Source organism: Ptychodera flava, chromosome 7, assembly GCF_041260155.1.
Source record: "Ptychodera flava strain L36383 chromosome 7, AS_Pfla_20210202, whole genome shotgun sequence".
NCBI classification, from domain to species: Eukaryota; Metazoa; Hemichordata; class Enteropneusta; family Ptychoderidae; genus Ptychodera; species Ptychodera flava.
Window position 1 is genome coordinate 10,704,985 of NC_091934.1, and position 106,693 is coordinate 10,811,677.

Consider the following 106,693-nt stretch of genomic DNA (forward strand, 5'->3'; position numbering starts at 1 on the left):
GCCATACAAAAAAGGAATTTTATTTTATTTTTTTGCGATGCGTGTGTGACAGTATGGCGTACATTCAAGTTTGCTTGCGCATACTTTGCTTTAATGAAATAAAATTTTAAAACATCGTAACCTACTGCCCATCGACGACGTCAGTTTAATATAAAGGAAAATGAGGGCAACTCCACACATTGGCTCTACCAAGTTTGTTTAACATTACGATATGGTGAATAAAAGGATCATTGCATTTATTTTGTGTGGAATACATGGCGAGACACCGGTGAATAGATAGTGCTTTGACCCTATAGTCATGTGATCTGGGTCCCCGGTAAACCGGTTTGTTGATTGAGTGATTCGTCTTAACGGTGTTTCGGAACTAAAAATGGGGTTCCTTCCTCAGTCGCTCTCTCGTTTTGTATCCCCTCTGCTTGGTTGTGTGATGAAGGTCATCTTCATCCTCGAAGAGGAGAAGCCAGGTTCGTTATTGAGAGAGTTTTTAGCTACTATTGACTGACTCTATAGTGTCTTGATAGAGTCCTCCTTTATGTGCTCAGTTTAAGCGAGCAGACCGTACATACGGAAACATCGCTATCTGTGCTCGTCTCAGACTGGTTTGACAAGACTTTGAGCTTGTTCTATTTGTAGCAAAGTAGACTATTATTTGATAGGTTAATTGGTTTCAGGCACTAAACTTTGATGAAGTTTATTTTGTCCCAATGGTTTCCGTGTAAGAGCCATGGTTAAAATATGTATATATTTTGTACACAAAGATAATGGTTGAAATGATCCATGTTTTTGCTGGTTTTTACATATGAGGTAGTCGATGGATACCCCGGAGGGTATTCTCGTGTTTGCTAGCCCTCGACTTAGATCACACACGGTCTTTTCATAAAATGGAGTGTCCGTGCTTGTAACGTGACCTAAGAAAGCAATCAATACGCAAGCAAACTTGAATGTACGCCATACTGTCACACACGCATCGCAAAAAAAAAAAAAAAAAAAAAAAATAGAAACAAATTTTCATTTTGTATGGCCTTCCGTTCCGTTCCGTTCCGTTCCGTTTCTTCGATTAGTGTAAGCCTTGATTTTAACCACATAATGAAACTAACAAACAGACTGCTGAAAATATTTTTGGTTCCAAATTTTTTTATATTTTACAATTCCACAGTTTGGTAGTCAATACGATAAAAAAGTAAATGAATAGCATTGTTAGGCCAAAAGAAATTTGTTTCTGGTCCCTGACATTCAGCAAAAGTGATGTGACGATGCAATTATTTTTTATTCCTAACGATGCTGGTTTGGCACTATTGATACAACAATTCACTGGCTGCACGAGGCAAAAAAAAATTGTTTCTGGTCCTTGACATTTAGCAAAAATGTCATAATTATACCGGGGGGGGGGGGGTTTCGGCATTTGTATTTTTTCGTTATCCAAACTGACTCTGTGACTTGAATCTTTGCAAATTGTGTTAATATTCTAACAAAGTTATTTTTCCCATCGTGCTTAACCCAGTTAAAATTATAAACTTGAACTTTACAATTACTCATGTGGCCAATTGCGGCAAGTCGAAGTGGTTGTTTTTCACAGTTTTAAGAAGTTGTCTTAAAGTAAAATGGGGATATATATATTTTGTGATGCTAGAATGTAAGGAATGTTTAGTAAAACTTGTACTTCTACTACAATCACAGGCGGCCCAATCACTATTAATAAGCTTATTATTGAGTTTTTCTCAGTTTTCTCTATCAGTTCTTCTCCTTTTCTTCATGCTCTGACTGATCGTAGTAAATAGAAATAAATGACTTCATAGCCTAACCTAGCCTCTTGACTCTTTATTTATTTTACACCCCATTACAAGGACGTTTATCTCTCATATACACACATCTTGTAATTAATAGTCAACATGACTAATTATGCTAATCCGTGGACTTATCAGGGATTTTATGGGTTGGTCAACATCGCGAAAGATAGGAAAAGTTACTAAAACGGGCTCCTTTTTCATTTACATTTCTATCTTTGCAATGTTGACCAACCCTTGATAAGTCCACGGATTAGCATAATTAGTTGTGTTGACTAATTAATTACAAGATGTGTATAGAGAGATAAACGTCCTTGTAATGGGGTGTAAAATAAATAAAAGAGTCAAGAGGCTATAGGTTAGGCTATATAGTCATTTATTTTATTTACTACGATCAGTCAGAGCATGAAGAAAAGGACAGGGACTGACAGTGACAGAGAAAACTGAGAAAAACTCAATAATAAGCTTATTAATAGTGATTGGGCTGCCTGTGCTACAATTGTTGTTCTTGTTGTCTGGGAGAAGAGATATAGTGAAAAATTTTCAGTAGCCTGCATTTGCCGGGCAAGTAAAATTTCTGGAAGTGAAAATGTGACATTTTTAGAAGGCATTTTCCAAATCATGGAAAATAAAAAAACTTTAATCTGACTACCCCCCCCCCCCAATGATCATATTGTCCACTAATTACTACTGTGGCACTAATTATATCTAGTGACGTTGGATGCTTCAGAGAGAATACATGCGAAAATTGCTGTTTTATATAATATAAGATGCTTTTGACAATATTAGACAGGCATCTATTAAACGCTCAAAATCCTGAATAATTGTTTTCACTTCTGCAAAAAGTATTTAAAAGCACTGAAGTGAACTTATGGGTCACAAAAGAATATTCTTGGCTTAAATTGAACATATATATGTACAACCTGGATATGCTAACTTCTGCGGGTTTTTTCGTAAATGGTTTTGGCTACACATAAAATGTTTCACACCAAAAAAGACATAAAGCATTGTATTACAAGATGTAATTTATTGTAACAATTAACGCATGGAAATATATGAATACATGATATGTCAATGTAAATGTGAAATAAAACTGACTGCATCTTCTATGAAACTTGCAGAAAAGAATGTAAAAACACATTGTAAAACTATATACAATATACTATAAGATCATTCTCTATTTAAAAGCCGTGGTATAAATGCCATTTTTTGTTACATTTTCAACCAAAAGAGATTCATAATCAGCTGATATATTCATTGGCGGCTTTCTCAGATCAATCATCGATCTCTTATTGGCAGCATTCATTTTGAACATTACGGGAATTAAAGCCCCATTAACTTAGGAATACCCTACTTCATAGGCAGCATTCATTTTGAACATTACAGGAAAGCTCCATTAACTTAGGAATACCCTTGCATTTCTGAGATATCTGCGTGAACAGACGGACGCACGGACGGACGCACGGACGGACGCATGGACATGACCAAACCTTAATAAGTCCCCCCGGACGGTGTCCATGGAGACTAACAAATATGGACACTTTGACCAATCAAAACATAACAGCCTGTACACTTTGACCAATCAAAACATAACAGCCTGTACAACTTTGACCAATCAATACATAACAGCCTGTACACTTTGACCAATCAAACATAACAGCCCTGTACTGTACACTGTGATAATACAAAGGCAGGAATGTACTCTTTAAACAATATATACATGGATTTTAAAGGTGAAAACAAACGATTGAATTTTGCTGTTTCAACAATTCACCTCCACTGATTATATCTGCAACGAGTAATAAACCTTCTCTGAAATGAAATAACACATATTAACAATCGCGGTGTTCTATGAACACAGGATTAAAATACATGTTACTAATATCAACAAAAAATTACACCTATGATTCACATGATAAACTTGCTGGTTCAAGAACTATGCAGTAGTCATAGAATGAAAGTTAATATATATATATATATATATATATATATATATATATATATATATATATATATATATATATATATATATATATATATATATATATATATATTACTTTGTACTTGAAGTAATCTGTTTATTTATATATATAATTATATATATACATATGGACACTTTGACCAATCAAATCATAACAGCTTGTAAACTTGGACAATAGAAAGGCAGGAAATGTACTCTTCAAAAACAATATATACATGGATTTTTAAGGTGACAACAAACAATTGAATTTTACTGTTTCATTATCAACTGATTATATATGCAATGAGTAATAAACCTCTGAAATGAAATATTATCAGCCGCAGTGTTCTATTGACAGGGTTAAAATATACATGTTACTATAATATCAACAAAATTTCACTGAACAAAAAGGTGATGAAATGTTTGATATTCTTATAACAAAAAGGAAATGAAAGGTTTGCTTATAATTCTGTGTCGCCTTCATACACCCACGGCAAATTGTCCTGAAGAAGGATACCAGTATGAATAATTTTTTTCCTATGACTTAATGTTGAGTAAAACACTAAACTGAATAATTCTTGAATAAATAAACTGCTTCTGTGTGCTATAGTCCAGAGAGGATATGCCACAATTACCAATGCAATCTTTACTATTGCCTCATATGCCTAGAACAATTGACAGATATACTTTTTTAATTGGCAAATCCAATCTTGTTAACTACCCGACTATTATACTAGAGTATTTCTTCAAGTTGCCTTAAAGCTTTCTGTCAGTTTTCCATTGGTGATATTTTAGTAGTTCGAACCCTCCAGAATAACAGCAGCATTTATAAGTTTTGAAATAGACCCTCAAGAAAAACAAGGGTCTATGGTTTTGATAATCATTTCTTGACATTCTACATGACATTTGGCGTCACAGGGTTTGGATAAAGTTTCAATATAATGCAAGGATTGCACAATACAATATCATCTATCTGATTGGACACTGGGTCAATTTTTCAGAAAGACAGACAAAGCTTATTGGCTGTATAATAGTTTGATTGTCTCGCTGAGCTGTAGACTTGGTCATGAAACCTCCCAAAGAATGAAAGGACCGACATCTGAAAGATGAAAGATTCCACTACAGTGGTTTGACTATTCATAATCATATTCCTGAATCTTTGTCCTTTAATCTCTGCCTGGCAACTTCCTCAGCTTGTTGTCATGTACTGGCTGCCTCTAGTCGTTCTGCTACGAATGTATATGTCTCATTATTCAGAATATTATTAGCCGTGATAGTTTTTGGATGACTCTCACCAAACACCTGTGCAATTGTAATATAGAAAAAAGTGAGGAAAAACAGATCCTTTTCATAAGTCTATCGCCCTCCTGTGGCAACTGTGAATTTGAAGTCAAAGCAAGGCCACTGGGAAAAACCTGGGCAGCCGCTGGAGGGTTTTCCCCAGTGGCCTCACTTTGACTTCAAATTCACAGTGGCCACAGGAGAGCGCTAGACTTATGAAAAGAGTCAATATTTAATGATATTTTGATATAGCTTTATTCACACTTTCTCCAATGTATTTGAGCCTAAATGTTGAGATAATCAGATCTGTGTCTTAAATTTCCTCAAGTAAGGACTTTGCGTATCGTATGTATATCCAATTTGCAAATCTTGTGGTTTATCAGAGATGAATGTTACAGAATTCCATTTGGCACAAAACTTATTTCATAGACTGAGGAATGATGTAAAGCTGTCATGACCATTTTTCCCCAGCATTTTATGACTTAGTATACATGTATGCACTATCAAGGTCAGTGGATAGACACCGTGAATTACAATTATAGTTCATCTCTTTCTCAGAAAAGAGGTTGACCTTTCATTGCCTCGTTTTTTGGTTTAAAGAAATGCTCTTCCAGCTATTACAAGTAAAATGATACGCTTTAAGACAGAGAAAGTAGATTAAAACGTTATACTGAAATATAAAATATGCTGAGTAATTATACCCCTGTCTCCTTACATTGAATCAGATATGCTTGACTGTACATATTGGAGCACTTGAAATTGGGTTCAGTTCCCGGTTCTCTTCTGTTCTGGGTCAGTCTCACAATAATTATATCTATTGTAATATTCTAGCCAGTGTTTTTCAGCCTTGTTAAGATATTTACAGTGTGATCTCTTACCTCCACACACGTTTCATACCATTTCTTGACGTAATCATAAGCTGTGTAATAGTCTTTCCTTTCTTCATGGTAAATGCTAATATTGCAGGCAAGACGAGTCATCAGTTTGCAGTTTTCACCATAAGCCTGTCGACACTGCTCCTCGGCCAGCTCATAAAACTACACTCAGAAATGAAATTGTATATAAACATGTACACCAGCTTGCATTCAAGGGACTCATCTCCAACCCGTGGAATATTATTCTAATTTCGGTATCAGCAATACGGCCAAAAGTTTGTATGATTCATTAAAGGTATAACTGCAACACCCACTTGACAACAAAAATGTACCTTTACGTCTTATGGTAAATTCTTTGAAAATAAATGTCACGTAATCTCCTCTGTCCGTACTTGACACAAAAACAGTACATTGCACATGATTGCAGGTTGCATGGCTACTAAACAGAGTACACTAAATATTGCCTGCCATTGGCCATTTATTGTGACAGAAATTTAAACTTATTTTGTCTGTTTGGCGACCATGATTTTCATTATTTCCAATTGCAAGAGCTCTAGACATGTAATTTCATGATTTTTCATCATGAATTTGTCGTGAGAAACTTCCAGTTATTTTTATTGCCATCTTAGAATCCTGTCAAGAATTCGGAAAAATATTTACTTTTGCATACTACCAACAGATTAAGTGAGAATTCATTTGAAATTAGCCGTACAAATCTTAGTAAAGTAAAGTACTAAAAGCAACAATGTACCCACTCCTGGCCCATAATAGCAGACTAGACGACAGCAAACTTTGCATAACATAATATACCAGGTACGGTGTATATTATTGCTATTTTTTTTATAGTTTTGGCGATGCCCTTGAATTTGTAGATGCAGAAAACATCTTGGCCACAATGCTGGACAATCGAATGATCAGTAATAATCTAAGGGTATGTTGACACCACAAAATTCACTGGTATCGACAAAGATAAAAATAATATGCTGTGATGATATATTCTCACCTTAATTTGTTCTTCACTTCCCCTAGGATACAGAATTGCCTTGGTCATGTTTGCTTCTGCTTCTTTCCCCAGATCACCAAACTGTAACAAGGTGTGATTTCAAAATCAGCAAATCAAATTAGATAAAACAATGTTGCAGTACTTGTACTACTGTCTTCTATCAGGCAAGAAGGAAAATGTAGATTGTACAGAAATAAAAAATGTTGTTTCAAAAAACAGAAAACCATCAGCTCTGTAATGTTAGACAAACATTTTAAAATGCATAAGATTTAAAAAAAACGGTATGCCACTTCCTTGATACTATAGTACATTATATATCTTTAAAAATATTCACACTTTAATAGAGATACTTGTTAACTCATTTGAAGGAGACTAAAGTTACTCAATGCTCTATAATTGTTACCCATTTAGCTGTATTTCTCTGATATTACCAGTATAACAAATTTTTTTTCAAAATACCCTATCCATAAAGTAATAAGAGTACCTGTGCAGATTATTGATTTCATAGAATTATCAAAATATTTATATTTCCTTTTCAATATGATAGTCCTGCATAGTTTATTGACCAGAAACTATTTAACATTGGAACATTTTTTCATTCTCAGCAAAATAATACAAAAAAATGTTGTGTTTACATGTAGTTTGATTCAAGTTTGGGCAGTGCATTCATTCATTGGGGAGAATTGTGCCCTCATAAGACAAATATTCCATTCAAATCTGTGAGAAAACTGCATTGTACATTTAAGTGCACATTGTTTGGTATTTTGAACTTAAATCTTTCAAATTACCTTTTGGAAGATGTTAATGGCTCGTTCAACTTTCTCCATGCCTTCAGCAATGGCATCTGAGGGCGACAGAGTGGAATCGCCACCACAGCCAGCCCACTCATTCAGGTTAAATGCTAAATTCATCAACGTAATGGCTAATTTGTACTGAAAATGAGGAAAAAACCAGAAACACACAGTGTGAAATTCATGGGCAGATTATACATGGCCACATGAGGAATGGACTGACTTAGTGACTGAAACATATGCCTACTGTTTAACTCACATATTAGTGCAACAAAATTAGTTGTCCAGAGAAATAAGGATGACACACAAGATAGATAGTCAAAGATAGGTAGAGCAAGCTAATTCATCACAATATCTGTCAGAGGCAATTAATGTACAGAGGACACTCCAAAGGCAAATGACAGCATAAAATCTTAACAAGTGTTTCATTTTCATTTTCTTGCATTGGTATACAACGTACACAGTCCAATTTTAAAAAACTTCTAAGAGCTCAAGCAAACATGTATGCATGGCATTTATTTTATCATGAAAACTTTAAATTCTTTGTGCAGATGATCTCAAAGTGGACACAGGAAAGGTGCAAGGGTTAGCTATATGATACATGCATCTTTAGTAAACTGACAGAGGCATTATTGGTCTAGTCAAGTTATCAGCATCAAGCACTAAGTGTTCCACGATAAAAGGACTATATATTCCTAGGGATTGTATTTAATATAAACTCAATGGTCACTTGCTGACAAGCTTTCTGGCTCAGCATAGAATTCACAGCTCTCACTGCATCACCAGACACAAATTACTGTACTTTTGAGTATATCCAAGTTGATATAAATTCATAATTACAGCACATGTTGGGTAAAATATTTGAAAAACAGGTACCCCCTGTGAAACAGACATTGAGCTGATGAGGGCATCTAAAGAATAAACAACACTTATACTAATCCAAGCTACCTAAGTTTACCAATGAATTCCAAAGTCATGTACGGTACAAGTGCACATGTTGACATCCTAGTCTTAGGACCTGATTACTATCAATACTACACTTACTTTATGAGCATCGACTCCATCAAGAGTCTCTCTGATAGCTGCCGACTTTCTGCCAAATTCTATGGCTTTACGCAGATCTTCAAGGTTTTCTGAAGAAAGCTCTTCATGCATCTTGGTAATCTGTCAACACAATCAAACCAAGCAGATGTGACTATTAACTGAATACATGCAGTGACTGGTTGAATTAAATTGAACAACTATATTGATGACCTATTGATGACCTGCATTTAGGGTTGCCTATACAGCCTGTTGAACACACATTGAGATCTAAAGAGAAAAGTGCATGTAGGTTCAAGACTTATAATTTTAGTTTCATTTTTTTCTCAGCTGATATATACAATTTCACATGTAGGTTATACAGGGAATACGTAAAAAAATGCTCATTTCAATGAATCAACCAAAAACTTGTGCAAATGCTCAAAGCATTGATATGCTGACACCAACTATATTATACAGTAGTCTTTTGCATAGAATTAACTTTTCAAAAGCTGGGTTAATCAAAAGCCAGTTACCGTCTTCCAATAATTGTTTTATTTGTCAATATTTACAATGTGCCTGAAAGTTACGAGTCTGCTACAGAAAACTACAAGTTGCCAGCACATGAAGGTTATTGGTTCAATTGCATCACATGACTATGACAGTGATCAAGGGCACAGTCCTCTTACATCATCCCAGAGTTCTCCACACAATGCATAGACTTCAACCATCCTTTCTGGTTTGGCTCCCAGCTCGACTTCTTCTAATCTGATCAATGTCTCCAGTAACACTTTTGATTTCTCATACAGACCTGCCTGGATTCTGCAAGGGAGGAAACAAGAGAATTATTTCAAACTGATCTGTAAACTTGGTACAGTGGCATTCACAATCTAAGGTGAATCTACGATACAGAAATTACAATGTAACAAGACATCATGTGTTCCATTCATCATCTACATCCACAATATGTGCAAAATAACTATGGTGTTTCAGCGTTTCCTCTGAATTGCTTGGAAGAGATCAAAATTTATGTATGTATGTTATACGTCCGTTTGTGAAGATGTCCGTCCACTCAAATATTTTGAGAACCACAATACTAACAGACTTAATCTTTATGTATAGATGCAACATATGATTATGACCTACTATCTTTTTTCATTTTTTGATATTGAAAATACGCAAATTAGCTCAAAAAAGCTGTTTTATATAAAAAATCTTCATAACTGCTGGTCAGACAGCTTTGATATTTGGTATACAGATAAGGGATAAGCATACTTACCGTAGATTTGTTCAAACTGTGTGAAATATGCAAATTTGTATTTTTAATGCAACTAGTGTCATTTTTGGTCAAAAAATCTTCTTCAAAACTGCTTGTCGGACAGCTTTGATATTTGGGATATTAGGTTCCTAAGGATGACCTATTCCAGATTTCAAATTGTGTAGAAATAGGCAAATTAATTAGTATTTTTGAGGCAAGTTTTGTCATTTTTGGTCAAATTTTTTTTTCATCAAAACTGCTAATCTTATAGCTTTGATATTGGTATACAGATAATAGGGATGATCGAAAAATGATCTATTAAATTATGATAAAATGTACAATTTTGTATTTTTGGGACAATTTTTGGTCAAAAAATGTGTTTCTCAAAAAGTACTTGTCTGATAGCTTTGATATTTCATATACAGGTTTCTAGGGGTTATCTATGTGTGACTGCATTGAAACTATGATGAAATCTTCAATTTTGTATTTTGCAGCTATTTTTGCCAATTTTGGTCAAAAAATTTGTATCACAAAAACTACTTGTCTGATAGCTTTGATATTTGGTATACAGTGTCTGAGGGGGGTTACCTTAATGTGGTATATTGAAATTATGATGAAATCTTCAATTTGGATTTTTGCAGCTATATTTGCCAATTTTGGTCAAGCCATCCTGAAATGAGCTATCAAAGATTCCCGCCTTCTTCATCAACATATGTGTCACAAATAATTATTCTCTACATAACTCAGCAAAGCTCTATCAGCCATTAGGCAGAAAAAACATTGTTTCTGGTCCTTGACATATTCAGCAAAGGTGATGCGACAATGCAATTTTCTTTTTTTCTCTTTCTTTCTTTTTTGATTTCTAACAATGCTGGTTTTGTATTATCGATGCAACAGTTGACTTGTATTAATGGCTGCATTATACCTCAGTTTCCTTTTTAGCATTTTTGGCCATGCAAAACAGGGATATCAAGGATAGCTATAAATAAAGACATCAACACAGGTTCTGAAATACAGGCTAGACATGCTACAAGTCATCGTAGTTGATCATCTACTATAAACTCTGTTTCACATTAAACCTGCTAAATAATTTGATTACACAGCTTGTGATGCATGTCCGAATCATTTCAGAAGGTAACAATTTTTTTGCATGAAAGAGTATCAACTTTCCAAAAAAGTAGCTGGCTATATCGTGAAATTTACCAGACTGGTCAATTTTGCAGGCTGCCATCTCTTAATGAAACCCCTGCATCGATATAATGGACAGTATGATAAGAATGTATGGAAGCATCACCTTGTATATACAATAATATTGGTCCTAGGACTATCACATACTCTATGGAATTGCTATTCCAGGACTGTACATAAACACAATGGCAAGATTGGTTACAAAAATTCATACTTACATGACTCTAGTAATGTGTTCATATCTGAGAGCTAACTCTTCTTTGCTTGTTCCCATTTCTTCCAGCTCCTTCAAAGACACTTCATAACATTCTTCCATAATGGAGTAACCACCAGCCTGTGAAATTAAATAAATTATGAAACTACCATTGATGGAGTTTAATCTCATGCATCTCTGGTGTTTACATGGTATGGTGCCAGCATTGAACATTCGTTCCACTGGGCTCACACGAGTCAATTCATGTACCAAGCTTATTTGAATCTTGAATATTTTAGCATGAGTATGTGTCAGTGTAATTTGATACCTGTCAAATGCATTTGACAGTTTTGTTTGAATATAAGCATCCACTTTAGGCCAAAAAAAAAAAATAGTTTGTTTCTCATCCTAGGCATCTTGCAAAAAATGATGCGGTGACGCGGTTTTTTTTTTTGGCTGCTACTTTTTTTTTATTCAACCATCAACAACAACGCACTTACAACATGAGAACATAGGAATGCATGCAGAGATAAATGCACAGCAAATGACATAGTGTACAGTTCTGAATGGAATGTTACAGCACTGTGTGATGTTCAATGTTCTGTCTAGTTCAGTTTTGTATATCATAAAATATTTGCGTTGCTTTGGTATGATCTGAACGGTTTAATTTGTTCTTTTAGTGAAAACTTTTCTTTTTCATTTAAGATGTCGTGGATTTTTTTCATTTTGTTTTCGTTCCCTCTTGAGATGCAAAAAAAAAGGTTGGCACGGTGGGTCTACATTGACGCGCGCGGGGATGAGAAACAAACTATTTATTTTTTTTGGCCTTACAGACATATTTTTTTTTAAACCTGATGACACTTAGGTTGCATTGTCAAGCTGTTGACAAAAGTTATTTATTATTTATATCATTGTCAATACACAGCCTTGCTAACAAAAATTGCAAAGGCAGTATACATGAACTTGGCTTGTGAGTTTAAGTACCATAAAAACCCTATTAATTCGACCACTTTATTAATTTGACCACCCTATTTTTTTCTCAAAAACGTAATTTTATTTTACCCTTATCAGTTCGACTACTGATGGAAATTGTGACTTTCTCAATCTCTAATCATTTGACCAATCAATCAACACAAACTGTTTTGAACATTTTATTTTCGATGAACTACCGTACACAGAACAATAAAATGTACAGTACAGAATGTCAAAGTAGGGACTTTAGGAAAGTCACCTTTATACCGGTATGTTTCAATCATCCAAGATGGTAGGCACGCACTTATGGACCGTCAAAAAAAGTCGAATAATAGTTCGACCACTAAAATTACTGTGGCTTCATTAAATTTCCAATAATTCAATATTTAAAATTGTAATTATTTTTTTCTGGTTGAATTGATAGGGTTTTTGGTAAATGGCTAAAAGCGATTGATTTCCCTCTTTAACCCCTTCATCCATATTACCCTGTGTAGAGGTCCAACTTCACCATAGAAAACAATAGGATTGGGCCAAACCATGGTGATTGGAGGGCTAATGCAGGTAGGTCTTACCTTCCTCCAATAAAACAACAACTCTGTACAATAATCTTCTCTGTAGAGTTTGTCAAATATGGACCACTCTGTCAAAAATTTGCACAATCGTTTCTTGTCATCAATTTTTACCAGCTGGTAGGGGTATTCCTGTAAGTGAACGTTACAAATTAAAGGGCTTTTTCAGAGAACAGTAAATAATGTTTCAAGAGCAAAGTTGAAAAATCATCCTGAATACAAATTTCTTATCAGTTCTTGTGGAAAATTTGCAAAAATTGGTCCGCAATGAAAATATTAACCTAAGCTTTGTTTTCAAGATCAAATTTCTCTACAAATTGATACCAAATATGGCAAAATTATGTTCACAGCCTTAACCACTGTCTCACAACGTATCCTTGGCTGGTATAGTTCATTCAAGGTCACAGACTCAGAAAATTACCTAAACTATACAACTTTAGGGGTTTCCCAACACTTTGAGCAGAAGATTTATCTCACTAATGACATCCTTCAGGACTTTTATACCAAATTACAAAGCTATCAGACAAGTACTTTTTTGAGAACAAGTTTTCTTGACCAAAAATGACAAATTGTCTTAAAATACAAATTGACATATTTCAGGACAGTTTTCACATATTTAACAATTGTCATCCCTGGGCATCTGTATACCAAATATAAAAGCTGTCTGTCCAGCCGTTCTAAACAAAAAAGTTTTTTATCATTTTTCGACCAAAAACTACAAAAATTGCCCGAAAACGGTAATTTTGCCAATTTTGTCATACCCTAGCAAATATCCAACCCAAATTTGAGAGCAATTGAGCCAGCGGTTTCAGAGAAGAGGAATTTTTACGTAAAATGAGAAAAATAAGCAAAACATTCAGCAAAAATACAAAATTCAAGATATTTTCACAATATACATAAAACTTTATAAGGTCCACCTATTACTTGCACACTAATTTGCAAAGCAATCAAAACAGCGGTTCATGAGTTATTAATTTTTGATCATTTTCACATTTTTAAGCTCATTTGCATAATTTGGGCAATGCAAACTTCATTTGAACAAAATCCCATCTATAGGCCAGGATACATCCACATACCAAATACCAAGCTGAAAAGTGCAGCGGTTTGCGAGTTTTTGATGTTGACAGACATACTATTACCGTACTATACGTACATATACATACATACATACCTACATACACACATACATACAGACGCCAGTGACAGATACGATAACCTCACATTGGTATACCAAATGTGAGCTAAAAACTGACCTGCAACCATGTTACTTATTAATAAATTTAATAAATGTTTCACATAAAAAAGAAGACAAAATACATCAAAAGCTGACCAGTTCATCCCAAATCTCTGTAATAAAACAAGTCCATGTTCATCATTGATAACAAACAATGGCTGTGAAAGGGCTAACCTGCTTTTAGTACAAAAATTGTCAAAAATATTCTTGTAGAGTTACCTTGACAATATTCAGGAACTGAATCACATTATTTCTGTCAGAATCACTTTTTCACTTGTTATTACATAAGGCCATGTCTGACATAGCAGCGTAAAATGCTCTATATTCAAAATGAAACTACACATTATGTGATCCATGAAGACTGGAAAAGTGACACTGACCTCTACTTTTCTGTCAATATTCTGTTCATATTCAAAGTAATCTGCCAATTTACTATGCCACCAGTGATAGATATTCCTAGACTCAGCTTCATCACTCTGGTCATTTTGCAAGAAATATCTGAAAGAAAATTATTTCATTTTATCCCTTTCTTAATTTGAACACTGATTATATTTTCAAAATTGATTTTTATCATAGAAATCATTTGAACAATGTCCCGTCTTAATGTCATCTTGGCCATGTACAATGTCCTGGGCATTTATGCAGAGTCCATATAACCTCAGAGTTTAAGTTAAAAGTCAAGGACTTTGAAGAATGTTTTCAGCACTTTTCAAAGACTTTTTGAAGATATCACTTTTAGAATTTTAGAATTCTTTACAAGTCATTTCCATGATATCAACACTTACTGTCTTGTTACTTTTCACAGTTGTGGATGGATTATCAATTTTCAAAGACTTGCCAAGATTCAATTTCATTTTCAAAGATTTTTCTAGGACTTTCTGGGAAAGTACAGACCCTGTTTATATCAAAAATCCGAATTTCTTTCTGTTTTCATTATCTTCTCTGTGACTTGGCCATTCTCAAATTTTTCCAGCTGGTAGTCTCCTGTGCAGCAATTGATTCACAAATTCACAATCTTTCTGAATGGTGACAGAAAAGGAATTGCAACAGCACTCTACAGCTAAGTTTTAATGACTGTCTGCAAAAATACATATTAAGTTGACTCCATTGTAATTCAAGCTAAGTAAACAGCAATACCAAAGATACTAATTATGTAGAAAGGACAGCAGAAAAATGTTCACTTACTTCCTTCTTACAGCTTTACTGAGTGACCTGTGATAGAAATCCAACCTGCCTTCCCCACTGTCACCAAACGGTCTCAAAAATGGACGGAGAGCTCTGTACACAGCTGCCCACTTGGCTGCACACAGCGGCATTGGTCGCTGTGTGCTCCTGTCCCTGTGTAGCCATGCTAAGATGAAGAGAAAAACTGCAAGTCAATTTCTCTATCAGATGTCAAGCTAAAAGCTGAACAAAAGGCAAACTGTACAGTGTCCAACACTCTGAGAGTCAATTTAAATTCACAGGCTTTCAAGAACTTTTCAGCAATTTTCAAAGACATGATGTGGAGGTCTAAAACTCCCATTTAATTGCCAGGTATTTTATTGTATGTCATTTCCATATCATTTTACATCATATTTACACTATAGTCATTTTTTGATTTTTGAATATTGTGGGTAGCTTATCAATTTTCCAGGACTTTCAAGGACTCAATTTCATTTTCAAGGACCATTCCAGGACAATCCAGAAGGCTTTAAATTGAAGGACTGCCAGGGACTTTTCAGTTGTGTATGGACCCTGCATATAATCGGTTTTATCGGTTGTTTTTCATTCCAATAGGGTTTGTTGTATTTCACATGTACATGACAAAGATGTGTGATAAAATCTTATTCCTTTGAGGGACTTTAATATAATAAGTTTCTGTTCTATCCACAGAGTATACATGTTCCTGTCATCAATTTCTCACCTTCAGCATTACTAGCATTCTTGGCATCATAGCCATCAGGTAGATTAAGATTGTCTTCATCTCCTAATATGGTCAATAACTCTGTTTCTAGGAGACCACTGGATGAAGATTCCAGAAGAGAGAGTGTAGCAATCAAGAGGTCTCCACCATTTTCATCTTCAAATCGGCTCAACACTTGTGCCAGAAGTCTGAAAAGTGACAGGTGAAAGATCAATTAATGAGTCTTTAAAGCTTTTTTGTTTGTTTTTGTTTTGGTTTTGGGTTGTTTTTTTGGGGGGAGGAGAGAACCAGAGGGGTGGCCTATTTACATAACAATATCCCATTTGTATCATGAAAGTGTTTTCTTTTGTATGCTTATAAACATAGGAATAGACTGTTCAAAAAAAATAGGGGTGGCCCACGTACCCCTCATCCCTCATGGAGAGCCATGGAGTCTGAAAGGTAGATGCAGCGGTACAATAAGTCGATGCAGTTACTGAACTAAATTCATACACATTAATTTGAGCCCTGTATGCACATCTGTCATAGCAAAAATTGTGCAGTGGTGATTTTTTATTTCTTTTGTTGACTACTTCACGGAAGGTTAAATTGATTAGTCTTTCTTTTAGTATCACTATCAAAATACACAAGAACCTTACATCTTTAGAATCTTGACGAGGCTTAGACACTGTACCACGCAGAATTTTGAGCACAATGTTTCAGTTTGAAATTAAATCGTTAATCATGATTTATGCAGTAACCTACCATGACATGACTAATGTAATGGGGCTATCAAATTTTAAAATGTACTAATAAACAATCAATACAAGCAACCTAGCAGCTGATATAGCTCCACTGTGTTATGTAGAGAATCAACTTTTTGGACCAAAAATAGTAAAAATTGTCCCAAAAAAAAACAAAATTGCAGATTTCATCAGAATTTCGATACATCATACTAAATAGCCACCTTGGAGCACGCATACCAAATATCAAAGCGATCAGTTGAGCAGTTTTTGGGAAAGAAATTTTTTGACCAAAAATGGCAAAAATTACCCCCAAATTACAAAATGGCAGATTTCATTATTATTTCTTAATATCACATTTTGTTAATCTGTAGGAACATGTATAGCAAATATCACAGCTGTAAGATGAGCAGTTTTTGAGAAATACATTTTTTGATCAAAAGTGGCGAAAATTGCCCCAAAAATACAAACTTGCAGATTTCATCATCATTTCAATACATCATAAATGAGATAACCCCTACAAAGCTGTGTACCAAATATGAAAGCTATCAAGAGAGTAGTTTTAGAGAAACACATTGTTTGACCAAAAATGGCAAAAATTGCCCCAAAATTACAAAATTGTAGATTTCCCCATAATTTGAACATATAATATTTGCTTATCTCTATGAACCAAAATATCAAAGCTGTCAGACAAGCTGTTTGGCATAATAAATTTTTGACCAAAAATGACAAAAATTGCCGTAAAAATACAAATTTGCATATTTTTGCACACTTTGAACACATCTGAAATAGGTCATCCCTGGGGACATATATACCATATATCATAGCAATCTGACATGTAGTTTTGAAGAAGAAGATTTTTAAAGATTTTTGACCAAAAATGACAAAAATTGCCTCAAAAATACAAATATGTAAATTTCACCACGATTTGAACAAATCTTACAGGTTACTTAAAGTAAACTGCATATCAACTTTCAAAGCAATTAGATATGAGGTTTCAGAGAAGACAATTTCTTTACCAAAACAGCAAAAAATACCCCAGAAATACAAATATGCAAATTGCACCATGATTTGAACAAACTTATACTAAGTCACCCCAAGTGAACTGCATATCAAATTTCAAAGCAATCAGACTTAGGGTTTCAGAGAAGAAGGCAACTGACGACAGACGACAACGATGGATGACAACAAACTTAACGAACAGCCCATTTGATAAGCTCAGCGTCACTGACAGCATCGAGCTAAAAAGTGGTACATGGTTGGGTCATGAAACATGTTTACTGGGATTTCCTGGCTTTAATTACAGAACACTCTGTACAGACGTAACATTGGAAATAAAAGCTAAGCTTACTCACTCCAATAATCCATCAGCTAAGGATTTTATCTTGTCTGTTACTTTGAAGAAATCACCATGAACTCTCAACTCTTCACAGGCTATTGACAGCCACAAAGGATTCTGGGACGATTCTTTGGCCAATAACACTTGACACTGTGTTGCATCCAACTTCTTGTTATATAGACCCAACATCTTTGTTACAATTTTCTATCAATATACATTAGAATTCTTGAGTGAAACTTGTTCAACCTTTTTTGTCATGAAATGATAATTGTTGTATTTGAAATACAGAAGTTTAATAGTCTGTCGGTATAAAAGGGGCTGTAGTTGTAACTTTTGTGATTTTTTAACCATTTGTTTTCATTGTACTCTTCGAAATAAGTTGACGTACACAGAGTTCCACTTTTCAACTCAAGCAGCCCATACATACCGGTATGTAAACTGCATTGTAATTGTAAAACAAGTGAATTTTGGTCTGGACTAGAATTCAAATGTAAATAGCTCTGCATTCTACATGCTGTGTTCACAAACTAAATATGTTTCAACATTCTTTGGGGATACAACAATAACTTTCAGTTGACATTAAACAAAATAAATGTCAAAAAATCATCGAAACTTAAAGGTACGGTCTCCTTATGTAATATGACATACTTTATTGTACAATATGTAACTCCTGGTGTCGTAGTTGCTCAACACAACTTCAAAAGTAAGACAGGCAAGTTGTAAAAGTAGAAAGACTTTTAAGTCTGTTCTTGACAGATTCATTCTTCAAGGTGACCTTGCTTGTCAAATTAGGTCAATTACTGATGATTATCTAGACCAACATTCTTGGATAAACTTTCAAAGTCAAATAATTGTTAGTGATCAAACACGAAAATAACCTATGTGTTATTTGGTGCAACACTGGACTACAATTAAATCAAATAAAATATTGACAAATTGCATGTAGTTGTTTACCTCTTTTGATTCCATGTCTAGAGGAGTGACTTCCACTTCTATAGGCATCTTGGGTCTTTCTTTTAAGATTTTATGAGGAGGGGTTTCATTGATCATGGAAAATAACACTCTGATTTGTGGCGCTAGTTTCCTTGGAAGCCAACTCAGAACATTGGCTTGTTTCTCATCATCAAACTGTGACAAAAACAAAGACAAAACAGGCAATATATTGAACTTCAAGTTGTTAGTCTGAGAGGACAACGGTGGAAAAAATTACAATAATGGCAGTATCTTGAACTTCAACAAGAAATTAGTCTGAGGAGAAAACCAGCTACCAAGTCTATTACTGATCAGCAATTAAATAATGATAGATCTAAGTAACATTGACAATTGAAAAAAGTCCTGATGACAGAGTCCCCACTTGATAATTGGTACTTTGATTACAAGTCCTTGGAGATGATAGAGTCCTGTTCATTATTTGGGTCTGTGATTAAAAATACTGTGATACAGCTGTATGGGGCTTATAATGACAAAGATAACACCTTCAAGATGCTATATAATCACATACAATTGTTCCGTAACGAAAGGTATCGGCACTGCAAAGAGCTCTCCAAGTTCATCTGGTTCTTTAAACAAAAGAACCAAGTCTTTGATATCTCCTGGTCAATTATTGACAAAGCACCAAGTTACTCTAACATAAGCAAGCATTGTAATCTTTGTATATCAGAAAAGCTGCACATTATCAATGCTGCATGATAAATCTACACTGTTGAACAAACGCTTTGAACTGGTTTCAAAATGTCGCAACTAAAACAAATATTATTTATCAAATTTTAACACCACCTACAAATAGAATGGTACGTCCCGATCATACATATATAAGACTGTCGAGCTAAGAATACTTTCACTGCTTCTTCTGTCTGATGATTGCAGGATGCATGAAACTTATTATAAGTAACAGATATTATTACTTTGTACTTGAAGTAATTTGTGTTAATTATAACGCTCTGCTTTAGTATTGGGCAAAGGTATGTGCAATGGCATCAGATTCAGATTCAGATTCAAATCCTTACCTGATTAGCAGCATCAATGATGATTATTACAGGTTTTGTGTTAGGATTAGATAACACACCACTTGTCAACTGAGCTGCCGTCTCATAGTCCTTTGGCATGTTGGAATCCTGCGGTAAAAGTACGACATAATGGTGGTATGATGTTCATTGAGTCATTGATGCCTATAGACTGTTTTGGAACATACATACCAGTCTCCCCATTTCTAACTTCATTGTGAAACCTATACATTATACCAAAACTTTCTTGAAATAGATAACAGTTTGTCTTACCGGTACTTCCTCACAAACTACGTGGTACATTTCCTGATAATGTGTCAATCCCATCAACAAACACACATGATAAATAGCAACTTTCACAGTAAGATCCTAGCATATATATGACAAATTTAAAATGATCTATGAATGACATGTTATTTTGCTGTATTTAGAATACTTATTTCACCAGAATATTTTTTGATACCATTTCAAAAATAAGAATACATTGAATAGGAGCAGCTCTGATGGAAGCTCACTTCTTATTAGTCTTACTATTTTAAAAAAAAATGGAAGTCATAGTAGAGTTCAAGTTTAACTTCCAATAATTACTGCAAATCCACAATATTACAAAGGAGAAATGTACAATGAGAAGAAATAATAAATGCAGGGTGGCGACTTTTTAGCGGTGTAAAAGACAAATAATGGTTTAAAATCTATGTTGGACTTTACAGAGAAATGAATGAATTAGGAGAGAAGGCCCTATATATGTTCAAATCCATAGCATATACATTAACAGCATTCAGAAAAAAATTATCCATGAGCTAGAGAAGTAACCATAGAAAGATTGACAAATGCAACTGCTACGTGCCAGGGAAAAAACATCCCTGGCAGATACATCATCTTATACACTCACTGTACAGATTTTCATTTCTTTCAGAAATCTCTTCAACATCTTTTCCAAGTCTGTAGAGCCAGGTATGGCACCAACAAAATGATAGAATATGTACCAACCATGATCACCACCCCTACAATAAAAATATAATAGAAATGATTGTAAACCTTAAAGTGTATGTCCCGCATAAATTCAAAGTTAATTTTGCTTAAAATGAGCCATGCTATATGATTTTGCCACCCCTACTTTATCAAATAAATGCATCACCCCAATGAAACGACGCGGTTAAATATTATTAAAATGCAATATGTTGTGCGACTTTGAAGTTAGCTGCCATTCGGGTCGTTTCAGAATTCGCGGGCATTGCCACCGGAAATGACGTAACTAATAGAATGTACGAGTGAGTGTGTTCACCTCGGCCATAGCGAATGCTTACCGCTGTGGCTTCAACATGATGAGAAGTTACGCTGGTGGCTGAAGTAACTGCAGCCATTGTCAGTTTATTGCATTTTAGGATGATGTATTAGCCGCATTTGACAAAATTACAAGAAAGGGTCGGAAAAGAGGCATTCAGACAAGCGTTTTCTGCGGTGCACATTTTCGAGTGCCGTGACTTAGAATAAACACGGTTCGGAAGCCAGATGTACGGTAAGATAGACTTTAATTCCTGGAGTTACTACATCGATTATGTAATCGCAATGCCGTACCAGTACGACCATTGTCACCAGAAAGCTTCGCGTGTATCATCATCAACTGTGGACAAGTGCGAGAACAGCAGCAAGACTGCGACAGGTTGCCCAAAACATGTCAAGGATGCGGGGGCCGCGGAGAAGTATGGCCGTGTTTACATCCCCAAGACTGATCGGGGTCCAGACACTTCGCACCAAAACCAGTTCGCCCCACACAACTTCGCCCCAAAACCATTTCGCACCAAAACCACCTCGTCCCAAGTACTACCTCGTCCAAAGCCACTTCGCCCCAAGTACCACCTCGTACTAAAACCACTTTGCCCAAAGTATTATACCATTAACTCGTCCTAAAACAACGATGCCACGATGTATCATAACTTTGATTTTACAAGTAACTTATTTTGGCTACCACGGAAACATTTATTGATGCATGAAACCATAAACAGTAGACTAAGAAAGAAGAAACACGCAAACTACTCAATGCTACAACTCGGGTGCTGTGCGCGGATCGCACTATGTCATTTTCTCGAAATGTGTACAATTTCAAGATTTCACTGTGTCCTGGGACGATAGAAAGGTGATGGAAACTTCGATAGCAGTTGTTGGTTATTTTCAGCTTTACCGGGTTGCGATAAATTTGGGGCAAAGTGGCATTGTTTTGGGGGCGAAATGGTTTTGGGCGACGTGACTTTTGGGGCGAAGTGGTTTTGGTACGAGGTTGTTTTGGTGCAAAGTGGTTTTGGTGCGAAATGGTACGGGACGAGATGGTATGGTGCGAAGTGGTTTTGGTGCGAAGTGTCTGGGAACCGACTGATCGCCGATTCAGATGCTTAACGAAAGTGACTGTAAATAAATAAATGAATACAAGTACTAGATCCCATGCATGTGTGACTCTATAATTAGTAACGTTAGGAGATATCTTATTTTATATTCCTAAAAAGTTTACGTATTGATTGACTGACTCTTTGCGAGACTGAACGATAGGTTGTGTATAATACAGCACGGCGCTGCCAGTAACAGTGACACAACGTGTAGCAAAGAAGTTTATACTGTTGACGAAGCAGTCGCGTTGTCGTCATCTGTTCCCTTCTGCTCGACTAAGTCTCCCCTAAAATATTTTAGCTTCTTTGAGAATTTCGCAGTCATGAAACAATGAACACTGTGCTTTATATCGCTGACACTCAATCAAGAAAAAAACTGCGGAAGCGTAGCTGATCACTCCGTCCATAGACCCTAAAAACGGATGCTCCGTCACAGAAATGGCCGGCTGAGCCGCCCGGCCTCGGGTGCCAGTGTGCCCGATATTTACATCATGTCAATTTTAATGTATCTCTTCCCGAGAATTTGGCTAGACATGTCTTTACGGTCACATATTTTTAAAAGTGCCAATGTTCATGTGAGGTTTTATAACGCCAAACTGAAGATTTTGCGGCGAGAATACTACCTTTGGTGTTTATGCTACGGTAACATGACCCTCAGCCTGTTCCACTTCCAGCTGTTGAATGATAGGAAAGATGTGTGTTATGAACGGTGGACAATTTTCAACTTGATCTCTACTACATTTATCTACAAGCGTCATGGTGTAATTCAAATTTTTATATACAGATTTTGAACGAGGCAATTTGTGTTGAGAAGTAATAATAAGGTGGGATGGCAACTCCAGGCTTATATTTATATTTTGTTAGCTTGCGGTTGTGTGTACGGTAGTGCACTGGTGTGTTTGACTGTGGTCACGGTGGGCTTGTCACTGACGCGACGGTCAACAAGAGTTCCGCTCTTGTTCTCGTTTAGGTTAAGGTTCCGACTGTTAAAATTTGCAGGCCTGTAAATTCTGAACAGCTTTGTCATATCTTCTGTGACGATGATATTCTCAGTTGCACTGCTTTCACTCATGAAATTATCACTATCTCCATAGTCAATGCACGAAGTCACCATCACCCATTCTATTAGTGACGTCACAGCTACTTACGCCAAAACGGGGCGAGCTCGGCAATTTCCGGAAAATGTCGCCATGATGGAAATCGAAAAGTGCAACTTTTCCCGTGTTTTCGTCGAAATAACATAATACAACCGTCTAAAAACCGCTCAAATAAGCTTCAGTTTGTGTGTTAATGTTTGTTTTATTAATACCAATTTCATTGACAACCAGAACTATAGTATATGCCCAAAGTCAAACGAAAAAGTCTCAAAATGTGGCAGGACTCACCCTTTAATTAAAGTATCAAAAAATTTAGGGTAATTAATGTTTCTCCAGTAGTGAAATTTGCAAAATGACAACTGCTTCATATTCTTACCTATGAAAATGTATAGTTTAACAACTCCAAAGGAAAGTTTGAGCAAAACTTCTAAGTCTTTCAGTTTTGGGATAAATGCTACCTTTGAAAGCAATGTTTCAGCTTCTTTACATATGCTCTCTATTGGAGGCATTGATTCTGTGCTTCAAAGACGTCTTGCTCATAAAAACAAGTTGGACTTATCATCCATGTCTCCACAATAAGTATACAAAACTTCAACTCTAGAGTGAGCACATGTCTGTCTGGTGTGGATATTTTCATTATGAAAGAATCACCATAAAACACTCACCCTGGTATATCACCTTTGGCAGAACTATCCACAGCAACATCTGCAGCTTTGGCCATAATGGATGACTTTCCCATACCAGGCCCTCCCAGCAATACCAAGGGTACATCAATAGCCAAGCCAGTCACATGGTCCCTCAGCTAAAACATAAAATATATCAGATATTCTTATCAGAACAAAAGAACCAACTCAAAATTATATCAAAGGTACTCAAGTGTCTTTGATTAATTTAAAATAATAACAGAAGGAAACATTTAATGTTTCTTTCTTACTAAAGAAAAGCAAGATGCAATTGATATTTTGACAAAAGCATTTTCCAAAGTGAACACAATGATTAGAAGAGTCCCTTGAAATGCTTTTGAAATACAAAGATATTAATCTCTGGTCAGTTTGAAAGGATATCACGAAATAATATTTCCATAGTGATGCAGCATACATGTTTTTATTTTAAAATCAGTAAAACTCCGTCATTCACCTCTCCAACCTGTTCAAAGACAAAATCTGATTATATTTGTTCACAATGTTTTCAGTCATTTTATGCAAAGTATATTGAAAATAATACATAACATGGTATATACCTATGTAGTGAACATGACAAACAAGACTCATATTTGCCGAGGTCTTCCAGCGAAGGCAAATACTAAACAACTCAGTTTATACAGCTATCTCCATGTTGCGGTAAATCCACACTGTTTTCAGAAAGATAAGTTTGGACAATGGGGGATACGGAGAGAAATTAGGATGAATGGACTTACTCTAAGTCTATAATTCTATTGAGTCCGGACCTTGCAGCTTATACTGAAGTACTAGGTCAATCACAAAATAAGTCTGTTTTAAACCACTCTGCCACTTCCCAAGGGAAGGTCAAATAAGCTATTTTAACAATTTATTAGCATAATGCTGATAAATTGTTAAAATTTTGAGTGCAGTTCATACATTAATTGACAATTAAAGCATAATATTATGCAGTTACCTGTTGAAGGATATCTGTTCTACCAAGCAATGTGGCTGATCTGTTCTTCATGAATGATTCGTGAGCTTCTCTTTCTTGTTCATAGGGATCAAGTTCAATGTCTTCCCATGGATACTGGATTTCAATCCTCTTTTTGAAGAACTCTAAAATCTAGCGCCATATGGAGAAACCAACAAATGCGTCATTCGAACTTATACTACAAATGTTTATTGAAACCTGCCAAGGTAACACCTCAAAAGTGAAGAGGACATTTGCTAAAAATTTCCTCATTGAAATATAATTCAACAATTCTCTTACCAAACCAAGAATAACAAGTCATTGACAATGAGTCCATATTCCCCCTTGTAGTCCATGGAAGTAACTAAATTGAAGTCGATTTGATGCACATGGAAAAAGATTAATGAGGGTATGTGGCAAAGACCTATCTTTGACTGATATTTGCCAATATTGGATTGGATTGTAAACAAGAAGACATGAGCATGAATGGCATAGCTATGTCCTTTTACCAAGTTGAACAGAATTAGTATGCACTGGCTCTAATCTGCAAGAAACTGGTCCATGCAGGCATGTCTGAGTAATGGTTCTTGACATAAAAAATCAGAAGGCCGTGAGCCAAAAGTGTCCCAGTGTTCAGTACAGAAGAGAAAGTAATAGTGCTGAATTCCTTTCTTGACGTACTGTGGATGATAAAAATATGCGCACAGTAAATGCAACAAAGTGCGTTTGGCCTCAACCTCCTCCCCCTACCTCAAACGAAAGTTTGGAAGTGTGAAAATTCAACCAAGCGTCATTCTGTATCAGCATTCCTACAATAGGTAGTTATATCACTATGGAATCATGCATTATACCCCCCCCCCCCCCCCCCCCCCCCGCCCATACCCCCTCTAAATCAGGCTCTGTTAAGCGCCAACTTCACAAGCACGCAACCAACACAGAATGAATGATTAAATGATTGTTACATTATTTTACTTGTGCACTGAGCAACATGTATCAAAAGAATGCTGGTGTGCTACACTGGCTTGGTATATGCCAAACAATATAGCGATATTTGCGATCCATAAATACGTGTAGCGGGATGTTGCAATATAAAAACATGAAGTGTGATTTTTGCGCACAGGTGGTAATTGAAATACAGTCAAACCCCAGGCCTCCCCTATTTAACACAGAAATCACATTTACCATGTGTGTTTTAATCATCAAACTAAAAAATTAGGCCCCTTAAATCTTGTATGATAAACATCTGCAGCAAGATTCATCAGATTTAGTTCAGTAATTCAGGATATAGATCACTAATTACAAACATTTTTTCCCTGTTTAGAGACCCATGCAACATTACTGCAGAAAACAATGGGGTTGGTCCATACCATGGTGGTTAAAATGTAAAGCCAATCTGAGCTGCGACCCAAGTTAGGCCAAAAAAAAAAAAAGAAATGTTTCTGGTCAGGTCTTTCTTTAAAAAATGGTGCGGTGACGTGCATTTTATTTATTTTTTATTTTTTTATTTTTTTTCCCTCAAGGGAGGGAGGAGGGTCAGTTTTATAGTTTTATCAATATAGTCACATATATACTGTTCATGCAGTCACTGATTATGCCCCCCAAAGAATTTTCTCTTTCTCTTCAGCCATTTTGGTTTGGTGTCAGCCACGGCCGCCGGCCACAAACAGAAAAAAAAGGGTGACGCGCTGTTGTTCAAGTGACGCGCGCGCTGACCAGAAACATTTCTTTTTCTTTTTTTGGCCTTACAAACTGCAGTGTGCAAAGGGTCCTTAAGTCAGTTAATTAATCAACAGGAAGTTGCTAAATGTTTTCACATCATATTATAACACTGGCAGATTATCACCTGTACATATGTTTCATAAAATTTTACGCAGTGCTTTTAGACTTGCGCTTTAACACCGAAAATTAATTATGTGTGCAAATTAGCAATTATTTAAATGATACCGCTAAACTAGTTACGAAAGTTCTTTAAATATGCAAATTGGAAATTAACTAACATGACACTGATAAAGCAATGTGAGCTCAATATCTGTACCAAGTTCAGTGAAATTTGATGAACCATTTCTTGACATACTGGCCTATTATCATAGCGTCTTTGTTGTGGTATTTGTTTTGAAATTTTAAATTGTCAAAACTTACTCGAAGAAACACAACAAAATCTTAGCATTACCTTTTTCGTAAAGTCTCCATCCAGTCCGTGGAGTCTGACTTTCTTTGTTTCTTTATCAACACTATCAAAACCACATTTGTATTTGAAAAATCTTTCTCCCTGTTGTTTGCAAAATTTGCAAAGAGAGAACAATTAATTCAGCCATTCCGATGAAACTGATCCATGGACTATCATTAAAGAAGAAGCAAATATTTCAGAGAAATCTGACAATAAAGAGAAAGTTTTGGAAACATTTGGCTGCAAAATTAAATATATTCCACATTCACCACATCTGATTTATTTCAATGTTCCTTGATATGATTATATTGATTATATTGACACACAGTAGGTAACCTTGGTACCATGTCTACCGAAACCCTAACCATTACTTACCTTGAATCTATTTTGTAGCCTGGATTTAAGAATCCTCAACTTTTCAGGTACAATTTCATCACTATCTACAAAAAATTTTTTTTGTTCTGTTGGAAGGTTATTCAAGAAGCTGGACTCTCTCATGGCAAACAAAGCTGGAAAAAATCAAAATTTCAATTTAAAATTTTGACAACATAACAATAAGGTTTGAGGATTTACAATAATATACCGGTATGTTTACAAGTGTGTTGGGACACCTCAGCTTTGCAGCTCTGTGATTCAAATTATAGATTCATTGATGACACAGTCCACGCTCGTTAATTGGCACTTTGAACTGTAGTCTTTGGAGAGCGAGGTTAGAGTCCTGTTTGTTAATTTTGTCTGTGATTAAAAATACCACAATACAGATAGGGTTTGATGGCTGAAAATAAGTTCCATGGTGGTGAAAACATAAAACCAATCTGAGCTGCCACCTGAAAACATAAAACCAATCTGGGCTGCCACCCTAATTACAAATAGTCCTTAGTTAAGTCAATTAGTAATTAATCGACAGGATGTTGCCATACAATTTTTCATTGTAACACTGACAGATCACCTGTGCCATATTTCATGATATTTGATGCAGTGCTTCAGGACATTCACCCTAAAAACAAAAATTCATTATGTATGCAAATTAGCAATTAATTTAAAGGATACCACTAAGTGTCACTGACTTGTAGCACTGTTACTTAGACATGATCGACATCAGACCAAGTTTCATCAAATTTGATGCAGTATTTCTGGACATGACACTGTAATCAGGAAAGTTCACTAATTATGCAAATTAAAAATTAATTAACATGACACTGATAAATGTCTTTATTCACTGTTACAGCGATGTGAACTCAACATCTGTACCAAGTTTCATGAAATTTGATATACCATTTCTTGACATATCTGCCTAATTATGAAAATTCATTAAATATGCAAATCAGCAGTTAATTGACATGATACTAGTACATATATTTGCAGGCCATAATACACAACTAGAAGATGAACATCTGTATCACGTTTCATCAAATTTGATACAGCGCTTCTGGACATGTTTAATGTACTGACATAATGTCATTGTGTGTCATTAAAAGAACTCTGCATGACCAACATCTGTACAAATTAAGTTTCATCAAATTTGGCACTCATCGCACCAGCAAGGAGCTCTACTCACTTCTTAGGCAAATTGGCACTAGTTATGCATGCCACACCAAAAAAAAACAGACATGCATATGTAGCCATAGTGTTTTCCTTGTATAAATTTGAACAGAATTGGCTCAGGCATGTCTGAGATATCTGCATGAATGGACACACAACCAGACATGACCGCAAACCTATAAGTCTTGCAGGTCGACAAAATATAATTGTATGTGGAAAGATCACTTTAGTTCGTTACTTTCGTCTGTGACTTGCAAAATGATGAAAAATTTGTGACGTCGTGGTTAAAGATCCTGACACCAGAAGGGAAGCAATTGTAATACTACACTTTAGAAAATCAATCAGTCATGATCGTCAATCTGTATTGTATTTGGTCTCATTTATGGTGGCTGTACACTCAGAAAAACATGAATAACCTCGTATAACAATGCTTTTCACATTCTCTTAACTTTACCACACGACTGCAGCGCCGGTAGAATGTTTGTATTGAACAACATTCCATCTTTTGATCTCCTTTGATGCTCTCAGACGAAAATTGTCTTATGATTTCACCATATCAGACTGCACAATAGTAAGAATTGTCTTCTTAATAAAATTGTGAGTTGGAAGGATTCATCTCAAAATATAATGAATTGAGAAAGTCAATGTACCAGGGGTATACTCTGTAATTGGGGGTACCCACTTTGTCCTTTTAACTAATCCTTTTTAACTTTTTAAGAGTTCTGTTTTGTGTTTTTTTATAATCTTCATTACCCATTCTGTGTTTTTCTGGTCTGGTGATTTGTTTATCAATTGTAAAATGTGCAATTATTCTAACTTGTCAGTGCTCCTTGTTCTATTATACTTATATAAGATTTGTATTTTTATGCTGGATGTATAGTTTCCTAAACTAAATAAATAATATAAAAATTTGACCTAAATACCATGCACAACAATGCCAATATATGGTAGTGTTGCTAAGAGTTGCAACAGCCTTAACGTTTACCAGTATTTATTTTCCTTTAACCCTAAATTTTCCTGTCAGACAGTATCACTTCCCCATCTGCAAAGTCAGTAAAAAGCAGTATTGTGCCAAAACCATACATATTTTCACTCACTTGCTTGGTCAAAACTATAGCAGCTTTAGTTGGTAAAAGTGAAGTTCACAGTATCTTGGTTTTCTGGTCTGGGCCTTCAAATGTTCAGTTTTTTGTTAAATGCAAGATATCTGTGCCTCACTAGTTTTAACCAATGAGACATGATGGGGAATTAAAGGCTGTAGTATTACGATTACTTGTAAAGGAATGACCATCTCGTGATTTCATCAAATTGTACTGAAAGCTCAAAAGGGAATCTGTCTTAATGACTAGACTGCATCAAAATACGGAAACAAAACTTGAAAACTAAGACCGTCCGAAATGCTACACTCACAGTTTGGATTGTCATCTCTGTAAGCTCCATGCATGATTTCCATTTCTGTAACAGACAGTCCATTCACCCATTGGTATTTTTCACTCAAATTGTCGGGAACATCATCTGGTGTAGGAATCCATCCACAGCGTTCACTACAAAACAAAATAGGACATACGTACATTATTACTATTGCTGAATACAGAAATTGGGACTTTTTCATTTGAATTTAGGAGAGTATATAATATTTGCTTCCATGCGAGCTTTATGTAATTTAATTTGTTCATTTCTGAGAGACAGAAAAGCGAAGTTAGACAATTCACGTTATATCAACTTCAAAATTCATGTATGTATAAAATGATTAGTTTTTCACACAAGTTTTCCAAACATGACAGCAAAATAATGAAAGCAACTTTCTAACATGAATGCCGTATATCTACCAGAACGTTCAAAAGCTGATTGTGTCTGTATGCACAATATCCTTTGAAATCCAATTATATGCATTACATATGCTTCAAAATTTAAATGCCATTTTACCTTGTCATGTTTAAAAAGTATGGAAATTCATTGTCGTTATAGCATCTATCAATTTCCTCCAGGCATGTTCTCAGTTTTTCTTCACCTGTTGCATCTTTTGGAACACCCTGTGGTTCATCAAAGAAATACATATCACAGAGAAATTACCAGTGATTGCCATCAGATGTAAAGTTCAAAGCGTTGAGACCTATACTATGTCATGTCAAACACTAACAAATTTGTTTTCATAGTAGATCTAAAAGCTATACATTTATCATGGAAAAATGTTTATTCAAAGGTAAAACATTACTCAGTAATTTGCATTTTTATATGTGGCAAAATGATATATAGCCTAAATCTTCAAACACAATCAAAGTGGTGATAAACACATTTTCCAGCTGTGATTTTATAGGAGTAATATCATACAAGGTGCCTATGGAATTGTGTGAACAATAATACTTGTTTTACTGCAATTTTAATTGACTGGGTTCCAGGCTGTAAGTGGAACAGTCCTGGGACAACTTCATGGCACCTAAAACTTATTTGGCTTCAGCCTTTGAGCGTTCCAGATGTTTGAAAAGTGACAGGTCAATTTCCTCTCCACAATAGCGCTGTTCACGGTTACAGGTTTGCTACTAAATATAGCTGTACACACACGACATCGGACACGCAGCTTGAAATGCGGACAAATTTTATCATTGTTGCATACATGGCCGTTTTTGCAGCTTGTACTCTGAGTCGTGAATAAGCCTTTTAGTAATTCATTGTTACACTAGCAGTCGCCTACTAAGATGTGCTTTCGTCGTTTTAGCATGCGTAATTTTCAAAGGCGTAATCTAAATATACGGACAAAAATTTATTTTTGCATATTAATGAGAGAATACTGACGTAAACTGTGAACAGCCCTATTGCCATCGTTAAAAAAATAAATCTTCACTGTCAGGTGGCCTTGTCGCAGGACTGCCCACTCACAGCCTGGAACCAAGTGCATTTAAATTGCAGTAAAACATGTATTATTGTTCACACAATTCCATATACCTTATATGATATTATTCCTAAGTTCGAACGATCACAGTGGGAAAATGTGAAAAAGTGTTTATCACCACTTTGATTCAAACTCCTTTCAAGGTTGGCTGTGCATTTTTCCTTCACATCGTAAAGGGCATTCACTATAGCAACAACAAATGTATAAACTCACCCATCTGAGATCACATTCTACAAGATGAAGTCTGCTTCTTTCACACCACTGTCTAAGGTCTGGAAAGATCTAGTTAGAAAACACAGAAAAGTCTTCTGTGAAGAAAATATCACAAATTGAAAATACTGATTCCTGTCTGAAATTCTGATTACTGCAACTTCAAATAACATTTACAGTTATACATACATGTACCATGCAACTTTTCATAAACTGTGAAGAGCACAATGATTACAGTTTTTAAAGAGGTTTTAGGAAAATACTGCCATTATGGTGAGTGTGGCCCTGTCTACTGGAAATAGGGGTAAATAACTGTTTTCTAGTGTCAAGCATTTGCATTAATGATGTTTCTCTTATAGTGTCAAAGAGACTTTTGGACTTTACAAGAACGGAACAAGTCATGCACACTTTACACATGTAATACTACAAATATTTTGATTGCAAGTCGCATGTCAACGAATCTGACCATAATAAGGCAGGACAATAACCATCGGCCCAGAAACAAATTTTAACTTTGTGAGCGGAAGTGAAGTATGCAAATAGAGTGTTTTGTTTTGTAACAAACAATAAATCCAATGTTACTGCTCTGAAAATTGAGGAATACATCCACGCTTTACCTGTTTGACCAATATTTCTCTTTCTGCATGAAAATCGTTGAATGTTGACGACACAAAGATTCGTATAATCTTCCAACCAGACCGCCGTCGTTTCACTAATTTTTTTTTCTTGCCTCTTTTCTTTGCTTCAACAGTCTTCGACACTTCATCCCATATTTGCTCCACTTCAGCTTTGTACTTGTCCGCTGACTTGTGGCTTAATCTGGACGCTCCACAACCCATCTACGCAAAACACGTGAGAATGTTGGTGGAATATCACCAGTGTTCCATGTTTTGTACTTGTAGACTTGGCTGAAGAGGGCTACGCGGCCTACAAGTTTCATTGCTATGTTCGACAACATCGTCTTGGCTGCTAGATTTTGTTTGCCATCGAGCACTTTCCGAGAATTTAATATTTATAATTGAGCCACATTCGCATTCATTCCCTCCCTTGAGGAGGGACCACGTTTAACTGCAGAGCGTATCAAATTATCCCATCTCAATCTAAATATTCCGGTAGAGCATGGGTAGAGTATGAAAGATATTTTAAGATATTTAGACTTTTAGAATAAAACTACTGTTGTTACTATCTATTTAAAAAGAAGTTCAATTTTTCCTAATGAACGAACAGAGCACTTTCGCTTTCGCTTTGCTCCTTGCTGAAGTACCCTGTTGTGTTGTTCAGACTGCGCCGGCTGAAAAGCGGTAAACTCCGTCTACCCGGCATGCCTGGTACAGCATGCAGCACTAGCTACTTACGGCGATGAGCGTTTCGCTTTGCAGTTTGCCTAAAAGCGTTGCGAATTTACGAACAAAACAGCTTCCTACCTCGAAGCGTCTCCTGTTGTAGATTCCCTGGGCTTGCAACGCCTGATGAACTCCGGCCCAGTCGTTGTCATGTGTATCACCAACATGGCGACTACAATGCTTTCAGAGGTCATGCAAGGACAAGACTTCTGGGCTTCTGCAATGCACAGCGCCGCCATGCGCCGTACCTGTCGATGAGATGGTTCGGCCATATGGTTCGGCCTGCAGAGTGCGCCTGGAATTTACGATATTTTTCAAACAACTCAAATTGCGGTTGACAAGAGGAAAGAGAAATGAAAAAATGGCATCAAACCAAAATAAGTAAACCGATCATAAATAAACAAACAGAAACGGGCCTAATTTTGAACACGAACAGACTGGCTACGGTAGAGTAGAGAATTAGGCCTACAGGCCTATATTGCTACGGGATAACCCTCATCACTCTGATCTACATTGGACGAAGAGTATATTTTATTGTTCACTCAGACCGTTCCTATTTCGTCAGTTTATCTGTATGTTTGTTTATCGTTTTGTTTGTTCGATTATCTTTTAAAAATTGTTATTCTTTCACTTCGATTGTGGGTGGTTTGTTCGTCTCTTTCTTTACTGTGTAGGAAACCTCCCTTGGGAAGACAATACTACCCGGCCCTATGAAACGAAAGCCTTGCGGGCCAGAAGATATGGAAGACCGGTCACGACATCAGCGACATGCGACATGCGAGTTTTTAAAACTGCGATCTGCGGTTAGGGTTAGGGTTAGGGTTAGGGATAGGCGTTAGGGGTAGGGGTAGGGGTACTTGCGTCTTTAAACTGTGATCTGCGACCTAACCCTAACCCTAACCCTACCCTAACCCTAACCCCTACCCCTAGCACTAACCCTAACCCCTAACACTAACACTAACCCTAACCGCAGATCGCAGTTTAAAAAACTCGCATGTCGCATGTCGTGACCGGTTTTCCATAAGAAGATGTGTGGGTATCGTAAACTACCGATATACGTACCTCTAATGAACTACGTTTCAAGGCCTCATCGATAGAGAATAATATCCCGATACATTTGAGCATTAAACAACAAAAAAAGCGACGTGTAGAAAGAAAGTCAGTAATATTTGGTGAAAATCTACGATACCGAGTATACAAATAACAGGAAATAATAGCAATAAATTACGGAACGAGAGAAATAAGTCTTGAACATATAAGCAAAAGAAACATAACCAAGAACGATATGATCTGATTGTGACAAGGTATGCACAATTGCCCGTCAAAAGAGAACTTCAAAGAAGCGAAAGTAGTTTGAACTTTAAATAAAAAAAACCCGAAACATCAAAGGATCTGTTCCTGTAAAAATTGATCGTCGCCGCATACAGTTACACACGCAGTCGCCTATAGTTAGGTACACGATAAAGGCCCTGAAAACCAGAAAACAAACCAATTTAGGGGCCTTCGCCGTGCATACATGTTTGTCAAACAGAGCATACATTTGATTTGAGTAGACAGATAAAATGACGTTTTTACTATTCTTAGATTTTTACCTATCATGAATACAAGCCCTGGCTTTTAATACTCAGAATGAAATCATGTTTTATTTTTGTATATACTTTTTGTTCAATTTTGACATAGTTCCATGCAAATCTTGCGTAAAATGTGACCGTGACAGGAAAACTGTCTATTATAAAATTTGAAACCCCCTACCCAACCGACCATTTGTGAAAACTCAACCTTCCTTCAATTTCAACCGACTCTCCTCGTAAGAGTGAAAGTTTCTTAGTTTTATGCATTTAAAGATTTGTTACAGGCAGATAATTCAGAATCGTATTTTTACTTACTAGGCCTACATGTTACATGAGCATTTGTACTCAGTGCATGTAAAGGGAAACAGTCGTCGGAACTGCGCCTTAGCGAGTTTCTTGTTTACGAACAATGTATTTCGTGCACGATATCCAGATGCACCTCATCATAGCTGCAACATTTAAGTTACATTATGACAGACATGTTTTAGTTTTCATAAATCACCATCGTACCTTGGATACAGTGTTTACATTGGTTGTACGGGTCCCATACGGCCTTTGGGCGCAGTCCCGACGACTGTATCTCTTGAAAATAAATTAAATAGACACAGGCACTCGCATCTTTCTCGGATGGCGTGATATCAATTAAGATTTCAATTGCGACTCCTCGAAGCCCCCCCCCAAAAAAAAAACAAAAACAAAAACAAAAACAAAAACAAAACAAAACAGTACCAATAAGCTTATTTATGTATGACTCACCTAATGTGTAATGCACTGACTGATATCACGCTAAGTGTGTAACTCTACAAATGAATGTTTTTAAATCCCATAAAATTATCAAGGAAATGTATGATTTAAATCAAATCATCACCCCTAGAAAAATAAGAGGGTCTTTTGCGCATATAAAAAAAACCGAAAGAACATCACCGCTCTTAACTGAGGGCGCTAGTTGTTCTCAAGCTCGGTCCAGGTGGGTACAGTTTTTCCGTGGTTGGTCCGTTCGATTCTGTATAACAGTCGTACTGAATACTTGCACTGTAATTTTTCTAAATGTATCTTGTATACTTATATGCAATACATACAAATAACAATTAGCTTTAGGTTTGAGATTACACGTGTGGTACGTTTAAGTGAACGAGGGCAATTTAAATATGGCGGATAGGCTACAAACTAAGTGAAGGTGAAAATCGAGTGTGAATGACCTGGGGAGTCAAAGGCTTCAGTTGACTTAGTTACTTGTAACATCAGCTTGACCAACATAAAAAGCCAAAACAGTGAGTTCTCTCCTTGTCATTTTAAACATTTCGATCTTATTCCCTGCTTGTACAGCCCGTCGATGTACACCTATTTTTGTACAGACTAACACAGTATGCACAGCACAGCGCATGTGACGTTACGTCTATTTATATCTACACTGACCGTAAACCGCCTCTTGATATTGACATGTCCGGAGTGTTGACAGTGTACTCTTGCCACTAAATTACAATCAGTCCCATTCAGAACAAACCAAAGTCCATAATTTCACACTTCAGCGTACAACACCAGTTCATCGCTGCCAACAGTACGCGTACGCTCAACTTCACCCAGGCTGGAAAATCCTACTGGCCAGCAAGCCAAGCGCTTCTCAGAGGTAGGCACCATAAAGTTGAAATGTACGTCAGTTTTATAAAATCACATTTATAGATACACTGTACCTAGACTTTGCAAAGGAAATGCGTGATCAGCTAAAATTGTTATAGACAGTACTCCTCAAATTTGTAATGTAAACCCGTATTGTTATCGTTACAAGTTTGTACTTACAATGAGGGACGTGAAATTGATCGTGTTGTTTGGTATTTCATTGTGTTGTTCTGACTTGCACTGCCATATCAGGACAGCCACTGTAAATCATTCTCGTTTTTTATGTGTGATCACCGCTTTTTTTAATGCCGAAACCGTTGAGCTCAACTGAAATGCTAGGTAGCGAATCAAATGTTTTCAAACTATTCAAACATCGTACGTCCATGGTTTAAATCACAGTCGCTTGTAAACCGATACACAACAGCCGCTGTGTGGTAATGCTGGTATGCATAAGAAATCTTTGTTTTATAATGTAATGCATACTACACAGTGGCCGTCATGTATTGGTTCACAAGTGACTGTGGTGTAAATCAACACTGTCAAACTCAAAGTGGTACCCTTTAGTTGTACTGAGGGTTTTTTTCCCTGTTTTAGGTCTTGTTTGTACAAGTGTGGTTTTATTTTTTGAAATGCTTCATTATTCCTCATCTGTTAGCAGTTTTGCCTGATGATAAGGTCATGGTAACATCTAAATACTAAAAAGCAAGTGTTTTACTCATAAAAACATTATGACGACCAATTTCTGTAGAAATTGGCCATCATTTTAATAACAGATTTGTCTCTTTCTTCTTCAAAGTAAAAACCCTATGTATGAGACTTCATGTTAAAGATTGTAATGTTTCGTGAAAGTGAAATTATTCGTTAAGCATAGATGTTATTTCAGTTTTTTGGATTTCAACATCTAACATCCTTGTTTCTGTGTTGGTGTGCTATATTTCCAAGAAAAAGGAACTATTCCCAAGCCATAGGCGTGTCTAGGATGAGCATGGAATAATATCCTGTCAAAAAATCAATGCTACTGTGCAGCAACACAACTCCATTTTATCACTCCACACTCCAGGAAGTAGGGTATAGCAAATACCAAGTACAAAATCTGACAGACCATATCTCTTGCAACATTACTGCTCGAGCAGACTGCATAGTATTTGAACACATTTCACGTGACAGACTGTCATGGTATATTCCATTCACAGAATAAAAGTAAAAACATTTAACCCTTGTCAAGTGGGTTAAAACCAGCGAGGCATAACAGCTCTCATATATTGCATTTTAATAAACATTTGATATTTGATGGCCCCTGAAATCTAGATTCTGTAAATATAATTTTTACTGACTAAAACTGCTAAAACATACCATGCCTAGTAGGTGAAAATTTGTATAGATTTGGTTCAATATGGCTTTGCCGGTAATTAAGTGACTTCAAGTAGGGGAAGTGATACTGTCTGGCAGATTAGGGCGATGCAGGAAAGATAGCCACTGCTAGGCCAAATTATTCACTCCTCTACCTGCATTTCATTTTGACCATAAATTTACAATGTAAGCTGCCTTTGTAACCAGGGTAGAGTGGAAAATAGTTTCTGATAATTGTTTGCTTGAATGAATTCTCTGAAACTCTAAATTTGCAAGGAACACTCTGAATTGAAAGTGCATGATCTAAAACAGTATTTGATTCGATCAGCAATATGAACAATTGTGAACATAGGTTGTGTTATTGCAGAGATCTTTTGTTTTTTATCGCATTGAATACTTGATATCCTGATCAAATGTATTCATTCATGCATAGTGTGAGCACAGTTTTATGTGTACACTTCAGCTGAGTCATTTTCAATGAGGAATATTTTTTTGCTGACACCAGGCATTACATATTTAGTTGTACAAGACTTTGTTCCCAAAGCAAAGTTAAAGTACTGCTGTTCTGTTGAAGTACAATGAAGAATGAATGGTTAGAACAATGGGGGTCATTCAGAGCAATGATGGAATGTTAATTGCACTGTAAAACATGTGAATCATGTACTGTAATAGAACATCAAGATTGGTGTGTGCAGAGATAATGGTTTATTTTTCCTGACAACTTCCCTATTCAGATATTGTAAGATTTGAAATTTGATCATCTTTATACATGTTTGGTGTCCTCAATATTGGCCAGACAAACAAGTCATTGCATTAGCATGCATGTAAACACAGAGTATTACTTTATGGTAATTAGTGAACAATTCAAATAACCAAATTCACTGTAAGGTCAGTGTTTGTTTGTTTTGTCTTGCTGTGCACATATTACTGAAAATCAATCAGGAAATGGATTAAGGTAATACAAAGGATTCGAGTATCTAGGCAACGGTTGCTAAGGAAAATTTGTCAAAGTCCTGAAAATATGAGTTGCAAAACAATGGCACCGTAATCGAGCAGACGCATGGTTGCCGATCATGGAATGCGTGACGTCATAGATATGCAGATTAGCTCAGCATGATTTTGAAAAGATTCAGCTCAGGGTTCTGCCAGAGTTCCAAGAGTGCTGGACGGCTCATTAATATTCATGAGCATTAATATTCATGAAAAACTGTAACATTTATATGCTTGTATTTTTACATTCTTGGGGCTTGATATACAAATAATAGCCAATTCCACTGTACCTTCAAAGTATTTTTTCAGTTTTAACTGAACAAAACAGAAAGAAAACAATCTTTAGTAGTTGTAAAGGAATCTTTTGAAGCTTCTGAAAAATAATGTACCACTTTTTTGTCATCATTTTCCTGTGCTTATATCATCCCTCACCACTATGAAGTTTGGATTACCATTGCACTGTACCAGCATCCAGTGTTTTTTCAAATGACCTAGGTGGTCTTGTTACTGCTCATGCGCAGACTCTACAGAGTTTAAACCAAGAACTTAGGGGTTGGCTAATCGGCCATAGTTTTGAAAGTGGAATTTCTCGATGTCAAATTCACTTCAATTGCTTCTTGATAGTCATTGTAGAATGGGAAAATTCACAAACAGAGAGGCTTGTTGCCACGGACAAGTAACTTTTGGCTTATTGACCTGAAAAATAAGTGAGTGTTCATTGATAATTCAAAGACTGGATTCGTTGACACCAAACTAGCTCGTGACTTTCAATTGCATGCAGTCTTTCCACAATGCCACTCATTGAGTTTGAACTGAACATTGAAGAGTACGTTTTAGTTAGAAGTCCTGTTTTTGTGCTCATTTTCGCTCCCGTACTTCATTTTTGTGGTGTTATAAACCTTGATACAAAGCAAAAAAAAATTCAGTTTTTCTCCTTCTTTCGATCGTACAGAGATACTGCAGTATACTGTGTGACAGGAAAACCGTGTCTAGTTCATTAGGGCGATGATCTTGTGAACGTACGTTCAACATTCAACAGCTGAACAGCTTTTCATATGCAAAATCAGCGTACGGTAATCAACCAGTGGTATTGTTTAAATAGCATTTTATTGAAAGGCATTCTATAGTACCATTGTTTTCATCAACTCTTCATGCAATTTTATGAACTGCTTGACCTCAAAAGTGTCACTCATAGACATTCATGTTGATTGTTCAAAGCATTGAACTGCAAGTGCCGGTCGGTCACTTGTCAATGCTGGTCGGAAATTCTGAGTGCCGGACGGGCCCGTCCAGCGCCGTCCGGCGTGGGCAGAACCCTGAAGCTACTCCAAATTTGCTCAAAATCCCCTGAAATTTTACACAGTGATACTTGACATACTCCTTTAAAGTCCTGGGCATGGATTTGGTCAGCCGTGAAACAAACACTATGTTTTGAAATGGCAATGTCTACTTTGTAATTTTGTACAATTTTCAATCCTATTCTTGCCATATCTCAAAAATTAGTGAGAATTTTCTAAAAAACGCATGCTTAGCTTTATTGTTCTCCGCTGTGTCTACAATTCTGCTGAAATTCATTTCAGCAGATGGAAAATTGGCCAACTTGAAAGCTTTTAAACATTGACATAACAGCAGAAGGTAATAATACATAGAAAACTATGTAAACCGTAATGATCTTCACATGCAATAGTGTGCATTTGGAATGCTGCCACCCTTAGCAATTGCATGCGTGTTGAATCCTTTCGTATCGCCTTAAGCAATTTTTTATTGTCAAGCACATTCCATGAACCATAAAGTTTTTCTAACAGTGTAAGGCACAATCGTTGATTCTCTCGCCTTCTTCAACAAGGAACTGACAGAGCAGACGACAAAAACTTGGAACAGAAAACTCAGCTTGGCATGTAATTTGACATGTTGAGTGATGGCACTTTTAGACTCAATGCGAAAAGTGGGAAATTACCTTTGTCACTCATCTATATTACATGTATATGATGTTTTTCATTCCAACAGATTTCTGTTTCACTGAAAGTTGACATCATGGAACCACGTCACAAAGATATTCTCAGAAGAAACCGTGTAAGACTGGCAGAAGAAATGGTGCCAAAGTTTATTTATCCCAAATTGATTGAAAGAAACATTTACAAACCATTTATGATTGAAGACATCGAGGTAAGACCGGTTGTCTGAACAGTTTGTGGTCAAGAGTAAGAAAAGACCAACTCTACAGAAAAACCATTGAAAGAATAAATAATTGTTTCATATGAGAAATATTAGTAGTGTTACGTGTATGTTGCTATGATAATTTAATATGTTATCAAACTTGATCCAGTATTGATCTACAGAGCTCTCTTTTTATTCAATTTGACAGCAGAACACTTTGAGTATCAAAGTCAACTTTTGTCGCCTTTATAACATGACCCAGTCAATTTTTTTCAAGTTTATCCTAAAATTTTGATCAAAAGCTGTAGCCGAAGAAAAGTGATGTCCATTTGGTCATAAATTATCAGGAAAATTACAGAAAAAAATCATAAAAATTTTAAGATGTTGCACTAAAATTTTGGTCGGAAAAATTACAGCTCTTGAACAGCTAAATTCACAAGATTATTTCTGTGGTGCAGGCCTTCAATCACGCAAGGCTTGTAAAGCACCAATGTATTTCATCATGACTTGCCCACTTAACAGAACAAACCTACATAGCTACCTAATATACATAATACGTACATACTGATAGTGGTACAAATATCCATACATACCTACATACCACTTGTTACATACATACATATAGACACACCTATAAACATGTTTTCTACTGCATACACTTCCATCCTACACAATGACATAAATGCATTCTCTCCTCTGAGAATAAAAATGTGTGTTTCAAATAAGATAAAAAATACTTCAGCAAATATGTACATTTGTGCTGATTTATACATACAAAGTAAGAAAACAAGCATTCATTTTGAGCAAATCTTTCTCGCCCAATCCTTTTCAAAATATGCACAGATGAAGATAATACAACTTTTTCCTTGATCAATGAATATCCCTTACAATGCTGCCACAAATACGCAGTGATGATATGACAAAAGTTGAAAACGGGTGCATTGACATGTCTACATACTCACCTTCCCTGTGTTACATGTGGACAATGAGGAATACACTTTAAACTCTGTTACTTGAAGACTTAACCCTTTCACCACCATGGTTTGGTCCAAAACCCATTGTTATCAATGGTGACTGTGGACCTGTTTACAGGGAATCGTGGGTGAACAGGTTAAGATGATCATTCAATTTTTTTACTGAACAGGCAAAAGGTTCAAGATACAACCAAAACAATGAGTTACTGAACAGCATTGAAACCAGAGGAAGATTTGCATTTGATGCCTTCGTTGATGGACTGATAGATTCAGGACAGACAGACCTAGCTGAGTTGCTGAGGCCAACAGGGCCCATACAGAACCCGACAATACCAACAGCTCTTCATCAACCCATCTATACAGAACGAAATAATATACAGGCACATCCAAGTAAGAATTAGTAATCTAGTGCTTGTACTGTCCATTAACTCTTTTGAGCGCCAAGGTCAATTTTTGTCGCCCTTATAAAATATACCTTAGTCAATTTTTGTTAGATTTTTGGCAAAATTTTGATAAAAAACTGTGGTTGATGAAATATTGAGTTCATTTGGTCCAAAATTATCAGAAAATTCACAGAAAAGTTCATAGAAATCGGTAAAATGTTGCACTAAAATTTTAGTGGGAAAAAATACAGTGCTCAAAGGGTTAACACTGGGACACTTGGCAACTTTCCTGCTGTAGACACTGTTCTTATCAAGATGACTTGAGGAAAATGATGGCCTCCTGCAGCTCTATTTTGTAAACAATGAAAATTTTTAAGAAATTAGTCTGCTACGAACATGCAGGACTTTTCAAGCATTTGTGTTCTGATGTGTGCAACCTGCCAGGTACGAATAATTGAAAGAAAGTTATCAATTTTTACCAATCGTTGAGTAGATATATTTTTCACAATATTCCAAATTTCACTTTGTGAGAGGAAGTACCTCTGTCTTCAATGCCAATCTTTATTTGGACTGCATATTTTTGATTAAATTTCTCCAGCAGACTTCTGTTAAATTCTGGTCATTTGTTATCTATGTAGCATTTTGTGTCTCTTATCATAAATGCTAAGTTTATCATTGAATAACATTGTTTCCTCTAGATGTGTGGCCACCTCCAGGAGTGTCTGGCGTATTTACTGATAGACAAATGAACATGGTTACAACACCATCCAAAGAACAAACAGACTCAGATGAGGTGAGTGACCTTTGCGTGACCTTCCATGTGCAAATTGTCAAGCAGTGTGAACACTGAAATGCCCGATCTCGTTTGTGCTATGTTGTCTTCCATGGCATCATGTGATAGCAAACAATTTGTTATCAAAGTTATTGCTTACTTTCAAAGACTTACATTTGGTTCAAAATTGCATAACAGTTCCAGCCCAGTAGTTAATAATCAGTGTATGCGCGAAACTAGTAAATTCTCACAAACTTATTTTAGCTTGAAAGTAAAATCATAAAAATAATGCTAAAAGATACAATTAGCGGGGGCTTTAATATTAAACCTTTTCACTGGCAGTGTGTTTGATTTTATCATAATTGAAATAAAATTAAAATAAAATTTTAATGAAATCTATGTGTCCTTCATCTTGTGCAACTGAATTCTATCTTCAAATCAAGAATTTTCATTTGCATGATTTTGCATTGATTCTTGTAGATTTATAGGATGAAATCCAAACCCAGAGGCTTGGCATTCATCCTCAACAATAAAGTTTTCACAAATGGAATGAAGAGACGAGAAGGCTCTGACATTGACTGTAAAAATTTACAACATGTGTTTAAAGAGCTTGGATTTGAAAACCATGTGAAAAATGACTTGACTGGCAAGGTAAGGAAATGCCATATGCAAAATGGATCAGTTACTAGAGTGTATAGGTAACACACTTAGAGTAATCTATGTGTATTAGTATTTTTCAAACACTGCATACAAATGAACACAAGTGACATTGTTTAATAACAGACCTGAATCAACACACATTCATGTAAAGATACTTGCATCACAATTTAATGTCCTTGATGATGGCAGTGTACAATATATTGCTAACCCTGTTATTTGCTTACAGTATTTTCTAACTTAGGGTAGTAGTGAGTGGAATATGGTTTGCAAACCTGAACAATATTTCTGCCATTCAGTAGTATGACACCTTAGAGAACCACTGTAAAATGACCCTGGGACCCCTTCCAGGTTCAAAGACTCCCTCTTTGTTAAAGACACTGGATTACACTTGCTTGTATAAAAACAGTACATGAGTGGGCTGTCACTGAATGCAGCTTGTAATCAGGCTTTACTTTTTGTATAAAGCATGTATTTTTCTTTTGAAATGTAAATCATAAAACCGTAGACATGATTGCTTCAGCATCAAGTGAAAATTTTACCTTATTACCCTACTAAACACTTCATGTGGTGAGGAGAAATGACGGGGATACTCAACCGGTTACTTCAAGCTTCAAACTATCTTTATTTTAAAACTGACATTTTGGCAAGACACAGATTACCTTCCTGAGGGTAAATACTAGATCATATGAGGTCTGGATGGAAACCATCGAGACTGAAGAATCTAGTTGAGTACATCCATCATTTCTCCTGGCTGTGTCAAGACTTAGCTGTACTCCTGCTCCTTCCTGATGACTTCAATAGTTGTAGTTTGACTGAGTCTATTTCTTGGAATACTTCACATGACTAATATTGTCAATATACCCAAACAATAACTGGCAACAGCAATGTTACAGTGGTTTGTAGATTTTTCCCAACTCTACAAAAACCGGTATTGCTCCCTAAAAATATCAACTTATATCTGTGTTCTCCATTTGCTTGTTTCACTTTCCAGGAAATACTTCTTCAATTAGATAAATTCGCTCAGATAGACCACTCAAACTACGATTGCTGTATAATTTCCATTTTGACTCATGGGATACAAGGTTCAGTATATGGAACGGATGGTGAACTTATCAAGATTGAAGACATCACGTCCAAGTTCAATGGTACAAACTGTCCAGGCCTGCTACGCAAACCTAAGTTATTTTTCTTGCAAGCATGTAGGGGAGGTAAGAGGTCAACTAATGTCAAAGTTGATGTAGCATGAGTGAAGATCATGACTAAATGATACAATAATTTCAATAATTTATTAAGAATGGATCTGACATGCAAAAATCTCAATGGATGGAAACTTGAAAGTTTCAGTTTGTATATGTGTAGCTTCATGACTATGGCTGTACACTATCATTCATCTACCTATGCTGTCTGGTGAATAAGTTGTATCAGCAGATACGACCATTTGATGTCAATGCACTGATAAGGTATGGCTTGTTACATGTTTGTGGTGAAAATCAAATATTCCTTGAGGAAAGTTTGAGCAAATTATAGTTGACAAAACATGGTTTGCCAACAACACACTGACACCTAAAAGTTGGTGGGCTTTGGAACAAAGGATGATATTGTAAAGCCATAGTCATTAAGTTGTTGGTTGATCATAAAAATCAGAATTCAATTGGCTTGAAAATTGACAGGTTCAGCAGCCACCTCTCCTGTTGGGTAATCAAGATTGACAGATTTGCCCTTGACTCATTCTCATCCCCTTGGCATCACTTGATATTGATTGACTGCAGTCAGGCCAAATTGCTAATTGGAATCTGCAGTATTTACACCAAATATTAGCAGTTTACAGTGAAATCATCATTGACATTGTCTTTCCAAACATGAGATTAAACCATGATGACCCAATGGTATAGGGGTGCCAGGCTATCAAGGGAGGATGAGTCTAAGACCCAGATATGGCCAGATTGGCAGACTCACTATCAGAGGATGGTGAGTTCAAGATTCAAGCATGGTGTTACGCCCTTGAGCAAGGCACTTTACTCCTTGCTCTGAATTGAGTAGTTGGTGACGGGTGCCTCATCCTGTAAATGGGCTTCATGCCTATTAGACAACGGAAGAAACAAAATGATGCCTTACCTGTGAATTTAGTATGATTTTACTCTTCTGCATAGGTTAATCCCTTGACAATGAATCCATGGTGATAGGATTGAAGGGACAGTAACTGTAACTTTTGATGATTTTTTTGCCATGTATGGTCTATATGTCAATTACAAAGTCTTTTTCTACTTCCCAGATTAAGGTAGAACGCAACTCGGGGACAGATTTTCGGACTCTCAAACTTTAACAATTCTCTTCTGATATACCACATGTGGGGGGTTCATTTTAAAGGTCTTGGTGTAAGAAAACTTTTCACCAGCTTAGTTTTTCAAAATTCGATTTTTTTTATTTTTTGCCGTAGTAGAGTTAACACAGGGATGGCGGCCATTTTGAATTTCAAATATTGGCAAATCTTCGGTAATTTGTTTCTCTAGTACCAAAATTTGCCAGTGACCCCCTCTTTTTATTCTTGATTTTGAAAGAGCATGGTTGAAAGATTCCTTAAGGAAAGTTTGAGCAAAAGTTTAAGTCTTTCACTTTCGAGGCGCATACTACCTTAAGTTGAAACTCACTATTCAGCTTGTCAACACAGCATCTATCTATCTGTGTAAAGTGCTCAGTTGTTGTTTTCACTTGAATTCATGTCAGGACCGTACCTGACTCGCCAACAATAGCAATACAGTGTATACATGTACAGGCTGAGCTGACAAACTGAGTACTGTGTGTCTCAGCATGCTTTTGGGCGTAGAGCAACAAACTGTAGTTGACATTTAAAACAAAAATAGAAAAAAAACCATAAAAGTTACAGCTACTGGCCTTCAAGAGAATATTTATTACAACTCATTTATGCTCACATAATTTACATCCATTGTTTTTCCACAGAATCATTTGACAGAGGTACATCAGTAGACGCCATGGATGCTGCAAGAACTATTCCAATTCCGGGCGTTGGGTCAGCGAACGAAGAGAGGATGCAAGTAGATGAAGCAGTGGCCGAAATGACACCTGAACAGGAAGAAGAGTTGGCAAAGAAGATGTTGGAAGTTGAACTGAGAGATGAAGTTGATGCATTTGCATCAAAACAAACCGTGCCTAATGAAGGTGATATGTTGCTGGCCTATGCTACTGTACCAGGTATGATAGTCTATTGCAAGTATAATATGTGCTGTGGATTCAAACTTTATCAATATCTGACAGTTTCCCAGTCTAAGTCAGACACTTTGGTGTGTTGTAGCTGTATCCTTTTTCTTCCTTCTCTCTGTCATGTGACTCACTGCATGTCCAATACTGCATACTGATATGGTTGGATTTTTGTCTTAATTAATTCTTTTCCTAATTGTTGGTTCTAGATGAAATGAAACTAGGAAATTAAACATGAACCCATTAAAAGGACAAATTTGGCCATTTTTTCATGAAATTTGTTTGATACGAGATAATACTTAAATTCTTTGACATGTTGAAAGATACTCAATGAATTGGTGACCATGCATGTATTTGACCCCGGTTTTAGACATGATACATGAAACCATCACGAAAATGAATTAATGGTCATGACCATTTATTCATTTTTGCGATGGTTTCATTCATCTAAAACAGTGGTCGAATATATGCATGGCCACCCATTTATTCAGTTTCTTTCAACATGTCAAACAATATCAGTAGTATCTTGCATCAAACAAAATTCGTGAAAAATGGCCGACTTTGTCCCTTTAACTATGACTTTAATACAACTGTGTGTTTTCCCTGAAATAAGTTTTCTTCTGCCAATGATCATATATCATTTCTAGTGTTTCATGTTTCATATTTGGTTGCCTGCACAGGTTACGTATCATGGAGGAATTCAGAGAGAGGTAGTTGGTTTATCCAAGCAATTACAGAAGTCTTCCTTGCCAAGGCCGCCACTGAAGATGTACTTTCAATGCTGACCATGGTATGTACATGTCCAAAACATATAAATTCATTTATGACCAGGGACTTCGCATGTAAAATAGTACCCAGGAATACAGCCTGAATTAGCCTACTGTTTGGAATTTCAACTTTCTTAGGGAAGTAGATAACTAACAAAAACACCGTAAACATTGTCAAAAGTTACAATTACCGGGGTACACATGCTTATAGGTGGATCAAATCATTTTCAGATCCACTGGCCTAGGGGACAGATTTTCAGGATACTGAATGTTCTCATACCATTCAGTGCTGTTGTACAGTGTGTGTTGACTTTGCTATCATAAGCTGTGGGAAATTTGGACGTGCATCGCTTTATTTTGTCAGAGTCAATATTTCATAATTTTCTGAAAAACTGTTAGAATATTTGGTTTTGTGAAAAAAGTGGACACCGTTACCATGACTCAAACTTTCCTTGTATGATTTTGTCAGTTTCATTGAGCAAAGTATCAGCAAATGTTTGAAATTTCTACATTTAAGAAACTCATTATGATGCGATACCATTGTCCTAAATTACACTTTTCCTTTCCTTTTCAGGTCAATGCCAAGGTCGCCCTAGCATTTGAATCATCCTCAGGTCGTTGCAAACAAATGCCTGCACCAGTTACAATGCTGACCAAGAAACTTTACTTCTTTCCAGGATTTTATCAAAATTGATCCATGATCCATTTTTAACATGTAATGTATCATCAAGTAGTGTTAAAGAAATGTTTTGATCTTTTGACTGTTCAGTGTCCACAAGAATATGTACAGGTGTACAACTCACTTATTCTGTTCTTCGGGACATACAGAAATGTCATTTTATTTTCCCTTGAGTACCACAGAGAGTACATTTTGTCATCAATAACTCTAGCATGGCTCAAAACTTAAAAGCAACGCCACGTGTTATTTATTTACCTCAAAGTAAACTTACAATTATAATGCGTAATTTATCACCTGCCTGGGGGCACTCTGTATTTATTAACCTTTAACCTGTAGGAATAACATGATTAAGCGCTTTCCTAGGTTACTGGTGTTTGCTGACAAACACTGCCCTTCATAGGTCTGTCCATGCTAAAATTCCAAACTTAGCATGACAGGTGATATAAACATAAATTTCACGAGTTACAGAATTCAAATTTTCAAAATTCAAACCATCATGGAAAAATGGGAAACAATTTGATCTTTTAATCAAACATGACTTAGAAAGCAAAGCATCTGCATAACAAATATTCTTCAGTCTTTCATTAAAAAAACATTTAAAGAAGATGGATATTTTTCTTGAGTTTCAGTAACTATGCTGTTTAAGTTTGATTAAGAAGCAATCATAGCAGTCCAATAGTCATACTAAATTGATATAATCCGTGATGGACCCTCTGCATAAAGCCAAAGGTTACCAGAGGGTCAAAGTTCAAAGAGCCAATCATGACAAGAGTATTTGCTGCCGCTATCAGTTGTCACATTATACCAATGAATGCATTTACTATAAAGGTTATTTTGTTGGTGAAAGAATTTAACCAGTAAATCATTTGAACTTTATCAATAAGTGAGACAGTTAGCCTCATACTGAAGTCAAATGTTCATAAAAAATAGTTACAGTTATTATAAAGCCAGCAAAACATCATGTAGCTAAGAGTATCATTTGTCAATTCCTCTCAGAGTTTGAATAACGACAGACGTAGACCCTGCTTAATACACACATAATTGCAGTGCTTTTGAGTGAATTGTGAAACCACCACATAAACTTCTGTATATAGTAGAATATCATAACTAGGTTAAAGTTAGTGTAGATAACTCTGCTGTCTGGCTGTACATCATAAAAGAGACGCTATATGCATGTAGTGACAAATGATTGTCTGTATTGAAAGTTAAATGTTTCATTTGATGAAAATATTGGAATAATGACACAGAAAAGGAAATATGCATTTTATTTGAAAGACAAAATTGTCAGGTCCAGGCGCCGTCTTTAGTAGCCTAGAATCATTTCCGTCCGCTTGGGTCGGAGGTACGGAGGCAAGCGGATGGAATAGGATTCTAGGCTACGTCTTTAGTTGCATGCAGATTTCTGTTGAATGATTATTACAAGACACTGACACATCTTGTTAAAATTATGTATGTCCAAATATTAAGTAGTCAAAATGCTTTTCAATGCAAAATTTAATAATTGACATGTTCATCAATACAGGGGCAAGTGTTGTATTTTATACCCACAGGAATAGATAGTCAAACTATTTTAATTTCAAAAACAGGTGTTGTATGCAGTCAGCATGTCAATATATTTTTTATGACGTCATATGTTTTAACAAATAGATAGGATAATAGTATTTGAAAATCATGTCGATGAAACTCTGTACACGATGAGCATATAAACAATACGTTTGTGTTCAAATACAATGTCTTGGTTTGGCTGTCTTCTGTTTGTAAGGGTATATTTTGTGTAAGATTACATTTTAAGTTTATCATTCATCTCCTTGTTTCAGTCTACATGCCATCAGCTGCTTGCTTCTCTTCATTACTTATGTCACTTTTAACTTTTCTCAGTCTCACTCTGAAAGCAAAATTGTATACCTCTGTTGTGAGTTTGATTTCCCTAAAAATATACTTAACAATATGGCAAATAAGTCCTCAACATGAATTCCTTGTCACAGCAACCAAATGTGTACTTTGTATTTGCTTTAAAAGCAGTTACCTGGACTACATACAGTACATAGCAGCCACACAAAGTATTCATTTCTGCTTTCACAAACACCCCTTCCCCTTATGTCAATTATTTTGACAGACTAGGAGTCACTGGACAATACTGTTATTTGGATGCAGTGTAAGAAACTGCAACAGTCTGCTTCTGGTAGATCTATTGTTTGGCTCATATCACTTTGTTTTCATTTTTTTTAAATGGGTAATTTAAGATGTTCTTCTTCTGTAAAGTGAAAAAAAATGTTTGATAAACATTTAATGGATGAAATCCTGAAATATAGAACAATTATCTTACTTAGACTTTGTCAAAGTCTAATCGGATGAAATTTTCATTATTAATTTATTTGTCCAACCTCAAAAGTTCATAATAGGGTCAGGCAGACATTGTTGATTTCATGTTTGTGGAAAATGTTGCTCCAGAATTACTCATTGGTGATTTGCATATCAATTGGTGTCTGACTCATCAAATAGAAATGGTGACAGATTGCACAATTGAAGTTGTAAAACTTCTGCTTACCGAGTAATATTTGCACGCACAAAATATTTTTAAATTACTTTACTTTTTTGTGAATTTAATTCATTTTCCAGTGCTCTCTGAAATTCTTTACATGTGAATAACTACCTGAAGAGACAATTATTTCATAATTTTTTTTTACCGTCATGTAATTAGAAACTATAGGGTATCACCTTTGTATGTTGGTGTCATGCAGGAAACAGAACAAATTGTACTAGTCAGGAAGAAAATGAAATGTCTCTGTGGTATCAATCATTAAAGTCATACTTTTCAACATAAAATACTTTTTGTGTTCGTGGTGATGTACGTTGACGTCTTTCTTCTTTGCACAGCATAAAGGATAAGACACTTTAATTATTAAAAAAAATTGTCAACTTTTGGAGCGTGAAAATCCAATGGTATATCCCTTTCATAGCCAGGCTACTTTTCTAATGGGTCATTATGGAAAGCGTGACCCAAGGCGACCTTAACTGCAAAGCACAGCTTCTGAAACTAGAAGCTCAAGTCCTATACAAATCTACAAAATATCGTGTTTACTGAAAAAGCTCATCTTTGGAAGTCTATATATTACGCATTGGCTATGCCATAGACTACCATCACAGTATCAGTCAAGTTTACACTTCTACAGTCCAAGTTTTGTACATACCCCTGAGTGTATTAATTTTGCTGAACTGAACCTGATTGCATGATAGAATGTCTTAATAAATCATATCTCATAATTATGATGTGCCTGTGGTATTTATAGTTGTTATCACTGACTGGTGGATGCGTCTGTGCATAGATAAACCGCCAGAAAGGGCAGATGCCAGCATGTTGTTGTCTGCTGCGCTGCACATCCGGTATCGCGATATCGCGCGTGATCAACTACGAAGATGAGATATGTCAGATCTCGCGTTATTTTAATGAGTTCTCGTGGTTGCATGGCTTCTCCTTTCCTGGGGAGCGTGAGTGTTAAATATAATCAAGGTAAAGCAGTGAGGGTACAAAAGAAGCTGTTCGGCGCCGTTCAGTAGTTGTCTGAATCATGGCTGAGGGTCAGGATGCTGGTACGATGGATGAGAACATGGAGACATCGACTCAAGACACAAGTACCGGTGAAAGCATGGAGGGACAGGACTCCCAGGAGGAGGGTGCCCAGGGACAAGATCAACCGCATCAGGATATGCAGGAAGCGAATGATGAATCGAAAGCTGTGACCCCTGCTAGGGATGAACCCAAAATCATAACACACGAGTGGCTGGTGAAAAACGTGTTTAAAGACACAGAAACATGTCTCCTCTGGTGCGTTGATCGAGGACTGCTTTGTTGGGAACGCATATGCACAAAGTGCAGGGACAAACAGACGTGGACTAAGGATATTACGGCTTCAAAACAGGACGGCTTTGTCTTTAGATGTGGACGTCCATGCAGAAGCAAAAATGGACTTCGTAAAGGTACTTGGTTTGAAGGTTCCAAACTTTCGATTAAAGATATTCTATCAATCATTTACTGGTGGTGTTTCAACTTGCCCCAAACGTATGTTCAAGTGCAGCTCAATATAACCGAACATTCAACCGTTGACTGGTATAGCTATTGTCGGGAAGTATGTGCCATGACACTTGAACGCTGTAGTGAACATATCGGTGGACCTGGAAAGGTAGTTGAAATCGACGAATCAAAACTAGGGAAACGAAAACATGTCCGGGGCCAGCAGACGACCAAAAAGTGGGTTTTCGGCGGTGTCGAGGTGGACAGTCACGCGAAAAAGTTGTTTCTCGTAACTGTTGGGAATACAGACACAGACACCTTGTTGCCAATAATTTTGCACTGGGTCGCACCAGGAACAACCATTATATCAGACTTCTGGAAGGACAAAGAAACCCTTGAAGGACATGGTTACACGCACGTCTCATCAAACAGCAAAGCCTTCAAGGATTTGAGAACAGAAACATGTACTGACACCAGAGGGCGATGGCTTAATGTGAAGAGGGGCCTGCCTAAGTTTGGTACACCTGATGAACATCACACCACCGGTCGCTTTGCTGAATGGCTGTACCGCCAAAGGTTTGGTCCCAAAGCTACCATGTTCCAGACCTTTCTTGACCATATCCATGAACTACATCCCGGACGTTAACGATATGTGGGAAAATGGCATTCGAGTTTCCATCCGTGCAATGTATGAGAGCCGCATCACCTCATGACTTACAATAAAATTTGCATTTTCATGTCTGAATGATGAGAGCGGTACCTCCATAGTGTTTCCACTCTTCTTGCAATTACTAACCCTAGTGATTGACTGGCTTACTGGAAAACCTGGCCCGAGATGAGACACCCAAGACGACAAAGGCCCTTTGTGTCATGATCAGAAAATCGCAGATTTGCGCCCCCATGATCATGGTCTCACATATTCCCAAACCATGTAGGAAAAGTGTTTATGCCTAGTCCTTTGCACTACCAGTAATATTGTTTCAATATGACACAATATGTTGAAAAGATTGTATCAAACAGACAGTGCATGTCAAGGAAATGAACTACATATAGCTGCAATAATTGTAGCCCGGCCAAAAGCCATACACCTGCTTTTTCTGTCGTGTTGTGTAATGCCAAGCTCCTGCCGGCCAGTGCTACAGCCAACATGACAGAAAAAGCCGTCGCACGGCCCTATGGCTTCAATTATTACACCTAACCTGCATAAGGAGTAATGCATTGAACTCTGGGCTGTGATGGTTATTGTATAGAAGAGGTGGTGCATCCGAGTAGGTTTGAATCTCATGTCAGACTTGCGTAAAAGTGGACGGGTAATTTTCAGCTAGCTCTTGTTCAGCAGTAGATCATGCTGGAGTCTTATTTTCTTTGGTTCACATGAAATTTCTTTGACATTTTGCTGTGAACAGTCCTCCGCCGTGCTCTGACATCAGACTTGCTATCACGACATGTGTCAAAACTGGACTTACAACTGTTGACTAAGGCTGTTAGGTTATCCAGAATTCTTCTCAGGTCAACTTGGGTCAGGCCAGGTTTTCTGGTAGACCATGATTGACCCACTCATGGTCCCTTGTGGAGGGACCGTGACCCACTTTAGCCGCATGAGGACTGTAGCAGTCACTTACACCGTCAATCATGATTCTGCACTGCTATGGACACCCTAGTAAACACTGAGCAGTGATCATGTGTGTGTGTTCATAAAATTTACCTCCATCAAGCTAGGGGGTAGTAGCAACTTTTCTTGTCTAGATACTTCAAAGATGATGTACATACATTCAACTTAGTATTTTAAGATTTTGCTGTATGCATAAATGTGCTTATTTTTAAATTCATATTTATCTTCCAAAATTTGCATCTCAAAAATTATGTATAGATACATGTTGAACAGGGTACCAATACTTGGCTATTCAAGTTCAGATCTTTTCCTATAATCCTTTCCCTGCCAAGATTTGTTTGTTACTAGCCAGTAATGTGAGTGAAAACCAAGCATGTACTGATATAGTGTACTTCTCTTTCTACCAGGCTCCATAGACAAACCATAGAAATAAATACAACTTTGGAGAAAAGAGGATTAACCCTTTGAACGCCAAAGTCAACTTTTGTCGCCTTTATAAAATGTACCCCTCTCAAATTTTTTTCAGATTTTTGCCAAAATTTTGATGAAAACCTGCAGCAAATGACATGTGATGTCTGTTAGGTTCAAAAGAATAAAAAAACTTTACAGAAAATTCATAAAAATTGTTAAAATGTACCATGTTACACTAAAATTTTGGTGGGGAAAAGTTACAGCACTCAAAGGGTTAAGTTATTTAGACCATAGACCCTTGAGAAAAACTCCCTTAGGGAGCAGTATGTACAGACAATGATTCTAAACATTGTATTTTCTATGGATCGATCTAGCTCAGATTTTCATAAACAATGATTTGTTTTTACTGAACCTAGCTATAATTTTGTTTGTGGCAATTGTATCACAATGATGCTCTTGGTATTGTGATATTTGCTGTGATTTTTTAAAGGCTTGACCTTGACTTATTAAGTGTTAATGTGGCACACAGTAAATAGAAAACAATTGTAAAGTCTTTCCAACATAATTATCTTGGCAAATTATATGGCAACTGTGAATATAGTGCAAAATGCAAATGTGCAATTAAACAAATTTATGAATTGTTGGAAGTGCACATTGGTCTGGAATGCAGTTTTTCAGCTTAGAGAAGAGCCCCACAGAGCAGTCTGGGTAACCGAGACTAACTCAACACTTGTGGTCTCAGTCTGGGAAGAACAAGTCTCAGCAGATTGCAGTGTAGCTCCTACTGCACTTTTGGACATCTTATCTTAATATTACTGATGTCCAAAAGAGCCCCACTTTTGGACATCAGTAATTTGTGAGGTGACAAATTAAATTCATCAGTAAAGATAGTGTGATGCAGTGATTTTGGCAAAAGGTGTGACGACATAGTCAAACTGAAGCATACATCTCAAGAGAGCATATATCTCAACCTAGTAGTTACTGTTGTGAATGTTATTCCATAATCATAATATTCAAAATTTGTCAAATTGTCCATTGTTTGAGAACCAATATTTCTTAAACACCTATGTACTTACCAACATTAGATAGTTTTATATCTTATCAGATGTTTCTGTAAAAGTGATGTGTATAGCCTATCAGTATTACCTGTACAGTGAGGCACAAAGCCGATCAGAATGTGTCATACATACAAGGGAGAGCTTCTGTACCAGTGATGTACTTAGCCAATCACATTGTAGAAGGTGTTGAGATTGAATGTTTCTGTAAATGTGATGTGTGTAACCAATCATACTGCTTGTTACATGGTTCGTAATTTTGTATAAAATTGTTGATGTCAGTTGTCAAGGAGTAACAGTACAAGAGTCAAGATAGCTGTCATACAACTTTGTGTGTGGCAAAGCAAGTCAACTCAGTCACATCGAGTCTTGCAGAATCCCACTCATTTACCGGTAATGGCTTGGTCGTTGTACGCTGAGTAATACAGTATTCGAGTGACTTTATTCAAGATTTGTTTGAAAATTTCTGTTTTCAATGATTTTCAACGCAATATATTGTCATCCTGTCAGAGGTAAGGGTTATCTGCCAATTTTAAATGTAAGTTATTTTTAAACTGATGTGGTTGCAAAGCAAATCACATTTATTATCATGATTTTAAACTGATTGGAGTTAGCCACATTATGACAAATCACAGACCATCAGATATGATATGTAGAATTTGGTAAATTTTGCAGAAAATGCCATTATTTGCACAAAGACTTTTATTGCAGCACACTACCTGAAACTGAGAAAGGTTTACTCTGAAATGTATAGCTTTCTCTGTACACATTTAACTTGCCTTTTTGCTTGAAAGTCTTCACAAGGATATCATACCTGTACACTGTGTATGGGATATGATCTATGCTCACTAGATGTACTTAAGTGTCATTGAGGAACTGTATGTCAGTAAGTTTTCAACGATAATTATTGATGAAATACAAGACGAAGAAACTGTAAGTAACCAGCGTATGTGTGTCTCTTTTTTGTATGTTTGTTTGTGTGTTGTGTGCTCATCTGTCTCTTGTTTTGCAATACTATTGGTAATGAATATATACAGTCATAATATTAATTTTCTTGGGTAGGTAAAGTGAGGGGCTTGTTGGAACTGTGCCTGTCCAACTTTCTTGCTCACAGACATTGTACGTCATGCACAATATCTGAATGCATCACATCAACATAGCTGCATGTTGTGACTTTTCATCAGTCGCCAAAGTACGTTGGATGCAGTGTTTAGATCGGTCGCACGGGTCCCATAAGAACTTTGAGCATGGTTCAAACAACCCCCATCTGTCAGTTTCAATAAATTTCCAGTGAAACAATAGAATCTATTATTATTTGGCATTTTCACTTGGGTTTTACAAAGAGATTCCATCTGTCAGTGGCAATAATTAAATCATAGTTGATACGTCTAACAATATTTTAGTTGGTTCGTGTGACACTGATCCTTTCAACTTTGTAAAAATTAAGTAAAAAAGAGAAGAAATGGTGGTCACGGTATGATGAAGCTATTCTGATGCAGATTGACTTCTTTGTAAAACCTGATAAGATGTTTGACAAATTACATTTCATCAAGAAACAATAAACCCAGTAGATTGGTAATTTTCAGGTGATGACACATTGGGACTTTCATTATTATGGAGATCATAAATGAAAGGTTTTGTCAAGTACTTTTCAAAGATTGCTTGTGGAGAATATGAGTTTCAGGATTAGTTGTGGTGTTCATTCCATGGAGATATACTAAGGACATGAATTGTTGTGATTTTGCATGGACTGGAGAGGACAACAAACTGAAACGTTAAAAATGACATGTTAGTCTCCATCAATGAAGCTATCTCCTTGGTATTTATTTCAATAAGGGAATTTAAAACAAACATATATATATATATATATATATATATATATATATATATATATATATATATATATATATATATATATATATATATATATGTACACAAACAAGTGAAAGCATCATTAATTATGGCAAACTGATAACAGAGAGTTCACCACCACAGATGGCCATTGAACATGTTCTCAATGCGAAGGATAATTTTTCATAATGTTCAACACTAGATGGCGCTATAGCATGTTGATCAGCTTGCCATACCCCACATACATTCCTTATTATGCATGGTTATATTAGCCCCAGTTGCACGCTCTCTGAATATGGTAATAACGCCCACGCAAATAGTTGCTTTCGACGCAGGCGATAGGTTGAAATGCAGGGAAGAATGAAATATTTTCTCTGAGCTAAAATACATTATTTTCACTCCCCTAAGTTAATTTCAAACGTCTGTCTCATGGTTTTTACAACTCTTCCACAGAGACAATATTAAATTGCATCCATTTCCACCACATATTCTGGTATTTATTTAAAACTACAGGTTTTAAGAATCCTCTCTCATATTAATAGATTCTATGGCAGAAAAATTGCAGATGGAGAACATGGTAGCCAAGCACCTTGAACCAGGGGCTCACAAAGCATGTTGTTGAGTTGCGCATACTAATTTCCACACATGACCCACATTTTCAGTGTACAAATGTATGCATTACCCCTAACCTCACATATGCAAGTTACATTTGACAAACCTGTACTCTTCACCTTTCGTACGTGGTTGCAGAGCCAACCATTCGTGGTTCATTCTTGTGTAAAAAGGTGGAGACTAACCATGCAGGCTTTTGACATTATTCAGCTAGGCACCAAAGCTCCAATGTATACACTCTGCTCTCTTTACCTTATTACATTTCAATGTGCCTGTCATTGATGTAAGAATGGTGCTGGGGAACTACAAATCTAGGGATCAATTTGTGTATATCACCTTTCCAGTTGGCCTATTTCTTGGCAAGCCGATGTGGAAACAGGTGCACATAAGCAGCTGCATGAAAGATTGACCTACAAGCGACACCAGACCAATCCCGAGATGTAACACTCATGGTGCAAGAAAGGGCAAAAATGAAGTGCACAGGCTTAAAATGTATATGCTTTACATGCAATTATTTATAATTCACTTTTTCACAACAATGCCCCATATATAATAGGTTTGTTTCTCATTCTAGGTCTCAAACAAATATAGTATGGCAGTGCTTATTTTTTTTGCACTCAGAAGATCAAACTAGAGACAGAAAAATCCAAATCAGGAATGTTGACATGCAATACAGTGATATCTTTACTGTTCAGAACACCACTGTACATTGTATGCATGAGATCTTTCAGACAACAAATGTCTTTTCCATACAAATTTTCCTAGTAAACATGATAAGGGCTGACACAGCTAGTATGGATCACTGTGTGTGAGAAACAAGAACTTCTTCTTTGGCCTAAATTTGACATTTTTCTGCATATATTGCTGCATAAAGAATCATCAGATTTAGATTTTCTTTTGGGTCCAAACCAATTACTACTAAGCCCCGTCTAGATTCTTCCTTTTAACGACAAACTTTGCTTTCGTGTCTTCAACTTGCTCAAAACAATTGTGAAACACATTCGGCCTTTTTTCCCCAAATTTCCTGTGACCATTCAGAATCATATGATGGCAGCTAATTAACACCATCTATCAAAGGTACTCAATAATTCTGTATTATTTTCCATAACATAGATCTCACATGCATGTCTACACAAGATAACCGTTTGGATGTGGAATGAGTACAGGCAAAGCTTTAGGTTTAACCCTTCGACCACTACAGTCTGTTTTATGAAATTCAGTTGTACACAGGGAAATAGGGCCAAGAAGTTAAACACCTATAACTTGATGTACTCTTCCAAGAACAGTCAAATACAAAATCAATGATACTGCTGGGACAGTAGCACTTAGCAGTAACTTGTGATTTTTTCACTGCTTTTTATGTGTCAACTGAGAGTTCTTGTTCTACTCTCTAGAGCGTATTGAGTGACTAACTATTCAGCTTGTCAACAAGGTGTATACAACATGTGGCAATAGCAGTACCATTTATACACCAGTATGTAGAGGATGGGTTGTCAAGCTAAATACTGTATATCTTAACATGCTTTGGGGAGTAAACCAAGAAACTGTACCAAGTTCACATTAAACCCTTTGAGCACTGCAAGTTTTCCCACCAAAATTATAGTGTGCAACATTTTACCAATTTTGTGGATTATTCTGTAATTTATTTGACAATTTTGGACCACATGAACATCACATTTTATTGGCTTCAGATTTTTATCAAAATTTTAGCAAACTTTAGAAAAAAGTTGACAGGTGTATATTATGATATAGGCAACAAAAACTGACTTTGGCACTCTAAAGGTTGACATCAAAAACAGAGAAAAATTCAAAAGTTACAGCTACTGATCTTGAATATCGCACTCCAACCACGTCACACCTACTCCCCGGAATACAAGGTCCACCCTGACTGTTTAAAACAGGAATTGACTAAACATTGGTTGTACAAGGCTACACAGACATACATAATCATCTGTTGCATGCAAAATAATGACAAGACATGAATTAACAGAAGACAAATATGCTTTATTGACAGTTTTAAGTTAATTTTACATACACACATTGACACTGATAGGTTGGATCAATTTTGCACAAGTAACAAGGCAATTGCTCGATCAAGCAAATAAAATTCATTGCATCATGGCAATAATCTCTCCTCTCAAAGAGTTTTTTCAAAGCCCCCACAGATGTGTCCTCTCACCCAAAGCCAAGAGAGATGGAGAATTTTTGGAGAGAGTTCATACTTACATACAGCGGTGGACCATTGGATATTTTTTAATGTGTGTGTAACAGACCTCAAAATTCTAGTTTGGACTTCATTTTACAATGTCAAACTTTTAGGTAAAATACCAAAAGAAAAAACATCACTTCTCATGTAAAATGACATGCACCTGTTAACCAGAAATGCTTGGCACACAATTTGATGCTTTCATCCCCTCTTTGGGAATGGTACATCCCCAGCTTCAGGGAAATTCCAAAGTTATTTGGGTTTAAGTATCTCAACACAAGGGGGTGTCTGCATGAACTGTGCTCCAAGCTCACAACTATACACGTAGCTCTGACATACAGGACCTAATAATCTTTTTTTGTTTCTTTTTTTTTTTAAATTTCTTCAAATAAATGTTCAATGTACAAAAAAGTACACTACACACAGAATTACAAATACAGTAGTCTGTTTGGACACTACTACCAGAAAAATGTGCATGATAAATGGTCTGCTCGTCTTAAATATGAAGAACACAGGAAAAAAGCCTGCCTACATTTTTTCTTGTCATTTTTTTAGATTTTTTTTTTAGTTTTTTGTTTTTTGCTACATGCCTGCGACCTAGCTAGAGTTTTACCTATTACAAATTTGACCATTTGCTGTTTTAAGCTACGTCCCTATTGGATATATATTATTATATGAAAGGTAATCTCCAAAAAAACGTTGTAGCCAGTTTTCCAGAAGATCTCTTTGGTTAAAACTTGTGTCAAGATTATGAACTAAATAAATAAGTTCTCTTGGAACCCTGGCTCACACTGGTCTTTTTTTGCTTTCTTTATTTATTTGTGTTTTTTTAATTTTTTTTCTGTATTTGTTCAACTGTTCAACTCCTACAATGATTAATAAAAAAAAAATCGGCCAAACAAAAAACAAAAACAAAAAAACAAAAGAAAAAAACTGTGACAACAAGTGATTGGTTTAGACATTGCAGGGCTTTAAATGACATGAAAGAAATTTCAGTTTTGTAAAATACGTGACAAGAGCCAATAAATATAACAATATAAGTCAAACTGACTTACTGACTATACACAAGATAGGTTGAGAGACTTTTTTTCTGTAAAATGCTGTATACAGGGAGGGAAAAACAAAAGTTGATATTCTAATATTTATTTTTTTTATTTATTTTTTTCTTCCACTTTGTTCTTTGGTGCTGTAATTTACATACATTTTGTTTCGTTTAGCACAAACTGTAGACATAAATGACTGCAAAACTTTCCTTGCGGTTTACAATGAACTGTGTGATAAAGTCATGCCTGATTCAGCTCACTTCTGGTATCATAATTTTTTTTCTAGAACCTACACAACACCTCTCAGGGCCACCAGTTTTTTTGAGCTGCGAAATGAGATGCAGCTGTTAGTAGTGCTAGGTAGACTCCGATCCCTAGCAACCCCTGATGACCAGTTCACCGAATGTAACTTCAATTACAAAGTTTGGGAGAAGGAAAAGAGAACACTACGAATCCCTTTCCTTGGAATATGTCCATACTTCCTAGCATTAGTACATTAATTAGGAAGATAGACATTAAAAGACTAGAAAACTGACAAAAAATTTGTCCATTGTCTTTTCTTTCTTTGACAATATTGCCACACTAAATGCACACTAAAAAGACCATAAACTAAGGTTCACTTCAAGACTGGCTGTGCTCTTATTCACTGAATCATTCAATCAACATAAACACTCATCACATAGATCACAAAGAAAAAACAAGCTTCTCGTACATTTACTACATTTTTTGACCCTAATTCTAAGCTCCTAACGTAAAAGTGTGTTAAAATCTATCTGGAAAATACTTCCATTGTGTTTTTTAAGAGTTGTGAACACTGTGTATCAGCATTGCATATTGTTTAGTTTCACTGTCACAAATATATTTAGTAATTACATGTTGACATACTGTCCATAAAATGTAAGCATTTTTTATTTTTTGAACACAGCACACAGCACTGAGCTGTATTTTTTAAAATTATTTCAGAACAACATATGGACACCTTCCAAGGAATTCATGGGATGTGAGGTTTCCCCCAACACAAAACACTAAAGGTACAGTTGGTCCCCCATCACTCACTCACACAAAATGATTTTTAAGATAATGCAACCCTGTATGGCCTTTCAACTGGCAACTCCGAAAAAACATCTGAAAACATTGTTGTCCCCGACACTGTAATATGTGTGTATATGTGTGTGCGCGCAAGTTGTGTGTTGCTATGCCCGTCCCCCCCCCCTCGAAGCTACATTGTACATGGCAGTGTGATTCACAAAATTTGCTTCATCTGCAGGTAATAACAGAAGCACCATACGGTGTTAGAATTGTGAGTAAAAACCAACACAATATTGCTACTCAGTACAAATCATCTAAAGACAATGACACAGGGGGCCTGTACACTTTTTTCCTCTTCATTACAGACAAAAAAATTTTTCCAAGTACTCCTTTGCAATGAAAGTTCTGAGTTGTCAAGGCAATACAGGAAAGCCATTACCTCATACCATGATAATGGACCTAGTACATCCACGTTCACATTATTAAAATGCTACTACTCTCCATCAAAAGTCAGCACAATTCATAAGAATTGGTACTATAGTCTCTGTACCAACACCTACATGAGGGAATTCATCTTCATCTATTATTACTGAAAATGTCTGATAGCTTGTCTACGATTTTTTTAAGTGGTTTTACATTCTCTCATTTCAATTTGTAATAATACACGTTTTTAAGACAATTAATGATAATAAATATAAATTATTAATTCCAGACTTTAAGGAAACTATCCCAGGAGCCAGTTGCTACCGCCATGCCATCATCGGTCACACCCAGACAACTAACACGATTATCATGTCCCGCTAATACACCTGCAAGAGATAGACACAAAATGTCAGTCTGCGTTGCCACCTATGACGGCTTTCCATTTTGACAACTCGTTTGTATGGTTTGATAAAATTAAGCTCTAAGTATTCCCCTAGTGCATTCAAAATTTTTAACAACAAAAACATATCCATGAACGATAGAAATAGGAAATTTTGTTGGTCTTCCTGTCATGATGGGCACAGCATTAGTTACTTGCTAAGTTAGCAACTAGGTTTTTGTCTGTTGTGATAATAACACGCGTATCACCATATGCTGTATCAATAAAAGGATCTGTAATAGGACTTGATTAGTCATTATACCATTCAGGTAAGTATAGTGTTGTGAAGGTAAACTATAGACCCTTACTCAAAGAAAAGGCCTTTCATAATGGCGATATCCTCACTAGAATGAAGGACATAACACTTTGTCGGTAAGGAAACAAAGCATTGGTAGAAAAGAATCAATACTGTATCAATTGTTCATTGAAATAGCAGCATATCTTCAAATGCAAAATTTTAATTCTCTGACTTTTACATACAGAAAATCACAATGTGCCACACAAGCTACACTTCCCTGGATTGTTTTAGAAGTCCATGGATCAAGTTTGCTTCTAAAGCATGAAACTGACAAACAATAGTCCTAAACATGGGCAGACTGTGGCAAATGAAACTATCTACTCATACTGACAACTCCACATCACTCATATGATTTCATAACTACAACCAGAGTTGTTTTTTGGCGGTATTGACATAAAAAACAATGCAGTTGCCGACAATGCTGGGATAGACAGGAGTATCATGTCGTGACATGAATAATACCAAAAGTGAACATAAAGTCTTGTATTTGCCTGTTGAAAGTTCATTGTGGACCATTGTGGACCCGAATGGAACCCTATTTTGTATATAGGAATCATTATATATACTTTTTTATGCAAATTGGAGCCATAACAATAGTTCTTGTATGCAGGATTCCAGTCAAAACACATTTGAAAGATTACAAAAGATGCAATTTTCTCATTCTCTACAATTGTTTTCCTGGCAACCTTCTGCACGTCATGATAACTTCATGTATTTCTACCTATTTCACTTGTAAACAATAGCTCATTGTCTATTTGTGGACTAAGAGGTAAAAATTTACATATTTATGTTAATATTACTTATATCCCAGCCTGTATGTCAACAAACAACATCTGATCAGCTTGAAATCTAAGATTTAATTTTTCAATCTCCTTTCATGACAAATTCATTGAACAACATTTCTCCATCAATGATATGCAATTTGCAAAACCTTCAATAGTGTGAATTTCAAGATGAAATGAAGAATTTTAACGTAGGAATAGCATACCTGCACGTTCTCCTTTCATTGTGTCCCATACATTACAATTGAAATCATCATAACCAGCCAATAGCAGACGACCACTCTTTGAGAAGGCAACTGAAGTGATTCCACAAATGATATTATCATGAGAATAGAGCATAAGTTCTTGGTCAGCACGAATATCAAATAGTCTGCAAGTTGCGTCGTCGGAGCCGGTAGCAAATGCGTGCCCATTGGGAAAGAACTGTAAAGTCAGGAAGAATGATGGAATTAATATCAGTCAGTGTTGAGGATATGACAATGTCATGGAACTGTTTTGCTACTCAGTTAAACTTGGAATTTGAATAGACCACCATACAAACATAACCAAGTGCACAAATGTACACAGATATACATGTATTTCCATACACATTTGTACACATAGGTTTGTTTGTACCGCCATCATGTGGTTTCTTGGGCTTACAGAGTCTACAGAACACATCGTGCGCCCTTTTATTCTAGAGTAGAACCATTAGGTATTTTTATTCTTGAATAAATGTTAAACACGGTGTAATATGTGTGCAAAAAATTTCATGTGAAGTATAAAATGCACGACAACTACAGCTGTAGGATATGATTCCTAGGTTTTGACCTTTCACTCGTATTGTTCAGTGTAGAACTCCAACTTCAACATTGAAAACAATGGAATGGGCCACGGTGTTGTAGTAACAGGGTTAATAATGAGTGATTTTATATTTCATAAATCACTCCAAAGTTTATGCTGCTTTCACAAGAACTCACCGTTACTGCGTTTATGTCTGATTCATGACCGGTGAACGTTTGTCGACACATGCCGTCACGGATATCCCAAAGTTTTGCTGAGGCGTCACAAGCTCCAGAAACAAAAGTCTTATTATCTGGTGACAATGATAAACTCATAACATCTCCGGTGTGTCCTGTGAATGATGTAGTCTGTTGACCTGTTTCTATATCCCAAAGGGCACTGTGAAAATACAAACATGTCAATATCACTCAGTAAGTGAACAAACCCAACCAACCTCTCTCATTCTTCCTTTCTCTCAACTTTCATTCAATTGTGTTACTGTGGTACACATGGTTTGAGGGGTGGGGTGGGGTGGTGTTTGGCTAAGAGAGGCCTTAAAGGGGCAGTTCTCGATCCCTGGTTTTCAGATTAGTTTTTGTTGACATTGAGTACTTACATGGTATAAGCCCTTTGTTTTCCATTGATTGTATTATCAAGTTAGTCAATTTATTTCAGATAAAGCTGATAAATAACCTGCCCCTTTAAGTTCACTGCGCTTACCATTTGCAATTTTGTCTACACCAAAGGCTGATACAAGTCCGCTGGGCTGACCTTGGTCTCAAAAAAGACACATTATAACCTAATACATATGTTCTGTCACTCTAAAATTGTGTTCATATTTTGTGCTCACAGCTGGCGTTTAAAGGTATTCGGTCACCTGTTTTATTAATAGCCAATCACATTTTTTACGCAGGTGGCCGCTTTTTAAAAAGGGCGCCCCACACGACTAGCCATGGGATACTTATCAGCGTCGTCTGCATGTCCTTTGACGTATCAAATATGGAGGACTGACAGCTACAGGTGTTACGGGGTAGTACGCTAAGCCCGCCCCTTTACCATATGTGGAATATGCAAATTTACGGTGACCGTGTACCTTTAAGTCTCCCCATACCTACCCCAACAACTAACACTGACCCATCAAACAAGCAGATATATAAGTATAAGCAGCGATACAAAGGCAAAATGTGAAGTAATTGCACATCAGACCTAACTTTGCTCACTAAAGATTTGGAAGCAAAAAGTAGGGTCTGGGGACAGTTGACATTCTTACACTGTGAATCATCTTCAGTAATATATACGTATGTTCAGATGGTACACAGACGACAGCCTATTCCTGATAGTGTCAGCCTATGCAATCATTCAAAGAAGTGGCAACATAAGGTCATAGTGTTAGATATATTTAGAGGTATGATAAAAATAAATCTGACAACCACTTAAAATTTTTTCTTTTGTTTTGGTATCCACCTTTTGCATTCTAAAAATGGCTCAACTAGCAATATTTGAAAGCTGTACAAGCAAGATACTTTTTAAAATTTAAAATGACATTTTCTGCCTCTTGGACTTGAGCTATGATTATGCATTCTTTGTTCAATCACAGCAATCATGCAAGATATTTTCAGGTAACTCAACATTTCAAATTTCTTTCACTAGGAATGATTATCATAGCTAGAGAATGCCCTTTTTGATAAATATGGTGCCTGACTGACCTCATGGCAGTTTAAGCAATTTTTAGAGGAAAGATACACTTACATGGACTTTTATGGGCACTATGACTCAGTTACCAAAGATAATGTATTATATTTTGTAATTTGATTCATGACCTTGTTGTGCATACAGAGAGAGTACTGTACTGTGAAGATCATCAGTGTAAATCATGAATTCATGAGATGAATGACATCATACTTTAACTTCTGTTTACAAAACAAAGCTCTACAATATCAAGGATCGTTGTCTTACCATGACATATCACCAGAACTAGTTACAATTTGGTTATCATCGATAAAACGGCAGCATGATAAATAGCCTGTCAAGGAAGAAAATTGACATCGTCAGAGGTTAAGATTTTCACAGGAACACTAAGCATAACAAACAAGAAGACACGCCACACACACACACACACACACACACACACACACACACACACACACACACACAGAGGCTTGGTAGTTGTAACTTGAATTTTTACCACAGGACTCTCATTTATGAAATATGAAACATATGTACATGAAGCAGCGTGAACACTTCAAGCAAGGACAGTCACCTCTGACCTTTTTGTGGTTAAGCTATTTTTGTTACATGTGAGATGCTATTTTACTTTCTATACCCAGCCTGAGTGAAAACAGCCTGGTATTGTCAGATGTCAGTTTGGCTTGCCTTCTTTTACTTTTGTCTGGCACTTTGACTTTTGAAATTCACATGAAAAATAACACATTTTGACCATTCTTATCAAAGAACCACTGCCTTTGCTGTTCTTTAGAATTCAATACATCCACTGAATATTTCAGAAAAGCACTGACCTACACATTTAGATGTACACTGTACACTGATTTATGAAGAATACAGACAGTGGGCTTACCAGTGTGACCCGGTAGTTCCCTGCTAACTCTAACATTGCCTTCCCTTGTCTTCAAACTGTAGATTGAACAAATATTATCCAGGCCACCGCAGGCCACGTAACTTCCAGATGGAGCATAGGCACACGTCATTACCCAACTTGATCTTAGTGGAATGGCATGGACCTTATTGGTTGTATATGAATCCCAGACAATCAATTTACCGTCTTGTGATGCGCTTACCAAGTTCCTGCAACAAAAAGATGGAATTGCGCATTGCTTTAAGTTCAAGTAATCTGACTTCTAGCTATAAAATTCAAAGAAAAAAGTTAAGTATTTTAATATGATGTGGTCGGGTAAGGAACGATATAAAACATGCCAGCACTCTGTCTACTGCATCACTCTCAAGTATTCCAGTACCAGTGGATGTCTGTGAACACATTGATACGTTCTGCAGAAAGGCCAAAGGTCAGTCAAGATATGTTGGGATACTGCTATGGCGCGTCTTTGTACAAAACTTGAGAAAGCATGGAAAAAAAACAAGCTGCTCCATTTTGTTCTGTTCCTGGCATAGTCTTAAAAAAAATCTTAAAATAACTGATGAGCGAAAAGCCAACCAGGACGGATAGATATAGGATATATATATATCTGTGCATGCTTTGATGATTCAAATAGATGGAGATCTATCTATGTGAGTCACTTATAATAAACAGAGAAAAAGATATATGAGTAAAATCGTGAATTTAAAAAAAAATTATATTGCCAAAAGACACCATGATAAAAGACCAAAAAATCTAGCAATTCTCTCACCTTGAACTTCTCATTGAACATCAGTCAATTTGCATATGAATAGGAAATACAAATTAGCTGGATGAGTATCAACATAGTGCAATGCTACTAAAATTTCCCCTAGCTTTCTCCAGAAGGTATCAACTACTCTACAGCTGCAGCATGTGGTTGCGTATGATCTAAGCATGATTGTTCCTGCCCTGTCATGCCCTGCGAGGGCCGGACATTAAGAATGATGCAAAAGAGGAGTGAAGGCTAAGTGTTTTAAAGCGTAATCTTTATGCAAATATGCAGTGTTCTCCCAAGCAAGGAAAGCATAGTGACCAATTGAGTACATGAAGTATGCAAACAGTGGCATGAGTAACACTCAGGTCACACTTGTATGTTTTAAGGTTAAAACCCTCATCCAAAGCAGTGTGGAACACAGACAATTAGAATGATCCGATCACTTGCAAACCCATACTGTATGAAGATGCAGAGTTCAAATGTGATGTACTTCTTATGGAGCTACAAGTTTTGCTAGCAAGGGGAGAACCCTGCATTTGACACTGTGATAATGATCCTTCTCACATTAAACTCATTCATTCAATGCATTTTTCAAGCAAACTCAAATATAATAATTTTACAGGGAAACTATGCGAAAATCAGACAATCCAAGGGTAGTTATCATTCACCTCTCAAATTTTTTTTGGTGATGTTTTGCAAATTTTAACTTGGAAGTTCAGCAATACACAAATCTACACTTGAATAATACAAGGCTTTGTACAGATGTTGACAAACATAACTGTTTGTATGAGTAGTTCATGATTGATCCTTGCGTCATGTGCAAGAAGCATAATTTTTTACCACTTTACATCATTCTTTTTCCCAAAAAACAAAGCACTTGAGAAAGAACAAATACAACCCTGTGTGGTTGCTGGTGAAAGCCTTTCCAGATATATGATCAAGTGTAAATTTGTTATTCACATGCAGGGGCAAAGGTTTTACATGTCTGTAAGAAAAATTCTATAACTGCATAAAAATGCATGCATGAATCAAACGCATTCCATTCTATGGCATCTCTAGCTCAGTCCATTCTATACTACGGCCTTTGTAAGCGTCACACTTATGTTAATCTCTCTGTAAAAAATAAAGGCATATAAATATACCACACTGATAGTCAGCATATGTCTTGTACATATGTAGTGGTCACCAATTTCTATCAATGGTCTTATTTTAAGAAGTTTGACGTTGTTATCAAGATGGCATTTTTGCTTATTTGAACAGCAGACAATCTGCCCCTTATGTCAAGTTCTATATTGTACACAGTTGTGCATTTACGAGCAGGAACATTGGGGATGTGTGCTGTGCAAAAAATACCACATTAATTCCAAAATCCAACCTCAAAATTTAGCCTGAAGAATTTCTGTCCCTGCCATAGTTCAGAAATACTTCTTAGACAAACCTGATCTAATGAAAGGTAACCATGCTAAAGAAATCATTCTTCTCATATGTTTCCACTCATGGTGGCCAATAAAGTACATTACAAAATAATGCACTGACATCCAAGGTAACTTCAAGCATGTGTTGATGGTCAATTATATTCAGCGCAATATCTTTTCCTAAGATGAATACCCTTGTCTTACAAGTAAAACAATCTACTCATTCCTTGCACACATTCCATGTGCCATCACGCCTTCTCATTTCTTTCTTCACGAAAGAATGCATTTGAAAATGTATGATCAATTCCATCAAATCCTGCATGACCATTTCAAAAGGGTCACCTCTTATTTTTGTGCTCTTAAAAAAGCAGACGAACCCCGGGAGAAAGCAAAAATTTTGTCGAACACAACCTGCTCCGACAATTTACTTCGACTGCTATACTTAAGCACTGATAATTTAAGTTTTGTCTTTTATTCACTATCCATCTATTTAAAGGAAGCAATTTTTTTTTTTTAAATCCATTTTATTCTAGTATTTTCGTAAATTTATGTAATTGAGACTATAGACTTTGATTCACAGTGAAGTTTACACCAGTTCAATTTCCTCCATTAGGAGTACACCTCTTTCACAACGTCTATTAGCTACGACACCTAGTTGATACGGAACTTCACGTTTTACTGTTATCGACGTAACACTAGGCATCCGTCTGGCAGATTTCTAATATTTTCAAATTTAATGGGTAATAAATACCGCAATCATTCAGTAGGGGAGATCAGCATGAATAAGCAGACTTCATTCTGACAGCAAAACCAAATGCTGTGTTTTCTGTGGAAGAAAATGAACACTGAAATAATAGGGCCAAGATGTAGCTCTAACTACAGCCAAAACAGCTTAAAGACCAAAAATCTAGATTTCCTCACCTTGAACTTCTCATTGTACATCAGTGAATTTGCATACGAATAGGGTAGACACAAATTAGCTGGATGAGTATTGGGACAATGCTATTTCCAATGAAATATTTCGTCCAAAGTAGAGTAGAAACACAGCCCCAACAAAATGATTTCCTCTGATTTCTATAATCAATCAATGATTGACAATTTACCATGATAGAATTGAAGGTATCTCAAAAATATTTTGCAATATTTAAATCAGAGGATGGATAATTTTGTAGGGGCTTGTCCCATTTTTAATTGGTTTACAATCACATTATCTGAATATCCATCATAGGGATGAGACTAAAGTCTGTCAGACTGAGACAAGTAATACCAGCATATGGTAGACCTGTCCAGCTTCGACCTCTTCAAATGTCATCATTTCTGTACTCTTTTCTTTCTTTTGTTCCAATAATAGGGCAATCTCTCCTCTAAGAAGGGTGGGGGGAAGGAAATGTTTAAACTCAATGACAAGCTAATTAGCGAAACAGAAATGTTAACCTTCTAAAACTGACGTTAGCAGCAAGTCTCGTACAGCCATAGGAAAAAGCCATTTAAAAATTTAATCAAATTAAAATACCAAAAGGTCAGAAAAGTTATATGTTCAGGTTTTTTTTATGGGAAAGACGTGAAAAGAGGCACATGCAAAGGCTGGCAAATAAATAACTCTTTGTCATCTTGGACCATGCAAAGTAGGTCATCACTATCAGTGTGGTAAATTATGCATAAAGTAATGTCTGAATCTACAGCAATATATTAATAAGCTTGACTCACCTAGAATCTGACCCCCAGTGCATGGCATAAATCTTGGCAAGGTGTCCTCTAAGTGTGCGACGCGTTCTCATCTGAATTCGGCCAACTGGCTCCATATTTGCTGTTACCTGAGCCAGTGTGGTATCGCCTGCTGCTTTCCTGGCATCCTGTTGGGAGAGATATTGCATCTCAATTAGAAAGATACAAAAGGTGTGCAAGTCACGACTCTCTTTGATAAATGACTTTCAACAAACTACTCAAGAAAAAAGTTCAAGAACACTGACTGGGATGTCCATAATTGTAAATTACCATAAAAATTCATTTAAAGAAAATATTGCGAGTCAAATCATAATTTGAATTATTTCTGATGGAAATTTCTCCCATCCATGGTTTATATCATACGGAATTTCCATTGATGAAAAGTCTTTCATAACTATCACAGAAAATCTTTTATATTATGACGCAGAACATTTGTGCCTTTACAAAGAAATGCACTCCGATACCTTGACTAGTTTATATTCAAGGAGATCAAACTGGTTATACACAAATATTATAACCAGAGTTGAGTTCCCATTATTTGGTTTTCATAATGATCGTGCCGCCAGTTGGTTGAAGCCATAAAATAGAACATTCTTGTTTTGGCCAGACTGCTGCAAGTAGTGACATCAGTAACATATGGAAATCTGACCAAAAGGCACTGCCTTCACAGTGATAACTCCAAAGCCTCACTTTCTATAGCATACCATGGGACTATGCAGAAAAAAAACTGCATGCTGGTACAGCAGTTCTACCATGTCTACAACTTGACCATGTCCATTACATAGCCATGTCTCTTACTATAGCACACCATATGAACACTTGTGATTAAGGAGAATTTCAAACCCAATGAATGAATACCTTTTGAAAATGAATAGTGCTATTTAGCATTCAAAATGACAAACTGGCTCATCTCTCTACAGGTAGCTGCCAGATTGTCAGTAATGAGTACGCCTGCACTTGTGTGCACACCTACATGAAAGCCACTTTTCTTTACATCGTAAACTGTGTAATATCCTGCGCAATTACTCAGTTGATTTCAATACATGCTAGACATATTTTTTGAAGATATATTATTCTAGTGTCTGTGCAGGCCCTGACTAAAGTGTATGCTGCCTTCCAGAGACGAGTTTGTGAACTTGTTATCATATGAGTATACATAAATATACACCAATTTTCACAATGCTACCTGGGTGAACTGACCAAAGACAGCCTCGACTTGGCATTGAATTTCACGGTATTACAGATTACAGTTCCATATCAGAGCTGAGCTTTGTCTTATGAAGCTTTCTTCATAACTGATATTGTCAAGCAGAAAATCAAAGGGTAATGTGATTGACTTCCTGGGTAAAGAAACAACTTTGGAAAGACTTTAAGAAAAACAAAGGGGCAAATAATGTGCTATCTTTTACATCCGAGGCCATAATTTCTACCTATCTCGAAGTTATTTATCGCTCACATGCAATTGGAGAACAAAATCAACAAATCTGATAATACAGCTACGGTATGAAAATTCATTCAAACATTTGATAATAAAGGGCATGCATAATCACTCACTTTTTGATAAATACTATCGCTATCTGTATGAAGAGTATTTTAGTGATACTTGTATTGGTATGCACATATTGAATGGAAAAATCTGAGTATGGCCCTCTTCAGAAATCTAATCATGCATTGCTGTTCAGTTGCGGAAGCAACAGTGCTGTGGTTTCTGGCATACGTGTAGATCAAAATTGTCATTAACACAGGTTATATGTGCATGTATGAAATTCTCTCTCTGACAGCTGAGTGCATCACATCTTTTACCCAACTAACTGAAGTAAGTCAAATATCTAATACAATAGAAATTTACATCAACATACAGCATCGCTCATAAAACATTGTCTTGAACTGTTTCTATCTTGAAATACTCAAAGATGATTTGATACTTGTATTATTATAATTTTCAATGTTAAATCATCTGCTATTGGTTTAGGGCAAGAAGCACACAGGTCTTATCCTTTGGGTATTAGTGAAGTGGAAGAGTCAATTCAGAAGATGACTCAATTCAGTATTACACTGTACTACATGGTACAGTTTATCAGAATATCACACATCTTAGTAATTAATGTTATAGTACTTTATTTGTCTACTCACTTATTTATCTACAAATTCATTTTTTTTTTTTTCATTTATTCTATTTGTCAAATAGATCTAAAAACCTCTGACTTTGACTGAGGCAATATTTTGATAGCTAATCTAATATTCATATGTTTTCAAATGATTCATATGCACATCTTGGAAACAAAATAAAATGGTGGAAACATGCTACCAAAGATTGACATCGCCATGACAACAGTATGAGTACCAAGCTAGTATGCAAACATACTTCTGAGTCAGACCAAAGCCTGCAAAACACAACAAATGATAACTACAAGCCCCGACCAGAAACAGATTTAGGCATTTCTTTTATTATGCAAGGCTGAAGGTCCACAATGAGAACCTATTTTCTTTTTAATGTTACGTTTAAAAAGCTTGAACAATTGACAAAGGGAATTCTTCCTCATTTTTAGTGGCATGGATAATGTAATTAGACAAAGAAACAGATGGTAGAATGTAAAATTATGTAGGTCAGATTCTGCCAATGGGTGAACTTCTAACTTTTCAATTGAGAATGGCTTATCTCACTTACAAAGTGTTATTTCCTTTGAATAAAATTTGATGAAACATAGGTACACACACCTATCATTTCCTACATTGAATGAAAATCATTTCTAACAGGGTCCATCTATGAAACTGAATAAATTTTGTTATAAGATTCCTCTGTGCGCCATTAAACCAGAGTAATTACTTACATAATAACAAATTCATGACTGAAACACTACGGTACATCAGAGAAGAAGAGGCACATGATACAATGATGCATGAGGTGAATTAGAATGGATTAGCCATCAGGGGCTTTTTTCTTAAAATTAATTATACATGAGAATTATCTGGGTTGGATTCAACTTACAATCTGCAGTTCTTACTGAGTTTCATCATTTCTTTAATATTATGAACCATACTTCATTTGTGTAAGGAAAGGTCACGGCTGGTGAAGGCGACTGCTTTCATCTTTGTGGTGATTTCACACCCAGAAAACTACAAAGAACTGTTGTACATGTGCATCTGTGTACCTTGGTCTTCTTGCAGCAATAACAGAATGTATGCAATTTTTCTACACAACATACACAAAGCACAAGATTCAACAATGAAACATCAAAAAGTAGTTGCCCTGTTTGTTCACATTCTAGTAAAGATCCATTTGAACCCCTCGTCCAAAAGGCAGTTTGTTTTATTGGTATGTATACACCTCTGAATGCCACAGATGGCCACACATCTACCTACGTAGGTGATCACTTTCTGTGCCACATACTGAAAGCACTCCTACATACAGAACACCTTAACTCCTTCGCCATTCAACTCTGGTTTACTAAAAGAATGTTACACGATATGGTTAGATAAATCCACATACAGCAATCATGGGTGACAGAGAAATTTGTGATAATCCCTTGTAAATGATCTCACTCCTGTCATGGATGTATAGAGACATCCATGCTCCTATACACCTGAACAAAGGCATTTCTTATTGTCACACTGTGGCCAAGCAACAATTGTAAGAGTTGCTGTGAAACTGCAGGAAGGCATGCACTACGACAACAATATACAAGGCATGAATAAATCTTGTCATTTTATACTCACTGTAAATGATGTCATGTCAAGAAGCAAAGATCTAGGGCACAATTTTGGCAGCACAACATACCCTCATATCTCCACTTGTCTACTTTTCAGCAAAATGTCACAAACTTGGGAGCAGTTTAGCTGACTATGGACATATACCAGACATCTTTATCTTGTACTGTACATTTCTGATGAACATTACCCTCTGCACAAGTTCCCAGTCACATGCTTTTCACAGTCTAATTTCAAAACACTGATTACCTACATAATGCAGCTAAAATTCATTTATATCTTACCAACTTTATAAATTTGTAATATTTATGATGGCTGTCAAATAGTTAGCCTGAAAGATAGCTGTTTTATCATTTTTCATTACAGCAAATACATAAACCTGTCAATATAAAACTGGTGACAATTCACATTTCAAGAACACAAAATACGAACATCAATATTTTCTATTGTTGCCTATTTACATTGTACACATCCCATGTAACATTGGAAAATCGATCATAAAATCATGGTACAAGATCTAGATACTGTTAAATTCCTATGTATTCAATGCTATAGATCCATTTGAAATTATTTATTTCCTTAAAACAGGCAAACAAAATTCTTAAATATTGTGTAACATTGCTGATATATACAAAAAGTCCACTTCGTCATCAAAATTTCTTCGCTTTGATTATGATTAAATAGATGGGAAAAATTAAATCGGGAATAACAGAAAATCTTGCTCACAGAACATAAAATATAAGCTGTTGTATGTAGTACAAGTGAAGTTAAAATGTTTTGAAAATGCTAATTTTAGTGAAATACAAGTTACATGTATTTCACTGGAAAGAATTATCATGCCATACCCATATTAATGCAAAGAGGGAGATCGGCTTTTTCAAATGCAGTTTGAGGACCTTGTTCATTCAGTCTAAAAATACATGAATAAAACCTTTCTCCTTAAAATATTCAATATCACTTGGCTGAATTGTGTACACGGAAAACAATACAGAGTTATTGAAAACCTGACTGAAAGCAATAAGATGACTATGTGGGCCTCAAACATGGTTAATGAATATTATTCAGTCTATCAAGGTCAGTTTTCAGCTATCACTAATTTACACCACCAAAATCCAACATTTAGCCTCACAATACATGACATCAAAAGGTGAACATGATGTACAACAGAAATGCAAGGAAAATATGTTCCTGTGAGCACACAGAAAGCAGAGAAATGCTGGTTTCGGTACAAGATTCACAATATGTCAGGGTGTATGTGAAAAACAACACATGGCCGATAATACCCAACCTCGGCCTCTCCGTATAGTCGGCAATTGCTTGTCATGCCATCAATCACTCTTACAATGAAACCTTGTACAACGTTTCCATCAAAACCCGCAAAAAATCACTCAAATGAAAGATTTTACTGAATACACAAACACTGCAGACATCAACAATCATACTCCACAAATAACACATACAAAAGAGACTTCAAAATATAGCATACTCACCCTTATCATGTTCTTAAGGGCCTCTGCCTCTTGCCTAAGTTGATCTAGCTCACTCATGATGTCTGATTATTTTTAAATTTCAAAGAATTATATATAAAAAAAACTGTAAAACAAAAGAGAATCTTGAGTTAGCATATAGTTAAAACGGCAGAGTGATATTGGAACGACCTACAGATGCGATTTCTGGAAGAGAAAGGTGTCATTTCAGAGGAGCGTTTACGACTTGACAGGGTAAAAATCCAAGATGGCCACCACCCAACATAATGAGATTAATATTTTCATAAATTATGAAAATCAATGACAGCCTCCTTAGCAACAGACTGCAAAACAATAAATCACAAACAAATATCCAATCTGAATGAAAGAATTCCATTGTATCACTTTATTTTAGCAAAGCTTTGGGGAAATAGAATCACATGGGCATTCAAATTTTCCAACTGGCTTTTTAAAAACATGTATTGTTGAGCTATTCACTTTCATTTGAGATATGTCCGCATTCAGAAGAGTTAACTTGCTGAAAACAAACATTTTTTGGTAGATTTTATCAAGAAAATATGTCAGAAAGAGACCTTTGGTAACAGCAAATTTGAAGCACTCAATATCAACATGCAAGTTCTAATTCACAAATACACGGAGCAGACTCTGTAAACACTGGAAGGCCTCTTTATCACGTGATCTATGCATGGTCATAATAATAAGGTGAGATACAGTGAAACTAGGTTAATCAATGATCCATGTACAAAGAATTGTATATCCCTTCTTTGTGCCATCCTGTGTAAACAAAATATTTTGGGAGACAAACTCAGAGTATGTTTTGCTTGATATTTACATCTCCTTTGATGTTAAATTCATAATTTAACTCTAGAAAACTACTACACTGCCGTCACAATGGCCTCTTCAAGGGGCAAGCCCAATTTTCTTTTTCATGAAGCAGACGTTGAAAAGGGGTCCATAGAGTGTTCTCCTTTTAAGTTTTACTAATTAGTATTTTAATAACAAAGTTGAACTTGAGCACATTACAGAGTCTGATGGCATTTATAGTATTGACCATGGATATTTTTCACAAAAACTACATGGCAATATACAATCTTTTCAAATGGAGATCAATGACATAAAGAAAATTTTTTAAAAGTAACATTTGTTTTAGTATCCTGGGTACAATCAAGAAAATGTTTAGTTAGGGCTACCCATTACTGTATGCCATGATAGTTACTCTTGAATATAATTACACAAACTCAAGAACACAGATCTATCCTAGTTTGAAACTGAGCAGAATGGTAGATGGTACAGTAGAAGGATGGAAAGAAACTGCTCTCTGCGAAATAAGTCTTTTTCACAAGTTAAAATTTGTCTGAGTACATCTTGTGCCACTGATGACAAGCAGTTCACATGTACAACCCTTACAAACTTGTCTACCCACGTAAATTAAAACTTTCCTGCTGAAACAACATTTTTCATAATTGTTCTATTTCCTCTGAATACCAAAATTTTTTGCCAATCTGTGCAGTCCATTTTCTTCAAAATGCCATGGTGTGGGAGATGAAAAATAGTTTAACCTGTAATTTTAATATAACTTAACTTAAGCAGGTGGGCACAGATTCATGATACATTACTTCTTGTATGTTGAAAGTAAAAGAATAAAAGTTACATCCTACTGTGTAAAGATTGTGACAGTCATTTGTGGGCATGAACATTTTTAGAGTAATGACGGATGAAATTTATAAGAAATAAATTCTTCCTAAACAAATGCCCGAAACTGCTATTTGGGAAGGTTTTACTTTGTGGCAAACTAGATAACTACAAGTAGTGATGAATATGGGATTAGATCACCCCTTGGCTTTAGTGTAAATACTAGTGTTTCCATCCACTACTGATATTCAAAAGAAATATTAACCCTTTCATGACAATAATGATTGTGTTGAATTAACCTATAAAATCTAAACAATATACAGGGCATTACATACAACACAGCTAAGCTGATAGGCATTCCAATGTCACATCAGTAAAGGCAAGGTAGTGCTTTCTTTACTGAAATGTATGGAAATGTTTTCATGTCTTGTTGTTCAGCAAGCCACTCTTTACGCATTCTTTGTAGTAGACAACTGCATATGTCCAGTATGGAACACATTACAGTACACATGAAATATGTAAAATTTGTCAGTGTGGAATGTTTTACAGATTCCATGACCAATATTTGATAGCTATCTGTGAAATCTGATCAGATCAGATATATTGCCACTAGAAATCTATGCAGATTGCACAGTGATTTGAACTAATTACAGTATCTCTTACACTCTGATGTGGAGTTGTCCCTTTCAAACAAATGGTAATGATAGGGAGGACTCACTCAAAAAGTTAATAGATGCAGATAATGACCGACATTTCTTAAATTCATTTTGAAATTCACTTCTTTGCCTCATATTAATTTACATTCAAAGGCTTTACGATATAGGATACAAACGTACTGCATGAACACTGCACTATTTACTGTAGCCAAACAATCCATGTAGCAATCAGTCAAATATGATAAACACTACATCTGTTGCCCTTTTAAGCTTGAGATACACAGTATCTTGCACAATGATCTTTAATTTTAGAGTTGTGTTGAAATGTTAACAAACAGTGTTTTTTCCTTCCAAACAAGGGCAGACATGTATTGCAGGATCGGGCTGCCTCTACCACACATGAAGTTGGGATACTTGTAGTGTAACTTAGAGCAGTCTGCCCCAGACAGTTAATTGTTCATGTAAGCAATATGCTGCATATCTTGCAGGGCAAGAAAAGAAAACATTTCTACACAATGCATCTCCGATGCCAGTGAGTCTAAAAATATAGTAGGTATTTTTAACAAACATCTTGTCACACATTCTTTTTTATTTTCCTAGGGTGGGACTGAAATAAGTGCATGAGTTTTTGTTGCGCCACAGAAAGGCTCACGCTTCAACTTCTGCCAACTGAAGTAAATTATCCGCTTTTTTCCTTAAATCAAAGTTTGATGTGGAAAGCACATGACAAATTAAAACTCAGTGAAAACACATCAACATACTTCAGAAAAAACACTACGGCTCGGGAAAATTACCATTGTTCATTCTTTGGTGGCATCACCACTCTACATCAGCTGGCAACACCAGCAAATAATCAACAGGGGTACAGAGAAAGTCATCTCTCCGTTTGATTTGAACCACACTGAAAAATGTGAAGTGGTTGTAATTGACAAGAGATACAGGACTCAGATCATTAAGCACACTTTGCTATTATTTCAATTTTCGAAAAATACACACATCAAATATCTGCAAGAGAAAACACAGGATGGTCCATCTGTCAGCTGTATTTATTGTGGTGAACACTGCGGTCTACTAATATTTATGAAATGATCATAAATTCTATGGTTCTTGCTTATACACAGCCTCATTCCAGCAATGTCAACATTGTTCAAATTCATATTTGCATAACTGCACACATCATCTGGAACAAGATGACAGTGTGACACAGGTGAAATGTGTATTGGTCAAACTTTCACATATGTCCCAAAGTAGCCATTTCACATTCCAATTTTGTCAGTTTCATTCAGTAAACTATTCCAGTCCTGAAATTCAACATGTCATAATTATGCAAGAGGCTTCATGTGAGCGATAGGATTGTCTAATTGTGAACACAAAACTGTGCCTTGCAAAGACATTGCTAGGATGCTGGCAAAATACCAGAAATGTGGAGTTTACATGTAATGCTAATGCCTTGCTATTGTTTTTATACTAGCCACCTATTGACATCTTTACAACACATTGTAAGACATTACTTGAACAAAGGGAATGACAATACTTCATGGTAATTAAACAATTTACAAAACTTTCCTTTCAACCCCTGAAGTCCCAAACAGAGATCAAATTTCACACATATCTACACTTAGGCTGTGGATGGAAAGTTGATATGACCAGAGATGACCCCACTCCAAACAAAACCTCTCTGGTACAGCAATTCAACCGCTTAACATTTGTAACTGGTTAAAACATCAGATTTTTCTTGTAATAAATTCAATCAAACCTGTCAGCAGAGGTGGCCAAAAAATGGTTACACAATAACTGTATGAGATCTAGACAATGTGGGTTAATTTAAGGAATTTCTTGGAAGAGGATTTATACTTTTGAAATTGAACATTTGAAATCAGCAACAAAGTTAAAGCCCCAACTCCCGTATAAAAGCGCGAGAACCTACGAGAGTGGTCATAATGGTGGGATATTCAAACGTACTCGGTACGTTCTGGACGTCGTCAATAAAAACCGTTAATTTAGAAATCTACCGATTAATTTTTTTCTTGGAAATTGAGGGATATGTGTATAAGTATTTGGAGCACAATATACTTGGTTTCTGACGAAATTAAATTTGAAATGACGTCTGGAACCAGGAAAAGGATAAAATATTTGCCGGTAGTATCGCCGGTATAACGTTCGATGTTCAGTTTGAATCTGCATGATTGACATGACATGCAAATTGCAAATGAGTCATTAGCGATACGTTGTTTACTTGTTACGTACGTAGCGTTGATTGTTCAACGCGTGGAAAAAACACCAAATACTCGGAGCGTACCGAAAGATACAAACGCACACACACTGTGTATAATAAATACATGCAAACACATTTGATTAGGTAGTTCTCTTTTTGGAAAATTTGTTGTTCCTGAAAAGGACCGTTTTCATTTATGTTGGCCTACCTGAGCCGTACATTTTACAGACAGGAAGGCCTATACTGTCATTTATGCCCGACATAAAGTACGTCTGGTATGTTCGGGTCGAGACCACGGACAAGTACCAGCACAAATTCTGGCCTGATCTCTCACTTTGTCTACACTGTCTGTATATCTTCTGTCTTCTTTTCAAATTTCAAGTTTTACCCTCGAGTCAACGTACTGTTGAAAGCGCAATTATCGCAATGCGATATGCGTAACTATCGCTTACGCTTAGCTGTTTCCAAAAGTGATATACATTTTCTTTCCCGATCTAAAGTCGTGCATGCCTATGTAACACAAAACAAGTAGCCTCCGGAATCCAATGTGCTGACAAAACCGGGATTTTTTTTGACGCCTGCTATCGCCTTCTGCATATTCGGTCGTCACTGCTGGGTCACTTATGCTGATCAGACGTCGAGTTGACAAACGTCGCGCCGGCGGCAGCTGAGGTCACGGTACCAGTCAGTCCCATAAGTTGCACTCAAATGTCCATGCTCGATCCCCATCACAGCTAGCTCCAATTCATTCCTGGCAAAGAAATTCCCGAAGCTACCTCTAGTGCTCATCAGTGACCGCTATCTTCAAAAGCCAGTTGACATAGTGTGATTAGTAGTCTGACTCTGACTACCACGCGTTTGTAATGAACTAGTATCGCGACTGCGTGGAGAGTGTAGAAGTGCAAGTGCACTCGATTTTGGCGGGATCGTTCAAAGTAGCGAAATACTAGAACTCACCATTTTATAAGGAGGGATGAATATTGAAATGAATACTCCGAGAGATCATGCGATCACTTTATTCTGATTTTATTTTAGGTGATTAAATATTAACAGGTTTGATTTCTAAAATAAGTATTTTTCAGAAGCTTTTTGAAATAATCACAAGACAACAAATCGACACCACATTTCATTTCGGTCACCATAAAACTTGTAATCGAAGCCGGGGGAATAGTCGTCGGTACCCTCCCATCCGCAACAGCGCCGAGTTCATGAGACAACGAAATTTTGAAAAGGAAACTACAACTACCATCCAAGAACTGTGGAAAACTACGTTTTATAATGGAGACACAGCCCTGCCTCGCTAAACTAAGGTCGAATAAGGAAAGGATTGTTTGTAAGACAAAAGCTCTACAAAATTTGGTAGACGACTCGGCCGTTGAGCATTGTGGTAAATGTCCAACGTCGTCCATTGAAATAACCACACTCGATAAATTTGGACATCTAGTAGGCGAATTTGCTGTTCTTTCAGAACTGTTTTGATTTTTTCCCGTTCTTTCCTGAAATGCGGCATTTCTAGGACGGCGTTTGGACAAAATGGTGCTTCATTTATATCAAGGCAAATACGACTCTGCAATCAAGACTTCCTGCAAGAGTGATGTACACTATGACTGACTGAGCCGAGGAAAACTCCGATAATAGATCCCGTGGCAGAAAAAACTGCTCGTTGGATTTCTGCGTCGTTTACCCGTATACAAAGATGCGGATAGCTATTGCCACTGCCATGATATACATTATGTTGAATCATTCAAAAACGCGCAGAATACAATGACAAACGCTTCGTTTTCAGACGAGAAACATATAAATACCATAACGCATGAGATCTAAGGAGTGTTGATCGATCGCCTGGCAACGTCATCACGGTTTGTACAAATCCGAGGCGACAACCTCTGCTCCAGTAAGACTTCGAAAAAGTCTATGTTCAAGACAAACCTATGGGGAAAATGAGTGGATGTATCGTATGGAAAGTAAACCGTAAAATTGGGTGAAAATAGTATACGTACAGTCACCGTGCAGTCAATGTTTACATTATGTGGCGTGCACGTTCTATTTTTGGAGGTGTTCAACCAGCTGTTTTAATTTGCTACTTTTTGTTCACAAAGATACCATATTAGTTATGTTTTGCTCCGCCCATTTTTATCGATTTTTCTCGGTAGGGCCCTACCGAGAGTTGCCGGTTTAAGTGTTGTAGTAAACTGCTGATCTGGAAGAGGGCTGTCTCTGAGAATTATTGTGGCAGGCCTTAATGATAGCCTATACAGTAGCAATGTGTGTTCACTGTTATCAATAGCCCAATATAAGGCCTTCACATCATGTAGAAACTTACGAATCGGTGCTGACCCTTATGCTGACCCTTACGTCTGTGACATTTTGTTGATAAAATTTTAACTTTGATAAACAATGCTTGGAGAAATTTTGAGTTCAGTCAATAAATAAATAAGTCTGCAGAATTCTACAACTCATTGATCTAAATGTTGACTAAATTTCAACTGTATTGGACGAGACCATGTGAATGTCAGACTGTGGTAGCTAATTCATTCCACATATCAACAAGCTACAATGTGAAACCAGGTCCTTTTTAAGGTATTTTCTGCAAAACTTTCTGAAAGTCATTTCAAGTGAGAAAGAAGGATGAAAATTATTGGACAGAGATTCTGATACTGTAAAACGGCAAGGACTTTTGTCCTTCATTTGCACTTTATTTATTTGCTAATTAATTCATTTTACATATTTATTTCTCTATTAAATTTGCATTTACTGTGAGAGGAATAAAGCAGACATATATCAGAAAAGACCTCTTTGATTGTCATTTGTAAAACCAACAAGCTGAATGCTATCAGTGTGACAGCATTACTGAATCATCAGGGCACAAGTTTTTCTGGTAGCCCACTTACAAATGTAAGATTTACCAGTCAGGTGGATCGTGTCATAATAACAGTCTCTTTAGAATGGACTGCCTTAGAAGATGCTAGATGATAGAATCTTATGGCAATGATCGAGAACATTGGTTTTGGAACAAAAATTTAGAGACTTGCCCTTATCAGAACATGTACACACTGCATCACAAGTCTTGTGGTATGATTATATGGACTGCATCCCATCAGATTTTTCTTGGCCGAGTGGATTCACACTGAATTGCAATATAGCCAATGGAGAAAGGAGGCCATATTGCTTCCATGACAATAACCATGTATTTTGGGAAATGAGAATGCAGTACCTTTTCAATATGTCAGTACAGTGTTTCTTGTTGAGGGTGACAGAACCAAGTTAATTTTACTTGGATTATCAAGTCAAGTTACAAAGTTCCCCCACCTAGGAACAACAGAAATGAAACATATCCTCAAACTGTTGAACTATGTACACATACCTTAGCAAAACACTAAGCTAACAAGAGAAGAAAGAAGAAGGGAATGTGGACAGAAGTGGGGAGGAAGTCATTTCAGGTGGCAAGAAGAAAGTCGGGAAGCCATCATTACAGGTGTACAACAAATCTACTGGATGGTAAACAAGATATCCTGGTGCACAAATATCAAACTCTAAGTGATCAGTCACAAAGATGGTTAGAATAAGATGTGAAAATGAGTGTGCTATCTTGATGCACAAGTAAATGCTAGTCCCGGCAAGTACCCTTTGACAAGGTCATTGATACAGTTTTCCATCATTACTATCATAAGTTTTGTTATCAATGTGAGTGTATGAAATACACAAAACGTCCTCTGAAACAGACTTTGCAAGATTGTCAATAAACTCACATTTGTAATCAGAGAAACTGAACAATGTAGAAAGCAAGAGTGGCCAGTAGATTATGCCAAGCCTCACACACTAAATTTTTGTAGTGAAAGGTTCATTAGTATGTCATTATGCAAATGTATCACATTCATTGACACCTGCACTGGAGTCTTCTCCAACCATCTTGTACCCTGAGATAATCCAAACACAACAAATACATTTCATTGTGATGTAAATTTCCTTTACTTCCAGAATTGACCGGACAAAATCTGAGCCAATGTGCATCAACTTGGAAGATTAAATCTGATTGGTAGATTTTAGTGATTTACAGCAACCTAAGGAGTCTGATTCATGGTTCAGAATGATTCAATAACAACAATGCCATTGGACCAATCAATAAGCTACCATCTTCCAACAATGTGTATATTGCCAAGACAACCTAACACCAGTTTCTCTCACGGTGTGTGTCTTAAAAAAAGAAAGAAGTCCAAATTAAGATCTTTACATGTAATCGAGCAAAACAATGACAATGACACTATGATGTTAGCATTGTCACAAATAATGTACCTTAAAACACCCTGTCGCCTTATCATTCAGATTCCTGTTCCATTACCCTCCCCCTCATATTGTGTATAGAACAGACTTGAGTAGCCGACCTTAAAGTTTGCAAATCTTTGTTACACCTAGCGTAAGCAATATATAAGCGATGATCTCTTTACAAAATACCAATCAATAAACAATTTTTCAAGATGGAAATGTTTCACTGGTAGCTAAGGTTAGCCAATTGTTAAGTTTTAAATATTGTTTGTATTGACAGTGTTTAAATGATGTTGTTCAAAGGATTTCAGAAATGATAATGAATGACTTTGGCCCACTGGGTAAACTTGGCAATTTGTGACATGGATTAATGACATCATTATCATCATTTTTTGTATCATCACCTGTATTTGCAAGGCTGACTGATAGCTCTCGTAGAATCTACTTCAACTCATAGCCTTGCATACTACGAATGTTCTGATACAATGTAATATGTTGTCTGCCAGCAGACATGATGTGGACATAGCTCTGAAAAATCCCTTCACCTCAACCATCATACAATCTTGTACCTTATATCTTTTCTCACAATTTATTTCTTTCAAAATGGAAAATATTCTGCCATGGCCACAATGAAACTACACATAACTTGCTGCATGAATGCATTTACAGGTTTTCTTTATTACCTTTGATATGAGTTTGAACAGATAAATATGTCTTCAATAAATGCCCATATCATTTTAAACAATAGCCTTACACTAGCGATAAAACTTCCTACAGCCATTCTTGTTGACCGTGGACCACTTATATGGTGTACTAATACATGTAGTTATTTGTTATGGCAGAATGCACCTCAATGGCACATTTGGACTCAGATCTTTACAATACTTCCTGATCTATCTCTTGTATGGGCTCATTTTACAGTAAAGTTCTAGAAGTAAATACAAGTTTTCATATTTTTATTTCGTGAAATTGAAAAATTTATTTCTTCCAATAAAGATAGAGCTGGTGGCCATTCTGAATATCAAATCCCTGTAAAGTTTCATTAATTTATTTAACCCTTTCACCCCAATTCCCTCTCTATAGGTACGACTTTACAATAGAAAACAATAGGATTGGTGAAAGGTTAAATGTAGTACCAAAATTTGCATGGAGACCCTCTATTTTCATTCTGGATTTTGAAAATGGTTGAAAGTTTCCTTGGCACGAACTCAAGCAAAATTTCGAGGCAAATACTGTCTTCATACATAAATCCATAGCTTCCTTGCAGGTCTATCTAGTGAGTCAAGTATTTCTTTCGGGTTTTAATTATAATCACATAGTACTACAGAGCACTAGGGCATAGTATAGTGTGCCTTTTTTAAAGCCATTATTTCAGTACTGTTAATAAAAGATAGATGCAAGCTTGCCAGGAAAAATTGAAAGCTTGAAATCTATAGGGTATTTATGTATACATTATTATCCTACCCATTTACATTTGAGTGCCACTAACTACTATCATTGTGTGAGGACATAAATCTGGAATAATTTGTGTAAGTGCATCACTGCATGGAATATCACTGTATGGCAGTGATCAACTTTGTGTACGTTCAATTCTGGCCTTAGCCCTATTTACTTGTTTTCAATTCAATGCAAAAAAAAACGGACTACCTGTTAAGCTTATATGAAATATTGCACAATAATATACAACAACTACTGCTGCTGCTGCTACTACATTCACCAAACCGATCATCCAGTTGACATACCAGATTTTTGTCACAGAACAGTTAAAAGAAGTTGTGTTGACCAAAGTGACCACAGAGGTAGCATTACTCTGCCAGCAGCATTGAACTTTACGAAACATTTCCTCAAATTTTTGTTTTAAAACTGCCTTACAACAGCATTCCTTCTTTGAGTGGCCTGCAATACAGTAATCACTGCTTCTACATTGAAATATCAACTACATTACAATACAATATTGGTGAAAGGCATATCTCATTCAATGTCACACATTCAGTTCCAAGAAATTAAAATTTTGTTAATGATGTTTCAAAGAATTCTTACCAATGGTATTTATCAAGAATATTTAATATCATGCAGAAGATTGTGTTTCAAAGAATTCTCAGAATTTATCAAGCATTAAGTATATCCAATGTCATGATTTTTTACAAAGGGTAGAACATGCAGGGATCCTTCCAGTTTTTGGTTCATACCTATTACAGTAATAATATGAAACTGTTGATCCACAAACAAAAAGGGGATTTCTAAAATACAATGTGTAAATTAATACTAACCATCATGAACAGTTGTCTTCAACATTTTGGGGAGGTACACAACAATATCAGAAAGGTTCAACAAACCATCTACAAGATTTCACATTTCTCCAACTACTTTGAGCATGCTTTTTATCTGCAAAATCGCCCTTTTTATTGAGTGACCACATTCAGTGCCAATTTTGCTGAACTGAAAAACATTCAAGCAAGTTTCCTTACGTCTTTGATTACATGTATATTGTAAACCTCCTTGAAGTTGAGAACATCATGGGGTGCGTAGGGAGTATTTTTTCTGATACAAATATATTGCTTCATCGAAACCATAGATTGCCACATGCACTCCCACTTTACCCAATATGTCTAGGTGTAGGTTGAACAAAGTCATAGCCATCTACTCCAGTCTACCTACTAAAATGGTGGCCAACATACAACAGCAAGACATCTTGACAATTGTATAAAGATGCTATGTAGACACCATTGGTATTATATCACTTCAACCAGGATTCTACCATATCCCTTTACCTGCCAAGTTCATATTTCACTATCAGGTCAAGTTGGTTAATACTAGTGAAGCAAAACATGTCCCTTTTGCTGCATTTTGACAAAGACTTGAAGATTTGAAGGTCCCTGAAGACAGAGATATTGTAAACACAGAGGTCGCGGTAAAATATTTTGTTGTGCGGATTTTTTATGCGTTCAATGAAAAAATTGCGTCAAAATCATTTGACTGTGCGTCAAAAGCATGTTTACTTCAATTAACAGAACAATGTAGCCACAAGAACGTAACTAAACATTACCGGATACAACTTGAATCATTTTCCAGTCAACGATGAGCATCCCATTACATGTACACATCAATTTTGTAACAATGTGATCAAAAGAATGATGATCAAACTCAACGATAAATGTTCAATAATAAACGCCCCAAAATACAACACTGGGGTCAGACACCATTACAAAGTCATGGATTTGATGTCAGAAAAACGGTGGGTAATCAAAATCTTTCTGTTTTTGTTTAAATTCTTTTATGGATCGATCAAGTTGCTCTGTAAAAATTCCGATTGTGTCACTGGCATTGAACCAGAGTGAACACACCAGCACTATGGCTGAACATATGCAAAAACTACAGTTTACAGTTTCCGGACAATCGTCTCTCGAACGTTATTGTCATGTTGTTGTTATATAATTATTTCTTTCTGTTCTTTGCATTAAACGCTGTGACGGCACGATCTATATCAAAGTCAGGTAGCTCGGGCCCGTGTATCGAAATCAGCATCAAAGTGTCAACGTGTTTGTCCGTTAGTCGACTGCGCCGGGCTGTCTTGATTCTGTACTGTGTACTAAAACCTCGCTCACATGGCACGCTGGACATCGGCAAAACTAATGCCAAAGTTGCCAAAACCTTGAACTCTGAAAAAATGTCCGCGTAATCTTCAATGAGGACACCACAAGCTTCTTCAAATGTACGAACGCCGTGACCCGCCAGGGAACGTTTTACCGTCACGAACTGTTCACGTAAATCATCCCCGTTTACAATGGGTGGGACCTCCACGTTGTCATCGTTGCGTCTTGGTGTACCATAGAAATCAGCCAGCACTTCCATTTAAGCCATAGCGTAATCATTCAGGTTTTCAGCGGGGTATTTATGTACATTTAGAACCCTGTCTAAACAGCTGAGTATGTGAAGATCTTGGTCGGGAAATCGCTCATGGAGACTTGCTATTAGATGATCAATGAACCCACGGCGAACCCCGTTATAGGCATTGACATTGACATCTGACGCATACGTGAGTCGGTGCCCTCTGAAGTGACGATCGGTCTGTCGAAACTCCAGTTCAAATTGCTGCTCTTTCACACCAGACATACCATTACGTCGCAACTCAGCTAGACTGGCAATCGTAGCACTGACCACGGGTTTCACCACCGACAAATTCACGTTCTCGCGTTGAAACACTAAATTCAGTCGATCCATTACAGGAAGTACGTTGGACAAAGTATGGGTTAAAGCTACGAAAGAGAACTGCTTTATCTGTCGTAGAATTCCATCAGCAGTTGGGTTATTGCGCGCGTCTTCGTCTAACTCCATTATCAATGCTGGCCAGTTACATTCGATGGCTTTTACTGCCCTTAACAGTGACAACCAACGTACGGAGCAAGGTTGTTTTAGACTTAAAAAGTCTGCGTTATCCAAGGCCCTGTTCAGTTCCCGTAGACGCTCATATCGGGAGGCCGAATATTCAAAGTAGCTGTAGATGGAGTTGACAGTACGCCTGTAGTTAGCTACTGGTTCAATCCCCTTGGTTGCGTCTGAAGATGCCAATGCGACTCTGTGTGCAGCGCAATGGATTTGCGTCAAAAACGGGTTCACTCGCTGCATACGAACACCAACGCCATTGTGCTGTCCAGTCATAACAGATGCTCCGTCAGAGCCAAGGCCGATGACCTTGGCAGTATCGATATTCATTTTCTCAAGCTGAGAAAATATCGCGGCTGTCACAGTCTCTGCATTGCCAGCGGTGATTGTGATGTTTCCTGCAAATATATTCTTTGGTTTGCCATTTTTGATGATTCTTAGAAACATGATCAGTTTCTTGTCAATGGTGATGTTCACTGTCTCATCGACTATTACAGATATTAGAGGACTGGCTTCAATTTCCTCATACAGATCTTCATTGATAACTTGGGCGATTGCCTGCTGCATTTCTTCTATGCTGCTATGATGTTTGTAGGTCGGGACATCGCAAAGGGCTTTACATTCATTTTGTTGATTAAGTTCGATCAGTGACGAAAAAACAGAGTCGGGCATTTCATTTTTCGCCATGGTATACACGATACGCATCATTGCAGTGTGAGAGTCCACTTTCTTGGCAGAGTTTTCCGATAAGACGCACTGCATGCGTGATTTCAGAGGTTTGTTTTTGACAGCAGTTCTGTGTTCTTCCGTATCTCGGTGTCACTTCAAAGCCGATATCTGGAGATCGCCGCATCCGTAAAGACTGGTGAATGTGTTTTTCATTCCACCACTGTGACATACTGTACAAAACATTCTGTCGACTTCGTGACCGCCTAATGACAACCTTTGCTTTTCCAACCACTGAAACTCATTTTCCCATTCAGGGCGGTATTTTCTTACTGTTACGATCTTGGCTCTTTTCTTTGGGGAGTCGTTTGTTGTCAAACCCTCTCGACTTTCGGCAAGCTTATCTACGGCCGTTTCATCAGCAGTGGCACTGGCAGAATCTGGGCCTGTAAACTCATTATTTTTGACTGACCTTGTTATTTCACTCCCACCTGCTGCAGTAGCTAGCGTATCACTATTTGCATTCGTTCCAGTGGCGGGTGTTCGAGTGAAGTGATAAGACAGTAAACTTGGTTGTGTTTTTTTCGGCATCGTGCAATTACCGTCTCAACAAACATCGAAAATATTATGAGGCAATTTGTGTACGGTTAATGGAAATTTTGAAATGTTGCAATCTTTATTTCCTTTCGAATCGTTCTTCGTAAAATTGATACATTTTGACTCAGCTGAGAAGACCAAGCATGCTGAGCCCTCATGATTGATTTATACACCCTTCCAACGCGCGCGGTGCATTGATATGCTAATAGCGCTGTTCACGGTTACAGGTGTGTTACTAAATATAGCTGTACGCGCGCGACATCGGACACGCAGCTTGAAATGCGGACAAATTTTATCAATGTTGCATGCGTGGCTGTTTTTGCAGCTTGTACTGTGAGTCGTGAATATGTTTTTTAGTATTCACTGTTACACTAGCAGTCGCCCCCTGAGATGTATTTTCGTCGTTCTTGCATGCGTAATTTTCAAAAGCGTAATCTAAAAATGCGGACAAATATTTATTTTTGCATATTAATGAGAGAACAGTGACGTAAACTCTGAACGGCCCTATTTGTGAAAGAAAGAAAGCAACAAGCTCGACTAGCGATTGTGCTGTGTACTGTTTTTTAGGTCGCTGCTCTGTTGCGTGAGCTGACGACATCGCGACACAGGTTGTGGAAGCACTGAACGATATTTCCTACGCGTCATCATTTACGCACGACATTTCATTTTTGCGTAAAAAAAAATATTTTTGCGTCAAATACGCATGTTTTTTGCGGAAACGCGACCTCTGAAACATGATTTTTACAGACTAAAGCTGCTATAACATACCAAGCCAAGTGGGTGAAAGTACATATGGTTTTGGCTCAATACCACTTTTTACTGACTTGGCAGATGGGGAGGAATACTGTCTGGCTGGTAAAGGGATATACATGCTTGTAACATGAAATGCAGCATTATAAATCACACCAAGAAGTTTAGTTCAGTTATCAAGTATTTGAAGTTTGCACAATTTATACATCAGGACAGGGACTGGCACACCATTCACCAAAAGGTGTGATATTGTAAAGACACATGCCAGGAGGGAACAAGCTAAAGAGGGTACAAAATTAAATGAACACAAGATTTAGCCTTGGGAATATTGGGAAAGGTATTGACAAAGGGGTAAAAGTCACTGAAGTGTGATCAACATTCAATGAGCAGCAATTGTACAGGGCACACACAATCTCCATCATATCTGTGACAAATGGGTCAACAAATCTAAGGTCATCAAAGTTCAGATCATCGATGACAAAAAACCCTGAAAATCATCACTACATCTCATCAATCAGCAACATGCGAGAATTTTACAATTTTTATACAATTGTGTACATGTATTTGGTAAACAACAACAGTCTTTGGTAACAACCAATGTGGCATGGGATAAACAGTTTTTAGCAACCCAACAACAGTTAACAATATGAAGACACATGATTGTCTGGGTAATTTCAGCTCTCAGTTGTAGTGTGTGAAAATGGATAAAGTAACAAGAAGTGAACTTTGCCTGATAAGTAAATTATCGAAAAGGTATGCATTACTGAAATAGGCAGAAACATGAAAGGAATTACAGAAACTTGGTTTTCAAATATGTTTTGAAAAGTAACCAGTAATTGCTGTTAAAACAATTAATTGAATTGAAAATAAGTAAAATAAAAGATATCCATGAATTTACAGTTTCATTTAAATGTTTCTTCTTTTAATCACGAAAACTTGCTGTACAACTGAAAATTTCCAAATTTAGTGGCAGAGGTCAAATTTTCAGCACCTTTTTTGTAAAAACTCACTGTTTGTGATTAAGACATAAAAGCCTGTCTATACACAATCTAGCTTGTGTCAAAAAGACTTGCACAAGATGCCTGTATGGGGAAGTACTTCCTTCACTCTCTTTGTTTGTACAATTTCTTTTCAATTGGTCATGAACAAAACAAGCTACCATTTATAATGTATTTTACAATGCTTGATGTAACCATAACCAACAGCTAGGTGTTCTTATTTCCAATATTCTGCTATTTCAGAAGTGCAAGCAAAAATAACAATGTGTACAAATTAAATCAAAACTTTCATGTTCAACTTTCTATACAACAATGCTCACATTGATAATGAGAGGTAACAAAAGACACTTAGATCCTAGAGGATTTGCTTTGAGACATTGTCATCACAGATTGCACATATTTCAGATGTTCAGAAAGCAGTATATCAAGTATCTGTTTACATTAACAAGTGTTGTTTTCATATTCCATACCAGCTCGTATTGTTTATCCAGTCACTGTAGCTACTACGTTGATGTGAAGAGTATACCATATTGGGACCATGTGAAATGACAGAATAATTGATACTTGAAACACTCAGCATGGTGTGAGTCTGTCCACATAGGTTGAGTCGAGGTTTCAAATGAACATCAAAAGAATTCAGCAAAGGTAGAAACATTTAGTTGTAGTTCAGACAGACAATAAACAGGAGGTTGATCAGGTCCCTCCTCCACACAGCACAAACCATGGGACCACACAGCAGAGAGTAAAGATTGGCTAATAAGAATACAGTAGAGGTCAATGTGCCCTCAAACTTTCAAGATTTCTGATTTTTTGTGAATTTCTTCAGATTTCCTAAAGTGAGCAATACCGTATATTATATGATGCTTGTTGACATTCAGTATATTACATAGCTTTAGTCCTTTGTGCTTCTTAGAAAGTTGTGCTAAGTCAATTTGCTCAGACAGAACACTGATAACAAACCTGCCCCTTTAAATATACATTATTTTGCCAACAACAACAACAACAACACATGTATGAGTCCATGGTTCATCAAACCAGCCTCTGATACTCACATGGAGAGAGAGGTGCTGTAAAATAGGTCAATTTGGGATACACTAAATCTCATCTGTTGTGGGGGAAAATGCAGCTGAAGATTTTCACCAATGAAAGCATTTAGTCGTCATAACTTTCACAGTTGACAGAATATTGTATGGATGAAAAGTAACGGAAGAAAACCAATTTGATGACCTAATTCTACTACACATGGCAAAATATCTCCCTTTTAAAATATACAACCTGGTAACTGCTACACATCCTCACCACAATTCCGAAGTCTACGCTCTGTCTGTTAACTAGGGTCAAATCTGGATATGCCATGAATAATGACCTGACTTTGCTGGTTCATTATTTTTATGAGTCATACAAATGTCACCACAATCTGAACAATAAGATATTGAACAATGCCTACCTCAGTAGCTGAACCTGAATGCCACAAGTAGTGATTAATTTCAACTTAGTTCACAAAAAAATCAAATATCAAAAAAAATCATACTTCCCTGTATCATTTTTTTTTCTATGAGCAGTACAAGGAGAGAGAAGGGAAATATTGCATGTGGGCTGATCTCCTGGCGAAGCCCTAGTTTTGGTTGTTTGGCAACATGACATCAAAGGTACTGCATGCCCCTCCCACTTTATTCATAGCAACACACATACAGGCATGATTCTAAATGCTCACCCCTAGAAATGCTATGATACACAGCTAACCTACTTTTTACATATCCTTTTGTGTATTAGACTTCACATGTCAATTCTAAGGATTTGACGAATGACCCATATTCTGGTATGTTAGGATACCATGGTCACTTGCACACAATAATTCTCAGACCACAGTCCGAGCATAACAGAACAATTACAGTGATTGGGCACATTTCAGGCTAAATAAACATTGAATGTCCTCTTGGGTTTACTTCAACTATAATGAGTACAAATAAACCATTAGACCACAACACATGGTGGGCCTAGAATTCATGAAACGTATCCCCCAATATTCAGTTATCCTTACACAACCGATTGAATTCATTATGCAGTGTCGTGTGAAACTATTGTTTCATATGTTGTTCATGTTATGTAATTACTTACATTGAAACATTTTGGTTCAGAATGTGTTAACTTACAAAATATAAAGAAAACGCATACACTTTCTACTGATTCAGTGATTTGACATGTACTACTACTATACACGCTGTATCTACAAACTTGGTACTGTGTCTACGTCTCTCAATTTTTTCCCGTGGAAGCACATAGCCTCTTCTCCCCTACATAGTTGTACCACAAATTTATGGATGATTCGCTATCAGTGTCGTTCGAATCTCCTGACAAAAATAAGTTATCTCGGGCCGTCTGGGAGCTCTACATCGAAAATACCTGAAAGTAAATCATTATGCAGGGGCAGCCATCTTGGAAATACAGCAAAGCCTTACCACCGTTGTTCAGCAACATCTTCACGAACTATTACATTGGAGGTGATCGGTAAGCCGGTCACACAAAATAAAATTTGCAACTTAAAATTTTGTCTTCATCGGTTATACAAATCGGTGAATAAGTGAGCACAATGGTCTGACATCTATTTAATTTTCAAGTAGTCGAGAACGTCGCTGCATCCATCATGGCGGACACGTTATTTTCCACCATTTTTCGCGAATATTTTTGACGATAAAATTTAAGAAAAACATCACTTACCCATATGCAACGTGATTTTTTGAGTTACAGACAAGTTTGTAATATTTTTTCCGAATTTGCAATAAAAATTCAGAATGAAAAAGTTGAGAAATACGACAGAACGATCGAAATACATTTCACCAAATTATTATTGTATTTTTTATGCAGACATCTCGATAGCTACAGTAACATAGAGTTGATGGAGGTGCTGTCATTTGACGTCTGTGACACAAGCGGGTACGGTGCACAAAAATCTGAAAAGGTTATTAACATACACCTGAATACATCAAAAATCACATGCACTAACAATTACAAACACTGATCATGCAATACTGACCTGCAATTTTTTCGAAATAAATATGAATGCAACCAGAGTCGAAAGCTATGCCTTTCGACGCTTCATTCAAATGTCGGCCTACGGATGCCGGCGACGTACGACTACAAATCCACAAATTATATTTATATTGCAAGGAAAAATGGTATAAAACGTCGATGAAACAAAAGCTTACTTACTCTACTACAAACTGGTGGTGGGAAACACCCGATGGATCGCCTGTAAAATCAAGTAAACGTTCCTCAAATCGTTGATATCAGGCTACAATTATTATTTTCTTTTCTCTTCGCTCCGAGGGTGCGGTGCCCCTGTGTTGAATGTCGGGAAACCCCAAAGAGCTGAAATGGACGCATGCGCAACCTGTAAACGTGACGTCACATACTAAATTATTAATTCAGTCCTGATCCGTGACGTCATGATAATGTTTCGTTCAAAGCAACTTGTTTATGATTTGAATAGTCTATCTTCGTGAAAACTTGCAAAAATCAAAGAAGAATCAGAAAAAGTAAAGTGACGTAAATGTAACGATGAGAACATTTCTTATCAACGATTCACCTTCAATTCCGACAATCGCCATCGTCGCATCTGAGGCGCTTTCATTCATCAAACCACGGTCATTCCACGAAAGTGATCGTGATCAAACTGAGCGATTCAGGCACACACCAATTCGATAAATTGGTGACTCAGTAGTTGTAAAAATATTTCCTATTAAAATCAAATTTGATTTATTAAGTTCCTGACACCCTAGTTTATCACATATAAGTAAAGAAGTCCACGTTTTCTGCTCTACTCTTCAGGTTTGGAGCATAGTCTGATATGGACTGTACGGAAAACTACACATACTGTGGCCCATGGTCGCTCAATTGAGGAGCGACCCTCAAGAGACGAAAAAGTCGGGCCGTAAACATGACAAACAATAAAGTCCCTATCAAAAATCAGAGCTAAGGACCTTGCACAGTATCTCTAGGACAGAGTTGTCGTTCCGGATTATCACTCTACTTGTATAGACACGCATTCAGTGTTTTTGTATTATACCCCATCAGCTACCTTGGTACATAAGCTTATGAATTTGGCATATTCAGTTTAGAGTTGTACATGCATTTTATGGCAGAAGTCGACCGATCTTTTCTAGTGTCTTCTGAAAAATATTCTTAAAAGTGACCTGTCACCAATTTCTTGTAATAATCCCAGGAACAGTTTTGCTGTCACTATGGACAAAAGTAATGAATCCAAACAGCCCTAGATTATCTTCCGTGACGAATACTCTCGTTCTCCGCTCGGGTTAATGTGTATCACAATTAGGGTGACGTGACGCCAACTTTGTCTTAAACGAAGTGTCAAAATTCAGACGTGATTGACAATGTAAGTGTTTAGTGGTAAGGAAATGTGAACTGTTGCCATGTTGGGGTAAAATGCAAATCCCAGAAACAAAGAGCAGACCTGCAACTTTCGTTCGCCTTCTTTCAACTTGATACACTGGCAAATAGTTTCTAGAAGTATGCATTGGTTGATTGAGTAACAGCATACACTTTCACCAGTGCTCACCAGTTTTAAAGATTAACGATGATGATGATGATGATGATGATGATGATGATGATGATGATGTTGTTGTTGTTGTTCAAAAAAAGAAGATGTTGTCTGTCTATGACACTTCAAATGGTATTGTGTACCCTAGACTTTGGAAATGCTTGTCTGCCACACAATACAAGTTCTTTGTGATGTTACTCGTAATGCGAACTGTCTTCAAATTTTATTACTATTTAGTTCAAATTAGACAAATCACCCCATTCAAAAATAATATCAACATTTCAATCGGGCCGACTGCTGAGTTTATATCAAATATAGTGTACATTATACTTCTCAAATGTGGCGAACTTTATTCGAATGCGAACATCGTGATGACCTCCAACAACAATCCTGTACGTCCATACAGTGTCCGCCGTGGAAACACACTCAAAACTTTACTCGTGAACTGATCTTAATTGTTTTTGTTTTGTGAAACTTAAATATTTGAATTTTCGAAGACAGTTAAACAGCAAATAACGTCTTTTTTCAGTTTTATTAACGATCCAGTACCTGTCTTATTTGTTCTTCTAGAGAATAGTTTCTCAATGCAAACTTATAAGTCTTAACTCATTTTCGGGACGCTTGTCACCTTAAAGAATGGTTTAAAATGCTTTCTGCAATTTTATGGTTATTAGGTCAAAGTGTTTCTTTTGGTGTTAGTAAGACAGCATGTCACATACTGCGAAACGAAGGAAGTTATATTAAATTCAAGTTTTGTTTGTTAGACTTTGTTATCATATAAGGGGGAACAGACGTAAGGGTATCAAGGCGGTGAAATGAGCGGGTTACATATCATAATAATTATGTAATTGTGTCAATAATTGTGGTGATGTCCTTTCAGCATCACTTTTGTCCATTAATTAATTTAAAGTGGCATAAGCCAATCCAGCTGACAAGTATAACGTTGTACTGGTACATTATCCGTCTCTGATGTGTACATTACAAACTAAACAAACCCGCACCTGTAATTAAACCATGCAAAGACAGATACGGACCATCATTTCTGTTTTACCACCGTCCAAGGCCGAGAGGTCTTGATACTGCCTTTTTGCTAAGAGTAATTATGAAATTTGCACCATATAGCTTTGAATCAAACAGTGGTCGACTTTAAAGTTGACGATGATCACCTCGAAAAACATATAGGTAAAGAATTAACGCATATAGCTGGAAAATGTTGCACAAATTTATAGTGCAATAAATTGAAACGATGCCATCGACATTTGCTATTAAGATTGTGAGTTGTATGGTCCGAGTATACATTACCATAGTTATATGTAAATTGGTCTTTCGAATTTAGAAAGATGCCAAAGGGACAGAGAAATATAGACAGAGAGAAGAAAAACAAATTTAAAAGGGTCACATCGTTCAAATATTATATTTATGAACGTGGCAAAATGGCTTGGTTCAATAATACTGTCATAATGTAGAAAGAAAATAGATTTTACCACGTCATTTATACAGAATTCTATATCATCAGTCGATCTTTTCTCGAGAAAGACACAAAAGAGGAAGGTTCAAAGTGGAAGAAGCAACACTTGCCAAAGATGAAGCTTTTGGTCATGTAAATTGTCAAAGTTGCTGTAACCTCGAAGCTGCAAATATTTGGTCAGGGTAAGACGATCGCCGAGGGCGCTTTTCGCTCGCTTGTTTTACATGTAAGAGTGTGATCTGGAATATGATTATACTTTTCACGTATGTTAACGACGCATGCCACGGGAGTATCTATTTCAAATTCCAGTGTATGCAAAAACTAGAGAGACGAAATAATCCCTCTCACTTCACAACAACGTAAACACCGAATGAAACTCCCGAAATTTCAGCTGCCGGGAAAATGTCAAAGTTAAATATTGCTTAAATGTTGTTATTATCTTATTTAAATGTTCGTTGTGATCTCCATTGGTATCATTGATATTAAATAGACACAATACATTCTGACAATTATCAGTTTGAGATCTAATCGTTGAAAGACTTAAGAGACGAGGCAGCACTTATTAAACGATTCTGTTGGACACATAAGGTAGGGAGGTCCGGAGGTGAAGGGACAGTTCACATATAAAGATATTAATTTGTTAACAAATTTGTAAACAAAAAATAAGCTTAAGTGGATTCTCGCAGTCGCTTAATCGCTTATCAGTCTTTGCGAATGGTGCATTCATAGCAATTCCCTAACACCAGCTCTTAGACCTCTCTTTTTTATTTTTTTTTCTCGAAACTTGCATATTGTGATGATTCCTCTCCATTGTCCATGAAAATGATAATACAATTGCATTGATCTACTATATGTCAAAATATATTTGACAAATTTCTTTGAATTGACAATTTATATTCATTAAATTGGCATTATATAACACACACACACATACACACACACACACACACACACATACATACATATATATATATATATATATATATATATATATATATATATATATATATATATATATATATATATATATATATTACTGTCCTCTTCAGCAAACTTACATCACACGCAAATCTTAAAAACTGTGACAGTCAGTATTTCCAATCTTAAAATTCCATTAAATAGTTTCTTGTTTTACGCCTCAAAAAGTGATAAAATGTATAGTTTTAAAACTTTTCATTTCAGTTTGTATGCTTACAATTAATTTCCACAGTCAACGTTGTCGTGGACAGCTAAGTTTTGAGTGCATTTTACAACACATCCACCGTGTTTACCGATTCTAAATATTTGTTCTCCAATACACTTTAGTGAACAGAATTAAAAAAACGGACTTGTCTCTAAAAAGTGATAGAAATATTACGAAAAGTTACAGCTGCAGCTGTTTTCCTTTTCAGAGGACTCGAATATCGTTAATTGTTTTCACGTCTTTGTTTGTTTGCTTGCACACTGTCTTCTCAAGTTCTCAAGTTCCAGTTCAGCTATTGATCTCAAACAAAACATTTGGACAAAATGCAAAACCAGAAAACTATTAAAGGATTTCTTGAAAACTTTACTTTTTTTATTAATTGTTTTGATGATTTTACACATGACAACGTAATCTATTCATCCAGGAAGGAATATTCCCATAATACCATATTCATGATATTGGCATTGTTAGAGTATCCTGCAGCGTATAGCATGGTACGTATACGGCGCTGCAAGTGTTGGCGTTTTTGTTACGTCGTAAGGTTCTTTTGACAAATGAAGTCACATTTGATATAGTAAGGTAGCGATGTTATAGAAAACAAGTTACTGCTAAGCATAAACGACATGTGTGTACACATCAAGAAGAGTTAAAGTCGATGTCGTTAACATAGAGGGCGCATATCATGAAATGAGATTGTAAGTGAGAGCAAAGGATAATTTATGATAAAGATGCATTCCTGCATACTATCCATTTCAAATTCCACACTGCTTGAAATGGAGCCTAGATTTTGGTATTAAACCGTCCCTTCAGCAGCTTCTGACTTTTTAGCCTCTTTAGAATTTTATTTATTCAATTATTTCACCCTAGGCATGAAAACAATTTACAGAAATATTGTTCAAGGCAGTTTTCAGTGATATGGACCCAATATGGATAGTCATCGTTCAAAGATTTTAAAATTGAAATGGACCTTTATATCCAAGTTAGTTTTGATTTGTGTGATAGGGAGGTCCGGAGGTAATGGGACAAGTTCATATAATTGATAATAATTTGTTAAAAAAATATGGTGATTCTTGTAGTCGCTAAAATTGCTTATGTCCTCGTGAATGACGCTGTCATAGCAACCCCCCAATACCAACCTTCGACCTCTCTTTTGTACCCTCACTTTTGAGGTATAAATAAGATTATTTTCACATTTTTCGTAAATTTTCGATAGTTATTTATTGTGCATAATTATATTGTTTATACCTTTGAGAGATAGTAGATAAATCGGGGATTGTAACTTCTGAACAGCAGGAAATTATCATGTAACTTTTAAATCAAAAACTTAGAAATATGTTTTTCAAATGCAAATGCAGGGCAGGATCCACAGCACATGCGTGACTCCAGAGAACTGTTGGTCTTAACCCGCTTTTAACTAGCAGATGTTGTACGTTAAGTTTGGATAATTACAACGTAAGCTTACAGAAAATTTGCACGAAAACTAACATTAAACAGAGCTGAAAACCCTCCGACACTTAACTTTTTTTATTTCAAAAATTAACGTACGATTTTACCAAATTTTGCTGGGTTCTTTTATTGGTCACACGGAAATAAAAACTTGAAAAAAGAACAGTTCCCGACCGACCTAACATATTTCCCAAGGGCTTGTGTACGGATTCTCCAGACTTTTCTAAAGTTACGCCGAATGTATAATGGTGTGCTACAACTTCACTTTGGAATATGATAAAGACACGTGCTCGTTTTTGGAAAACTTTCTCGTTTGGTACATCTTTCGATTCTGTATGTAACGACATTTCCGAGTGGACATTAGGAAACGTAATTGTTATTAGTTGTAAAAACAAGCTTAGGGATGGGAACTTTAATGTCACTGAATAAGACTATTTATGTGAATGGTCGGTAAATTTTCAACGTGCCTCTCAAATTTTTAACTGGAACAGAGTACAAGGTTTTCTTGACCTCGTGTATACATATGGCAAAATGTCCTGACTATGTTCCACGGATGTTCCACTGTTATAGATCACGAAGTGTTATTGAAATTTTAACAACACCTTGGTGAGTTAGAAAGATGTTAATGATAGACGCTTTCCATAAACTTTTATTTTGTCACATGGTACCCTTGGTAAACTGCGCATGCCCTGACGTGAAATGCAAATGCACAAATGGAGTAAGTTTTGACCCATGCCTTCTTTGAAATATAACTTGTGTAAATTTTAAAACTTTTATTCTCTCGAAAATATGGATATTATCCGCAACATTGCCTCGGAATTCTCAGTGCCAAGGCTACACTAATCTCTCGGTGAAATGCGCAGAGTGGTCGGAGAGGGCGCTTTTTGGCACGCTGAAAGTGAAAGGCGATGACAGAAGAATAATTTATGATAAGAGAGATGTTCTATTATGTGATATCTATCCCAATACCACAATCCATCAGTGCTATGTACAGAAGAAATTCGTTACAAACATAGCTCAATCTTCACACCTCAGGATTAGAAAATGGAAATTAATCGAGATATTTGTTTCATAATATTTCTCAGAATCGTATAGTCATATATATATATATATATGTGTATGATCTTGCCAGACAAGCCTCTGTTACATTCCAGCAGAAGACAAAATGCGCTCACCGTTGAAAGATTTACAATGCAAACACGGCAGGATAAAACTACTTGAAAATCCCCTCATTGAATAGGGAGGTCCGGAGGTATAGGACAATTTGATATATATTGAATTGGTTTTAATTTGCTATATATACGGTGATTCTTGTAGTCGCTTCTCATATGCTAATCAGTCTACGTGAATGATTACGTCATAGTATACCCTTATACCGATTCTCGACCTCTCTTTTGTCTCGCTCAGCTGGAAATTACTATAATTTAATACCATACTTATTTATTACCATATTTTGACTCTGTAACACAGGTATATGACTTATGTGGCTAACAAACACGACAGACATGAGAATATTGAAATATGAGGGTCATACAATAACTTGTAGTAATTAGAAAAATGTCTTTTGTTCAGGAAAACATGGGGGAATTTAAAGCAAATACAATAGCTATTCATTCGACGGAACAGCTGCGTGTGATATTAGTGAAGTTTCTTCACCTACCCACACCGGATGTTATTCGCTGGACGCAATCACATGTAACTTGCAAGTATTTGTTTATTATTATTTACGTACAATTTTCTTACAATCTGCGAGTAAAGGAATAAATTACATTTTCCAATTTCGAGGATATCCCCTACTAGAAGTGGGTGACTTGACATGCAATATGTTACATTGTATGTATGTATGTATGTATGTATGTATGTATGTATGTATGTATGTAGGCCTATGTATGTATGTATGTATGTATGTATGTATGTATGTATGTATGTATGTATGTATGTATGTATGTACTGTGGTTTTACGACTTATCCGGACACCAAACTTGCTAATTACCCAGCAACTTCGCTGATGATATTGAGACTTTGATCAGTAATTACCAAAGCACTTTGGTAATTCACCTCAAAGTTGATACTTGATCTGGCTGCAGTAACTCCATGGGTGGCAAAGTGTAAACACAGATGCGGACATCAACAGTGCATGCAGTGATAGCATAAACCTATTTGAGAAATGAGTTTGCACTCAAAGTTTTCAACAGTATACCCATACAAAAAATTGCTGAACAAAGTGATGAATATGGCACAGGACAAATACAACTTGCATTGCAGTAAACCTGCCCACTGCACCAAAAAGATTTCTGTAATTTCAATGGACATCATGTTTGATTGAACAGTCCTACTCAAATACTTTTTCCGCTTATTCGTGCTGATTTAGGCACAATTATTGAACACCACTCAAACTTTCAATCACTTTCTTAAATCGACTTACACATGAAGAAATTGTAAAGGAAGCTAGAATACAGAAAAGATTTTCAATCTCTCAATTCCATGAACGGGCATTCCCCGATCACAGTTATGCTGATAGACAACCATTGCTAAAAGGCAGCAAAACTCAGCAATGAGTCCGAGCTAAACTGACACAGTATTTCATATCCCTGCATCAAATGATATTGAAAACACAATCCCATCAGTGACATTTGGTAAAATTTTAACATGAATCATATCTTGAAATAAAAAAAAGTGAAACAAAGACGTCTTGTACTTTACCGATCAACAGCACAGTGTGAACTGTGAAGTGGCATCTGCATTGCCAGCACGTAAAAGCAACTCAGTGTACTCAGTATCAAATGGTCTGCATCTTATGAAAACAACAACTGGCAGTGAAAGTTGTAATAGTCACCGGTAAAAACTCTTCACAGATAAAAGGAAAATTGCTTCAAATGAATGAAACTGCAGGTTTTAGAGGAGGAAAACCAATGGCGGATGCGCGGAGTGGGACTATTCTAGGTGACGGAGACGGAAGGTCATAGGATTGTAAATAAACTGGATAATGTAGGATTTTCCTCACAATACTGTAACAGGAATTCCACTGTCCCCTTGATTTAATGTTAGTAATAGTTTTTCTGCTCTGAAAAGTAATTTAACAAACCCTACCGACAAATTATACTCTCGTAACCTCTCCTCTCCGTAGTTTAGTTTTACATGTAACACGGACGAACAGCACACATGTACATATGTTGGTTTTACTGAGGAATGCTTGCTGTTCAGTGGAATGCCAACCCCTGGTCACAAATTAGTTTATGGCACCAGTATGATACTTATCAGTGACTTTGTATACACATTGTGTACCCCCATGAAGCACTCATGCAGCCAGATCAAGTATCAAGTTTTAGGTGAATTACCAAAGTGCTTCGGTAATTACCGATCAAAGTCTCAATATCATCAGCGAAGTTGCTGGGTAATTAGTAAAGGCATTCACGCAGAGTATTTGAACCAACTATTTGAGTCGCGGCTGGGAAATTTAGAATTTCAAGGACATTAGCATAGAACCTGGTAAAGTGAGCGTTGTCGCCATGGAGACCTCACAGGTGACACGGGGCTCCCCGGTCAATTGCCGACGACGGGGAACAGTTACGGTTATGATAGATATCTTAAGTTGCGACCGATAATTTCAGAGGGAAGGCAGTGTCACATCCTGGTGATTACAATGAGAATCCTCATCGACATCGGTGTGAACAAAAGAAAACAAATATAGAATTGTCACGAAACCAGCAGTAAATTCCAGTCCCTGCAAACTTTTTGCAACCCAAAACGCACACTGCTGCAATCAAATCCAACGAAGCTTTCCAAACGAACGGAAATGTCATTACGTCAACCCGCTTTATCGACATTATTTTTCAAAGTACAACCACCACTTTTTACCGTTTTCTGACTGTATTTTGGTGTAATTTTTATTTTGATAGTTTTGCTGACTGACGAATCTTATTCTAACTTAGGTTGGTGTCATCAAGACTGTGCAAATATTTTTTTCAGCACTGACGTTAGTTGTCAATATAAAGTATTGAATAGCAAGTTGTAACCCTTGCTCCTTTGAGACGGGGTCAGAGTCGTTATTTTGAAACACAAAAAAAAACAAAAACCGAATTTGAAGCAAAAATATCAAAAATTGTCCTTGCTCTCAATTAAATAACCGGTTCTATTGGAACAAATGTTTCGACTAAGTCTACAATAATTGAAATATACGAAGCCTATATTCCTTTGTCCCATTACCAGACGCCCGGTGCGTTCAAGCTGTATTCCTTCTTGGCTATCGATATTTCTTGCCGCATAGCGCAGAAAAGAAAGTCATTTATGCGAATATTGCGTATGACGTCACCGATACAAAAGCACGGCATATAAACTATGCAATCTCTCCCGGAAGTTTGAAGTTTCCAACCGTATCTGTGAACTTACAGTTTTGGTTACAATTGAAAGTTGGCTGATTATTGACGCTAGTAAGAGTAAGCAAAGTCTATCAGGGAGACATTTCACGCTGAGTGAACTGAGTCACAAAATCTACGCTCACAATATTTCCGAGGGAATCATTTTCAACATTAACACTAGACTGTTCATCACTGGCTGCCCTCTAAATCAATCATTCCAAACAACATTCTATTGCAGGAGTGATTGTCACTTTCCAAATTACAGACAGAACTTGATATATGCCATTCTGCAATTGCGTGGCCGTTCTACACTCACGAACGAGACTTTTGACGTCACAGAAATGGACGTTCCTCACAGAGGTTTTTTTCAAGCCCCCAAATTTTTCATTCTCACAATTATTTATCGATGGAAAAAAGGGGAAAAGACCACCATTTAGCTTAGAAATAGTATTATTATTTATTGACAAAAAATTAAAAAAAATGTTTTCTGGGTGAGATACGTATGCCGTGAGATGTATATGCCGACCTATCAAAATGTCACTAATACGCTGGCTTAGTTACGATGGATTTTTCAATTTTGGGCGTATACATAGCGTATTAGTAACTTATATAGAACGTTGCAATAACTCATAGATAACTTATACCAACGAATGCTGCGTGTTGCTGGCGTTCGTAACTTATGCCCAACGATAGTCTAACCTATATAGAGCGCGGCAGTATATCGCCAATGATCACGTGTCGTGGCCCATAAAAAGGCTGTTCGCCTCTAATCTTCTCCTGGCTCTATTTGCACGCAACTGGTACAGT

General features: G+C 36.6%; 5 protein-coding genes across 11 annotated transcripts; 2 read left to right on the forward strand and 3 right to left on the reverse strand.

The window, feature by feature from the left end:
• Positions 1–4,780: 4,780 nt before the first annotated feature.
• On the reverse strand, positions 4,781–33,533 carry LOC139136756 (TPR repeat-containing protein DDB_G0287407-like). The gene is made up of 24 exons (XM_070704573.1): positions 33,442–33,533; positions 32,635–32,856; positions 32,021–32,089; positions 30,844–30,950; positions 30,328–30,461; positions 27,751–27,884; positions 27,379–27,477; positions 25,212–25,361; positions 24,242–24,378; positions 20,991–21,102; positions 20,102–20,209; positions 19,050–19,223; positions 18,112–18,299; positions 16,035–16,222; positions 15,314–15,479; positions 14,509–14,626; positions 12,898–13,026; positions 11,379–11,494; positions 9,404–9,536; positions 8,739–8,858; positions 7,692–7,835; positions 6,904–6,984; positions 5,904–6,062; positions 4,781–5,046 (listed from the first exon to the last, which is right to left on the reverse strand). Exons 2-24 carry the CDS (start codon positions 32,854–32,856, stop codon positions 4,945–4,947), a joined length of 3,090 nt encoding a protein of 1,029 aa, XP_070560674.1. The 5' UTR covers positions 33,442–33,533; the 3' UTR covers positions 4,781–4,944.
• Positions 33,534–36,065: 2,532 nt separating this feature from the next.
• LOC139136759 (caspase-3-like) lies at positions 36,066–49,804 on the forward strand. 7 transcript variants are annotated; one of them, XM_070704579.1, is made up of 10 exons: positions 36,082–36,202; positions 36,461–36,580; positions 40,896–41,054; positions 42,190–42,409; positions 43,101–43,195; positions 43,655–43,825; positions 44,826–45,042; positions 46,793–47,044; positions 47,731–47,840; positions 48,392–48,661. In XM_070704579.1, exons 3-10 carry the CDS (start codon positions 40,923–40,925, stop codon positions 48,509–48,511), a joined length of 1,317 nt encoding a protein of 438 aa, XP_070560680.1. In that variant the 5' UTR covers positions 36,082–36,202; positions 36,461–36,580; positions 40,896–40,922; the 3' UTR covers positions 48,512–48,661. The 7 variants fall into 7 exon arrangements, with proteins under 7 accessions (XP_070560678.1, XP_070560680.1, XP_070560677.1 ...); XM_070704576.1 differs by having other exon boundaries at positions 36,461–36,558; positions 48,392–48,660; XM_070704577.1 differs by lacking the exon at positions 36,461–36,580 and having other exon boundaries at positions 36,066–36,202; positions 48,392–49,802.
• Positions 49,805–52,065: 2,261 nt separating this feature from the next.
• On the forward strand, positions 52,066–53,154 carry LOC139137808 (uncharacterized). The gene has a single exon (XM_070706077.1). The coding sequence runs from the start codon at positions 52,066–52,068 to the stop codon at positions 53,152–53,154; it is 1,089 nt and encodes a 362-aa protein (XP_070562178.1).
• A 6,878-nt stretch (positions 53,155–60,032) lies between these two features.
• On the reverse strand, positions 60,033–96,250 carry LOC139136760 (guanine nucleotide-binding protein G(I)/G(S)/G(T) subunit beta-1). Its single transcript, XM_070704585.1, has 8 exons — positions 96,084–96,250; positions 76,717–76,819; positions 71,501–71,646; positions 67,607–67,833; positions 66,988–67,054; positions 65,229–65,430; positions 64,476–64,692; positions 60,033–63,136 (listed from the first exon to the last, which is right to left on the reverse strand). The coding sequence occupies exons 2-8, from the start codon at positions 76,771–76,773 to the stop codon at positions 63,030–63,032; spliced, it is 1,023 nt and encodes a 340-aa protein (XP_070560686.1). The 5' UTR covers positions 76,774–76,819; positions 96,084–96,250; the 3' UTR covers positions 60,033–63,029.
• LOC139137809 (uncharacterized protein C17orf113-like) lies at positions 89,332–90,549 on the reverse strand. The gene has a single exon (XM_070706078.1). It carries the CDS (start codon positions 90,547–90,549, stop codon positions 89,332–89,334), a length of 1,218 nt encoding a protein of 405 aa, XP_070562179.1.
• Positions 96,251–106,693: the final 10,443 nt, after the last annotated feature.

What these genes read in the sequence shown, in the direction of transcription:
- LOC139136756 (XM_070704573.1), bottom strand. Translation starts at nt 32,856, where the DNA reads ATGGGTTGTGGAGCGTCCAGATTAAGCCACAAGTCAGCGGACAAGTAC. An exon ending in ATGGAGACTTTACGAAAAAG is followed by an intron (nt 25,362 to 27,378) that starts GTAATGCTAAGA and finishes ATATGGCGCTAG; the next exon opens with ATTTTAGAGTTCTTCAAAAA. An exon ending in GAACACATTACTAGAGTCAT is followed by an intron (nt 9,537 to 11,378) that starts GTAAGTATGAAT and finishes CCTCCCTTGCAG; the next exon opens with AATCCAGGCAGGTCTGTATG.
- LOC139136759 (XM_070704577.1), top strand. Translation starts at nt 40,923, where the DNA reads ATGGAACCACGTCACAAAGATATTCTCAGAAGAAACCGTGTAAGACTG. An exon ending in TTATGATTGAAGACATCGAG is followed by an intron (nt 41,055 to 42,189) that starts GTAAGACCGGTT and finishes TTTACTGAACAG; the next exon opens with GCAAAAGGTTCAAGATACAA. An exon ending in GGCCTATGCTACTGTACCAG is followed by an intron (nt 47,045 to 47,730) that starts GTATGATAGTCT and finishes TTGCCTGCACAG; the next exon opens with GTTACGTATCATGGAGGAAT.
- LOC139137808 (XM_070706077.1), top strand. Translation starts at nt 52,066, where the DNA reads ATGGCTGAGGGTCAGGATGCTGGTACGATGGATGAGAACATGGAGACA.
- LOC139136760 (XM_070704585.1), bottom strand. Translation starts at nt 76,773, where the DNA reads ATGAGTGAGCTAGATCAACTTAGGCAAGAGGCAGAGGCCCTTAAGAAC. An exon ending in CACTGGGGGTCAGATTCTAG is followed by an intron (nt 67,834 to 71,500) that starts GTGAGTCAAGCT and finishes TTTTTGTTGCAG; the next exon opens with GAACTTGGTAAGCGCATCAC. An exon ending in CAGACATAAACGCAGTAACG is followed by an intron (nt 64,693 to 65,228) that starts GTGAGTTCTTGT and finishes CTGACTTTACAG; the next exon opens with TTCTTTCCCAATGGGCACGC.
- LOC139137809 (XM_070706078.1), bottom strand. Translation starts at nt 90,549, where the DNA reads ATGGCGAAAAATGAAATGCCCGACTCTGTTTTTTCGTCACTGATCGAA.